This window comes from Rhinolophus hipposideros (genome assembly GCF_964194185.1).
Source record: "Rhinolophus hipposideros genome assembly, chromosome: 13".
NCBI classification, from domain to species: Eukaryota; Metazoa; Chordata; class Mammalia; order Chiroptera; family Rhinolophidae; genus Rhinolophus; species Rhinolophus hipposideros.
Genome location: NC_138059.1, coordinates 71657355 through 71801533, shown reverse-complemented (window position 1 = coordinate 71801533; position 144179 = coordinate 71657355). Strand labels below are relative to the sequence as shown.

Sequence of the window (144179 nt, the reverse complement as noted above, 5' to 3'; positions counted from 1 at the left end):
TATGAAGGTGCCTTTTTCTTTAACAAGTACATTACCTTTCACAATAATTATCACAATGAGGTAAGTTTTCTTTTCTTTTTCACACCTATCATTCATCTTTCTTAGTTATTATAGTTAAATTGATTATTTTCTCTCTAAAGTATTCTATTATCTCCACAAGCTTTTTCTATTCTTCCACATGAATACAAATGAAGTATTTGTATCATGCAACAAAATTAAATTTAGCTCATATGCCTGAAGATCAAGAGCAATTTAATTTCACATTTATTCATTTGTGGTATTTCTAAATTTATGTGAAGTGCTGTTATTGTACAGAAAAATTTTCCACCTTTGTAATGAAAAATAATTCCGTTATTTATTTCATCAAGAGTCTACAAAACCTATTTAAAGTTACATAGACAAAAAATGGTCAAAACCTCCCAATTCCTTCATAATTGTCAGTGTGTGACCAACTAGATATATACGAGAATCATTTTATGTAAAATTAAACTGTAGATGCATTATTATTCTTCATCACCTCCTTCAAATAATAGAAACTAATAGAGTCATAACACTGACTGGAAACTTTGAAATTATTGTATCTAACATATCTTCTTTTTATTGTTTAACATGAGGAAACAAAAGGCCCAGAAACAAACAAATAACTTCTTATTTAGTAGCAAAATTGTGACCAAAACAGTCTTCTGTCTAAAGGTCTTTCCACTGCATCATCAATATAAAGGAATTGCAGCTGCATGTCAAGAGAGCCCTCTGTGAATTCTTACCCTCCCCTAGAAATTGTAAAAATTACTAAAATACACAGGACACATTCTATTCACATGTATTTACCAAACGATTATAGGAATAAATTATTCATTAACATTGAAATTAAAAATAGCAAGCATTAAATCAGTAAGTGGAACATACATACTTAGGCTGCTTATGCCATTTCAAATTCCCCATCTTTGAAATGCCTCTTGGCTCAGGTGAGGAGCAGAGGAGACGGGGCGGGGCTTGCCTTGGACATGGCCCAGGAATCCTCACGCCAGGCTCGCACCTTTCCTAAGCTTTCAGGGGCAGGAATTGTCTCTAAGGGTCAGAGAATGGGCATCTGTCTGCATCACAGCTGCGTTCTCATTTGAGTACCTGACTTCTCTCACTCCATTGCAAGGAAAAATTTCTGTGCATGATGCCCCATTCTAGTCACTCTAGAATGGCCATATATTTTCCCAATTTTAATGAATATGTTTATGTTTCTGCTGCTGTGACTGGGTAGATTTTTTTTTTCAACAAATTGGGGGACGATTAGAAAGTCTAATTTAATAAATAGATAAGATGGCATATACAAAATTGACCCGAGACTGGGGGCAAGGGGACTCGAGAAATAATCACTTGAGAACTAATAAGGAATGATATAATTTTTTAAAGTGAATGAACGTGCCATTTAATCTGAGGGATTTGTTCACAATTTGAAGAGACATGTATTCTCAAAAGCATCGGAGACTGTGATTTAAGGCAAAGGTGAAGAAATTTTGATCACCTCAAGAAATAGGCAATCATTATTTGGAGGTACTCGAAAGACTATTTGACTATAGCTCAAGAGAGAAATATTTGTTCCTAGACCACCGAAATTGAGATTAGTCTCAGGAGATATGGGATAGCAATTTAAGATGTCATTGACAGAGAATACAGTGGTTTAAAAATTAAACCCAAATCAATTAGACTAACATAGTGGGATTACAAAATAAATATCTACTACTACACTACATGAAAAACAAAAACAAACAAACAAACAAAAAAAACGAATCTAATCTTCTCCATGAGCCACACTCCACGAAGTAATAAAAGTTTAAACTTTCCCATTACTATTATCTCAGTCACTTAGGGCTTAACTAGTCTCCTTTTAGTGTACAGCACTCCCTGTCAAGTAAACGCGTTCCATTGATTCTCCCAGTATCTTCCAAACATGGCAGAACAGTACCTCCCATCCCACTCGCTCTTCCATAACATGACCTTACCACCCTCTATTAAGAAGCGGGGTTTCTTTATTTGTTTTTCTTGTTCCTTGTTGCTTTCAGTTTTATATTTATTTATGTCCCACATATCAGTAAAATCATATGGTTCTTGACTTTTCCTGTCTGACTTATTTCACTTAGTATAATAATCTCAAGATCCATCCATGTTGTCACAAATGGCACTATTTCATCTTTTCTTATGGCAGAATAGACATAGGAAATAGTTTAGTGGTTACCAGAGGGTAAGGAGGAAGGAGGGTGGTAGATGAGGGTAAATGAGATCAAATACATGGTGATGGAAGAGAACTGACTCTGAGTGGTGAGCACACAATGTGATATGTAGATGATGTATTACAGAATTGTACACCTTAAATCTATATAACTTTACTAACCATTGTCACCCCAATAAACTTTAATTAAATAAATAAATAAGGTCAGGTCTAATGTTTCTGTTCCATATGGCAACATAAAGGGATCTTGCGTTCACCTCCTCACCTGAATACACTGAATCTATAGCTACATATGGAACAACTTCCTCTAAAACAAACCTAAAAATTGGCTGAGCAGCCCCTATGCATGGACAAAAGAAAGAAGGCCCACATCGAAGTGGGTGGGAGAGGCTGGGACACAAGCTCCCCATGAACCCCACCCCAGTACAGGGACTGACCACAGTTCCAGTCAGGAAAGGAGCTCAAAACCCAGGGCTTCTTCCTGGGGAGTGAATGGTTGGAACCCCACATTGGGTACCTCCAGTTTTTAAGACCAGCACCTGAGACACAAAACGTTAAAATGTCTCACTTTGAAAACCACTGAGGCTCAGAATCCACAAAACCCACAAAACTATAGCAATCTGAGAAATGGATCTTCACAGGCTCACCTCTTGGACTCACCCTCTCCGGGCTCAGCACGGGAGCAGCTGATCAAGGTGCATCTGGACCTTGTGGGAGGATCATTTGCTTGTCTTAGAGCATTGGCCTAAGGGGCAGGCACCTGATTTGACACATGTGAGACTGGCTGGGATGATCTCCAGGCGAGGCTGGAGGGCTCCATCTTTGCACTCTCTCGCCCTCTGCTGTTCCAGAGTGCCAGTATCTCCTCAAGGGGAGCTTCTCCGCATGTCTGGTGCCCCAGGTTTTGAGGCTGCCACCAGGAAACCTCTGTATCACCTGGCACTGGTGGCCAATGGGGTTTATGCTTGCAGTCCCACAGGACTGTATATATTTGCACTTTCAAAGCTCCTGCCTGAGGGCTGGCTTCCAATCAGCCTGACTGGATGCGAACTGAGATCCTCCCTGTTGGGACACGGACAAGTCTTGGCACACCCTCAATTACTGGGAGTTCTTACGAATATAACAGTCTGCTTGGACAACCACATGGTTAGAGAGAGAACCGAGATCTAGGGCTGGGGTGAACAATGACATTCACCTCCTACACGAGGCCACTCCTTCAAGACTGAGAGAGGTGGATGTTTCATCTAATGCGTAGACGCAACACAGCGTCAAGCAAAATGAAGAAACAAAGGAATATGTGCCAAATGAAAGAACAGATAAAACCTAAGAAAAACAATTGAAAGTTAAACAGTAAACTCACAAGTGTTTATATCAGTATTATACACACCAATTATATGAAACCTACTTTATATATTTAAGTTACTTTACATATCTGACATGTATAGTATATAATTTATTTTAAATATGTTAAACATATTATTTTGTATACTTCGAATATTTTATAATTAAATGTAATGAGTACATATAAAATATATATACAAAATTATATATAAATATATAATTATATATAAACATATATTATATATGTTTATATATATAAATATGTGTATATATAATTAAAACATGATTTGAGAAGTTTTTTATAAAATGAGGTCTAGGTCCCTACCCCTCAAATGTAGGCGATTGCTTTAAACAATAGAGTATAACAAAAGGGTTGCTGTGTGACTTCCCAAGCCAGGTCATAAAAAGCGATGTAGCTTCTATCTTGTCCACTGGGACATTTGCTTGTAGGACCACCAAGGTTGAGCCACCATGTAAGGAGTCCAGCTACTCTGAGGCTTTCATGGTCTGAAAACCAGGCCACATGTAGAGGCCATGTAGCGGTTGGCAGCCCAGCTGATGTCTTAATCAATAGCCAAAACATCAGCCACCAGACATGTGAGTGATGACACTTCCCAAGGACTCCAGCCCAGCCATCAAGTCACTGTCAGCCCGTAGTGTCCCTAGATACAGCTTCATACACCATGAGGTCCAGAAAATCCACCCTCCCCAAACCCTGTCCAAATGTCAGATTACAAAATCCATGAGCGTAATAAAATCATTGATTTATACCCGGAAGTGGTTTATTATGTTGTGATAGTAACTGGAACATTCCGTGTCCTGGTTCTACCCCTCATAGTGAATGGTCATACTAGGGGCTCATGGTGTTATGCCACAAGGTGACCTTGCATCTCTGTAATGTCCTCTGTTGTGACGAGACTGGTCTGCTCTCATTCCTGAACTGGTGCCCACTACTGTGTGACGAGTCTGAGAAAGCTTCATGATGGCATCCACCATGAGAGTTTGTACTCTTGTGTCTGTGACTCTGGTCGTGAGGTCCCTCACACAGAGACCTCCGTGTCTCAACTTCCGATCTCTGATGGTCCAATGACACTATCAGCCCTCCGCATCCTCTCCCCAGTAGATAAGGACATTTCTTAACCCCTTCGCACTCTGGGCCTACTGTGGAGCAGAGAATGATGCCCCCGTCACCAACCAGCCACCTCCCTTCCCCATACTTGTCTGCACCCAGACCGCCTTGGACAGGGCCAACCAGGAGACTCTGAGTTTGTCTGCCTCGCCTGGGCTTGCTCCCACTAGACCTGATGATGTGGTCACGTTCTTCCCCACATGTCTGGATGCTTCTACCATATATATGAGTCGTGTTCCCAAGAGAAGGAAAAGGAAGGCATGAAAATATGACCTCTTTTCCACATTTCTCTTCTCCTTTCCCAAATCCACATGTTCAGAAAAAGGGTATCGCACTTCTGCTTTCTCTCTAGCAAAGCCTTCTCCTACATTTTATGTTCCTCCTTCCCAGCCTCAGTGCCCAGCCATAACAATAGAAGAGGTATCTTCTCTACACTAAAGAATAAATAGTATAATCTGAGCTACCAGACATGGCATGTCATATAGAAGCCATAAAATTATTGCAAAAAAACAAAATCCATTTTGGTTTATTACCATGAAAACATCATTCCTGTTATTCTGGGGAGCACTACATTCCAATCTGTAAATGGAAAAGGGAGCGGAAAGATACCTGCTTTATCACTAACTTTATCATACATTTCTTCACTTGGTAGAGGTACAATATGGCTGCAATGTTGGGATCATTTATAATATGGATGCAAAATCATCATCTTCCTCTGAGAGTCTTTATGTCATTCTGGTTAATCCCCAAAACCTCCTTGCAGCCAATTTAGTAAGACAGTGAATATTAGATTATTTTTTTGTCCTCCTTATTCATCATCCATTGTTCATTTGTAAAGTGGGCTCAGTAATTCATATTTTTAATCAGTTGTCCCTTCTGCATAACATTTAAATCAATAGAAAAATGCTCTGTCCCCATTACTGAGTCATCCACGGGCCGCAAACAACCATGCCAATCTAGAATTGAGTAAGAGTCGGTGTGCAAAGCGAAATCTCTATAAGGGACTCTGTGTTAATTAAAGTGCATACGTCTGACTAAACCCCAGTCTAGTTCTGGTCAATACATCGACCAATTTTCTGGTGTTTAAAGTCAAGAGCCAATTGCTACACAAAATAGTGACAATATGTTTATCCCAATGCAACCATTAAAATTGTCTTCTAAGGATAATTTTTAATCATATAAACAACTGAGTAAAAAAGCAAACATGGAGTGATGTTTCATTATCCATCTCAGTTATTTTACATCATCATGTCATGTTGATGAGACCCCAGAGCGCAAAGCACTTCAAATTCACCTGTGTCTCTTCAGTCGCTAAAAGACAGGAGTTCCCTCTATCTTGCCCGTCTTTGTATTTCCAGCACTAGACCCTGACACAGAAGCATTTTGAAAAAAACGAATAAACCTAGTCTAACTCTCTTATTTCACAACTGAGGACTGAAACCCAGAGAGGATATACATCTTCTCTTGTCCTTCTGTAAGAAAAACTGAGAGGCTGCTAAAATGAATCTCTTAGCCTACATGTTTCATTAATGTTGTTTATTGTGTATGTCTATGGTTTATCAGCTACACACACTTTTAGTATTTGCTCTACTAATTTAGATCAAAATTGACAACTACACTCAATTACACTTAGGTTCTTTTTGCTTATATTATTTTTGCTTCTGATTAAGAGAGTTGACAATAAAACAAAAGAGAACAAAAGGAAATAATGCACGGAAAATATTTAATCCGTTTGGGACGTGGGACTTCACTACACCACAAGCTAAAACTTTTCTTTGGAGTTAATGATATAAGAGACACTCCGGCACAATAACACAATTTAAGTAATCCTGCATATTACAGCCCTTTTGATGAAGACTAAAATCTTTAAAATTTCATGATATGGAAAATTAGGTTGTACCAAGCCTGTTACTTTAATTTATGGTATTTATTATATATTATTTAAAATTTGTTTACTATTTATTAAATAGAAACATATATATTATGTATATTAAACCTATATATTAAATAGAAACATATATGTTTCTATTTAATAAACATATACATATGTTTCTATTTAATAAATGGTAAACAAATTTTAAATAATATATACTAAATAATATGAATTAAAGCAACAGGCTTGAGATATATGTGTATATATATATACATATACCTGTATATGTATATATATATACATATATATATTATTAAAAGAGAAATACATTTTCATGTTGATTATTCCTAGACCCCTTTTCTATGATATCTTGAAATTTTCACTTGAATTCAGTAATATTTATTCTGTGCCAACCAGAATTGCCTACCCTCGTTACAGTTTACAATCCAAAGGGACAAAAATACATGGGGGTAACACTTAAAATACAACTGAAAAGTCCTATGGTAGTGCTATACATACAACGTTTTAAGAACAACTATTAGAAATGATTCATTTTCTCTGGGAAGACTGGGAAGTCCTTTTAGAGGAGACGATTTGAGCCAGGCTTTCAAGAATATGGAGGAAGTTATCAGATGAAAGAAAGTGGAAATAAATAAAAGGCAAGGCCTGAAGGAAAACATTCACAATTTTACAGAGGAGTGAAACAACCAGCAACTAGAAGAAATATCCGATGATTTTCTATGACTGGAACAGGAGAATTTTCCTGGTAGAATTATCAAAAGAGAGGTTGGGGTCAGACTATGAAGGACTTTTTGTATCATGATAAGGAGTTTTCACTTCATCTTATAAGTAATAGAGAGTAATTTCTAAGCAGGGGAGTAATGTATTTTGATTTATAGATTAACAAAAGAGTTAACTGGAATAATGAAGAGACTGAAGACAGAAATATTATAACAAGCCTATTTAAATGGGCCAAATTTGACGACAGGAGCAGTATCAGAAAGAGTGGAAAGGAGGAAACAAAGTCTGGATATCTTTGAATAGTACATTGTAAGGATGATCATGGAGGGAAAGAGATGAATCAAAATTTCTAGGCTGGACAACAGAATGCATGCTGACAATTATAAGCAAATGGATAGAAATGCACTCCAGTGAAAGAATTGGGAGGTCATAGCATTTGTAAGATACAACAGAAGTTACTTAAAACTTGCAATTAAAAAACTCAACAACTGACATTTAATGTTTACTCCCCTGGTGAAATCAGTCAGCTGTATTTTCTCAACACAAGGCAAAGCGACACGAGGCCAAACCACGGGCCAGCTCACTCTCTTCTCCTGGCAGCCCCATTGAAGACATATTCTCATGGAGCCGCAGCTGAAGCAGACAAGACTGGGTATTCTCTGACTTCCCTAATTCCTCATCATGTGGCCTTAGGGAGTGCAGCTTATTTCCCACTCCCAATGGCACATTCCAAGTACAAGGGTATTTCTCAGTTTCCCATTCTCACCCTCTCCTTTGCCTCACTCAGTCTCAGTGAAGATGGAAAGAATTGCTTAATGATTCGATAAATTTGGAATGTGTGTGAGTTCAAGTTCAAGAAGTCCGTGTGAGAGGTTACCTGGGGAGGGCTAAAAAGAGCTGGGAAGAAGAGTCTACAACAGCCAACTGCAGTGCCATTCCAAGAGGTGTGGCAAGACCAGCAGGTGACCTCTAGCTAAGGTTACCCACCAGGGGGGTCTGCAGGTAAGGCCGCGCCAGTCCCCAAGCCGTGTTCAGCCACTGGCTGGGAGCAGGTAGCTTCAGAGACTAGCTCCTGGGTTGTGGACTCTGGGAACATTATTTCGCCTTGTACAACTGTTCCAGGGACTGCGGATTGGCTCATTTCGAAATCCATTGCGTGTGCGCCTAGAGCTGTGATAGATAGCCTGACGCGTCCTCTTTCTCACTGGTCTCTCTAACCATCTGGCATTACTCTAACACAACTTCTGGGGGCCTGAAGGACCTATGCCCACGGCAGGAGGAGACTGCCCAGTTTTCAAAAGGAACCCGATTCCACCAGGTTCTGAGAAACGACTCGAGCTGAGACCGACAAGAATATTCAGTTTAAAGGATGGATCTGGGACTTAGACTTCTTTGGCATTTTACAACACAAGGACAACAGAATTTGATTTGGGACTCGATTTCTGTCACACTTCTTGAACTTGAATTTAGGAGCTGGTTTTTCTTGCTCTGTACCCTCTGCGCCCCAGAGGCTCCTGCCCTCTGACTACCCCCCACTGGGTCCAACCTTGGAAAGAACCGACCGGACAAGAAGTGGGGTCGGGGTGTTTACTCCCTTGGTTGCTTCCTGCCGGGTCGGCATGCGCCGGCTGCATCCCGCTGTGTAAGGCAGCCCTCTGCATACAACTCCTTTCCCCACATCCTGGGAATCTCTCCTCCATGTGCCTCTTTGGGCCTCGGTCCTGACAGCTCCCCCTTGATAAGTCCAGAATACCGTCCATCCTCCATGCGTTCCCCACACACTGTCCAGACTGTGTAAACAGTCCCCTCATTAAACTCTCTCAGTTTGTTCATTTTGAGTGTGCCCTCTGCTTCCTGCTAGAACTTAATGGAGACAACTTAAAAGGGGAATTGGGCTTACAACTTGAATCTCTCCCGGGAATTTGAGAAAACGAAAGGGACTGCATCTATGACTTGTCATTCACTGTCTTTGAAGAACCTCTGATAGGCCCTTTTGGATCTGTGGTTGGATACATTTGGGATATGAAGTAACAGGTAAGTGAACTTCACCCTTGAGTGCAGGAAATCTTAGTAGGAACACATGCTTACTGCCCACTCCTGACGTCCCCTCTGATGCAGGAAGAACCTTACTAGTGAAATACTCCTGGTCTCTCTCCACCCCCTCATCCATGATCTCCTAGATGACTTCTGTGACTGGTGAGTCTGGAAGCAGAACTTGGTATGAAATCCCTTGCCTACCCTTCCCATTCTCCCAGGAAGGCCCTGCCGCAGTGAGTGGGCAGTCTGCCACAGGTCCCTGCCCTTTGGTTAGTGGTGCATGTGCAGGGGGCTACCTTCATCCAGGCAGTTAGGGCTCAGTGAAAAAACTAGCCTAATTCCAGAATTCAATACTAAGAAACACATCTGTATGCAAATATAGGCCACATTCTGAAATACTCGCTTTATGTGGAAGAAAGGTAACATGCGGACTTCCATCTGCCTTGCTCCTTGGGGAGGGGAGGTGGTACTGATTTATTCCCTCCACGGTCCCCAACAAACACTAAGTTAAAGGTTTCCCAGAGAAAAATCCATATTTTGCCAATACAATTTCTTTGAGTTTACTACACACTGCATAAAATATACTGTAATTAATATTGACCTACTATCAGAGACCAAAGTGTGATTTCACTGCTTGTTTCACAAACCAGGTAAAAACTGTAACACCAGCAAAAATGCAAAGCATTAAAATTCTATAGCAGTATATGAAGCAGTAAAAATAATAGATCTGCCACTGTTTGGAAGAGTTCAACATATTTAGCTAAAATGAGTATGTCATTTTTAAGTCACCTTAAAACTGAATCATAGTACATAATAGAAATGTTCACATAGGGCTACCTTTCCTGACTCTTCCATCATTTTCTGTTCAAATAAAGGATCAGGTTTCTTTCCTTTCCTTTGCCCTCAGTGTGTAGGAGAAAGGTTAAAATCTGGGAATTCATCTCTGAGGTTAACTATAAGTACTGATGATGGTGTCTGTTGAAATAGCTGCTGACACCAGGTCAGCACGAGTGATAGAAAGAAACATTGCACTGATAAGAGTAAGACCTTCCTTGTTTTGTGTCACATTTGATAGCTAATGGAGCTCACATAAAGAAGTGTTGGTTGACAAAGATATATTATTATGTGAAAACTATTAGAGTTGAAAAGAGGAAAATTCATACTTGAGGGAACCATTTCTGTCTTAAACAAGTGAAGAGTCTCCAGAGCAGGCCACTCAAGTTCTGCTGACAGATGTGTTCAGAAAAAGATAATGCTGGTGGGGAAATGTCCTAACACCGATCTCCATGAGTCCAGCATTTGTCCTGGTGATTCTGTGAAACGTGTCTCCTTTGAATTTCACTTCTCAAAGAAACAAAACAAACAAAAAACAAAAACATACTTTCACCAAGGTTTGAGCTGGCCTGTGCTCACTGCCAAGAATACGAAACTAACTCGTCCCAGGAGGGAAGCTATGCGACGATGTACGCAGCATGGGCCGGAAAGAGAATGCAATGGGTAGACCAGTAGGCAACATGGCTCTGCCAAGAGAACCCAGAGGTTCATGGAAACCTGTTCTACACAAAAGCAGGAGACAATACTTGAGGAAGGATGGGCATTCCATACATTAGGAGTGCTCTGTATTACTTATCACCTCACATTCTTACCAAACACAGACTTTCTCCAAACACTGTCTCTATGTCAGGAATTTTGTTAGGCAAAGGAAATACCTGTCCCAAGGAACACACAATCTCCTTAAGGATAAGGAACGTATTTACGAAAATACAAATTAAAAAGTAGCAGATACTATGTAACAGGTGATGATAAATAAAGCTAAATATTTCAGTTTTAGGGAAATATACCAATGGTAGGCTGTACCAGGAAGACTGTACAGACAGAAGGAGGTAGGGCAAGGATGTTACTCCAGCAAAGAATGGATTGTTTCAGGCCACGTCATCTTCCTTTCAGGGAAGGCAGGGGTCTATAAGGCAGACGACCTCACTAGTGTAGACCAGATTATTCCAGATTGACTGGTTAAATGTTACATTCCTGGGAGAAGCTGAAACTGCAGTTAGGTTAGATACTAAGTCTTGGTGTGCTCATGGGGGGCTTTGCCCAAGTAACTCCATTTGGGGCCTGTTGCTTCTTTGTTTTAACACAGCTCTTCCTAGGCAAGGGCATTCTCCTGAACTGAGAATTCAGGAGTGGTTCACATGGTGAAGTCTGAGCTGCCCCTGGTCAGAGGAAACAGGATGAAAGCAAAGGAGCCTAAAAGTGACCACAGGTGTGAACACAACTTTAGGCAGTGGTTGTTCAGAATTCTCTCACTTCAAACCCTCTTCCTTTTTCCGTGATGCATCGGAAAAGCCTAAGCAAGAATTAGCATGACCTCAGGTGCATTGTGGGTCACTGAGAAAGGCCTGGTGCAAACATTTCGGGAAGGGATAATACAAGTGAGAGCATGTCCTCCTCTCGGAAGCCTAGAGAGGGTGGGGAGTGTGAGGAGGAGGAGGGTGGGTGGAACTGGGAGATCCAGGAGCATCAGGTGCAGGGCTGTCTCCTAAAGACCCATGGGCAGGCAGGCAGAAGCAGCATGAGGATCAAATGAAGACGTTTGAACAGAAGGAACTGAGGGCTTTGTGCCTGAACACAGGAGAAGCCGTACTCTGGGAAGCGCCAGAAACAGCTGAGGTTCATTTGAATGACCCTCATCTCGTGGCAATTAAGTTGATGGGAGATTTGCCATAACAATATGCATATAAAGTTTGCTGTGATGTGATAATAACAGATTTGATAAGTTAGGGCTACACTATTCATAGGATAACCATCTGTCCCTTGGTCCAGGTTAATTCCAATTTAAGCCACTTGTCCCAATGTAATTAGCAATAATGCTCATTTTCACTATCGAAAGAGTCCCAGCTTGAATAATAAATAACGTTGTCACCCTGAGTGAACACTGCATCGATGACACAGAAGAGAAACACCACTTCAGAAAGGGAGGCATCACTGAAGGATAAGGAGATTAGATCGGAAATGTGTCTTGAAGGAAGGGAGAACTGACATAAAGAGAGACAAAAAGTAATGATTTTACAGAAGAAAAGGAATGGTATGAGGAAATAAACTCAGTGAGGCCTATCTGCCATCTTTTGCTGATGTACATTAATTCTTTCCATGTGCCGTGCACGATTTTCTGTGATTTTTACATACATGAACCCTTATACCCCTCATAACCCTAGGAAGTAGATACTATTACTAGTCCTTTCTTAGTGATACACAGAGCGCTTAAGCTACATAGCAGGGAGATGGCAGAGCAACCACTAAACACACACAGCCTGGCCACCCTACAATACACTTCCTCTATTTTGTTAATGGTTCTGATGAGAGCAGAGTTGTAGATGAAGTTGACAAGATAGATGAACGCGTCCGCAGTGCCTCAATAAGCACTAAGAGTTACTGAAGGGTTTTGAGATAGTCACTTGAGCAAAACATACTTTCAGAAGATTCGTATTTGAGAAGAGCATGCAGAGGGAATCAGAGTTAGACTTACGAGGTTGTTTTAATCACACTGGTTTATAATCTCAGATTGATTTTATTTGTTTCCCTGACTCTATACATTGGTGGGGATATAGGTGACGTCTTGAAGAATTGTGTGCAACTAAGATTTGTGGATAACAAGGTTACTAATCAGAATACAGAAAAAAAAAAGGCACCAGGGAGGGGATACATACATATATTTGTGCACACAAGCATTTCTCCTTTGGAGACAGGAATCTAAAACAAAGCCCCAAAGGGGAGTGTGAAAGCCTGTAAGAGGACTGAGTGAGAGATGAAAGGAGGAAGGAAGAGTAGGGCTATGAAATGAGGTCAGTATTTCAGGAAAGATGGGGCCTGCTGCTTCCTAGTAACGGTCGGCCCCATGGGCAGAAGCTTCAGTTCAAAACAAGAAAGACTTTTCAAACAGTTACAACTATCCAAGACTGAACATACGATGTGATTCTATGAGCATTTGATCCCAAACGCCTCTATTCTGAAAGTCTGATCGACTGAATGTTGTATTTTACAAAAATTGGCGAGAAAAGAAATGTAACTGACGGAGTGTATACACTGTAGGTAAATCGATGAGAAATGAACGGATAGATTGGCATACTAGATAGAAAGATATTAACCAGATAAATAGCTAGGTCTACAGACAGGCAGATAAGTAAGATTAGAGTGTTTAACCAAATTTCTCAGCTTCCAAAATGCAGAAACCCAATCAAGACAAAACTAAGAGTCTAAGGGCTCTGCCTAAATAATGATTTTCACGGTCTATGTACCAGTAAATGGGAAAAGGAAAATGATTGAAGGCTTTCGTAATTATTTCTAACATCTGGATTTGGACAATTAGTATCTGTTCTGGAGCTTAAAAGTGGGTAGCATTTCACATTATCAAAGATCTAGTGAGTATTGGAATTTTGGGAGATTATTTTCCTAAAAAGGTAAAAAAATAAATACTTGAAATTATTCCATCTTTCAGCATGTAAGGAAAACATATTCATATTTCCTTTATAAGCATCAACATTTGGGGCATCCTTCATCCAATGTGGTGTTTTTCATGTATTGGGACTGTGTATGTGTTTGTGTGTATAATATAAAAATGCAAAGTATATTCCTGAAAATTTAAATCCTATTCATCTCAAACAATATGTTTAAAAAGTAATTACTGGAAACTTTCTAAACAAGTAAATCAATTAAAATCCTAAACATTTTATTTACACACACACACACACACACACACACATACACACAGAGGGTTCCCCAAAAAATATATACATATTTTAAGGAAGGAAAAAATGGTATTAAAATTGTAATGCTCAATATATATTGATAATAACAGATGAATACAAGTGACATTTGACGTCTGCAATTAGAAGAGGTGCTCAAAATGGTTACCATTAGCATAATTTTAATACAGTTTTTTTCCTTTCTTAAAGTGTGTACATATATTTTGGCAACCTCTGTATATACCGGAGGTGCCAAAAAAATTTATACAAGTGGACACTTTGGTCAACGTTGCTCAAACAATAGTTTGCCGTCATCAGAAATGTCTGGACGCTGATGGGAACCACTTTGAGCACCTCTTGTAATTGCAGAAGTCAAACGTGACTTGTATTCATCTTTGGTTATCTGTACATATTGAGTATTACAATTTTAATATTTTCCTTTCTTAAAATGTGTATATATATTTTTGGCACCATATATATGTGTGAGTGTGTGTGTGTGTGTATGTGTATACATATTTTGAGAAAAGTTTATATATACTTATTTGAGAACAAAATAAAAATAGTTTTGCTTTTAAAACATTTATTTCAGAAGAAAGACAACTAAAGGGTCTTTTTAACTTATGTTTCTTAGGTTATATGATAAAGTCATTATTTCCAGAGAATAATTCTTCTTTCCAGTTGCATAAAACCATTGTCATAATAATTTGATTTAAATTGGAAAGAAACAATCATAGTCTCTTTTCAATTAAGAGACATACTTCATTTTCCAATGCCTCCATTCTCTTCATTTCTCCTAAAACTCATTACAAACCAAATAATTTTATCCAGCCCAAGCAACTTCTGAAAATGCAATCAATGGTTACAGTACAATTGTGAAGTTTTAATGTTGTCCTTTATCTTTTTCTTAGGAACATTTTACATTAAGGGGCAGAAACACTGGCTCTTTAAAAATATTTCCTTAAGGTAGTATATTTGCTATGAAACAAATATATAAGAAAACTATAGCTTTTCTCCAGGATTAGTATAATACAGCGTAGCCTGGTTAAAATACATGTTGTAAGATGTGAATGTATCAAGAAACAATGATTGTTATTATATGGTCAAAGAAAGTAATTAAAAGGAAGTTTTCTTATAAAATTACAGTGCCAAGTATGTGGATTTTTAAAGTCGGCAAACTCAAAATGCATTTTTTTCCAAACACATATATTTTTGAAATTTAAGATGTAATTTCAACAGAAATGCTATTCTTCTGAAAATTTGGTAATCAAGCTGGACTTTGTGATAAGATGTACAAAGGCCAAAATGAGAGATATTTAGAGGTAATATATTGAAATAAAAATTTGATGAAGGCAAGGAAAAAAATAATTCAACAATAATTCTTAGCTCCAAGAATTTCAGCAAGCAATTTACATACTTGTATGTAGTTATCGCATCTACTCTTTTCACCAACCCAGAAAGATTGTTAGCATTGCCTGTATTTTATGAATGAAGAAACAAGCTGAAAATGAACAACTCATTTAACTAAGATCACACAACTGGTTAGTGTCAGAATAAGAATTTCAAACCAAATGTCAATTCAAAATCCTTCCTTTATTAACATGAAGATTCTTTAACCTACGATGCTGCAGTTTCTTTACATCATTCACATCAAAGTCAACCTCATACACTGTTTGTAGGAATGCAGACTGGTGCAGCTGCTATGGAAGGCAGCGTGGAGGTTTCTCAAAAAATTAGGAATAGAATTACCATATGACCCAGCGATCCCTCTCCTGGGTATCTACCCAAAATATCTGAAAACATTTATGCGTAAAAATACATGTGCTCTGATGTTCATTACAACTTTGTTTATGGTGGCCAAGACATGAAAACAACCAAAATGTCCTTCAATAGATGAATGGATAAAGAAGATGTGGTATATATACACAATGGAATACTATTCTGCCATAAGAAAAGATGAAATAGGACCATTTGCGACAACATGGATGGATCTTGAGATTATTATGCTAAGCGAAATAAGTCAGACAGAAAAATCTGAGAACCATATGATTTCACTGATGTGTGGGATATAAAACCGATAGCAACAAAGGAACAAATAAAGCAACAAATAAAAAAACAAAGCCTCAGAGACACAGACAATAGTTTAGTGGTTACCAGAGGGTAAGGAGGGTGGAGGTGGGAGATGAGGGTAAAGGGGGATCAAATATATGGTGATGGAAGGAGAACTGACTCTGTGGTGAGCATACAATGTGATATATAGATGATGTAATACAGAATTGTACGCTTGAAACCTATGTAACTTTACTAACCATTGTCACCCCAATAAACTTTAATTTTAAAAAAGTCAGCATTGAAAAATATATACCAGTAGAAGTTTATCTACATAGCCATTTTAGAGAGTAATTTGCCAGTATCTATCAAAATTGTAAAGACATGAAAGCATATCCTTTTCCCCAATAATTCACTTTCAGGAATCCATCCTATAGAAAGTCTTGCTGTGCACAGGTATGAAACAGCAACATTATCTATAATCTCAACAGCAACAAAAAATAGGATCAACCTAAAGTACACAAATAGGGAATTATTTCAATATATTTATTATTGAATTATTTCAATATAACTCAGCACCACCAAATTGTATAGAGCGATCTAAGACTGGTAAATTTGCATGTACTTACATGAAAAGAACTCTAAGATGTATTTTAAGAGTAAAGGATACTGAGGAAGAGACCTTCCTGCCATCCAATGCTCCATTTATTTTGATCTCGTAACTATGATTTATCTTTATTCCTAGAAGACCAGCCCATGCCACAGATCAAAGACCAAGAATTCAATGCTTCCATCTTCCTCACAGGTCTATCAGACCTTCAGGACTGAATTCACCATATTCACCACAAAACACAAATGGCATTTACCATTTGAAAGCCCTTTGACCTGAACCACCTAACCTTGCTCTCACAATACCCACAGTCCAAGTACCCCAGAGCTGCTCGACAATAACAAAGTTATGCTATTTTGCTATTCTATGCTAGTAGGAACTCCTATTTATTCAGGTGACAAGCATTTACTGAGGGTTTACTGTGAGCCAGCTTCTCATAAGAGGTGTTGTCCGGGTAGAAAGATGAATCAAATTAGACAAAGATCCCGCCCCAAATAAAACAAGCAACTGGAGTCTCTGAGCTGGGACGGTGTGAGTTCTACGTGCATGAATGACATACTTTAAGGGAAGAAGGGAACGGGTGACGTTAGAAAGGTACAGAAAACAGGCACAAACTCCTCTTGGTGGTCTGCAAACCTTGAAGCCCGGGGGCCCTCTGTAAGATTTGAAACTCTGAATGTAAGTTGTGCGCGTAATTTTCTTGGCTTAGTTATTCTCAGTAGTTCTTTTAAGACCTTGCTGATGCTACAGCACTTTACGGTGCAGTGAGATCAAGGTGAAGCCCAGAACACTGGAGATAAGCAAATCTCACCTGTCAGGGCTGCTCCACGTCCCAGCTGCCTGGCTGGGACAGTCAGTTCACCTCTAAGCCTCGGCGTGGAAATGGTACTTGCTGAAAGTAGTGGTCACATCAGGTTTTCTCTTCTAAACCTGGCAGCTCCCTCCTAAAGAGAAGGAGTGTCAGTTTCTCCTCCTCTTGAAATTGAGTATTGCTCATAATTACATAACCACTCAGAAAAGAGAATGTGGCACACGTTAACACGGCCACGACTTCCAAGGATGGTCCGATCTCGATCTCTCTCTCTCTCTCTCTCTCTCTCTCTCTCTCTCTCTCTCTCTCTCTCTCACACACACACACACACACACACACACACTCGCCATTGGAAATGAGCACTCGAGCACTTCTGTGATCAGAAAGCACGCTGGTTGGTACACAGGGCATCAGCTCTAACATCTCATTTTTCTCCTCGCTCATCCATCCTCCATTGGACAGACCTTTCTCCAGCCCAGGTGCTCACAGGCCAGGTGATGTGCAGGTACTAGGGATTCAAGGGTATATTCCACATGGTCCCTACCCATGAACGTGTCTAGTCTAAAGGTCAGAGGAACACATGAAAGCCCTTTTTGTTTTTTGAGGAGTTCCTTCTTCTCTCAAAAAGTCCTTAATATTTTGCTTCCACAAAAATTTGTTTCAGTTAAAGTAGTCAAAACTTAGAAAATGAAGTTGCGTATTAACATATTTTTAATTTATATTGCTATTCTTCTCCAGTAATTTGCATTATCTTTTCTTCTGATCAATTGAATTCTTAACAAATACCTTTGGATAATATTTGCTAATGTTAATATCAAACTACATATCTCAGAGACCATAGTAAGTGACTTGTATATAAATAGTATCAATATATTTTAATTTGCTATCCAATGGATTTCTTGCAGAGCTGCTTTGAATGTTTCTTTTAAAAATATATGCCTGTGAAATGCTAAATTTTGCCACAAGGTGGCACTTCTTGGATTCTGAATGAACTATAGCATGTAAGCAGCTCTGAAAAGAACAATATCCACAGAGAATATATTATGTCTTACATGTTCTTTTAAAGTACATACTATTGAGATACAGCCATTTTGTGGAAAGGAGAAACAATCGAAGCACAATATATACAACTAAGAGCTCTTTCAAAGGTGTCTGTGTATGTGTTTGTGTGTGTGTGTGAGAGAGAGAGAGAGAGAGAGAGAGAGAGAGACCATAAAGTATCTATTTAGAAGGACCTCAGGCTCCGAGTGACTGTAGCAGAACACAGCCCCCAGATGGAAGGAGCCTGAACAGGTCCTTTCCTCATTTACTCAGAAATCCATGATTGCTCCTTTTTCACTTGTTAAGGAGTATACCTCCCATTCGATGTTGGATGCAGGGTGGAATATGAAATCGTTCACTTAGGAATGTCTTCACTAGCCTTTGAGGGAATCTCAAAATACAAAGCATCCATTCATCCAACAAACATACGTGGGCCCAGACTACATTCCAGACGATGCAAAAGCCATCACAGTGGCGTGACTAAGAACGTGGGCCTCGGAGCCAGGCTGCCTAAGCGCCAGTGCAGTTTCCACCCCGTGCTATCTCATGTGCGAAATGGGCGTAAGTATACAGGCTGTCATAAGGATCAGATAACTCAGCATACGTGGAGATTATAGAAGAATGCTTGCCATGGTTAAGTGTCGAGCTTGCTAAGGGTCAGCTATGATTAAGAGGCAGCGCAGAGGGTATAATCACATCCGCAAATACCGTGACACTTCCCCCATGAAAAGGTGGGGTCTCATTGTGTTTCTGTCGGGATCGGCTGGCCTTAGTGACACATTCCCAACAAACGGAATGGGGTGACTTCCAAGGCCACTTTGAAAAAAGTGGGACCACTTCATCTTAGATGCTCCCCCTCAGAATCCACTCACCACGTTGTGAGCAGACAAGGAAAGGCCAACAGCCCCAACTAAAGCTCCAGGCGACAGTGGCATCAGACGGGCACCGTGGTGAGGAAGCCACAGGTGGTCCCACTGCCCCTGGCGGTGCTGAGTGGAGCAGAGCTGAGCTGCGTCCACCAAGCCCTGCTCACACTGCAGGCGTAGGAGCACGATAAATGTTGCTACTGTTTGAAGTCACTGAGTTTTGTCATGGCCAGTCACTCATCAATAGACAACCAGAACAATACCAGAACCATGCACAACAAGACCCAGTTCCTTCCTTGAGACAGGAGTCCAGCCTCGTGCACAGGGACAGTGAGGCCCACTCAGCAAAATCATGGACTTTGGGTCCCGATCCTCCAAAACCCCAAACCTGTTTACTGCCAGCGCTCTGCTCCTGCATCCGGGGACGCTGGTCATGACACTTGCCCTCTAAGGATGGCTCAGTGCCCTGGCACATCATCTCCCTGCCCCGCGGCTTGCCTCGCTCCTCTTTATTCTGGACACAAGAGACAAGTCATCCGTCTGAAATGCACATCCGATCCCGGGCTCGTCCTGCCCGCCCACTGCCCATGCCCCACACGAAATTCCAAAGCTCCTCACCCGCTGCCAAGGCCCTTGGTGATCTGGTCTGCCTGCAGCTTCTCTGCTGTGTCCTGGGCCTCCCCCGACTCAACACCTTGTGGTGTTCGCTCTGTGAACTTTTCTCTTCTTACATTTCCTTTGGAAACCCAAAGAAAGGAGGAAAAATCAAAGTTCTCCTCACAGGGCCTCACAGAGTCCAGTCTCGACGTGGTGTTCCAGCCACAGAACGGTGAGCCTTGTGTCGGAAGCCCGGAAGGCAGAGCAGATCTTACCTGTGGGTTCTTAAAGAGGTGGTACGACAGTTTCACAAAGAACTTCTCAGAAAGGTACCTGAGAATCCCCTTTACACAAATCTTGTTCCCTTGAAGGTTTTCCATTCTGAGCAGCTGGCAAAAATCTTCTTTCTGCATCCGACTCTCTTACAGCCAGGTAGCTCTAGCCTCCATGCTTCCCAACCCTGTCATGCACCATGCCTGGTCTCCAGGCTTCCACGCCAGCTCAATAGTCAAGGGAATCCATTCTAGAAGGGTCTAGGACAGCTAGAGAACTCAGCAGGTCAGGCTCCCAGACTCCTCTCATTTCCTCCGAAGGAAGCATAAATGGAACTTCTGTAGTCTCAGAAGTCTCAGCTCCCTCCCGGTTGCTTTCCTTGTTACAATCATCATCATCATCATCATCATCATCATCATCATCATCATCATCATCCCATTACTAGATTATGCAAAGGCCTAATAAGTAAGACTGACCCCTCCACCTTAACGTCAAGGGTGAATGGAAAGTTGCAGGTATTCATACATTCATGGTTTGCCCCTAATACACTTGAGTGTACCGTGCTGGCCTCACCCCCAGGCCTTAGGAAACACTGTTCTGCCCAGAATGCCCCTCCCTCTACTTCCAATCCCATCCCCTTCACCTGCCTAACTTTCCGCCATCCTTCAGGCCTGAACTGGATGTCCAGGAACTCATCACTGAATGCGCCCGCCCACCCCCACCTCCACCCCACAGCTTGGGTTGGCACGACACCTGCTGTCACCCCATTACAGTGCTCACTGTGCTATATTGTCATTGTCCTCTGTCTCCCTCCAACTCTGTCCTAAATGCAGTGAGAGCAATAACTAATTGTTACCATTGTATCTCTCGGTTTATTGTGTGGCAACCGTAAGTGCTCAATAAATATCTGTTGTTGGTAAAAAGAATAAATGGTATAACGTGTAAAGTGACTCACAGAGCACCTGACACTAGTCCCCAACTCCAAGTACAACTGTCTCTCTCTCCTTTATACTGATCAGGAAGGTACGCTGCTGAGACACCCTTCCTAGCATCTAAAACACATTACTGTTCATTGATTTAAATACTGATCTCTACTTAACTACTTACTGAACTCAGTAATATATTTATTTTTAAATGGTCAGCATTTGAAATCACACAAGGCACTCAAGAAATGTGGACAGGCTGAATGAATGGGGAGACAAACATGGAAACGATTTCAATACAGTGTGACAAAGGCCAAAATCTATACAAAGCACAAATACAAGCATAGAGAAACAAATGCCCACTAAGCTTGGGAAAACCACATGCAGGATTTAAAATGTGAGTTTTATGAATGGAATCTTTCCAAGGAGGGAGAAGAAACAGCACAGCCCAAGGAAAACGAGACATTTCACATTTACGACAAGTGATTCATCCAGGATATGGATGAGAGAGAGAAAAAGTAAATCAGGAATGCTGCGCTGAAATGGTAGGTAGGGGCTAGGGAATAAAGGTGCTTGGGGGCCGGCTGCCAGGCTAAAGGGTTTTGTGTTTTATCTCTTGAGTAATGGGGCAATAACAAAGGATTTGGAGCAGGTGATTATCATGCGTGTAGAGTTGTGTTCCAGAATTCTCACTCTAATAGCAAAAGTGAAGAATGAATGTCCAGTGTCAAGGAGACCGATTCTGGGCTGATTGTATTGGTCCAAGGCAATGCATGCGGAGGCCTGAAGAAAGGTGTTTGTAGTGAAGATGGAAGACAAAACAGTTTTGAAAGCTATTTAGAAAACAGTTGACGGAGACTGCTTCTGAAGTGGAATTCTGGGACCATTCTCAAGTTCTCCGCTTTGAGTGATCTGGTAGGTAGGAATATCACCACCAACCAATGTAGAGAGGGGAAGAAACATCAAGGCAGGGCGGGGAAGTGATGTCTGTAAAGTGCTGACCGGACGTTCAACCAGCGATTGGAAACACGCCTCAGTGGTCTGCCCCTCCTTTTCTGTCCCGCGGGGTGCGGGCCAACTTCACCATTTCTCCAGCTGGACAGTCGTCAACGCGCTGATGCTCCCATCACACACGATCACAACACAGCCCGTCCTTCTCCCCAGAGATGGCTAGACAGGGAGATACACTTCCTCTGCCTGCACTAGACACCACCTACCAGACTTGCCTCAAAGGAAGACAGATCCAGCGGAAGTATCAGCTGATCAGTAGTGAGAAAGAGCTCTTCAGAGCCATCCAGCCTTTCTCCAAAAGCTACATATCTGCCCCTATTAACTGCGACACCATCCAAGTTCTGCCTCTTCTCTAGGATTTGCAGATGCCCCCATCACCGATCACCTCTCGTCCTGCCATTAACTCTCCTTATAGAGAACATTATTGATTGTTTTGCAGCACCCACGTTGCACTCTGCCTTCCTAACAGCACCCAGATTTTCATTCAGATATCCGCCCTATCCCCCCTGCAACCCATGTCCTTTGTGTCAAGCTGATTCAAAGTCTCCCACCTCAGGGTTGACCTTGGTTGACTTACGCCAGCAAACAAGTTCTAGCCTCTTGGCCAGCGTCACTGGTGTATAGTTGGACATGTGCCTTAAACAGTCCAGTCAAGAGGAATCTCAAAGCTTGCTTGGAATATTCAGATGGAGTTCTTTCCTCCACAGGAATAAATAAGGACACATATATTTGTGACTAGTCCTGGCGGCCGTCCTCACTGTGAGAAGAATGACACTCACGCCACAGAAAATAGAACAGAACCAGGAATTCCTCAGATCACCCAAACCTCACATCTGTCCTATTTCTGGATTTTTAGGTCATTGTGCCAACATATTTTCTTAACGATGTTTTAGCAAGTGGGAGCCATAGTTCCTCTTACTGATACCCCCCAAGTTATATGGACTAACTCTGAACGTGATAGTGAAATGTGAAACAAGCTGAACAAAAGAAGCCTGGTTGGTGCAGGGCACATTCCACGCTGAAGGTAAGGAGGCATCCTGATGAGGAGGTTGCAAATTTGATGGTTAACCTGTTAGTTGTTGTGCTGGGAAAGAAACAGCCTTTCTTCACAAATGCTGCATTCTCCCAAAAGGCACACCATGTCCCTCTTCAGGCCTCCATGAATGTCACCCAGGTGACAGGGCTGAAAGGACTGACGCTGAACTGGCCCCTCAATAAGAACGTTGGAGAAGCCTGCTGGCACCAACTCCACGTGCATCGTACCTTTAGAACATGGGGTACTTAGCAACTGGTATCTTTAGGTCTGGGACTCAGCTACTCTAGGTGATAAATCTCATTGACCATCTACTTGCCTGTCTTTATCTCCGTGTAAATCTACACCTCCCCCATACCCATATCGACACCATCCCCATACCTATATCCATATACGTGCTTGTGTCTGTGTACACGTAGATCTATGTCTATATATGTCCGCGTCTGTGTGTACATCCAGCTGCATACATAACACTACATTGTTGTGACACTACGGTTATCATAGCAACTAAATGAGTTTATATTTACAGGTGCTCAATGAATAGCTGTTGAATGAATGAAAAGTGCCTGCACCATTCTAACTTCTCAATAAAGGCTAGGCTTTATTATGTGTATTTCTTGTAGGAAAGGTAGTAACGACCGAAAATCCCAACTGAAGCTTGCTTATCAATAAGGACGTGTGTCACCTCAGACAATTTCGAGTCTGGAGCAGAGCGGACTCGAGGCACAGCAAAACCAAGGGCTCAGGGACATCGTCCGGACGCTTTCGCCGCTTCATTCCGCCATCCTCACACAGCTTCATCCCAAAGCGATGCCCTGGCAGTTCCAAGGTGACTGCCACAGGCAGTCAGGACTCTGGGCTTCCTTGTTCTCACCCAGTTGCTTCGCCGCAAGCGAAGGAATTAAGTCCTTCCCTTTTCTTGGCAAGCAGCCCAAAGTGACCGTCCAATTTAAGAATAACGAACATTTTAAGAGATGTTAACTGGCTCCCAGAATCTGTGGGAAGGAGGGGGACCACGCAGCCAGGAACAAAGCCTGAAACCAAACCGTGAAACCAGTCTCGTGAGGCTGCTGCTACTATCACTGAGCACTGGAGCCATTCCCGCGGTGCACCCACGTGGCCGGCAGGGGAAAGGATTCCTAGGATCAGCCACACCTGGGACATGATGTAGAGCCCGGCTGCCGGGAGGCTGAGGAAGCCAATATATGGCCATTTGGACTGTTACAGTGAGCAGTGGGCTCTGACCCCTCGCCGAGACTCATGGGACAGGAATGCCCGAGACACACCGATCCAGGAGGTCCACCGCAGAGCTGTGCCAGGGGCTTCTGCCACCTCAGCACCCACAGGGCATGGGGCTCCCTGGGGGAAAGAGGGCCGGGCGTGCATAACAACTCAGTAACACTTCAGGATTCAGTCAAAAGTGAAAGAAGGTTCTCCGTTTCCCTTGGCAGCTGACTGTGGCACAGTGGGTCTCTGGTTCGGTGGACGCTGGCAGCATTACGGGAAGATCCCCAGCTTGCATCCGGGATGAAAGAGTGGCTCAGAAGACACTGAATGTGTACTCTCTGTTAGTGGAAGGCTGGCGTTACGCTGTGCAGGCAAGCACGACTCAGCCAGAGGCAAAGCAGTGACGGTGGCTCATCCATCAGCAGTGGAGCAATAACCAGACCAGAATCCCGGAGAGCACAGGAGATGTCCCTTGGGGACTCTAAGGACAGTTAGGAAAGGGGGAATCGACAAGAGACTCGAATTCTTTTTCTTTTTTTTTTTTTAGATTTTATTGGGGAATGGGAACAGGATTTTATTGGGGAACAGTGTGTACTTCCAGGATTTTTTCCAAGTCAAAGTGTTGTCCTTTCAGTCTTAGTTGTGGAAGGCACAGTTCAGCTCCAGATCCAGCTGCTGTTGTCAGTTGCAGGGGGCGCAGCCCACCATCCGTTGTTGGAGTCGAACCAGCAACCTTGTGGTTGAGAGGACACGCTCCTACCAACTGAGCCATCAGGGAGCTCAGCAGCAGCTCAGACTCAAGGTGCTGTGTTCAACCTTAGTTGCAGGGGGCGGAGCCCACCATCCCTTGCGGGAGTCGAGGAGTCGAACCAGCAACCTTGTGGTTGAGAGCCCACTGGCCCATGTGGGAATCGAACCAGCAGCCTTTCGCATTAGGAGCATGGAAGTCCAACAGACTGAGCCACCGGGCCGGCCCTGAGACTAGAACTCTTCAAATGAAGTTTGAAACTAGCAAGATCTGGGTATCAATGTTAAAATCCTAAGTCCCATATGGACCCCATATGTGATCAGAGAAGCATCTGCCATCTGATTTCCTGGAAGGGGAGCTCTTAGAAGAAGGGAAAGAGAGAACTTTGCTAATTGGTTTCCATTTTCCTCCTACGGAACACGTGAGGCCGTTGTCCTGGAATGCTCTGCCACCTGACTTTTGCCAAGTTGTTTTCTTCTCTACATTCAAATCTCAGTAATGAAGACACATTCTCAGAGAGGTCTGACCTGATGTCTTAATGCCACAACAACTCTGATCACATTACTCTATTTTATTGTCTTCAAAGAACATAGATCTAGCTCAATTCTTCAAACTTATTTCCCATTATGTTTATTGTCTGTCCCTACATAAACATTCACCAGAATGTGAATGCCAGGAGTTCACCCTGTTAACTCACTCCTAATCCTTCTGGTTCATCCAGTTTTTCAACAAGAAAGAAGTAAGCCATCAAAACCAATACCAGAGAGCAAATCATAAAAACAATAGAAAAGCTGAAGACAGGGCAGCACCAGATAACATCAGTTTATCACAACAAATTATTTTAGGAGCCAAACTAGGATGCATAAATGATACCAGAGCTAGATAATGGCCTAAGAGAAAGAAAAACAGAAATGTAACCATTTGGGCTAGCTACCATAGTGTTAAATGGGGTGAGGAACCAAGAGCTCCTGGAACTAAGTGCAAAGACATCTTTTTCAACCGATGTCCTGCCAAGTGTGACTCTTCGAAGGGTCCAGGCTCTACCCCGCCCTCCACCTCCAATGCCAGAGAATGTATGCTGGAGTAGGAATCTGAGTGTGGGCTTCCTGGGGGACCGACAGACTGGGCTGGAGTCCCAACCTAACCAATCAAGTTAACCACTCAGAGAATAACTTTCCATAGGAAAAGGACAAACGAAGCAGCCTCTCAGAGACTCAATCTGTAAAGTAAATTATAATAGCAGTACCTATCTAAGGGTATTACTGTGAGGACTAAATACATTAACGCATCTAAAACCAATAGTGCAGGTCTCTGCTCATAGTTAACTACTATTCATTCATTCAACAAATATCCATCTACATGATTATTCATATCGTCTATCTTTTTAACGAACTACTTAGTTGACTCAAGTGATAATAGCTATTGTTCATTTTGCCAGGTCCTGTACTAAACACTTAACAAGCATGACCATTTTTATTTTTTACAACAACCCTGTGAGAAAAGACAATTATTGTTGTATATTACAAATGAAGATGAAAAGATGTCAGAAGTAATCCAAACAAAAGGCCAGAGGGAAACCAGGTGATTTAAACCTCCCTAAGAGATACGAAGCTCGCCTAGAAGATGAGCAGGAATTCTGGTGTTGAGGGAATGGAGACTTACTACTTCTTCCCAAGTTATATTTTTGCCCCCGAGAACTTTTTTTTCTTGAAACGATCTCTTACACACTGGTATGTTGCAAACTGGCACTGGGACCTCAGAAAACAGAATTCCTTCTCCATGTTTATACCAGGTGCTGGAGCATATTGGAAACTTAATTAAGACAAGATTCAAATGTACAATACCTGATTCACTGGTCTATTTAATTTCAGAAGTTTAGCTTTTTTGTGTGTTTGTTTTCATTTTATGTTTGCTCTGCTTGATGCCTTTGATAGATCTTACCATTGCTAACCAGGCTGTGATATTTTCCGATTATCTACTCCAGGTTTTAAATGATATGCATAAATTCACAAAACATTAGATCTGAAGTGGACCTTAGAAATCATCTATTTGGTCCAGTGGTTTACAAATTATTCGGAATAAATGAAAGAATCCTTTCTCTTTAATCAGAGATGTTTCACTTTATTTGTTTCATAGAACTAGCTTCCATTTAATGTTTCTCTGAAACCAAATTCCATGGAGAATGTGTGTGTGTGTGTGTGTGTGTGTGTTTCTTTATATTAAACCACCATGCTGATCCAATGAGAAAACTGTAATCACTCCTTATCATTCATGTATTCATTCAGTTCAGTCCCACCATGTGCCAGCGGTTCTCCGGCCAGTGGAGAAGAAGAAAAAGACTTGCTCTCTGCCTCAGAAACCACGTGATCTAGTCAGGACAGCCGATGTGTAGAAATAACCACATCCAGTGGGAGTAAGACCATAGCAGAAACTTTCAGGGGCCTGTGAGGACATGGAGAAGGGGGATTTAGACGAGCTTTCGGAGAGGAGGTCACCTAGCACTGAGACTCAGAAATGGGATGGAGGAGATAAGGGAATTCAGGGCAAAAGCAACAACAAATGCCATCAAGAGAAAAACTGAAGAGCTCAGAATGGGAATAATTGACATGGCTGGACTTTGAGATTCATTGCATGGGACAGGTACTCAATAAATAGCTGGTTAGTTGATTAGCTAATTAATTAATCTGGAGGAAATAGGCTATAAAAGTGGCTAAAAGTCACTGCATGAAGGGGGTCATAGGCCTACTCAAAGCATTTGGATTTTATTTTATAAACTAGGAGTTGAAAATGCAAATGTCTACACGGGTCTTAGAGGAAATGTAAGTAAAGTGGGCCAGGTGTAAAGCAAATGGTAACTATGGGGATTCTACATGAAGTACCTGCCTCACTCAGGTACCGCGTATGGTGCTGTCAGCACAGGGTATCTAACATGACCCTGGCCTCCAGGCTGCACACACACACATAGGACTCACAATGTAATGTGGTACTTGCCTCCACTCACAAACCAAACACAATGTGATTATAGAGGAAGGGCTTACTGATGCCATTGGAGGGAATCAGGAAGGTAATACCAATGAAATTATACTCGAGATGGACTTGAGGAGAGAGTAGCTCATCTCTCTATCTCCAGCTACACCTGAACACTCTTCTGTCCTATCAGGTCGGTCACCTCACTGTCCCACAACCCCCCACACTCTGTTATGTCCTCCCTCAAGCCTCTGACTTTGCCCGGCATGCCCTGCCTCCCTCCTTCCTTATCCAATTCCCACCAACCCGTAAAGACCTAATGCAACCTTCCTCCTGCATAAAATCCACGAGAACCTTCCAGGTGTAAAATGTGGAGAGGCAGGACCAGAGGCAGGACACTGCTGGAAGGCTGGAAGGCATTTGGGACCAACAGAGTGTACAAGTGTCCGGGAAAGGGGTCTCACTGTGTGTGGTGAGAAGCTTACTAGTTTGGAAGTCAAAGACTCACTGGCTCTGTGATTACGGGCAGACCGTTCGCCTCTGTGTTCCTCAGTAGTCTTAGCTCTGGCTAGAGTCTTAGCCTCCCATCATTAAGGTCCCTTTGAGTTCTAAGATTATACATGTGGTTTTGTGAAGAGATTGGTCTTTTGTATTTCCAGTAGGATTTGCACACATGCTTTCACCATGTTCCTTATGTAATATGATGAGTGGAAAATCACTAATCAATGGTAACTGTGTGGAAGGCAGGCTTCTCTGTACCATCTCTAAATGCCGTGTAATTCCTATCCAGGGTTTAGGAAACTACAAAGGTTACAGGTTCATTGCAATAAAGTTGGCTGTCCTATTGCCCTGCTCCCACTTTAATCAGCTCCTGTTACTCTAAGAATTGACTACTTGTGGGTCCTACTCTAGACCCTTACAGTGTCATGGCAGTTAGAAAATAGAGGGCGGGTGGGGTACAGATCCTAAATATTAAGACACAGAAACACTGCCAATGGAAAACAATATACATGAACTAGAGAATCACTGGAATTATACCAAAATAATAACTGAAAAAGACTTGTTTTTTAATGTGATTTTCGTTATCATAAATCATTGAGAAAGAATTGTTTGCATTTTATCAGCTTTTACTACTCATTCAGTTTGCTTCATTCCAGCTTTCTGTATTAGCTGTCCTTTTGATTATGAGCAAAAGAACCATCTCGGGCTAGATTCAAGCAAAAAGCAAATCTATTGAAAAAACACGAGTCTCTCATGAACTCCAAGGAAAAGTGGAGAATGGGGAAGACCAGGTCAACCCCTAGGACCTCAGCAATGGGGCTTTATGGACCTTCCCACCACAGAGTTTCCCTCAGTCTGACTTTAGCTCCTGTGACTCCCAGTCTGTATCTCTCCCCCTCCTCACCCATTTTAATTCCTAGGAGAGAGCATCCTTTGGACACAATTTGGATCAAATGTCTTCCTCAGGCACAATCAACTATGACAAAAAACATTTGTTACAAGAGTAACATATTACAAACATGGCCATGAGGGGCCTGGCCTTGTAGAAGACAAACCAGTTCTAGATAAGAGGGTAATGTTATACCTAGGAAGCAACCTCAAAAGATGTCTCCCTACTGTACATACTTTTTTTTGCTGTGTTTTGTTATTACTTTTCTCCCTTCCCCTAAATCCCTCCTCTCTCCAGTTATATACATAATAAAACTGTACATTAAGTAGACTTAAATGGTCTTCTGTTCCTCTACACATTAAAATGTATACAATTCAATTTGATTGTGTGCACTGTATAAAGGCATCCAAGCTTAACTAAAATATTCAATACATGGAGAGCAGCCATCAAATGTGGTCTATGATAATGTAACTTTTACTCTGACAACCATGGATGTTCTTTCTTGATCATTAGAGATATTCAGGAGCCCAGACATAAACCCACACATATTTGGTCAATGGATTTATGACAAAAGAGCCAATATACAATAGGGAAAAGGCATGCCCTTCAGTAAATGGTGCCGGGAAAACTGGACCACCACGTGTGACAGAATGAAACTAGACTACTGTCTTACACGTCAAAATGCATTCAAGACTTGAATGTAAGGCCTGAAACCATAAAATTCCTAGAAGAAAACACAGGTGGGAAGCTCTCTGATATCAGTTCTGGCAATTTTTTTTTTGTTTTTGGATCTGACCTCAAAAGCAAAGACAACAAAAGCAAAAATCAACAAGTGGAATTACAACAAACTAAAAAGTCTCTGTACTGCAAAGGAAATCATCAAGAAAATGAAAAAGCAACCTACTGAATGGGAGAACATATTTGCAGTTCATCTATCTGGAAAGGGATTAATACCCAAAATATATAAAGAACTCATACAACTCAATGACAAAAAAAATTCGATTAAAAATTAGACGGAGGATCTGAATAGATATTTTTCCAAAGAAGACACGCAATGGCCAACAGGTACATAAGAACACGCTCAACATCACTAATCATCAGGGAAATGGGAATCAAAAATACAACGAGATACCACCTCACACCTGTCAGCATGGCTATTATCAAAAAGACTAGAAATAACAAGTGTTGGCAAGGATGTGGGAAAAAAGGGAAGCCTTGTGTATTGTTGGTGGGAACGTAAATCGGTACAGCAACTATGGAAAACAGTATGGAGGTTCCTTAAAAAAATCAAAAACAGAACCACCATGTGTATGATGCAGCAACTCCACTTCTGGGTATATAGCCAAAGAAAACAAAGTCACTAATTTAAAAAGCTACATGCACCCCTGTGTTCACTGCAGCATTAACAGCAGCCCAGATATGGAAACAACCTAACTGCCCACTGATAGATGAATGGATAAAGAACAAGAACATGTGGTGTGTGTATATACACATATAGATATATGTGAAATCTTGCCATTTGCAACAACACGGATGGACCGTAAGGGCATTATACTAGATGAAACAAGTCAAACAGAGAAAGGCAAATACCGTATAATCTCACTTACATGTAGAATTTAAAAAACAAAGCACCAAGATTATAGATACAGAGAACAGATTGGGGTGCTGAGGGAAACGAGTAAAAAGGGTCCAAAGGTAAAACTGCCAGTTATAAAATAAATCATGGGGATGTAACATACATGGGGATGTAATATGGCGATTATAGTTAATAATACTGTACTACATATTTGAAAGTTACTAAGATAGTAAATCTTAAAAGTCCTCATCACATGAATAAAAAAATCTTTTGTAAGTATGCATAGTGATGGATGTTAACTGCACTTATTGTGGTGATCATTTCACAATATATACAAGCACCGAATCATTATGTTGTATACCTGAAACTAATATAATGTTATATGCCAATTATACCTCATTTTTAAAAGATTTTTAATTAAAAAAATATGATCAGTTCATTTTCTGAAAGTAAAATCTAAACATTTATCAACAGCAGATATTCTGGAAGACAAAGGACACAGCAGTATGTATATCCCGTATGCTCCTTTTAATATAATCTGTGAAGGAAGTTCTTCTTGGACAATTTCAATGACCTTTTCTAGACCTTTATCTTCCTCCTGTGGGATGTGTATACCTTTACTTCTTGAAAGTTCAGTTTTCGTTGGCTTCCTTGATATTGGGCTATCAGGTTTTCCTCATCACAGGTTATCTTTTTCCACCTACAGCCCTGTCCACCAGGGAGGGAAATATTCCAAGACTCATTTTTCTTTTCTTTTCTCTCTCTCCCCTTATCCACTTAAAGAACTCATAGATATAACTGCCACCTCAGGGCCAGAACTGCCAAGTCTATTCTGAAAACTACCTCGTGTGTTAGTCTACTGTTTCTATTGATTCCCTTTCTCCGTCTCCTTCACACTGGAAGAGCCATGTTATCAGCCCCACCCCATTATTCTGCCACAAACCAGATTATCTTCATATGTTCACTTTGAAATAATAACTATCAATTTTTCCCAGTCTTGGGAACAATTGCAAACCTTTGGACATCGTGGAATGATCTTTATATCAGGTTGCACACATTTACAGGTCTGCAGACTGGAATGAATTTTGGTATTGAACTACCAAAGTAGGACTTTCCCGAAACCCTTACAATTCTTCAGCTGTGTAAGTCTAACAAGCCTAATACTGTATCATTCGGGATAACGTTGCTTCTACTTGTAAAATGAAAAACAAACAAGAACACTACAGAATTTCAGTTCTCTGGCAAGTGAGAACTTTTGAATTAATGTAGTATGAACAGGCTGCGGGGCGGTGTTCTATCTACCCAGTCTTAGGAGAGACTGTCACCCCTTGAAGCGCTGCTAATTCTGGAAAACCACCTAAAACCTATCAGAAGCAGCCCACGCAGATGATGACTACAAGTCCCATGATGCAACACAGGAGCCCTGACCTCTGTTGGCCATCGTTTCTCCTGGGCATTGTCTTCTGCTTTACCTGTCGGGCCAACTAGGCAGCGTAGCCTCCATTGCCCAAAGCGTGACTTATAAAAAAAAAAAAGCTGGAGGGGAGAAAGTAGAAGTCTTACCCCAAAACTAGGTTCAACCAGCTGCCGGAAGGCCCTGGCCCCACTGCGGTCCGCGCCTGCGGGGGCGGGGCCGGGCCGACGTCACTTCCGGGAGCGGCTGGCCCCGCCCCTCGCCCCGCCGCGCGGGGACCCGGGCGCCGCGGCCCAGGCCGAGCCGGGCAGAGGCGGGGAGCAGCCGCCTCGGGGGCGGGGGGTCACGTGAGGCCGCGCGGGGCCGTGGGTGGAGACGGAAAGCGGCGCTGCCGGAGGGTCGGGTTTAACCGTCCCGGGAAGCGCGCCCGATCGGCACTGCGGTGGGGACCGAGGTAGGGACGGGGACCGCGCGGGGACACCTGCGCTCGGAGCCAGGCGGCGGGCGGGCTCCACCGGGGGCACCGCGCCGCACAGCCCGGGCGGGCCGGCCCCGGCCACCTCCGCTCCGCCGCGCCCGCACGGCCGGTGGGCACTCGTGGGGCTCCGGGGCTCCTGGGAGCGGGGTCCCCCACGCGCGGAGCCCGACACCCGTGGCCTGCTGGGCACCGACGGACGCGCCCGGGTCGGGCTGCGCTTCGCGCCCGCCACCCGCTTCTCCCGCCCGCGGGCGGAGGGCTCGGGCTCGGGCCGCCTCACCTGCCGAGGCTTCCCGAGTGGGAGTGACGTGCCGGTCCCCGAGCGTGTCCACGCGGGACCCAGGTGCGCGGGCTCCGAGGGAGCCCACCGTTCCTGAGCGCGGGCAGCGCGCCCTCCTGGCGGTCGGCGGCCGCCCCGGGCCCTGCGGCCGCAGGTCCTCGCGTGGCGGAGCCAGGGCCGTGGCCGGGCCGTGACGAGGCTGGGATTTCAAACTTTCACTCACTCGTTTTCGGGGGAGGCCTTCGGGCGGCACCGAGGAGCCGTGAATCAGCAGCTCCGGTGTCTCGCATCTTGGAGGATGGGGAAGGCTGCCCGGAGTCACAGGCCGAGTTAAACGTCGTCGTGCAGCATCTCCGCAAGTGCGAGCAGCCCCTCCGTCCTTCCAGGCTGGTGTGCGTGTGCCTGCCCCGCGAGACGGCTGTTCTGCGTGGTTTCACCGGGCTGTCGTTGTTAGTTTGTTGAACAACTTAGCCTGAGCCTTTCTTCCTTGGATTGTGATTAAATTCTGAAATAAACTAGTCTTTTGGACAATCGAGGTCATTGAGTATGCGTTACGAAGATTTGTTAAGTACCCCCAGCTGACAGCCTCGCAGAATTAGTGAGTTTCTCTGGAAACGACGAAGAACATTTAAACTTCTAATCATTTAATCTTGCTGGATATAAGTTTAGTGTTCATTGGGTTATGTGTGATTAATTTAATAGGGCCCAAAATTTTTTTTCAATTTTGATCCCGGGTTTAATGAATTGTGACTTTAAGAACAGTTGATATTTACCTTATATGATAGCATCTAAGCTCATGGTTCACTGTTACTACTCTGGATAATTCTTTAGTTTCACTAATTAAATCAAAAGATGTTGTGAATAATTTTCCTCTTCCCTTCCTTCCTTTCCTCCCTGTACTGTATGTAGTACTGTCAGGACCATAAGCAGAAAATAAAGCTTCAGGAAGGTCTTCACCCCTCTTCCTCTTTCCAACTCTTATGTAGATGAAATCAGGTTAAAATGAGCATTACAGAAATCCATTACAAAGAAATAAAGTGGGGGGGGGGCAATGGATAACATATAAGTGTCAAGATAAAGGGTGTGGAGTAGTTCTGCTCTCTTTACCTTGCAAATGGGAGTCCTTAGAGATGATATTTTGCAATTAAGCGAAGAGATTCAGGGTGTTTTTCATTCTAAATAAAATACCAGTGTCACAAAATGAAAAGAGGTGAACATTTTATTTTCTTTTGAATAATGTTCCAGATTAAAGACTAATCTTTCACTATATTCTCCTCATTTTTAGATAGTGAATTCCTGAGAAGACAATAATGGATTGCACATGTGTTATTCTCTAAGTGTTTGGATTCAGCACTGTGCAGCTTTGTTGCAAAGGCCAAAAAAAGATGGCAACTCCTTATGTCCCAGTTCCTATGCCCATAGGGAACTCTGCTTCCAGCTTTCCAACCAACAGAAACCAAAGAAGTTCTTCTTTTGGGAGTGTCTCAACAAGCTCAAACTCTTCCAAAGGCCAGTTGGAAGACTCAAATATGGGTAACTTGAAACAGACCAGTGCACCTGATCAAATGGATAGCACTTCATGTGACTGTAGCAGTCCCGTCGTTAGGACTAAATTTACAGGTACAGATTCTTCCATTGAGTATTCTACTACACCAAGGGAAAGTGAAGAACAAAATCCTGAAGCAGTGAATTTGGAAGATAGACCTTCTACACCTACTATTCTGGGTTATGAGGTGATGGAAGAACGAGCTAAATTTACTGTGAGTATTGACTTCTGCTGTACACCAGGAGAAAGTGAAAGATTGACTTACCTGTGTTAAATTAATTAATGATGGCATGTACTTGTAATTTCTTGAAGACAGAATTCACATGATTTTTACACGTCTAAATTCCGTCATTGTAGCAAACTTTTTGTTTTTCTTAAATGAATTTTCACAAACCAGACACACCTATGAAACTAGCACAAACAACATTACTAGCATACTTCACCTCCCGTGCTCTTCTTCGGTCACACCCACTCTCCTGATAACCTACATTCGTTTTGCCTATTTTCATACTTCATATAAAGGGAATTACAGAGTATGTACTCTGTTGGGAGTGGTCTCTTTTCTTCAGCATTATGTTTACAAGATTCATCCTTGACCTTGCATGTAATTGTAGGTAGCTCATTTTTATTGCTGATAGTATGCCTTTATGTAAATATACTACCATTTATTTATCCATTCTACTGTGGAAGAGCATTTGGATTATTTCCAGTTTGGGGCTCTCACAAATACTACTGTTATGAACCCTTTAGTACTTGTCACTCAGTAAACACATGTATGCATTTCTGTGTGATATCAGCCTGTGAATCATATGCCCAGCTTTAAAAGACACTGACAAACAATGTCAGAGTGGTTGTACTAATTTATACCCCTTTAAGCTGTGTGTGAGAGTTCCGGTTGCTCCACACCTTCCCAACATATGGTACTTTTCCGTCTTTTTCACTTTGGCTATTCTAGTGGATAGAGTGATAGATCGAATTGTGGTTTTAATTTGCATGTCTTAATGACTAATTAAATTGAAGACCTTTTTTTGCCATTTCGATATTCTCTTTTGTGAAGGATCTGTTCAAGACCTTTGTTCATTTTTCTTCAGGGAAGCCTTTTTCAGTTTGATTTGTAGTTTTGTATACATTGGATGTAAGTCTTCTTTCAGAACATATATTATCAGTATCATCTCACTCTCTGGTTTGCCATTTTACTCCCTTAATGATGCATTTGATAAACAAAAGTGCTTAATATAGTCCAACTTACTAACTTTTTATTTGATCAGAACTTTTTAAAATCTGCCTATTCCCACTAAAAACATGTCGTCCTATGTGCTAAAAACAATTGTTGGACCTTTCATTTAGATCTATAAACTGTCTAGAATTAATTTTTGTCCATGGTGTGAGGTAAGGGTCAAGACACATTTTTTCACCGTATGGGATCAAATGATCGGGTTTTTAATTGGAAAGACCTCTCTTTCTCCTCTGCATTTGCACAATTGCCTATGTCATAAATCAGATGACCATAAATGTATGAATCTGTTTCTGTGTCCCATTTTTCCCTCCTTTACCACCAGGTCCACACCATCTTAATTATTCAAGCTTCACGGTAGGCCTTGATTATGTCATGGCCTAAGTACTCTAGCTTTGTTGTTCTTCAGGATGGTCCTGGCTGGTCTTGGTCCTTTGCAATAGGGTTTTATCCAACCTACGGACTAATCTAGGGAGAACTGACATCTTTACAATACTGAGTCTTTGTATGAACCTGGTCCATTTACTTAAGTCTTTTACTTCTTTTAATAGTGTTTTGTAGTTTTCAGGGCAGAGGTCTTACATCTTTTGATTCGATTTATTTCTGGGTGTGGATGTTCTTTGATGTTCTTATCTTTTTCTGTTTGTTCTTTGCGAGTTTATATATATTGGGCTTGTATATTTATGTGTCCAGGGACTTTGCTAAATTTATCAGTTGAAATAGTTTGTTCTTTTTCTTAGGTTCTCTTAAAGTTTTATGTTTACGTCAATATTTCATACTGTAAATTTACAGCAGTATAGAAGGACCTCCAAGAAAAAATATTAGTGAGATAATTTATTAAAAGACCATCTTTAGAGTTACATTATCGTGACTAATGATGTATTGGGAGATTTCCATGAACCTGACGTTTTTTTGAGTGATTTTGGAAATTATAATAAACTAGCGGCTCATTTCCTTACAGTGACCTACCTACAAAGGAATGAGCATTCATCGAGGTGACGTGTGAAAATGCAAGTTCATAGGCAAATTTAAGGCAGTGGTATATAAATATGAAGTCTTTCACAATATTATAGAAGAAGAATTAAGCAACAGATTTGATAATAATCGTATTCATTTATCCACTAATTTAATATTTTCAGTACCTATTAGGTGCCGGGCACCATTACCTTTGTATCTCCTTTGTGACTACCGTGTTTCCCCAAAAATAAGACCTAGCTGGACTAATGTGTCTTTTAGAGCAAACATTAATATAAGACCCAGTATTATATTATATTATATTATATTATATTATATTATATTATATTATATTATATTATATAAAACCTGGTCTTATAGTAAAATAAGACCAGGTCTTATTTTTACTCTAAAAGACGCATTAGAGCCGATTGTCCAGCTAGGTCTTATTTTCAGGGAAACAGGGTATCAGGAATTTCTGGAGACTGAAGGGTATCCAAATAATCTTCTTTGTCACTTTTATATATTACAAAGATAAATTACTTGTGTTTCAGTGTCAACTTCAAAGCTATAGGATTCATCGTTAACTCTTGTTGATTCTCCCCCTTAAAAGCTGAAAGATGTCTGTCAGAAAAATCAAGTGGTAAGGATGGTGTGCGGTACCTAGGTAATGACTTGTCTCTAGAGCATCCAATAGGACCATAACGTGAGCCACAAATGTGAGTCATAGTTGTAATTTGAAATTTCCTAGTAGTCATGTTAAAAAACAATAAAAAGAAACAGATGAAATTATAATTAATAGCATTTTATTTAACATAATATATTTAAAATATGACCATTTCAGCATGACAAGAATAAAACAATCATTTTAATGAAATATTTTTGCATCTTCTTTCATACTAAGTCTTTGAAATCAGTCACAACATACGTCAGCTTGGACTAGTCACAGGGCACGTGTTCAGTCGCCACATGTGGCTGGAGTGCTGCTCTGCAGCTACAACAGAAAGTGACTGCACAGCACACAGCAAGGAAAACAGCTACTCTTTTTAAGGGAGTTTCACTCATTCAACAGATGGTTATTATTCAGTTCTTCATATGTGCCGTGTATTTAGCTTAGCCCAAAAACCTATACCAGAAAGTACCAGATTTTCTCTGAGATTCTGTTATAAATAGTACTTCTCATAATAAATTCTAAAATTGCACTTAAGAAAAGTAGAATCTAGTTTTTTTATTCTATGCATTTTAAAATATTGACTTGCTGCAACCAAGTTTTTCTATTCAATAGCCTAGATGATTGTGTATAATGATAGAAATGTAAGCTTTTATCTAACGTGGGTAATTTTTAGCTTGTATTTTAGCCTTGAAGATTAAAACATCAAATTTATTAGAAAACTTTGCCTTGTAGTTATTGAGTTTAAAAATTAAATTGATTGTGTAGGACAAAAGTGGGTATTTTTCATAGCTTTTTCAAGGGTGATTCTTTTATCAATTTTAAAACATGTTAGCATAAAATATATTTTGGCAGCTGATGAGTTCATTTATTATTAGTGTGCACCATAAAAAGCATTTTGTCTCAAATTTGTCATAATCTTGTGTCTTAAGAAAGAAATCTTACTTTTGGTGCCTGCATTGATGATTTGCACATTTGATGGTCTAGATGATTTCTGGTATTTTTTACATAATAATTGTTATGCTCTAGATTATCAACGAAACATTTTTAAAATATTTGACTTGAATTTTTAAATATATTTGCATATATATTTTTTTTCTTTTAACCCTCTTTCTGCCCCCCCACTCTCAACATAGGTTTATAAAATACTAGTAAAGAAAACCCCTGAAGAAAGCTGGGTAGTTTTCAGAAGATACACTGACTTTTCTAGGCTTAATAATAAAGTAAGTACTTTAATAAATCTACAACTGACTTTTCAATTTTGAATTATTATCTGTTCCTGACAGTTCTGCCATGATACTTGTGTTTTTTCTTCCTTGTTAATTATTGGAGTGAAGTTGTTGCTACTGCCTAAGAAAATTCACTTTTATTTCACTTTACTAACCTGAAGTCCCATCTCTCCATATAACTGTCTTATTTTGGAAACAAAAAATTATTTGAAGTATCAAAACGTGAAACCCTTAAAATTATTAATGCAAATACGATTAAAACTCAGCGGTGTATTATCTAGTGATTTGGGTGGGCTCAGCTGGGTTGGCTGCTTAGGATCAAACACTGTCAAATGAAGACTTTGCGTAGACTGCGCTTATCTGAGGACTCTGGGCAGGAATCAGCTTTCCGGCTCCTTCGGGCTGATGGCACAGTTCACTAGCCTGTGGTTGTAAGGCTGAGTTCCCTGTGACCTTGCTGGTTGTCAGCCAGAGGCCCTTCCCAGTGCGGAGACACCCCTCTCCGATCTTTCATATCTTCTAAAGTTCCTGGGGTGATTCCAATGTGCAGTCAAGGTTTAGAATCACTGGTCTAGTAAGAGGGTCCAAAGTTAAAATAAGCACTGTTACACATCCACTAGAATGGCTAACATTAAAAAGATGGACAATGCCAAGTGTTGACAAGGCTATTTAGCAACTGTAACTTCTGTGTATACATACACAGCTAGGAGAAATCGAGCAATAAAACAAGGTGTAAAAAGCGTAGCTAAATTTATTTACATTGTGATGCACGTCATTTAAAAATGAATTAATGGTTTGAAAACCTGTGGCAAATTGTCTTTTCTAAAGATGTCCATGGCAATATTTTCAGTCCCCTGTGCTCTTCTAAAATTGACCATCAAGAGGTAGAATCGATTTTCCCTCCCCCTTTAACTTGGGTGAGCTTGTGGCAGTCAATAAAGGACAAAGGAAAAGCTGCTTCCTGACTGGGCTCGGTCATACAAAGTACACAGCTTCATCCTGACTCTCCGGACATGCTCGCCTTTGAAGCCCGTGCCCTGTGCTGTGAGCACGTCCACGGCACTCCATGCTAGGCTTGTGGCTGAGACCCCAGCTGAGGTCTCCGACAACAACCAGCACCGTCATCCACTGTATGTATGAGGATGCCCGAGTGAACTTCCGACGATTCCAGCTCCCCCCTCAGGTCTTCCAGCTGAGGTCCCAACTCCCTGCGGAGCAGGATAAGCCATCCTCATCTCACGGTGCCTTGTGTGAATTTCTAGCCCACAGAGTCCATTGCCCAGTAAATGGGTTTTTTGTACCACTGAACTTTGCGGTAACTTGTTACACACTTCAGCCACTTGAACAGAATGCATAAAGGGAAATCTGACCCAGCTTGGCAGATTGGAAAAGCCTTCCCTAAGAAAGTAAAATTGAAGCCAAACATGCAAAATGGATCATAAACCAAAATGTAAAAGCCAAAACTGTAAACGTCCAGGAAAAAAACATAAAAGAGTATCTTTGCAAGCCTGGCGTGAGCAAAGATTTCTTAGATAGGATCTAAAAAAGCAGAACCCATAAAAGACAAAAATGGATGAAGTAGATAACATTAAAATTTGAAACATATGCTCTGTTAATACTGTTAAAATGAAAAGTCAGGCCACAGTCTGGGAGAAAATATGTGTCATACATATGTCTGACAAAGGACTTATATCCAGAATATATAAAGAATTCTTGCAATTTAATAATAAAAAAACAACCTGATTATTTTTTAAAGTGGAGGGATCAAAAGATTTGAATAGATAATTCACCAAAGAAGATAGGCTGACCCAAATAAGCACATGAGAAGATAATATCATGTGTCAGTGGAGAAATGCAATTTAAAGCCACGATGAAACACTACTACACACCCACTAGAATGGCTAACATTAAAAAGACGGACAGTGCCAAGTGTTGACAAGGCTATGGAGCAACTGAAACTCCTATGTATGCACAGCTGGGAGAAATCGAGAAGTAAGACAATCACGGCATAAAAAGTTTAGCTAAATTTACTTCTTTTATTTTAAGTTTATGTCTTGAATCAGAAGCTTATTTCTTGAATAATTTCAGTCGGATAGATTTTGTTGAATTGGTATAATTGAGTTGAACATTACATATTCTTTTTTCTTCTTTTTCAGTTAAGAGAGATGTTTCCAGGCTTTCGATTAGCACTTCCACCAAAACGCTGGTTTAAAGATAATTACAATGCTGACTTTTTAGAAGATAGACAATTAGGATTACAAGCATTTCTTCAAAATTTAGTAGCTCACAAGGACATTGCTCACTGGTATGTAATGAATTAAGAGGTTATAAATATATTTCAACAACTCGTTTAAACCAAAGAATAAATCTAGGACCATAGTTATTCAAGGTGAACAAAAACAGGATGGGAATATAATTACTTGTCCTCTCTAACAAAGCACAGCATGGAATTTTCTTGCTTTTTTTCAGTAAGCACTTTATTTGGCGTTTGGTTTGCATTAACATTTTTTGAAAAGTCAGCAAAGTTAAAAATTCAATGTATCATACTCAAACCACCCAAATCACTGTAAGCTTGATTTTAGTATTTAAAATTGTAGCAGTCATTTAAACAAAGTAGCCCTTGTATTAGATTTTTGGGTAATACGATATTGTATAATTTTGAGAGTAATATTCTTTATAGTTTTTTCAAAGTAATGCAAGAATATGAAAATTGTGAAGTTGGGTTAATTTATGTAGAGGGAACATATACCTCCTTTATCTAGAGGGTAAAAGGAGAGAAGAGATCTCAATAAATTTGTTGCTTCTGAATGTATTAGATTGGTGCAAAGGTAATTGCAGCTTTTGCAATTATTTTTAACCTGTTAAACCGTAATTAATTTTGCACCAACCTAATATTTACAGGAAATTTGCTTATTAATACCAACTGGGTATCTAATTTTAGAATTTACATTATCAGATACATTAGAACTATTTTGAAAAAGTAGAAAGCAAGGCAGCAGGAACATATTGTACAGGTACCTATGTCTCTAACTGTCTTTAGCAGCTTTTTTCACATGAGGATGGAAACCACCCTGTCTCAGTTTTTCTACCCGTTCTGTCATCTGTGTTATGTGTACCGCACATACTGTGCACGGACATCTCACTGCTTATGTGTGCTCCCCAAGCCTGATGGCACCAGGGACCTCTGCTCACCGCCCTCATTCCCCCGGTGTGAGGAACTGCAGACCCGCCAGACCCATTCTCTCAAACCCACTTTCATCCCTGCTGTTGCCTCTTTGACAGCTCCTTGGAATCTCTCCAGTGCCCTCAAACCTGAAACAGACCTGAAAGCTTGCTCTCTAGACTCTCGCTCCCCTCCCCCCCCAGTATTCAGCAATAGCATCTGCCCAGCACCTGAGAGTCGTCCTTGATGCCCCCTTCCCACCCTTATCCCTCCCTTTGCGGTTTAAATTCCACTCCCATCTGTCCACTTCTCTCCAGTCCTGCCGCCCCTGCCCTAGTATAAGCCGTTACCTCTCACCTAACCCCTACAGAGCTTTCCTGGTGGGCGCTGGTCCCTCTGCTCTGACTGCTGAGCCCCGCTGGCTCCTAGGTGACCTTTCGTGATGCAGCTCAGGGCACTGGGTCCGCCTGCTGCCCGTCTTGTGCCTTCATGTTCTGGTTTTCCTCCCAGCCCCATTCTCTGTGCATCGACTGCATTGGTCTCTCACTCTCCCAGGGTCCCCTTTGTCCTTTGTCCCTTAGGTCCTTTGTGCCTGCAGATGCGCTGCTCCTGGAAGAGCAGTGTCTCCCCCCACTACCCCACCCAGCCCTGGCCCAGGCAGCTCCTCCATTCTGTCAGATTTCAAACACACCTTTGCTTCCCTGGGTGACTGTTTTTCCTGACCACCTGCAGGTACTTGTGCCAACGCCAGCGTCGTGGCTCTGTTCCCTCTTGCTAGAGGAGGCACAGATGTCGCTAAGCTGGATTTGACATAAAACATTGGTTTTTGAAGTACTGCTCTGGATCAGAAGGAATAAAACTGAACATAGCGACACAGATGGGCTAAAAGTAACTAGGTGAGAAATAAGGTCTAAACCAAGCATAAAGTTTCAGAGAAAGAGCACATTTAGCTATTAAATGACTGATCTTTTAAAAATAATTGTGAAATGTAAGCATACCTCTAAAAGAAAAGCAGTAGGTAGAGGGTGAAGATTCTGGGGATGAAGTAGTTTTGTAACAAGTTTGAAAATACAGTAAAACTTTTAAAGAAAATATTTTGAAGAGAATGGAAGGAAGTGTTTAAGTTATAGGGCAGATTTACTCTGATAATAAAAACAGTGCTAAAGGATACCATATGCCAGGTATGGTTTATCTTCAGTCAAACCCGATCCTAATCTTATGAGTTTCCCCAAACACACTAAACTGGTATTCTAGATGATACGTAAAGGGAATAAAAGGATGTAGAGCTTTTCCTTACCTTTAATTCCAGATTGTTGGATGTTCTCCTAGTCAGATACTTTTCTCTCCTATCCTGATGTTTTTCTTGCCTTCGTTATCATGGTCAAATGGAAGCAAAGTATTAAAGACTGAATGCAGAAGAGAACTGAACGGGCTATACTGAGCCTATCAATGAACAATTGAAAAAAAGAGTAAGACTTCTGAAAAAAAAAGACTTCCATTTAATCCATAGACCATTTAATAATAATGTAGACTCTTTGGAATTTATATTTGATTTGAATTCAGTTGATGCATTTATAAATCACACATTGATAATATATAGGAAATCACTGAGCCAAAACCATGGCACACATAGGCAGTCACATAGTTATCAAATCTAAAGTTCTCTAGTCGGTGATTCTCAAGCAGGGATAAGGGCTCCCTTTTTTTGGAGGAAGAAAAGTATCAGAATCTCTGAGAAGGAAATTGTTTTCTCAAACACTGCTGTCCCAGAGATTCTTGTGTTTCCCACTCGTGGGATGGAAATAGAGCTTGAGAGTATTGACTGCCTTCCTCTTTCAACTCAGTCCTGTTGAAACAGAAATAAAGTGAACCACTGAAAAAATGTTTTGTAAATCAAAGTTGTAAAGCCAGTTTTAAATTGCATTCTTACCCTACAGATTAAAGAAAGAAGGGCCTCAACTATATTGACAAAAACTGTATTGAAAAAAAACCTCTGAACTATATTGAAAAAAACTTAGGGAATCCATCGGATTTCCTTTGAATAGAACTCTAGTGAGCCATAGATCTTAAGGATTTTTAGGGAAGGAGAATGAAATAGAAAATCCACTCAAAAAAGATCCCTAGCTGGATATGTTTCAACATCACTGTTGATCTTGGGCTAACTTTCTGCTGTAAACCAAAGGTATAAAAAGTGACACATAAATTCCCTCACTCACTCTCTCTTTCCCAGCAGCAGCATTCCACTAGAGTAATTTGTGAACATAAAGATGTTACTAAAGAATGAGGGGATCTGGGTATATACCTATAAGAAAATAATGTCTCCCGTTGGGTTGTCGGACATAAAGTCCTAAAAAATACCCTTCCCTATGCTTCTTAGGAGTTTCCTTTTCTGCCTGAAGAGCCATTATCTCAGGCTTTCATCCAAACTTTTAACTTCTCAATCTTAAGACTAACTTATTTCCTGTGAGTCATTTTTGCCAAATAGTTGGTTCTCCGATACAAATAATGAGTGGTTGGAAAGTATATCTAAGTGAAAAGAATGTGTGGTGTTCCTGTACTTCTCGTGTTATTAGACCAGCTGCAGTATTCTGGAGACTGATTCAAGACAGAAACACACAGGTGAATGTGGTCAGAGAGAAGTGGCCGCTATAGGGAGAGAATCCAAATGAACCAAAATATAAGAGAATCGAAAGGTAGAAAAAGGCACATAATTGCACCCAGAAGAGATTTAAGAGCTAGCTCTGCCACTTCCACTGTGTCACCTTGGGCCACTTATCTTACCTCTCTCAGCTTTGGTATCATTTGTGAAATGGTGAAATAATGCCTATCCTCACCTTACATGATTGTGGTGAAAATTAAAATAGCACGTGTGAAAGTCCTGGGTACTTTGAAAACGTTAGAAATGGTACCCATGTGAGGTGGTGGGTGTGTTAATTCGCTTGATGGTAGTTTATGTTTCACAGTGTACGCTTGCATCAAATCGAATTGTACATTTTAAGCGTACACAATTTTTAATTGTCCATTATACCCCAATAAAGCTGGGGGGAAATGTGGGCCCCATGAATGCAGAGACCATGTAGGATTTGACATGAAAAGAAAAAGAAGGAAAGAAAATGTTGATGTGTTAGTATATTGCGTCTTGGAGGCATAAGGTTAGAGAAAATACAACATTCCTGACATAAATTTAGGATTATCATGTGAAAGAGCACTTTGATTTACCCAGAATAATCCCAGAAAGCAGAACAAAGACTCATCAACAAAAGCTGCAGGGAGAAAAGTCCCAGCTGAGTGAAGGAAATAACTTCCTGATTTTCAGTTGCTCAAACATAGGATGGTTTATTGTAAGAGGTGGAATATCCCCTGGTTTGGAGATGGTTAGGTATTCTGTTGGCTGCACATGCAAAAGGAATCAAAGCATACCTGCTGTGGGTGGTTCCCTGACCACCTTTCAGACCCTTCCGTCTCTATTACTCCATGATTATGAATACTCGAGTTTGGGGTTTCCATCAATGTATCCCTTATTACCTATATTGTCAAGATTATATAGTCCAGAAATTTGCTCCTCTTTGGGGTCTTCTGGATTTCTTTCTTAACACCGCTTCTCTTTATTAATTCATATTGTTTTTCTTTCGGAAAGATTTCACTGAAAATCCCATTTTGCTCTTCATGGCCATCCCTTGTCATCGTCAGCTTATCTGGCCCATTCTGAACCTCAAACCCCATCTCCTTTGCAGCATGGCTCGACATGTCCTTTCTGTGGTGCATTAAGAAATCATATTTCTGTTTTTTTACACCTAAAAAAATTTAAGTCTCCATGTGCATGTTAACATGGAGTTGTCTCTCTGTATTTAGAGAATGGAGTATTTTTGTAACGAGGAAGGTCAGTTTTCTACATTCTTAACCTATTTCTGATCATTGCAACATATAAGCATAACAATACCATGTTGTTTCATTATTTTGAAATTAACAATAATTCAGAAATGGGATACTCCGAATGTTTTCGCCCGAACTCTCTAGAGAAAATACTTAAGAAACATGAATGCAAGAAAAATCTTTAACTGGTTTCTGAGTAAATACTCTTCAGTGACTTTAGATGCACCTCCTAAAAAAGAAATAAGTATAAGTTAGAAATGGTATTTCTTCGTAACAAAATAACGTCTTTTTTAGGCTATTTCAAACGAATATATAAAAAAGAAATAAGTATAAGTTAGAAATGGTATTTCTTCGTAACAAAATAACGTCTTTTTTAGGCTATTTCAAACGAATGTTTCTTTGAAAGTGATCAAATATCTATTCACCATATAGGTCTGTACCATTATCCTGAATTACGTTTTATGTCCTGTGCTTTTTATTTAACATGAATTCACCATCTCTGTTTCTGTTCATAAGATCTTAGAAAATAGTTTAAAATCTTTTTATCTTCTATACATTCTATGTTTATATTTGGTTACTTGTATAAAGCCACATAAACCAACTTGTTTATTTTGGTATATCAGCAACCAACTTGCTTAAAACACTGTGTAGTTTCAAAGTAACTTTTGCTTTTTGCTAACTTTTGTAAGCTTATTTGTACACTAGCTAATTTTTTTTTTCCTTTGCAAAGCCTGGCAGTGAGAGAATTTCTTTGTCTGGACGACCCACCAGGTCCATTTGATAGCCTAGAAGAAAGCAGGGTGAGTGCTGTATTGTATATCACATGAAAAGAGGAACAAATAATTCAGTACAATAACTTCATTGTTCCTTGAATGGAATAGCAAACAGCAAAATATTATCGTGTCAGACCATTGCAAGTTTTGCACAGAAAGCTTTTAATATTTGAGTCAAAAGTTTCTTTCAATGAAATAAAGGAACCTAGTTCAGTGAAAAAATAAAAATTCATACATTCCATATAGTCAGTGAACATCCAGCATTAAATCCTGAATTTTGTTCTCTTTATTTTTACTGTTTACAAAAAGAGAGAGAGAGAGAGTTATTTGGAAATTTATTTTACTACATTTAAAAGTACTATTTGTATGTTGCGTTTTCTTCCACCTAAGAATCAAAGTCAAGAACCTACAATTAAAATCAAATTTAAAACTTAACTTTCAGAGGTAGAAGTTATTATCTTGCTACCAATTCAGCTCAAGCTTGATGCTACTCAAATTACAGTAATTGACGTGTTAAAGTGGCCTATTTCTTGAAGCAATTGGCTAGATTCACAAAACAGATTTGGTAATAATAGATTAGCTAGGATTTTTTTGTAAGTTTTTTCCCCAAATGCTTAATGGTGTTTAAATGGAACAGATTTAATTGGTAGGTTTGTAATGTTTTCAATTAAACTGAGTCGCTTCTTTGTATTAGAGTGAATGCCATAGCTTTTTAAAAACAGTTTTATTGATATAAAATTTTCATCTATAAAATTTGCTGTTTGCTGTTCCATTGTAAATGTACAATTTAATAATTTTTAGTAAATGTGCCACCATCCCCATAACCCAGTTTTAGAAATTCCCATCACCTCAAAAAGAAATTCCTGCAAGCCATTTTGCAGTCATTCTACACTCCCAGCCCCAGACAACTACTGGCCTGTTTTCAGGCTCTACAAATTTGCCTTTTCTGAATTTTCATATGAACGGAATCATACAGTTTATATACATGTATCTGTGTGTCTATAAAATCAGTATTCAATCAGTATACAGTATGTGTAACATATACAGACTTTGCATATATGAAAATCGCAATCTTTGCACGTAGTTTCTTTCACTGAGCATCATGTTTCTGAGGGTCACCCATTTCACAGCTCTGTCCATCGTCTGTACTTCTTATTGCTGAACGGTTTCCATTGTGTGTGTCTGCCACACTTTGTGTGCGCACTCCCTGGTTCAGAGACATTCACGTTGTTCCGGTTTTGTGCTCTTAGAAATAACTCTGTGATGAGCAATCTTGTAGAAGGCTTTGTGTGGACATACATTTTCATCTCTTGGGTTGATCCCCAGGAGTGGAATGTTTGGTTCTATGGCAAATTATCTTTAACTTTTTTAAGGAACTCACAGATATTTTCTAACATGGCTATACCATTTTACATTCCTGCCAATAGTGTATGAAAGTTCCAATTTCTTCCCTGTCCTCACAAACATTTTTTTCTTCCTTTTTTTCTAGGCTTTAAAAATTAGGGAGATTGTACATTTAAAATTTACCTCCCAGCTCCTCTTCAAAGATTGGTAGAGCTGGCATCCCTGAGTGTCCCTTCCCCGAGAGTGTCCCTTGCCCGAGGCTGCAGTTGGCTCAAGATGAGCTCAGTCTGCCCTTTTCAACAGCAAGCGCTCTCCAATCCCCACCCCTCCCTATCGGCCTATGCTTGGCCTACACCAGTTATGTGCAGCGAGGAGTGGAAGTGATGAAGGCTGCCGCGTGAGGAGTGAGGGTGGGTCGTGCTATGGGTGCCCGACAGCAGCAACCACAGCACTGATGCCGTAATGTCAATGTCACACCTACTGTCTGTCTTTGGGATGACAGCGGCTTGCGTGGCTGTGCACTGGTAATATCTCATTATAGTTTTAACTGGCATTTCCCTAGTGGGTGTTTTGTGTTGACCACTTTTTCATGGGCGTTTTAGCCATTCGTTTTCTTTGGTGAATTGTCCACTTAAGCATTTTGCCCATTTTTGCTGTTCATCTTACTGACTTGTAAGAGTTCTTTATTTTTGATATGTGATTCATAAATATTTTCTCCCAGTATATGTGTGCCTTTTCATCTTAGTGGTCTTTTGAAGTGCTAATGTTTTTAATTTTAATGAAGTTCATTTTATCACTTTTTTATGGCTTTTGCTTCTGGGTTGTATCAAAAGACCTCTTTGCCTATTGCAAGGTCACAAAGGTTTTCACCTACATGCTTTGCTACAAGTCTGATAGTTTTAGCTCCTACATTCAGGTCTGTGATCCATCCCGAGCTAATTTTTGTTGTGAGGTAAAACTCTTAAGTTCCTATAGATATCTAATTGTGTCAGTACCCTTTATTGAATTTTGTTGCTCCTTTATCAAAAAAGTCAAATGAACATAAAAGGAAAGGTATGTTTCTGGATTTTTTCTTCCATTTTTCTTCCATTGACCTCGTTCCCTATCCTATGTCAATACCCACAGTGCTGGTTACTACAGCTCTCTCGTGTTTAAGTGATGTGTCTTTCCCATCCTTTGCTTTCAGTCTGTTTGTGTCTTTCAGTTTCAGCTCTGTCTCTGTACACAGCATAGAGTTGGGTCTCGCTCTGTATTGTCTGAGATAGCTGCCCTGTACAGCTGCCATTTTGCAATGTGTTTTCTACCAGTCACATCTGTTTTGGTCTTCTTCCTTCTTAATTGCTGTCATGTAAAATAAATATTTTTAGTATGCCATTTTGATTATTCTGTAGAAATTTTTACTTAGTTCTACTTTTTTAGTGGTTGCTCTCGGTATTAAACTGTATATTATTAATACAGTCTACTTCAAATAATACTTAATTCCAGTGAATTATATATTGGGCTTCAATATTATCTCCTTTTCCTCTTCCCTCCTTTGTGTTCTTATTGATACATATTTTACATCCATATATTTTGTAAACATAACAACAAAATATAGTAACTGTTTCCGTATACAATCTTTTGTCTTTCAAAGAACTTAGGAGAAGAAATGAGAAGAACATTTTATACATTCTTTTATATTTATCCATATAATGACTATTTCCAGCCCTCTCTTATTCCTTCCTTCGGATTGGAATTATTGTCTGGTATCACATCCTTTCTTGTAAGGCAGGTCTGCTGGCAACAAATTCTCAGTCTTTGTTTTTCTGAGAACATTCATCTGTGAAGCACAGTTTTGTTGACAGATTTTTTCTTTGAGCATTTTGTGTCATTCCACTCTCTTCTGGACTCCATTGTTTCTGATGAAAGTCGCATTTGGTTATAGTGTTGTTCCGATGTACGTGATGAGTCATTTCGCCCTTGCTACTTTCAAGATTGCTGTTTTCTTTGACTTTCAGCAGTTTAATTATGATATATTGAGGTATAGATCTCTTTGTATTTATCATAATTTGGCTCATTGAACTTCTTGGATTTGGCACATTAATGCTCTATGTCAGACCTGGGAAGTTGTTGGCCATTATTTATTCAAGTAACTTTTTGGTCTTTTTTTCTCACTCTTCTCTTTCTGGGGTTCCCATACCTGTATGTTTGTACACTTTATATTGCACTACGTGTCTCTAAAGGTGCTTTTTATTTTTCTTCAATCATTTTTCTCTCTTCTTCAGATTGAACATTTTTGGTGTTCTTCTGTCTTCAAGCTCACTGATTCATTTTTCTGTCACCTCAAGTCTGCTGTTGAGCCCCCCTTGTTAATTTTTCATTTAAATTATTGTACTTTATAAAGCCTGAATTTCTATTTTTTTGTTTTTGTTTTTGTTTTGATTTTTTGTTATTCTGTTTCTTTATTGAGATTTTCTATTTGTTGAGTCTATACTGTGTTAATTACTATGGCTTTATAATCTTTGTCTCTGGCAGGGGAAGGGTTTCCTTCCTTGTTCTTCAAACTGGATATTTGCTCTTCCACAGGAATTTTAGAATGAGCTTGTGAGTTTTATGAAAAATTGTATTGGAATTTTGTTTGGAATTATAATACATCTATTGATTAATTTTGAGTGGCACTGTCTTTCCAGTATTGAATCTTCTTATCAATAGATCTTTGCTTACTTAGGTCTATTTTTAAAGTCCTTCAATACAGGTTTAAATTTTCTTCCTTAAACTTCTAAGGAAAGCAGTAGGATCTATCTGTGTGTTTTTACATCATAATTGGTATTTTATTATATTCTAACTTATTACTGTTGTATTACTTATTTTTCTATATTTATTTTACATGTTACATCCTACATGAAATCTCATTAATTTGTAGATGCTTTTGGATTTACTATTTCTAGTTACTATTATTGAGCCAATTCAAATGGAATCAGTAGCCGTGGTTTTTTTAACAAGTATAATCATTTAGGACTGGGCACAAATAGACTAAGCAGAACAGCAATAAAGCTGGTTGTTAGTCATTTTTTTTCCATTCTCACTTCAGACACACTGGTGGTGGGTGGAGATTTGGAGAGCCAAGGTATCAGGGACCTACAAAGGCGGAGAATGAACTGTTTGGGTTGCAGCCATATTGTCTTGATTATCCCTGTTCCCTGAGTCTTCAGTAATGCTCTTGAGAAAGACATTGTTATTAATTCCTGCATGTGTAATTAAATTTATTCTCTTTCCACACGTGGCTTTGTTTGTTCTTAAGGCATTCTGTGAGACTTTAGAAGAGACAAACTACCGTTTTCAGAAAGAATTACTTGAAAAACAAAAAGAGGTGGAGTCACTGAAGAAGCTGCTCAGTGAGAAGCAACTTCACATAGACACGCTGGAGAGCAGGATCAGGTGTGTGTGGCACTTGCTTTTTTAGGCTAATTCAGCTCTTAATACTCTGGGCTAAATGCCCTGTGTATTTTAATATGATTTAGGAACTTTCTAATTCTAAAAGTCAGACTGTCGGTGCACTTCCTTATAGATTGAGAAAATTGTCTTTTGATTATTTATTTAGGAGACTGAGCATTTGAAGGATAGGAAACACGGGGAAAATAAGCCTCTAGCTGTTCAACAAGATAAACATTATTCCTTTTAACCTATCTAAATGGTATCTATGTTTCTAGGCATTTATGCCAAATTGTCACATATGAAAGTTCTAGTTTGACTTCTCATCAGCATATACTGAATTAATGCTAAAATCATTTTAAATTAATCCTAAGTGCTAATGTTTCTGTGGACTCCCAGAGTCACAATTTATCAGCCATATGACTGACTGCGTTAAGATGTAATAGCGGAAGCCCACTGAGGTTACATGTAGGCACAGTAATCAATATATACACATATTAGTCAAGAAGATGTTTAACAAGAAAATAACTCGTTGCTGGGATTCACTTTTAGAGCACTGTGTTTAGAACCTGAGGAATCACTGCACTTGTCAGGGACACAAGATGAACACATCCTAAAGGTGGAGTCCTCTGCACTTGGACTTGACCAGGAAGTCTTGGATGAAGAATATAGGTATGTAACGTTTAGTTTATTACAACCTGTTCATCTGAATAATTGGAGGAAAATTGTTATACTGTGTTTCCCCGAAAATAACACCTAGCCAGACAATCAGCTCTAATGCATCTTTTGGAGCAAAAATTAATGTAAGACCAGTCTTATGTTACTATAATATAAGACCAGGTCTAATATAATATAATACCCGGTCTTATTTTACTATACGACCCAGTCTCATATAATATAATAAGACTGGATCTTATATTAATTTTTGCTCCAAAAGACATCAGACTGATTGTCCAGCTAGGTCTTATTTTCGGGGAAACAGGGTAATATTCTATAGAGTATTTTTATGAACTCATTTTTTATTTTATCATGAATCTGCTGTATCATATTCTAGGCTGTCTATCCTGAAAACGAATCTCTGGCATCCAGGCTGTACGTTTTCTTATTCCTTATTTTGAAACTATGTCTGAATTAAGTGGGCTGTGACTCAGTTAATTGATTTTGTAAATCTTGACAAATTACTTTGATCTCCCACAGTGTCGCTTTTTCCATTCAAAATGTGGGATACTATAATAGCAACCACCCTGCCTACAAATAGGAATGACGAAAAATGGCATTTTTGAAAGCACGTAGAATTTTTTATTGCATATAAATCCAAGTTTTAATTATTAATACTTCAGTGGTAATAGTTAAGCTATAATTATGAGAACAAATTTTATGCTGGTAAAGGTAATTACCAACTAGATTTTTGTTGATAAATGGTAGTTGGGAGAGCTGAAAGAGTTACAAACATATCTCCAAAAGTGCCATCTGGCATGACAAGTTAAAAATACTCAATTTCTAAGTGAATATTTAAATAGTTTTCCCATTACGTATTTAGCTATTCTTTACATGAGGTAAAAGGTTTTTTACAGGTGATAGCACTCATCCGTTCTTGACATTGACATGTTTCTCTTCTTTTGCAGAGCTCCTAACAAGTCATGTTTCAGTTTTGGTGAACCTGAAAATTCGGTAGCAGAGATAGAAGTAGCAGAAGTGGCGTACAGAGCTGACGAAGACTAATGCATCGTAAGCAGTTCCCTCCATTTCTATGTTTGAGCTCATTTAGAGTGCAAATATTTAAAAAGAAAAAAAAAACACCGAAGCATTTACAGAAAACAGCAAGAATGCACATGTATAAAGTTTACATAAAGAAAAGTTTTTTTAAGTTATTGGAATAGAAAATATATTCACTGCTGCTTTAAATTGTCTTTTATTCAAGCTTTGTATTTACTACTGTGCATAAATTATTTTGGTGTTTTGCCAATATACTGCTCCAAACTAATGTGTGTTTAAAGTACCAGTTATATTAGTCAAGTGGAAATTAATTGCATGTTACTATCTGGCTGATATGTACTTCTTCGTATCTCTTGACATGATATATTTTTAGTAATGGTTTGAATCAATGGTAAAGATGAATTGAGTTTTAAATATTAACATGTCTACCATCTCTAAATAAAAATTGCTTATTTGGAATGTTCCAGCTATTTGAAAGAAGAAAACTTTCCAGTACCAAAGGAAAACGATTTGAAAGAACTGTAATAACATAGCTCAACGATAAAATAGCCTTGATTTTAAATGCGAATTCATTAATATCAAAATACTATAAATGTCCCAGTTTATTTTCATTTGTTTTCCACATAATCTTCATCTTAAATTTCTACCTATAGAATCAGTGAGTTTGCCTCTTTCAGAATGCTACCTCTTTTTCCTAATCAAGGCATACTCTTTTGAAAATAGATTATAGATTCTAAGCAAATAGGGAGTTATACAAAAAAATAAATATAAGAAGCCATATATACTGCAAAGTTCCTAACTATGTTGACTCCTGGCATTGCGTTTTTATGTCTGTATATGTAAATATGTTACTATACTGTATTCTGGCTGATTTTCTTTTTAATATATTTAGCCAAGTGATGCACTTTATGGTAATTAAACTTTTTTGTGCCAAGTTTAATTGGTGAATTTCTTCAATAAGTAGAGTTGGGGAAAAGAATTGAGTAATGCCCTCACTATTTCACTTTTTACGAAAGTCTCCTGGGGTCTGTGAGTCAGCTTTATGTAGAAGGGTTTCCTTCAGCATTGTGCAGAGTTGTCGAAAGTGCCTTGTTTCATTTTTATAGTAGGAAGTTTTGCATATTGCTGTTAATAAACATTGTAATCATGTTAGCATTTTGTTATCACAGTTGGTATATTGAACTCTGTGTACTTTCCAAAAACTGAGGGAACCTTGCTGGGGAAATAGAATAACGAGTATGTCAGTATCTTGATAAACATATTAAGAAGTGGTTATTTAAATTTCTGCTGATATAGATGAACAGATCCAGTGCTTATTGTTAACCTGTGACCTAAAAGGGAGACTGCTTTTTACCAAAGTACCAGAAATTTTAACAATCTTCATCAAAATGCACAAGCATGCTCTTAGAATATTTGACACAGAGTGTATTAGAAATGTGTTCACTCTGCTGGGAAACAGAAAGAATATAACAAACTGCTGTTTATTTCAAAATATTATTCTAGGCTTTACAAAGGTTTGAAAAGGACAATCATTTAAATTAATATCATTTTTAGTGGAGTGAAACGAGAGAATCTGTGCTAAATTCCAGGTATTACAGTGCTACGTGTCTGTTTTAAAGTGAACCATTCACTTTCAAAATCTGCCCTTTCAAAAGATTGTGTTTAAAGTTTTGGAAGGGTGAAAAAAACTCTTGTAAATTAGGCAAACCACTATTATTTATATTAGAATTTACTTTTTTACTTTTATAATGCATTTTATTCCCAGTATTGTATTCATGTAATAAATTATTTTTTCAGTACAACAGTCGCTGTGTTGTTCCGATGTTGAATACCGTTTTCCCCCTCCAGTTTCTACGTTCTCCCTGTCCCTTACGGTTGTTGTAAATGTAGTTACAGCAGTTATAACCGCTGCATTTCACAGATGTGGAATGAGTTGTTACGTTTGCACTTTATATTACTGATCATTCTAAGTCTTTGGCAATAGGTGCAATGCACTTCGTATGTAACCAATATTAATAAAAAAAAAACGAACATAACTAAAACAGGAAACTCTTTTGTGGGTAATCTTTTAACCTTTTAAAAATGAAGTTTATGTGTGGGTAGTCCAGCCATAAAACTTAGCCTTTTAAAATGTATTTTATGTGTTTACTATACTGACATTAGCCATTTAAAGCACACTTAGTTAGGAAACTGTGTTCCCGAGATAAACATCTACGCAGTGCTTCAGCCATCCGATAGTCCAAGGGAACAGTGGCCGTAGGTCTAAGGATAATTTGTCTGGTTTTGAAATGGATTTTGTAATTTATAGGGACAGACGAGTTTTGGGATTATGTTACCAATACAAGTTTGTATTCCCAATTAGGAAATAGAAGAATCTAAACTTTATCCTCTGGGAGGTTTTCAAAGAGCTACACATTCGATCCACATTCTGACTCTTCCTAGAATTACCTTTCCTGCATCGCACTTTCCTTCTATGCTCTTGGCTTCGATTAGCCAAAACAGTCACCAACACTTGTAGTTTCAATACATGTGCCCCTAAGCCCGGTGGCCACTACATCACACGGCGTATGTACCCTTTCTGAGGACTTACGGAAGAAAATTCTCTTAGGTCTCCGTTCCGGAAAAACCTGTGCTTTTCCTAAACCGTTATTGATTTTTTTTTTTTTTTAAATCTTAAAGACTCTGTTACTATCTTTCTCTTTGTTTTGTTTTGGGGCAATTCTAAGCCAAATTGTGGTTGACCTGTATAGCTTACTATATGGAACCTTATGAGTCAACTGTTTTGTGTAGTAAACATGACTTCATTTTTCTATCTTATTTTCTCTTGCGTCCAATTTTCTTCCCTATTTACATTCTTGTATTAGCTCAAGTTCCAGATTTGAGTATTCTCAACTACATGAGGTGGGAACCTGTCATAGCCTGTGCCAGCACTGCAGCGTAAGTGCCAGTGATTACCAGAGCTGACTTAGTCTTCCCTTGAAAAGGTGTCTTTACCATCAGTGCCTGTGGAATGAAAACGTAGACATGCTAGCTTGTGGAGAGCTGTGGGTAGGCCCTTGGCTGGAGCACGGTACTAATAAACTGAGATTCTTATTCTTCACCATAGCCTCAAATTCGAGCAGACCCTGCTTGCCACTTTCCGTGTATCATTGACAGAAAGGTAGAGCGGTGTCATGATCTCCACCCAAAACGAACCACAATAAAAAACAATCCAGCCAATGTCTACTCAGTAGATGAAAGGTAGTGTTTTGTTATACTAGATACAGATGAGAATAGGGATGGCCTTGAAGTACCCTCAGGTAACGTTTGCAACCTAGCTAATTGCAATCAGAGGAAGCGGTGTGAGTGAGATGGTGTAAAGCCCAGTTTGGGGTGACTAAGCCCATAACTGGGGGACCCTCTAGAGTTAGCTCATTCACCAGTCCAGCCTCCCAGTTCCCTGCACAGCCAACCTCATTCACTGAGTAACCCAACAGATATTTTGCAACCCTCTTCTTTGCCCCCTAACATAGGAATTGGATAAACTAAATACGGTCGACGCTTGAACAACGTGGGGATTAGGGGCGCTGACCCCCACTCCGTGGAAAAGCCAATTACAACTTTGACTCTACCGCAGCCCTTTGCATCAGCAGATTCACACAACGGATTATCAAAAGCATTTTCACATTCCCAACCGCAGATTTACAACCTTCAGATGTAAAATACCGTTTTCCATCAGTGGTTGGTTGAATCTGCTCATGGGAAACCCAGGATAGGAAGAGCCCACTACTGATAACAGCCCGGCTATGTGTGGATCCTCGCAGTTCAAACCCGCGTTGTTCAAGGGGCGACTGTGTTTGTTTCCTCTACTCCTTGCAGCTAGCCTAGAAGCTTCTGGGAACCAACTGTTTAGACACCCTGCCGTGCCACCTCCCCTCTTGTTTGATCTCTAGTGACGTCCAGCGGGTACTGTGAAAGCCATGTGGCAAACGTGAGATGTGATGAATGGGACAGAATCACGGAGATCCAGCCTCTTGTTAAACCTTATACGTTGTAGTTTTTTATTCGTCGTACCAAGATGAAAATTCTCTTAAATTTGGGTAGTAGATTGCAAGCTTAAGGAGGTAAGGGCTGGCGAGGAAAGACTTTGGGGAAAAAAGGCTTTTCTTCCTGGGATGATAGTGTATATTTTGTGAGCAAAGAAAAGAATGTAAGGGAGAAAATTGTTTTCTTTGAAAGCTAAAGGGGACAGAAGCGTCTGTTAGGCCTAGCAGAGGCCGCTTACTTCTGAGGCCCCTTTTGGCAAACCAAAGAGAAAACAAATACTCTATTCTACGTATGTGTATTAGTCTTCTCTGGCTGTTACAACAAAATACCACAGACCGAGGCTTAAACAGCAAACGTTCATTTTCTGGAGGCTGGAGGTCCAAGATCCAGGGGCCCCTGCCCCAGGGTTGGTGTCTGGGGAGGGCTTTCCCTTTGGGTGCAGACGGCCACTTTCTAGCTGTGTGCTCACGTGACCTTTCCTGTGTATGCGCGGAGAACAAGTTCATAGGGACCCCCGTTCTCTAGGATGAGGGCCCCACCCTGGCGACATCACTTCTCTTAAGTACTCCCTTGGGGGCCCCATTTTCAAAGACCGCCAGATATGTTTCCAAGTCCACTGGAAGTTGCATGAATTTTGAGGGAGCACAAGCGCTCAGTCTAACTCTGGGATGGATGGAACATCATTAAATGTTTGCAAAGATAGTTCTAGGTTGGAAAGATTCAAGTGGGTGGCCTAGTCTTTCATGTGTTCATTCAACAAACACTGAGCCTCTTCTGTGTGTCGTCCTGGTTACAAAAGTTGCTGACAAGCTCACGATCCCTTCAAGGCAGAGTGACGAGGGTTTTCCGCAGGCTGGTGTACACGGCAGCATGATGGTTAACATGACAGAGGTGTTCGTGGTGAATTAGGAACACGAGAGGGCCAGTAGTGAGGGCCAGCTTGGCAAGAGGCGGAAAGCTAGTGCGTTGGGCCAGTCAGCAATGGCTTGTGGGAGGGACATGTATCACTGCCCTGACTCGTTTCCCTGCTTCAGTGCATCAACTGTCGCGCCAGAATGCATGGGAAGCCCACTCCTGATGTGACAGGTCAGAGGGGCGCACACACACCATACTATACACCTCCAACACTTTACGGTAACTTACGGCACGGAAGTGTGTATCTGTTCGCCCGTGTTCTAACAGAAGTTCAAGGCCTTTGCTTCGGCTCCACTGATGGGCATCTCTGTGTATCTGTCTTCCTACGCCATAACCCTCAGGTGTTTTCTGGTGCCTAGGTTTGGTTTCTGTCAAGTAGGAAGGAATTTGACAGAAAGCACAATGTTTTCTGTTTGGTTCTGTTTTTTCCAATCCTGTACTGCTATCTTGCCTATACTTTTACCGAGTCTTTCCAAATCATCTGACCTAGTTTTCCCTAGAAAGGATCATCGGTTCTTCTATTTCATTGTTTAATATGCTATTCATGAATACGTAAGATTTCAGGTCAGAGGGGGGCACACACCCCGATACACCCCTCAAACTCTTTACAGTAATGTACTCCTCGTCAGTGTGTATCCGTTCTCCTGTGTTCTAACACGTTCAAGCAAGTACACAAATGTGGAAATAAAACCAATGCTTGGTAACCAACTGTCCCGATGGCGGGGCAGATGTGTGCAGGTGTTCTGAGGAGCGGACCAGCCAGGACCGGCCAGGGTGACATGGGCGTCACTGAGTGCGTTTTGTAGAGAAGAAGGAAAACTTTGGAAGGTCAGTTAAGTGTGAATTCCGAGTTTGGGGGCAAGAGGACGACTTTCCTTACGACTTGAATCGATCCAGTTCTCTCCACCACCACTGCAAGCACCCTGGCCCAATGGCCAAAATACCTCCCAGGAACTAATTTCAGACTCCTGTCCGTGGCCTCCAAACATGCTTCATTCTGCCAGCGGTCCTCCCTGGTGGCAGCCCACACAGCCACTTCTCTGTTCCTTGAGTCTATGAAGGTCTTCTGCCTCCTCTCCCTGCCACAGCCTCTGTCTAGGTCCTAATTTTCTCCAACGTGTGGAGCCTCAGCCCCTTCCAAGCTCACTTGCCTCTTAATCCAATTCTATTGAAGAATATACTTTAATTGGAACAGTCCTAAATTTGAGTTTTGGCCCTGCACTTACCAGGTGGGCTAAGTCACCTTGCCACTCTGGGCCTCAGTGCACATTTAAAATGGAGACAGGAACAGTGCTCACCGGTTTCACAGGAGTGCGTGTGAAAGGGCATGTGAAGTGCTCGGCAGAGGGTTTGGTGTCTCCTGCGGCCTGGAAATAGCACCCTAGCCCAGGTCCGCGGGGCGTTGTGCGTGTGCTAAGTGAGACTGCATGCGATTTTGTGTGCACAGGTAAATATGGGAACCAGTCAGGCATCTCTGCCTCACCCAGTGCCCACCACACGTGTTCTAAAAAGATTAACAGTTCAATCACAATCAGGGGATTTATTTAAAAAAAAAAAAAAAAGCTGCCTGCAATGCTGAACTGCCCATATTCCCTCCTTTTGTAGTCTCACTCAATGATGGCAGAATCTCTGTTTGAATAGACATTTTCATGGAAATACATGTTTAACGCTCCCAAGCTGACAACAAATTGGAGCTCACCTCTTCCAGCTCTTCCATCGCACTTCTTCACTAACTGTACTAGCCTTTTTCAGTTCATTGAATGTTCTAAATACTTTCCCACTTCAAAGCCTTCAAACAACATTTTCTCTACAGTTTCAACAGAAGAAGAAAACCAAACATAATTAGGGAAATCTCAACTTCCTACTTCGGCAGTCTTTCCAATAAGTCTTGTTTCATTAGTAACGCTTGTAAATTGTTTTATAAACACTGAAAGTCACAATGAATCTTCCAGTGTAAATGCATGAAACAAAAGGCATGTTATTTAGGGACACAAAGAAACAAGGAAATTGTGGAAGTTCATCTCGTTGTGGTCAGAAATCAAAGTCCCTGAAACTTATTCTTGGAAGCATTCTTCATTTAACTCAATCTCGCCTTTCAAGTATGTCAAAGGAGTAATACTGATTTAGGGTGCTGTCAAGACGTAAAAGTGACATGGAAGTCTCTTCCTAACTGTATCTTCAAGGTACAGAATGGTCTCTGGGACTAAACAACACAGTGTGCCTTGTGCCTTGGTTGGTTCCTCTTTCAATTACAAAGTGAGTTTTAAACTTAGCAATGTTTGAAAGTGAACATTATTAGGTAACTTGATTCCCTTATTTTTTTACAAGCTTCTGCTACAGTGGGAGGAGCTCTGCTCTAAGAACGTGGCATTTTGAGATCCGGAAATAAGAATGTCTTCCCAATCAACCAACACACCTGCACATGTTGAGGGATCAGATCATGTCCGTGAAATCTGGAAAACTATTGGCAACGAAGACATACTCTGCACGCTGGCCTTGGACTCTGTCTAAGAAAGAGCCCAGCCACGTCAGGCATTGCTCTCAGTCACCCAACACTGTGTGGCCTGCACACAGGCAGGCCCTCAGTCGGCAAGCACTGGCCACCCACTGAGGAGCAGGCGTGTCCTTGACATGTGTCTGAATGCACACAGCCCTTCGTGAGCCAGCTGCTTCTCATGGGCCCTAAACTCCAGACAGGCTGAGGCTCAGCTCTGCGTGCCCCATTCCCACTGGGACGGCCAGGAGGTTAGACCCATAGCACGCTGTGCATTCGTCTGGTGGACTGCTTACTACGTGGGGTTGTACTCACTTGCTGTAAGTCCACCCACCACGGAGACGAAGGGGCGCGGGCAGGCCAACGGCACAGCACGTTTGTTGTCTGAGTGGCTGCAGAATGCTGGTGGGTCCCGTGAATTCCTTGAGAAGCAGCGGTAGGCTTCCCAGTAGAGCAAGGGCATCTCCCAGTGACCACAGGCGCAGGCCACCTGTACTCAGGGAAGGCAGGGCCACCCCAAGTGCCACTGCAAGCCTGGCATTGCCACTGGCAGCCTCGCCTTACTGGTCCCCAAGATGCACCTGAGAGCGAGATAGAGCAAAAGCGTGGATTCCAGACGACTGCCTTGCAGGCTCCGTTAAACCAGATGGCCCGCCTCGTTGCCTAGTTTATAAAGGACTGTTTTCAGTTCTAAAGTTCCAACTAATGGAATCCAGACTGACCATTTCCCACCCACCGAGCTGCCTGTGGCAGTTTGCAGGGGGAGGCCTGTGCTCACAGTGTGCTTAGAGTGCCGCTTGGTGGCAGCGACGGGTGTAGCGCTTGGTGACGTCTCATTCCGGGGAGGGCAAAGCTGGCGGGGCAGGTGCCAGGAACGCCGCAAATGAAAAGAAATCCAGAGATGTAGGGACACGGGCTGCTGTTTTACAGGCTGGTCGGACGTAAAGGAGATGTATCCCAAGGAGATTTCAACTAACTGACTGTCTCATCGAAGATGAGGTGCGTGTTTCATTACTGTATTTTGGTGAATTTTCCCCTTTACCTCCAATAAGGTAGGAACATGAAATTGCCCCATTTTTATATCTGAAATGCTAAAGGTCACTATGGAGTATTTTTGAATTTCAATAAGTCTTTGAATTTCCTCATTTCCATTCTTGCACCTGTTTTTCACTGGACTGCCAGCTACACAACATTAAAAGGGGCCTGTTTCTATAAGGCTTAAATGATTCAGTACCAGCACTATGCCCTATATTACTCTTTTCCTATTCTCACATCCTCTTTATTCCTTTACAAAAACTTTTCTATTCTTTAACGCCGAGTTAAACTAGCTTCCGCTGGTTTTCTAAAAGGAGTAGGTTCAATAACTTTGCGTCACCTTATTTTGAAAAACTAAAATTCTTCCTCTTTACTCCAGATCTTCCTTTAGAGGGGGGCGTTTTCAATTCTGAGAGAAGTGGCTTTGTCAACTAATTTAGGAAAGCTGCTACTTGACTGGATGGAAATAGGACCTTTTTTTCCATATTATTCCAACATGTCCTAGAAGCTGGAAAACCTCCTGGATTTGCTGCTCTGTACCTCACTCCACGTTCTCAGCTGCAATTCCCACTAAGTAGGCATCAGCCTGTCCCCTGCCACCCTCTTCTCTCTCCAGCTACAATTTACTGACTCCAAATATCGTCCTATTTCAATCCTCCTATTGACCCTATAAAGATATCTGTAAATACTTATTTTACAAATGGAGAAAAGTGGGGTCAACAGCATTCAATTATCTAAGGTGTCTGTGGTGGGAAGTGCACATACCTCCCAAGCCCCCTTCAGGAAAGGGCTTCGTCCGTCACCTGCTTGAAGCTGGGTCGTGGTATGCCTCTCCCAAATGATGCCCTCTCTTCGGGGCAGCCACCTTCAACGACAGATCCCCTTAGACGTGATTTCGGAGGGTCTCCCGCGGCCAGCTAAGACTCCTTTGAGACTGCATTGCAGCCACTGTCTCCCTCTAGTGATCCTTCTCACTTCCCTTCCTCTCCTTGGATGGTGATGCCAACAGCACTCCTTACTACGCTTCCTGCACGCTACTCCGCATCTCAGAGGCAGCTCCCAGGGAGAGCGGCAGGTCAGAGGCACACAACTAGCAGATGACGAGCCAACGCTTGGACCAGCGTCTAAGTCAGCAGCTCCTGACCCACTGGACAGCACACCTCCTACGATAAACAAGCCTTTCTTCTCTGCATCCCTGGTACTAAGCACAGGCACTCAATAAATATTTGTCAATTCACCTTTTTGCCCATTTTTTTGGTTTCGTTGGTTACAGTCATTTGTGTACATTTTATACCCTCAAGAAGCTCACAGTCTATCGAGCCTGTTGCCAGAAAGGGGCTGGCAAATTATATTCTAAAGTTCCTGATTTTAGGATCGAATCAATAAGTGGTCAACTTAACGACTTCAACCAGTACACAAACATTCTCTAATTTCAGACTTTGTTTTATGTATCAGGACTTTTAAAATCTCAAAAGTTTAGCAACGCTCTTTCTACTCCTTAAACACAAGTCTGACCCAAGTCTTATGTGATTTTACTACATACCTTTAAAGACATGAAAAAGCAAAACAATCTTCGAAGGAGAGAGAAGGAACTCACAAGCACGTCATGATCCTGGGTCTACAGGGAGGGTTTGTGTCACAAATTTAGCGTCCCTGTACTTTACAGTCTGCACTGAGAGACCAAGTCCTGCAGCCATCGGGGGCCGTGAGCTGTGGCAGAGTGTTCTAGGTCCTGCCAACAAACATCTACAGGAAAAATGATGTAGAGAGAGTAAGAACAGGTCACAGTCCTTTCAACCTTAGTTTTAAAATACGGTCTTGAACTCTTCAATCTTAACTAAGAACTAACCTTCAAAAGGGCTAACTTTTCAAATGGGGACTGAGGGGGGACTTCTTTACCAGTACGTGAACTGTGATTGGTTTAATCTTTTTGGCCGAGGTGTGCTTTCTTTTTCTGCCAAAATAAGGAATAGTCTTAAAAAAACAACAACAAAAAACTGTCAGGTAAATAAATACATAAATACATACATAATTTTAAAACACTTTCAAACTGGCAACGTTTCCCATGAATTCACTCCATAGTTTTAGGCCTATGAAATTTCGCATTGTCCAAATCAAAATAACCTCCTAGGAGAAAAGACAGTAGAGAAAGCCATGTCTAATTTCACACTAGGAAGTGTTCACCCTTTTTACAATCTGGCTCTCTGCTGCCCTCTACAGCCAAGGAGTAAGGACAGGCTGGTCTGGAACTATTTCCTGAAGGATTTCATGCCTACTTCATCTTGTGAGGGAAGCATTGGTATCAAGAGAGATGCTGGAAGGACATTGAGGATATAGGTATTGCACTAAAGGAGACCCGAATTCAAATTCTTAATCTCAATTTAGGAGTTGTGTGGTTTTAGGAAGTTTCTGAGCCACTTTCAATTTCTCTACGAATTTAATATTTATTACCTACTTCATAGCCATGTTTTATAAACAAAATCAAATATTGAACAAGAGCCTTTGCACTCAGTCAACATATAGGCAGCATATGGCAAGTGGTGATAACTGTTACTTAAAGTGCCTCTGTTGCTTTGAGAATTGACAAGAGCAGGAAGAAATAATTTATTAAGCATTAACTTCGTACCAGGTACTGCATTAGCTTTATGAACATAGTTCCATTTAATTCTCAGGATAATCCAGTGAAATCAATGATAGCATTCCTATTGTATCATTAAATAATTTCAGCCTCACAGAGATTAAGAAACTTTCCCAAGGTCACATGAGAACAATTTCTCAATAAGGAGAAAGGAATAAAAATTCTGAAGTTGAAAAATACAGTAATTGAAATGAAAAATTCACTACAGGAATTCAACAGCAAATTTGAGCATGCAGGGAAATAATCAGTGGACTTAAAGATAGATCAATTAAGATTATTTTATCTGAGGAGGATGAAGAAAACATGATGAAAAAGCTAGCAGACCTATGTGACACCATCGATCATACTAACATATATGTAATGGGACCCCAAAAGGAGAGGAGAAAGAAAGGGGCATAAAGAATATTTGAAGGAATAATGGCCAAATACTTCCCAAATTTGGTGAAAGATATAAACCAACACATCCAAGAAGCTCAATGAATCCCAGGTTGGAAAAACTCAAAGAGATCCACAATTGGTCACATTATAATTAAAGAGACAAAGGCCAAAGCCAAAGAATCTTAAAGCAGTCAGAGAGAAGAGACTCACCACGTATAAAAAGCCTCGATAAGATTAACGGCTGATTTCTCATAAAAAACCATGGAGGCAAGAAAGCAGTGGAATAACATATACAAAGTATTGAAAGCGGGGGGGGGGAAAACAACTATCAACCCAGAATTGTATATCTGCACAACCATTCTTTAAAAAAGTGAAGTAGAAATTAAGACATACCAAATAAAAACTGAGGGAATTTATTGCTAGTAAACCTGTCCTATAAGACACACTAAAAGGAGTCTTTCAAGCTTAAATGAAGGGATATTAGACAGTAATTTGAATCAACACAAAGTAATAAAGAACACCAGTAAATGTAACTACTTATACAAAATACAAAACACAACAGACCAGCTCTCCAGCACTGCCCAAGTGGGGGTCCACCCCTGAAGTACCATATAATATACTGAGGACAATTTTTACCAAATGACCCAGAATGTATAACTTCCAAACGAAAGCTTTCCCATGTGAAAGAGGCCTTGCTGAAAACACCTTCAGATGTCTGATTAATGCCTTCATTTTTTTTAGTGCCTCATCAATCTGAGCATGATTTACACCTTTTCCCTCATCTCTTTTGCTCTGTGCTTACTGTCGACAGAGGCACAATATTAGGATTTTATTTCAAAGCAATTTTTTCTTTTCAGAATAAGAGGTAACCTTTTGAAAATTTTATGTTTAACAATATGTCATTTAAGTACTTCAAATTGTCAGTGCACTCAGTGATAATGAGAAATCGACCCTGCAATGCAACACTAACCACAAGAAATAAAGGGTGGGCCGCACACGTAATTTTAAATTTCCAAGTAGCCACATTCAAAAAGGTAAAAGAAACAGGTTAAATAAACTGTAATAATATATTTCATTGAACCCAGTACACCTAAAATAACATTTCAATATCAAATCAATATAAATGTATTAATGAGATATTCTATATTCTTTTTATACGAAGTCTTCGAAATCCAAAGATTTGGGTGCCAGGGTTTTCTTTTAGTTGTTTTGTTGTTACTTTTTAGCTTTTACATTCTTTTACATATAAGGGGCTTTTGTCCTGGGATGCAGTTAGGCTACTTGGAATCACTTCATTCTTTCGTAACTTGCGTTTAACTGCTTCAGGGTGGGCCCAGAACAGCCTTTAGTCTAGGCATAATTTGACCTCACTACGGAGGCAAAGCCTTTCTGGGGACTCAATCTGATGCCGCCCGTCTTAGGAGGTCTTCCTACCATGGCTATGGGGAACACAAACTTTTCCCAGCCCTGGGGATGGATGTGCCTGCTTCTTTCCAGCAGTTCTTCTTGGCCTTGGTAGATTCCTAATACATGTACACAGACAAGGTCTCAGCCAAAGACTTGAAGGGACCCCGCTACCGACCGCCAGAGCATTCTCTGTGTGTGTGTGTGTGTGTGTGTCTCCACCACCAGGTTCTTCTTGGGCTCCCCTTCCCAGTGAAGTCAGTGAGCTGGACACTGGAAGGGTTCCCTTCATTTGTTTCTCTCTCAGGAATCAGTGTCATTCTGCCTGTTATCCAATGTCTAGAAACTATTGTTTCATATATTTTGTCCAGTTTTCTCGTTGTTTGAGTGTAGATGGTAAATCAACTTCTTGTCATGGCCCAAAAAGATATAAAAACGGAATAGCCATTCATTGAATAACCATTTATTGACTGCCTACTGTGTATGAGGAACTGTGCAGAGAGCTGGGGAAACCCTATTAAACTGAAAGAGACACAGCTCGTGTCCTCATGATTACCACAGACCATCAGGGAAGGACAACAATCATCGTGTAATAATTCGAGTAAATATGTGCTATGAACCGTGATAGGTGATAGGAGAAAAAGCAGAGCATTATGAACGCATATAACAGGGAGACCTGATTTAGTCTGTGCAGTCAGGAAAAGTTTCCCACGATGACGGACATTTTAACTAAGATTTAAGAAATCAGTAAGATTAGGACACTGTGCTGTGGAGGGGGAGAGACTGCTAAGAAGACAGCATATGCAAAGGGCCTGTGGCAGGATGGAGACATTAGAGATCACCAAGTCCAGTTCTTAGATTTCCCAATAAAGACACAAAGGCTCGGACTTTATGATCTGCCTCATTATACTGTGTTTGCAGCAGAGCAGGGACTAGAATGCAGGACCCTTACTGACGTCCAGGTCTAATGTTCTTTCCACTTCTCTGCATTGCTAAGCAAATGTAGGGAATACGAGAACATTTTATACAATGACATTTGTCATTTTATGGTCCATGACATATGATGGACGATACATAATTTTGTAATTGACTTTCATTTAAAAATAATTATGGCCAAAATGTTCGTCAAGACATACTTTTAATTGCCTCTATTTTTTTAATGTGTTTACGAGGAATGTGCCATAAAGTGTAAATTAACGTACAAGAGAGCACGAAACAGGAGACCGAGAACTCACACAGTGGCCTGGGAGTGTCAACACGGCTCCCCAAGTGACTAAATGACACCCAGGGGATTCTCGCTCAGCAGTGTAAGCCATTAGTGCTTTCCGACATTTGGGGAAATGCATCCAGTGCCCCATTCCAAGCTTAATTGGCACAATAAATGTCAATGAAGGCTCCTTTAAGGTTTTAAATGGCAAAACTCAAGTGAAACTGTGTGTGTAGAGACTCGCACAGCCTTCTCTACGGGAAGCCTCTCCTCCAAAAGACATGGTGTGTTTACACAGGCTCCGCGTCTTCTAACCTGCAAGCACACCACGCACTTGGATTTGCAGACAACACAGAGTTCTTTTCCCCTGCTCTCCTGCACATATCCCTCCGAAGTGGCTTACAATCTGTTACATGTTTTATATGTCAACAGGATTCCGCGAGCACCAACGATGGGCCAGGACTGGAAAAGAGCAGTGAACAAGGTGGAAGGTCCCTCCCGTCGTGTGGAGAGACCCCCTAAGATGCCGCCACTAAGTCCCTTCCCATCCCCGGTTCTGTCTGACACGACTCCTCTTTTGAACTTTCACTTATGAGACTTCAAAGACAATTACTCATCCAGTGTAAATACAAAACAGGGTCTTTGTTAACTTCTGAACTTGGCAAAAACATTTTTTTTTATGTCCTCCGTACATCTCATTAATATAGGTGTCCAAAAATTCCATTTTAATTTAAGTAGCCCAAGCTGCCAAGTGTTTGATATCATCATCCTCTTCCTCTGCCCTCCTGGAAGATGCTAGAACATAAAATGGAGGAAAATTAGTAATTGGTGGCATGCACACTTTCAGCATAAAAAACTATGTCTGAAAAGGTTATGTAGTTATAGGATAAAAAATAAGTGATAAAAGGGAGAGAACCGGCTATCATTTTAGGCAATCATGTGACCACAGGTAGGGGACATGGGGACAAACCTGCTCGGGAACGCTGTACAGTGGAGGACAGACCCTGCATTCTGCCTGGTGTTCTGTCAGGCTGAGCTGGGAGGGACGAAGACGGCACATTTGGAAGTCGGATACTTGTCATCTTCTTATTTAATTCTTCCTGCTCCAATTCTTCAAGTTCTGCCATCAATTCATCCTGAACATGGGAGAAAGAAAGAATGATGGAATTAACGTTTCAAGCAGTGGGTTTCCTCAAACCCAATAACAAGAACATCTGCTACCCAACTGATATGTAAGAACCCAGTGAAACGGAATATTTATTTTAAGACGAAGTCTTGTTTGCAACACTGAGCAATGATTAAAAATGAATATTCTGGGTTGTGCAAATTTGTTGTAGTTAATCTAATACTTCAGTAAACAGTTATTCAAGTACTTTGTACTAGCTGAATATAAAACCTCCAGTTTCCAGGAAATCTACTCCTTGCCTGTCAGTTTTCCAATGTCTCTTTTCTACTGTCAAAAATTGAGAATCTGTGAAACTTGAACTGGAGGAAATCAATACTCTCATTTGGGCTAGTGTTATTGAGAGTAAAGCAACAGGTATGGCAAAAGCATAAAACGGACAGAAAGTAAAATGGATCAAAGATACTATAGTTCCTTTATCAAACGACTAAAGCCCATATAAAGATGCTGTGTGTTTGGGTAGGGAAAACTTCAACTCAAGGCAGGGGTACTATCTTTCTTTCAGCAACAGTTCCAGAGTCTGGTTTAATTCTAAACTGCTCTCCATCCCAAGTCTGTTGGAGTCACAAGACTAGTTTGAGGCGTCAAGGGTTTAAGTCACCTTATAGCAGATAGGATATCACTTATAGTTTAGATCTAATGAGCTCCGTGGGCCCTCAGGTAGAGTCCAGCTCCCCTGAGAGAGGCTGGGAGTTTAAACTAAACTTGTCATCGTTAGAATTCTGAGGTTGTCCCCACTACAAGTGACCTAAGACACTTTATAGTCGACCAAGGGGAGTCTTCGTTTCCTCACTGATTCCTCATTGAGCAAAGTTGCTGAGGGCTCACTCCTGGCCTGACACTGAACGCAGATCTGGGGATACAAAGTTGACCCGACAGTCCTACCTGGAAGGGGGGACTGATTATGATCGAATGTGGGAGAAAAGCACATAAGCAAATAATTCCCCTCTATTAAAATCAGAGTAGTAATACCATCGGCCAAAAGAGGAAATCCGTAAGCCAACCACATTTGGTCACCCATGCGTATCAGACGTGCAGCAAGCTGAACAACTATCTGACCACATGCACGGTTACATCTACCCCCCAAAAGGAAAGAAACCACGAGCGTGTGTGTGAGCTAGTGTTCCCCGTGTAGTTGTATGCTGTATGATTCCCCACGGGCTGTGTGGATCAAGTCCCTTCAGAACAAATATTCCGATTTCTACTCAGGAAACAATCCAGAACAAATACAGGAAATACACTAATAGCAGAGCACGCTATCCCACACTGAATGTGTGCCCAGGATTACGAGGAATGCTTGATAGTTATCAACAGCACCGAAAAGATGGTGATATTTTCTTTCCCAAATGATGACAGAATCATCATCTCCTCCATCAGGTACAGTCACTTATTCATTCATTGGTAAAAGAATTTTATAATTTAAGAACCTGTAGCGATTAATGATCCAGTAACTTTCTTTTCATAGATGAGAACACTAAGGGGCAGAGAAGTGAAGGGCGTTATACTCAGTTTCGTGAAACGGCCCAGCCCAGAGGTCCTCAGGAGCCGGGAGCCCTTAGATGCTTGTTAGCCTCGCCAGGGCTGGGCCAGCTTTCCGTAAAGGACCACACAGCACTTCGCAGGCTTTGCAGGCCACCATGGTCTCTGTCACATACTGGTTATTGCTCATGGTTATTGGAGGTGCTGTTTCCTGCAATGCTTTAAACACATAAAGACCATCCTTAGCTCATGGGCGAGGATTTGGCCTGAAAGCCAAAATTTTCCAACCCCTGGGATACACCATTTTTAAAAGTTGTTGACCCCCAATCCTCATTTTCTGGGATTCTGTGGAGCCACATCTCCCTTTAGCAGAGGTGTCATTTTTAATGCCACGTAGATGTAGGAAGTCACGTTCTTCACCATGCTACTCTAAGAACTGGAAACGTTTCCAAATCCTATTTGTGGGTGCTTCGAGTAGGACCACTGAAATTCACAGTGCAGACGCCACTGTTATAATTACAGTCTGTCTCATTGGACTGATTCATCTAAGTGGAATGTGTGTGTTAATAAGCCCGTCCACGTTTACTTTGTTTCATAGCCTGAGTAATGAAAAGAGGCAGCCTAACCTCTAATTTAACATCCACAGAGCACAATGCGTCTGTTCCTTGCAGAGTCACACAGTCTGTTTTGTTTTGCCCAGATGTGCAAGCACTCGATTCCTCCTCGTTATGGGCCATTTAAACTTCCACCATTAAAAGTCACGAGCTTTACATAATGACACACTGCTTTTCCTTAATAGCTGAAAACTTAATGAGGGGGCTGTTTGCCAAACTGTATTCATCTTTCCTTCGGATCAGAGCTACCAACACTTCACTTGCCTTTTAAGGACATTGTTAGCAAATATCATGGATTCTTTGATGATATTTAAGGAAATATTTAAGGAGCCCTGCCTGCTCTCCATGGTGGGAAGCTAGTCTTTTGTAGCAGCCGTCATACTCCATCCCGTAGGTCGTGGCACCCACCTACCTCATCAAAGTCATCGCCAAATCCAACCCGTTGAGAAAATGCTTCTGAGATTTCTTGGGCAACATCCTGTTGTTCCGTGATCTCTTGCATCAAATCATCTATCTTGTTCAGATCCCTGAGAAAGAATCGTTGGTTGAACTATTTTAGGATTTTACTTTAAAATTAGGAATTTAGATATAATCCCATGTAAACAATGAGTCTGTGTAATAGAAACGCTTAGTTGTTGCAGTAGGATCACAAAAATTCCTGGCGGTGACCTTGATAACTTTAAAAGTGATTTTCCTTTCAAAACAAGAATAATCCTGTACCTGCACATACATTTCAGATGTTAAATAAATAGCCATGACATTTGGGAGTCACATTTGAGAGAGCAAATTATTTTATAGCAATTATTTTATAAGAATCCTTGTAGAGCCATTTTGAAATTTTATCTGGTAAGGCATATGTAAAATTTAAATATATGCTACTAGGTATCAAGTCTGCAGGAAACGATGTCATGGACCCCCAAGAACCACCATGACTAAGATAAGCTGGGACAGCTCTCAGCAGCCCCTGTGTGGCAGCAGCCTTTTGTAGGAGCTCAATTCTGGAACCAGAGGACTGTTACACAATGCCCAGTAGCTTGGCGGTCCCGATTCCCTCAGGGCTTCCCCAGGGCTGCTGCCCCCCTGGGCGCTTACGGATAAGGGCAGGATTAGGCATAAATCACCTGAGAAGGATCAGCAACTGCAGCAAAGGTATTGGGCAGCCCAGGCCCAAGGTATACAGCTGCTTTGAGAAACGTCCCCCCCCTCCTGGCCCCAAACCATCGGCCTAAGTGGTCAGGGGCTGACCTACAGGACCTGGACGGCTTCTCCAAGATGAGGCCAAACAGATGGGTACCAGAGACGTGATGCGTTTCCTTGTCATTAAGCAACCTATCCCTGAAATTCTGATTCCCAGAGGAATAAGTCTTTTGCACATTTGCCAGAAAAAGCTGAGTACTTTGATATAGTTTCATGTAGTAATCAGAAAGAACACGTTGACCATTCTCCTGCCACCCCTTATTTCTAATTCTTATCATTCTATTTGTGACAAACATATAAAGTATGTATGTCTAAAAAGGAGTATTGAAATTTGGGGCTGGGGTGAACTTTTCTCAAAGGAACACGATGGGATGAAGTGACTAAACAACGTGATTCTGTACAACACATTAGTCCCCGGCTTCCAGCAAGGAGAGAGGCTCTGGGCTCTGATGGGAACTATAATAATCTTTCTGGAGCCGTCAAAAGGATGGCTGATCATCATGAGTCATTAAGGCAAGAAAACGTTAGCAAAAGTGTCTTCACTGACCCTGGCCTGGCCCTCTTCACCTCTTCCCATCCGTGGGGACTTCTCCACCTCCCTCAGGCTCTCACTGCTCTCTGCATCTTCACTCAGACTTCATTGTCATATTTAATCTCTGGAAAGGGTCAGGTCCCAGGCATTGACTTCCAGTATGAATACAACGCCTATGAATACTAGCCCCACGAGCACTATGAATATTGATTACGGATTGCTTACTTCATACCAGGAACTAAGCAAACGATGTCTTGTATCTCACTGAGCCTCCCAATAACCACATGAGGCAAATACTATTGTTATCTCCAATGTACAGAAATGGAAACTGAATAGAGGGGCGAAGTAATGTGCCCAAGAATAGTCGGCAGTGGACCTGGGATTATCACCCAGGAAATCTCAGCCCCAAATCCATGTTCATAACTATTATTCTGTGGCAGTGGTTCTTATGCATGGGTTAGGATCAGAACCACCTGGGGGACTAGGTTACAAACACAGAGGTCCAGGCCCCACCCTTCTTCAAGGAGCCTGGGCACCTGTATTCTCATTAGCAGCTTTACGGGTGATTTTGATTCCCACTCAAGCTGACAACCACTCTTCCATCATTCTAACACACTCACAGGTGTTGACATTGAAGCTTTTTAAAAAAAATTATAGGATGAGACGTTACAGATGGCTGTCAGGTGACTGGGAAACCTTAAAGGCAAAATGAATGTCCGCCATGTTTTCATCCTTTTTTTGTTTTGTTTTGTTTTTTGCCACCATCACTTCTCCTCATTCTCTGAGGGAGCATTCCATCCCGACATGTCCAAAAAGGCTCAAAAGGGTAAGTCCACTCCTGCCCCAGTCATCCTCCAGCTCTCCCAACACCCAGGAGATTTCTGGCTCAGACGGAGCCCAAAGCCACTCACATGTTGTCGTGGACGGATTTCATGGCTTTGGCCGCAAGACCCATGTTCTTCAGCACTTCGGTGTTGGTGTGAGAATTCTCCAGGGCCTCTCTCTGGAACTCGATGGTGGACAGCGTGCCGTCAATCTGAGTGAGCTGCTTCTCAAACCTCTTCTTTCTCTTTAGTGCCTGTAATGCAGCTAAATATGGGAGAAGCCACGTTTGTAAGGCGAGAGCCCAGTCCCTTCCTCGGGGGTCATTTGCTCAGCGCCCACCAGGGACTCAGCATTGTTGTCGCCCTACAGACAAAGACGAGACCAGGTAAAGCTGAGAAACTCAAGGGGAAGATCTGTCTTCCCATCACTTGCACCAGCTATCACTCCTGCAAACACTGTTATTCTTTTCATCCAAAGACCTGGCATGTGTCAGAGGATGAAAAGTCAATTTTCATAGTCCATAAAATGTACCACAAAACTGTTTCTGTCAGTACTGAATTTTAAAAAAAAGAAGCATAGATATGAAAATAGGAGTAAAAAGTCGTGCAAGAGAAAAATAAAATTTTAGAGGAAGAACTTTAATGACTGTTTACTTAGCCCGGTTTCCTTATTTCAAAGACAAGTTAATTGAGACCCAGACAAGTTATGTGACTTGCTTGAAGGTAGACAGTGAGTGGCAGTCCAAACTCTAGGAGTCCAAACGGCATGTCTTGGTCTGAAATGATTATGAGATGGGCCATAAGGTTTTGTCTAACCATGAGCGCCCATGAAATCAACTGCTAGAGTCACACTCAAAAATCAGACGGCATACTGGTGACAGAAGTATTGCCTTCAGAGAAATGATACCTCAATACCCTTTGTAGATAATCTGTTTGCTTGTTTCCTCTCTGGAAATGTTTAGGACTTTATTTTTTACCATGCAGTTAGGAAATTTCACCAGTAAGTGTAGGTACTTTTTTTTTCTTTTCTCAAGTAAGTATTTATTGAGTGTTTTTATTCTGAAGAGTCAAGTCGTCCTTCGTCTTGTGGAAATGGTATTCTTTAATTTTCTTAATTACTTCTTTCCCCTCTATTATTTCAGCCTACTTTCTTCTGAAATCCCTATTCATGTTTATGTTATCATCCACACTGTGACCCTTTCAAAGCATTCTTTCTCTTTTCTCTCTTTTGAAATCCTCTTGCAATGGATATTGGATTCCTTGGGTCTATCCTTCAGTCTATTAATATATCTCTCTTTTTGATCTATGTTCTTGGAGAATTCCTTAACTTTATATTCCAGATCACTAAGTAGTCTTCAGCTCTAGTTATTCTTTTTTTTTTCACCCTTTCACTTATTTATTTTTAATTATGCTTTCAATTTCTAAGAACTTTTCCTTCTAGCTGCTCATTTATATGGCAGCCCATTCTCGTCTTATAACGCAATCTCCTCCGGAATTTCCCTGCAGATGCTAATCCAAGGTCTGTTTCTCACGTTTTTTTATTTCCTCCATTATTTCTCTTCTCTTGGGTTTAGCTGTTTGCCTCGCTATCTTGATCCTTCTCTGTCATGCAATCACCTGTCCTGAAACTCTTCTGATCTTATGGGTTCATAGGTGTGACTAAGAGGCTAGAATAGTCAGTACAAGTTGATGTGCCTCTTGTGGTTATGTAAGTGTGTTTGTCTCTGGGCCTCTCTCTCGAAAGGGAAGGCTGTGCAAAGCTCTGTGGAAGAAGTGGGTGGGGCATGCCCGCAAGCAGGCTTCCTTCAGTGGGTAGGGAAGACTGGGGTTCCCACACTTGCCAAAGAAAGGCTTCAATTTGGGTGTGGGACGTTTGTCTATATTTTCCTCTAGAGCGGTGACTTTTCTTCCCTGCCCTTCCCTGCCCTGTGGACAGTGGGGGGTCCAGGGTTACCGCAAGCTCTGTTCTGCTTCCCTCTCCAGATGCAACAGCACAATTTCAGAGCTTGCTGAACAGTACTTACACTTATTTATAGAACAGTTCTTATTTGTTTAACCTTTCCTTTAGAAAAGAGCCAAAACATTTTTTTAAGTCATCTGGCATCATGGTCTTTTCACAAAACCACTCTGTGGAGAGCCTCTTCACATCAGAGTTGTCTGAGGGTTTTCTGCCCCCACAGGGAGGACGGCCGGTCAACTCCCTGTGCTGACACCCTGCTTGTGGACCCATAGCTGCTGCTGCATTGATCACACTGTCCCATAATGACTTGTACAATCAGTTCCACCCACCTTCCCTTTGAAGAAAGATTCTGCTCCCCTGTTTCCCCGATACCTACCTAGCACATGGCCAACAAAATACATTAACAAAAACTGACATTGACTATCTACTATAGGCCACGCTTGTACAAAAAGCTTTACGTGCGTTATGTGATGTATGACATTAACTCCATAAAAACTCCAAGAGTAGATGCTATTATTGGCCTACTTTACAGAAGATGAACTGCACGCGTAGTAAATGAATAAAGCTGATCATTTGATGCACCTCGTGCAATGGCAGCATGGTGCAATAGAAAACGTGTGGCCTCCAAGGCCAGAGTGTGCGTCCTTCTTCCGTCCTCGGTAGGTGTGTGCTCTTGGGGAAGTCACTTCCCTTCCTTGAGCTTCAGTTTGCTCTTCTGGATATGGGGACAGAATCCCCAGAAGGCTGGGTGACTTAAAAATCAATGGTAATTTATGGGAAACACTTTCTATGATCCCTGGGCATGGTAGGGACTTCGCAACTTGATGTTATTACTAATAATTGCTAGTTATTTAACACTCGTTAATTATTAAGATGGTCTGTCTTATTTCTGAAACCACTGAGCAACAAGTTACCCATTTTTCACCAGACGTCACCAACACAGGAATGTGACATTACAAAAGAGCTCCACTTTTCCAAAGGTGCAGCAGGAAATACTCTTCAACAGAGTATCACTATTCACCCTGAGAAGCCGAGCTCCCCACCCACCATACCCACAGGGGAATGTTCAAAGTGTGTCTCCTCCCTGTCTCATCAGGCTAGTTCCGCGTCGACACTTATTTGGAACCTACTGACCCAAAAGCATTTTCCTTTTTTTTTTCTTTTCTGAGAAAAATTTTACAGTTCTCCATTAAAAAGTACACCATGTTTCTTAATAAGAATTAACTTTAGATTACTGTCTCAAAATCAGGAAGCAATTTACTGTAAAGGATGAGGCTTTGGAGCCACCAGATGGATGTTTCAATCCCACCTCTTTCAATTAATAACTGCATAATAAGCTCAGCGTGTGACCTTAACTCTTTGTAAGTGATATTTGTTCCTTTGAATCACAACAACAACAACAAAGGTACCTGGAAGATGACAGTAGAACACTGTATTCTGGAGTCAATCTGCCACCTTTCAAATCCAGGCTCCATCTATCCATAGCTATGTGACCTTACGTAAGTGGCTTACTGGGAAACAGAGGCTACAGCGCATTTGGTTGTTGAGGATTAAATGAAGTAACATATGCAAAGTGTTTCGTGCCGTGTCTGGCACATAGTGCATCATCACTGAATATCAGAGACTTCAGAGTCCCCATCATAACCTCCTTCACAGGGTTGTCAGAACCTTATCGTGCGAATAACGTGGTATAACCACGTGGTATAACCAATAACCAATGTCTAACCTGGCAAATGCTTGTTATAATAACAATTAGTTCTGGTTTGGACACAATTTTAAATGCCTCTGTTAACACATGGTATCTGCATTTCAAAATATGTGGGAGAAACTTGAAAATTCACCCAGCATTGCGATCTCAACTTACACTATAATTCCCACACCACAACCTAGAGACTGGCCTGTACCAGAGTCCCCAGCTCTGGGGAGCCAGGCAGGTGATGAAAGTAAGTGAAGCAGACAGAGGTTAGGGGAAAGGCCTTCTTTGTTTTCTCACCTGTGAGAGAGAAAAAGATAGAGGAACGTTGCTCTACTGTAACAATAGAAAATCGTGCAAGCGTGGTGATGAATGGCATTGGGCACTGGCCCCAGTATCAGGGAGCCACAGGGAGGATGGGATGTGGCGACTGGAGAAAAAAGTCCTGATCTCACAGAAGCAATGCCGCTGGGCTCCAGTCCACGGCTGCCATGCAGGCCCAGGCTTCCCCTGGTTCAAAGAAGCAAGGCGTCTGGATTTGCATGCAACATCCCCCCCAATTTAAAAGCTGATTTACAATTTTTAAGAAAACCTGGTGTGAGCAAAACCAATGATTCCCGCATGGCTGGATCTGGCCCCAGGACACCTGACACTTCTCGCAAATTCTGCCAGGCACTGTCAGCTTCTCCCAACACTAAGACAAGAGGCTTCTGTTCCAAAGAGCCAAGAAGCGGACGTGAGGCATCTCCCCATGATCTGCTTCTCACATGCAATGACGATGCCAGCGGCCCACCATGAGTCGGACAGGCTCTGATTTTGTTTTCTAATAAACCATCTGGGAGAGAAACAGCTGTACCGTTTCCAAGACACGCAACAAATCCTGCAAATGAAGGCTCGTTCCTGATTTGGCAAAGAGGAACATTTTTAGGTCCGTGTAACTTAACCTGCATGGAAGGTGCAATTCAATCTCCCAAGCTCCTGTGTGTATTTTGCAGCAGCTGGTGAAACCTGGATGACATTCATCATAAAACAAAGGAATTGACTGTGTTCCTTTGTGGTGGAGAAACAGCGGGCCGGCGGGTATCGTCTCCTCGCATAGCAGTGATGTACCTCCAGCAAAGGAGTCACAGACGTGTCCTCTGTCCCCTGCTGCTGGGGGAGCATGAAGAGCCTGCACTCCAGCCTGCTGAGGGTTGGGACTGAAACTGGAGAATTATCCCCTTGAACCCAAATCCAGCTAGCCCTGTACGACTTCACCATGCTGCCAGAGCAGGAAGGCTTCGGTCACCTAGGAAAAGACCTTAAAACATCAGAAAAGAACTGCAGGTTCATTGCTCATATAATGACGAGAGCAACAAGGCCCATCTGTTGTCCTTCACTCATTCAGGGTGTGCAAGGGGGTACATTGGGGATCCTTTAGTTGGCCAAGGAAGAACCTTCTGGAACCAACATATCCATGACTGCACACTAGGAAACTGCTTTACGACAGCTCGTCTCTGTCCTGCGAAGAGATGGTCTCTAGAAAAGGCTGGAAAAAGTAATCCAGACTTAAGTAAATACAGTAATCCAGACTGTATTTAAGAGAGGGCTTAAAATACATATGGCACTAGTAATTGGTTACGTCCTCTTTTGTTTTTAACGAGGCAGTCTCGTAATCATGTTTAATTGGCGACACTTTAATAAACTTTAATGTAAGCCTCGTTCTTACTCACCTACAAGTCACTTCATTCACTACAGAACACCTTCTGAAGTTCATGGCAGCATGTTTTAGCTCTCAAAACACACAATCTGAATAAGCATCATCCTAAGCATTCCACAAACGGAATAAAACCAAACTGTTTCAGTTCAAAGTCAAGGGTTCGATTAGAAACAGCTCGGGGAATGAATACTAGAAAAGTCTAGAGCTCATTTGGCCAGGGCCACCTCGTCACAAACTTCCCTGGCCTTCTTCACTTCTCGAAAATATTCCTTATCCATCCACTTGTCAGTCCACAGGCACATACGAAGCTCCGCCACCCACCCAGCACCATGGGAGGTGCTGCGGGGACAAAGGTATCAGACTCCAATCTCAGAGGAGGAAAATCAGGAAACGGGCCTCCATGCACTTATTCTTCATTCAACGAGCATTTATGAAGCACCTCCTATGTTACAGGAGATGTGCCCAGGGATACAGGCATGTACACATGACATCCTTCGCCTCAAGTAGCAGAGGAGACAAGAAGAGAATGACGCGAGACGTGTACAAGGTCCAGGGGCTACACAGAGGAGTGCAAGCTCTCTCTGGAGGGCAGGGGAAGGCGTCCCAGAGAGGGCCATGTTGAAGCAGATGATTGTCCACAGGGGATTCAAACCCACTGTTCACTGGGGAACATGAGTGATGAAAGGCATGGCACAGACGGCCCCTTCCAGCACCCCCATCCCTCTCCCCTACTGCAGATCTCCTGCTAACCCATGTTTCTGGCTGAGATATGTAAGAAATCAGAGATTCGGAACCTCAGAACTGAGCAAATCCCACCAGCTTGCCAGACTCACTGAGTTATATAGGTAACCTCCATATTTTAGAGGGCTCGCCAATACTGAAGGCCATGAAAAGGGAAACTGTGAGCTAACAGTAAAGAGAGCATAGCAGTGACCGACAGGATTACACAGCAGCAAAGCAGGTGCCTGAGAGGACAAGCAAGGAGCTGAAGGGCTGTTCCGAGGAAAGGGCATTTGGAAGTGGACTATGGCTGCAAGCAAGCCGGTAATGTGGGGCTGAGTTTTTGCGTAATTAACCTGTTATTGGAACAACATCCCAATGTATTAATTAAAATTTACTTGATATTCTTTGTCAAAGCCCAGTTAATGTTTAACACCAGGCAGAATATATAACTAATGAATGTGTTTTTTACTTGCTAGTACTATTAGTAAGCTCACAAATTGGTAACACTGTGGACCTGCTATTGCCTAGAATATAGGGAAAACAGTATGAATATGAAACCAGCAATAGCAAACAGAAAAATTCAGAAATAGTTGGCTATTCTTAATTCTATAGGGTGGACACGTGTACTTATGGATGTAGTTTTATATTACATGCGTGTATACGCGTATATGTGTATTTGTGTGTGTGTGTTTCTGTATGTATGTATGTGTGTGTGTGTGTTCTAGAATATGGTTCTATATTCTACTTATAAACAAATGTTTTCTATTCACACAATGCAGCAGTATTTTCTACCATTGTGCCCATGGCTTGCAGGTCCTCTGAGAACCCACAAACTATACCCCTCTAGCGCCTTTCCCTCTCACTGTCTATAATTGTATGATTATTCCTTTGAGATCCTAAGATCACCAGATCTCAGGAAATACACAGCTCCTATCCTCAGGGTGACTATTACTATTTGAAGTTATTTAAGAACAGGGTTACCTTGAAATTGGTGATGACCTATACTCTTCTTTCCTTTTTCAAACATTAGTGGGAGAACCATACCCGATAAATCCAGGTAGTTTCCACAAATAAAACTTTTCAAACTGCTCACAAAATAATAAAACATAGGCTCTTGCATATGTGATCTTTAAAATAGGTATATATTTATTTAACATAATTATAATTTTTTTCTTACTGCAGTAGAAATTTTGAGTTAGAATAATATCTTTGTTCAGACTCCAAGGCTGTATTTACTTTCACTTGACAGGTATAAAATACATGCAAAGAATTGGTCATGTAAACAGCAGCACTGCCCACTGAGAAAAACCTGTTGAACAATGTTATTGCTATAGCAAATAGGACACACCCACTCCGACCAGGCAGCATATAAGCAGTGTGAAAGAACCAAACGAGTCATTAGAGATTCATGTTTGAATAGAAAATAAAATGTCCAAAGTGCTTGTCAAATATTATGGTTGCATCATTTCATTCCTCTAAATTTCTATGTTAGACAAATATAAAAGTGTAAACTTCATTTAAGTTAGGTGCTTGACATTGAACTTTAATTTTTAAATCAAGAATTGAACTTCTAATGCAAGGGTTCCTGACTTTTAGCCGAGAATAATCAACTTTTCTTGTTTTGTAATTTTTAAAAATCGCCGTTTTAGTCGGCTTGCTTTTTGGGGGTAAGTTTTGTTTTGAAGGTAGCCATGCCCACGTTGGTACTGATGTCACTACCGTGTTTCCCCGAAAATAAGACCTAGCCAGACAATCAGCTCTAATGCGTCTTTTGGAGCAAAAATCAGTATAAGACCCGGTATTATATTATATTACATTACATTACATTACATTACATTATGACCCAGTCTTATATTATATTAAAATAAGACCAGGTCTTATATTAATTTTTGCTCCAAAAGACGCATTAGAGCTGATGGCCCGGCTAGGTCTTATTTTCGGGGAAACACGGGAGTCCTAAATACTGAGAAACACACCGATAGCACTAAGTACACCCGAGGGCAAGCGTATAGTAATTTCCTGTCATAGATCCTTGAATCTGTACAAATCAGTGACTTTGGCATAATAAAGTTAGTAATAAACTTTCTACCTTATTCTACCTTATTGTAGCTGATTCAATAAACAGCAAAATAGCACAAATCCAGGAAAATTATATTCTTTGCTTAATGTAAATATTTCCCAAAATATGGTAGGCTATTATCCAGCTTTGTAGAATGTACATGATGAGGAGGAGGAAGGAGAGGAGGAGGAGGAGGGAGAAGAGGGAGAAGAAATGAATGTTCCAATATTTATAATACCGCTCTGAATTCCTGAACGAGAAAAGCAAACTAGATGCAAGGTTCCGTAACACAAGACACAGTACCAATTACCCTCCTAGAAGTAGCTATCACACGTCAGCAGACTGTCAAAATCTATGCTGCAGATACTTGAAAGAGTGATTCTAGGAAAGAAATACTCTGCACTCTAGTTTCTGAGGAAGTAGAAAAGAAGACAGCGGTAACTAGCAGCCAATCTGAGTTCACAGAAGAAAAATACCAAGCGAAGTTCATAACCGTGTTTACTCGGGTTCCTGGATGCTGACTCAGGGAGAAACCATCCACCACCACTGTCCTCACCTTACGCCCATCATAGCCATCCCGAAAGCCCTGAGTACCACAATCCTCAACCTTATCCCTCATCTCTTCACACAGAACCTCGTGGTGTGGCATTTTTTAAACTTTCCAGGTGATCCGATGGCGCTCACACAGTATCAGTTCATAACCCAGCATTTGTGGCCCACGGGTGTGTGACTGTAGTTGGGTTTTAGGACTGTAGTTCTTAAGGCATATTGAGGCACTGTTAGGGAAAAGAGAAAACGTTGGAAATTTAAGAGGATACTGGCTAGAAATGTAGGTGAGGTGTATTAGTCATAGCTGGATGAATAACTGAGCTCGTTGAGCGTTGATCTGTCCAACTGGTAATCATTCCTTAGCGGAATCTCCGATGTGGTTACCGTCATGCAGAGGGTGTCCTGGGTGGAGGTCTCTAGCGGCATGCCATGAGGCTCTGCCATGGGTTCTGTCTTACTCAGTGTATTTTACCCAAGACGTAGACAGCCATAGAATAGGCTGCTGACCACCTTTGTGACTGATTCAACTAAAAGAAATAGCTCACATATAAGACAAAATTAGAATTCATAAAATCTTAATTTTAAGACACCTGAAAAGAAGATGATCGTCAATAGCAACACATGTAAAAACGCCAAATGAAAGCTTAACATAACCTAAATAAAGGGGAGAGAGTCAACCTGGCCGGGATGTTTAACCCCTTCCAAATGCAGCGGGGAAAGCAACTGAGATGGCCTCTGAAAAATGCAAACTGAGGCTGTACTAAGAGAACAAAAGAGAGAGCCCTCCGCGCTGGTCAGTGTGTAAGTGAGTGAATGAGGGTGTGAGACTGTGCAGGGTCCTTGCCAGGGCTCAGAGGGCACAGGGAGGGAGTGGGAAAGCGAGAACGTGTAAGTGACAGGGCTCCCAGGGCTGCTTCAGATGTGTTAGTTCTCCCACCCAGGGGTGGGGACCCAGGGGGGGCTCCTGAGGTGGGGGAGGGATTGGGATGGGGTTCAGGGAGGGTCCTATTTCCATTGCTCTGTGTTTTCCAGACAGAGAAGGCCACTTGAGTGAGAACAATGCCTGGCCCAGACATAGGTAGTTAATGCCCCAGGAATAAAGCTTGTTCTTTTCCCAGCCCCAGAGTACAGTGTGGTAGAAACAATCAGATAACTGGAGGTAAATGGAGCACTGTATTACAGTGCTTGGTAGTTGCTGGAAGACTGGAAAACACTGAGAGCCTTCTAAGGGTCTAGGACCAAAAGTCCCGGTGCCATACAAACATCCTTAAAGAAAACTAAGTTCAGATCTCTGGACCCTACACTCGACCGACTAAATAGGAATGTTTAGGGAGGTACTCGTGAGTGTCCATTTTAACAAACATCCTCAAGGAGTTTTGATGCAGGTGACTTGACGATCACATTTTGAGACACTCTCTTAAGAAAGGAGGTCACCAGGCAAGTGATAGTTCCCAAGGGAACTCCCATCGTTGGGTCCTGCCGTCTCTGTCTCTGTTACCTGAGCTAGACTGGTTCCCTCATCCTTTGGCTCTCCACTAACTGACACGGATGTGGTTCTCCGCACACAGAAGCACTCACACAGAATTCTGCTCTGTGCCGACTGTAAGAAAAAGCAAATTCCCGAGTCTGAAGGGGTTCCAGCACGGAGCTAAGCCAGCAGGACTGCACACACCTGGCTCCAAGGATGACCAGGTCTGCGCATAACTCTGAAAGCAAAGGCACCCTGGCCCCAAAATACAGCCCAGGCTGCAAAGAGAGCCTCGTACACAGGAGGCAGGCTGTCCATCACACACACGCCCGAGGAAGGGGCCCAGTGGGCCTCGGACCCAGTTCCCACTGGGGTCATGTGTGACGATCTTGCATAGGGAATTTGGGCCACTTTCATTCCCCCCATCCCAGCCTTTCCATCAGCCCAACAGCCTGGACTGGACCTAGCCCTTTTCACATAGGGACGTGTTTGGAGCTGTTGCTCAGCTTGGGACAAGATATGCAACGGGGCCGGGACTAGGGTGTGAATCCAAGGGGAACGCTCAGAGTCGCACAGTGTGCCCTAGGGGGGCTCTCGGCCTCCCCCGCCCTGGTAAGGACACTTCTGCCCAGTAACCGAGGAAGTGACCAAGGTGGGGCTTTGAACAGGACTCTCAGAGGGGTGACTGCTGTCTTCAAATATGTGAAAAGTCTTCATGTGACAGATGGAGTAGATTGAGTCCAAGTCATTCCAGAAGACAAAATGTGGGCCAGTACGTGGAACCTACTAGGAAGCCAATTTCAGCTTTAAAAAAAGAAAAAAGCTGTGGTTACATTGGCTGGTGTTTACAGAACATTGAATGAAGGCCTTTACACAGTCATGTCTTTAAGCCCGTGGCTCTGAGAATCAGCCTTATCATAGCCGTTCTGCAGATGAGGAAACTGAGAATTTGACAGGTCAGGGAGGTGGTCCAAAGTTACACAGCCCAGGCAGGGCTGGGACCCAACGCCAGGGCTGTCAGCTCTGGCGCCCAGGTGCTTACCTACTACACAAAGTTACTTTCTATCAAGTGCGTAAAACTTGGATCAGGATATTAAATTGAAGCAAAATCCCTATGACCATCTCTCAGTGACACTATTTAAAAAGAAAGACCTCATAAAGAAGGTTAGGACGGCGACCCCTGAGGCGTGGCAGCAAACCAGTGCAGCGGGAAGGGTTTGCAGTGCGTTAAGATACTGGTACTGTCAGCTCCTGAGGCCACCAGCTAAATATCACCAGTGCCCATGGGTGCCATAATGTGACAAAGGCTAGGAAGGGCTGCAAGACTAAGAGACTCGGATTTCTGCCTCATTAACATTACTGTGGATTTGGGTCCCTAATCCTGAGCTCTGGATACAGAGAAGAATCACCTAGGACGCTTGGTGCAAACACCGCTGAGTAAGCCCCACCCAGTCAATTATATCCCAATCTATGGGGATGGGACCCAGACACCAAGGTGACTTTCATCTACTGCCAGGATTGGAAACTGCTCTGTGTGGCAGTGCTCAGCCGAAGTAGAAAAGGGATGTATGAAAAGTTTGCTTTTCCACCAAGCACACTCCTAGCTAGAGAGCAGGAGACCTGTCGTGGAATCGGAACAAAGCGCATTCAAGAATGTCTGACCTCCTAAAGCGTTTAAGCAATTGCTGAATCTCGCTCCCACCATTACTCTTTCGGATCACCAGGGCCTTGGCTGCGGCAAAGCCAGTTTGGTGGGGCACACTCAGGATCGTTCTGGTAGATCACGGTGACTGCCAAAGAAGTCTGGAGTGAGCAGCATTAGCTACCACTGCACAGCCTTGCAACAAGTTACAATGAAAGCAAGTGTCAGGCTAACTCCTGCAAATCACTTATGAACAAATACACACTGGGCAAGAGACAAAGCCATTTTTTACCCTGTTCCACGAACTCAATGAAGTGCCCACTTTATGTCTTTTTAGGTTCAATCCACCTTATGTGAAAGGCTCCCTGCAGACGCGGTGATGTCCCCTGGCAGGCGCTGTGCCCTGTGGGAGGTGGACTCGCTCAGAGACCCACCTGAAGCAAGGACCAGACACTGCACAGACCTGAGACAGAGCCTCAGGTACCATCCCGATGCTAAGTTACTTACACCCCCAGCACATTCTTCCCACCGGTTCTTACGTGGGGAGCAAGGAAGTGCTTCTAAACCACGGTGGCCAATCCACCTATTGAGAATATACACGACTTCACCGATGAGCTCCCATTCCTAACACTTACTATGCTCATTTCAGAGTTCCTCACTTTACCAATAAGACCTATTTTCAACAGTCAGAATGCCGTCCAAACTTCTGTTGTTGCAGAGAAATAGACCGCGGGAGAATGTGTAGAAGCCAGAACCGTGGTTCTTTCTGGCACAATACTACTACTCAACTAGTATTCTCGACAGCGTGTTTGCTGGCCAAACCCTCTGGAAGTAAAAGTTTAACTGCAGGTACATAATGTCACCCTGATTATCATGTAAATAACAGCCATCCTAGCTGTGACATTGTGTAACCCAAGGTCCATTTAGTGTCAAGTATTGTGGGCCTTATGTTGTGTGTGAAAATACTTCTTAGGGGCAAATGGAAGACAGTATGTGTACATGAGTTCCCAGGTTTATTTGGTGATGCTGATATTGACCGTATGTTCCAAAGCATGGTCTCTCATCGAATTCTTTCCATCATTCAGATTGCAGATGACCCCATGCTACCCAGCCTCTTCCAGGCCTGGACTAACACCAGTGTAGTTCCCAAGGAGAAACAACAAAGAGCAAATGGATTTTCTGACACCAGTTGAGTATTTGCACTTGATACTTCCATGTATAGCTTCTCTGACTTAAGGGAGTCAGATTGATGTTCTTAACTAGCGTTGGTTTTCTTTTTTTTTTTAACTGACTTTATAAAATCTACTTGTTTACACTTTAGTGCATTGCCAATTGCAGAACATTTCTATATGTGTTTTACAATTTGGTCTTCCGAAAACAAACGTATATTTTTACCACTTCCTAGAAGCAGATGTTCAATTTTTCAGATTTTTTGAAACCAATATTTACTAAGCCACCACGGTAGATAAAGCTACATACAGATCCAGACGGATGACAAAACAAAAAAGAAAAGACAGACACTAAGCAAACATCAGATTGATAAAAACAAGTCAGTTTTTATCAAACTGAAGAGGAAGGCAGAGGAACAGAACAACCAATGAGTTTTTGGCAAGCCATGATGGCAGTGTCTCTGTAGAAAGTGCCATTTAATAACCTCCCAAAATATTTTCAGACAGAAAGTAAAAATAGAAACCAGCACTTAACTCGAAAACAGGCTATAATGTGGCCAAAAGTTATAAGCAATAGCAGAGAAAAAAATGAAACTTGTCCTTTTTCTATTGTTGGTAATCAGAGGGCATGAATGTATCAGGACCATTTTTATGGGAACCAGTAGGAAGTCAAGGTCAGCTCCAAGAGATATAATTCCTTTCCTGCATTGAACAATGGCGGGAGCTCAATCTCCCAGCCTTCGTTATGACTTAAGAAGGCAAGTTCCAGCTTTGGTGGTGAGCAGAGTCCTGTGTGGCCACTTCTGTTTCAGGGTCTGCCATTGACCTTGAGTTAAAAGAGCAAATCCCTTCAACCTCTGGCTGGGTTTTATATGTTTCACGGGTGCTGTTTACATCTATTGTCTATAGAGAGAGCTGTACACCGAAGAAACCAATTAACTCTGACAAAGAAAGAAGAGTTCAAGGTGCAACGTGGGGCACGAAGAAGCATTACTGACTCAAAGTCCCTGGTATGTGGCAAAAGCCAGTGCTAGAAAATTTAATATTTAATTCCCTGTCTTTTTGTTGTATAATGTCTCGACTGCACGACAGCCAACTAAAGTCTTCAACAGCTGAGGCATCAGGCAAACCAGAACTACTAAAATATACTTCCTTGGAGATTTGCATGCAAGTTAAAAGGTGTGATTCAACTGCCAAACACGGGGTAGAGAGCCTGATATTGAGTGTTGAGCTCAGCCAGCCAGGAGCAAAATTGAAGGAGGTGACAAAAAATGCAGTCATCAAGATACATACTATTTTCATGCCGTATATTTAAAACTCAAAATTAATGCAAAAAGTCCACAATGAACAAAATAGCCCATTTAAACACAGAATTTTAAATAAAGAAGTGCCATGCAAAACACATAAGAGCCAGAGGCTAAAGACCAAAAAAAAAAAAAATCAATAATAACGATCCTGTCTTTATTTTAAATTTTGATATTTTGTTCATCGTGGATTATTTTGGCATTAATTTTGAGTTGGTAAAATATTGCATACAAATAGTGTTGCTGTTGGTCACTGAGATTTTGGGGGCCCCCTTACATTTTGCCCTCCAGGAGCATACAGGGCTCAGCTCAATGCAGTCCCAGCGCTGGGGGTCAGTGCCAGTTCCTAGAAAGGCTGTGAAAGCGCTCCTGGCCGCCCAGGGGACAGGTGCTGTGCCTGGGCTGGCCTGTCCCCAAGAAAAGTGCTGGGGGAGGAAGGTGGGAGCCCACCCCGGGGGCCAGTCCCGGAGCCTACCTCGCTTATTCTGCGTGCCGTGCTTCTTGGCCAGGGTGAGTTCCCTCTGGATTCGATTTTCCAGGTACTCCTGTTTCTTGCCCAGCATCTCTTCAGTCTCTCGGAGTCGGGCCAGGGCCTCCTGGGGGCTGGGAGCGGCTCGGCTCTTAGAAGAGCCTCCCCCTTTAAAGAATTTGCCCAACTTGCTCATGGCTGTGGAGCTGGGGGCCGCCTGGGGGACAGGCAGGGAGACCGTCCTCCAGTCTCCAGGTCCCAACCTAGAAGGCGGCGCTCCTGGGAATCAACAAGTCGTCGGGGCAGGTGACACACTCTCCTGGGTATTTCCTGGCGCCAGAGCCCCGCCCTCGGCTTGGCCGGGAGGGGAGGGCACTGGAGTCGGACTTGGTCGCTGGCGCCACCTGCCCCGGGGAGTTCGGGGACAGCTGGGAAGGAGCGCAAAACTCAGGACCGCAGCCAAGTGCTGCGTTGTCCACGCTGGGGACAGCAAAGCAATGTCCCAGGGGTCTTGTGGGGAGAGAGAAAAAGAGAGAGATCCTGATAAACGAAATGCTTTATTCGATACGTGCTTGTGTGTTGTGTTTGTGGAGTGTGTGTGCGTGCAGTGTTCCTGTACTCCCTCTCTGTCCTGGTGAATAGAAGCATTCAGACTTGTCCGCACGGGGTGTGGGTGTGTGTGTGGAGGCGTGGGCTCACAGGACAGGGGTCTGCACTGTGATGCAGGTGTGCAGGCCAGTGCCTTTCTCTGGGAGCGGCTGGGCTTGTCTCTGCAGGTGAGGAATCTGGGCAGGCCCCTGTACGCTTGGCTGCCAGCTGGCATGGGTCATTTCTAGTTCACCTTTCCGTGGCTTGAAGGGGCTGAGAGATGGTGGTCATCTCTTTCCCTAATGCCAGGAAGCTGAGTGTGTGTGGGTGCTGCATCCGATTCTGTAATTAGGAACCAGCGTGATTGTTAGTGTATCAGAAACCTTTATTGGGGTGCCCTTGTGTTTGGATCTACGTCACATGCCTTTACAGAGGCAGCGAAGTGAAAAAGGAGAGAATGTCCTAGAGAAAAGAAGCATTCTTTTTTCTTCATGCTCAATGTGCATCAGTCCCATCGATGAGAGCTGCAAGCAGAGTTTGGTAAGATGAAAGGACAAGATATGTAATGTCACAGGCAGTGCTGAGCCTGCGACAAGGAATGGAATATGGAATTGGGTTCTAGTTGTCAGGGGCCACCATGGACCCCACGTAATATAGCCTTATCTGAGCAACATTACGCAACATCACCAGAACCACTTTCTGATCGTTAGCTAACTACTGGTTGTTAAAGGGGGGAAAGACACGTCCATTGCTAAGACAAAAACACCTTGATATTCAAGATCAGTAACCCAATTTGTCTGCCATCGTACTGACACAGAAGCAGCAGGTTGATCCATTTTATCCAACACTGGAATCGCCAGCATCAAATGTGGCCAAAGAAATTAGACATTTTCACAGGAGGCTCACTGGTTTATGTCTCACACACAAAACCATATGAACTTCTTTTTTCCCCCAAGCCACAGCCAGCCACATCTTACCATTTCTCAGCTGGCCAGCCAAAACACTGATGGTCTGTAACACATATTTTGCTCTAATGTCCTCTGTATTGGAAACTGCAATCAGTGTTGTATTTTATTATTATCTAACTGTTTCATGAGTCTGTTTTGGAACCTATTTTCTCAGTTAGATTGGAAGTCCCTTAAGAGTTGAGAAGTAGCGTGCATTCTGCTACAGTTTCCATTGCTGGTCAGTTTAACCAGCCTTTACTGAGTGTATCCTATATATAAGGTGTTGGGAATATAGGAATAATCTGCCCAAAGGAGATTTCCCTTCCAGCCATAGCAGTAACATCATTTTTTTGAGCACATACTGTATACTCAACAAAATGCTGGATGCTAAAGATTCAGCAGTGAAACAAGAAAGCCTAAAAGCACGCATTGTGGGAAGCCTACTTTCTAGGTAGGGAGAGGCAGACAACTCATTAATTAAGGAAGCAAAGTACTAGATGTACTGCGGAAAAAATAAAGCAGGGACTGTTAGAGAATTACGATTTTAGATCATATGTGCAAAACTCTTAAGTCTAACGTATTAGGGTTCAAAAGAAGACCAGTAGAGGCGGGGCTTGGAGACAGAAGAGGAGAGTACTGTGAGATTGTCTCCAACTCACATAGGGTCCACACGACACGCTAATAAAAACCTTGCATTTTATCCAAAGAGCAAATGTGGATCAATCAGAAATTAAAACAAAGGGTTTAGTCATTAATTCCTATTTCAACAGAAAAAAGCATCAGTTTCACCCAATTTAATGTGCAGCACTTTCAGAAACAAGATACATGAATTAAAAATCATTCCCTCCCATTAATACAGAACCTCAGTAGGGAAAAGATAACACTTGCAGGCAAGCAAGCCATCCAAATATCTATTAGTACTTAATCCAGCAATGGGATATAGAGAATAAATTTTTAAATCAATGATGTAGAAGCTGGAAAATAACACATTAATCTTCATTCAATACTCATCCAACAAACGCGGTTTCATAAAGAGTTCTCAGCATCTAGTGTATTTTTCACTTTCTAATCTCAATTGATCTCAGCTAATACAGAGGCCGTTGTGTGAGAGAATGATCTTGTTCAGGATGATTTACCATGGTTAAGATGGCAAAGGAAATTGGAAATTTATAGATCTGTTCAAAAGACCTAGGTGTCAGGCTAATTGATCCATTTTGGCCACCCCGTGGAATTACATCCATTTTTAGAATACCAGATAAACTCTCTAAAGCAACAGAAGAAGAATTGCCCTTTAAACATACTGCACAATCATCATCAGAAAGCTATTTATTAAGCAGCTCAACAAGCATGTAGACATTGTTTTCATCGGCAGTTCTGTTTCTTAGAAGCAAATATTCATTGTATATAATACTCAGTCACAACAATGAGTACAAAAGTAGCCATTATGAAACCAATAATTTTGCACAAATAAAAGTTGTGTTGACCTAATTCATAATGAAGGTATATGGTGCCTGTGACTGAGTTTTGCCTGTATAGCTCTTTAGCCATGTTGTCTCATATCTCTGTCTATCCTTGACCAGAAAAAAAGTCACAGAATCTAAGGATTACCACATTTGGCTGTAAAATGTTTTCTACACCAACCCCTTGATGGACATAAAATGGGATATAACCCTCGACCTCACTGTCGCCCTTACTGCATAACCTACCCAAAGTGGATTCTTGCCCTTTCCTTTCCTGCCTGAATTTTGTTATACTACCTGAAAACAATCACATGAGATTTTGGACCTAATCAAGGAATGCACAGATCATCTCTCAGTTAATGCTAACTATAGGTTTCCTTTTGTTCAGCACAGAAACCTTGACTCCTTCTCTTTCTCTCACACCCCACACCCAATCCATCAACAAGCCCCATGGCTCTAACTACCACACAAACCTGACCACTCGCTGCCACAACCACTGCTCACACCTGCTCAGAGCCACTTCCATCCCACATAGATATCACACAGACTTCTAACCTGACCTGGCCAGGATGGCCTTGAGCTTGCGGCTGTCTCCCTGCAGAGTGAGCCAGGGTCAAACCCCCACTGACTTCCCACCTCACTCCAATAAGAAGCCAAGCCCTTTCACAGATGTCTTCACGCCCCTCTATGAAGTGCTATAGATCCCCATCCTCACTTCACCAGAACCTCCCCGTCCAATCCTACCGTCCCCCATGTCCACTCTGCTCCAGCCACCCTGGCCTGCCCACTCTGGCTCTGATTCACCACGCACACTCTCACCACAGAGCCTTTGTAATGGTTGCTCTTCTGTCTGGAAGCCTGTCGACACTGACTCGTTCATTCATTGATTCAGAGGTAGAGTATTTTTTTTTTTTGAGGGCTTACTATGTGCCAAGCACTGAACAAGGATCTGGTGACACAATGAATAAGGCACAGCCTTTGTCCTCAGGTGACAAAGAGGAGACATATTATCAATAGTCATACAAATACAATCGCAGAAATTGTAATAAATGTCACCAAGGAACAATTCTGGGAAATATAAGAATGTATATTGGGATAGGTAAAAATAATATACCCCCTCCAGTCGTCCACATCCTAATCTTGAAACCTGTGACTACGTTACCTTCTCTGGCTAACGGGACTTTGCAGGTGTGATTAAGTTAAGGATCTGGAGAAGGGAAGAGTATCTTGAAATATCCAGCTGGACTCAATGTAATCGCAAGTGTCCTTATAAAAAGGAAGCCAAAAGGTCAGAGTCAGAGAAGGAGATTGCTGGAAGGGGAGGGATGGTGCAGGAAAGGATAAAGGAGTTTTTGAGGATGCCACTTTGCTGGCTTTGAAGATGGAGAGAAAAGGGTCATGAGCCAAGGGACGCAGGCTGCCTGAGGAATGGGGTTCACCCCTGGAGCCTTCAGAAGGAACGCAGCCTCGCCAACACATTGGTTTTAGGACTTCTGACCATCAGCCCTGTAGTATAATAAACGTGTGTTGTTTTCAGCCACTAAATGTGTAGGAACTTGTCACAGCAACCCTAGGAATCCAGGATATATTACAAAGGATCTGATCCAATCCATGGCAGGTCCCAGAAACCACTTTTGAGAGCTGAAAGATGAGTTGGAGATAACAGCAAGTTTAGGGAAACCAAAAAGTATTTTTTTGCTAAGGGTCTAGCCCATAAGGGTGGGCAGGAGGATAGCTATAAGCACAATTAGTGAAGAGGTCATTGGGAAGGTGAAGGGGGACAGTGGTTTTAGGAGTTGGGAATAGGGAGGCAGGAGTTCAGTCACTTTTATAAGCCATTCTATGAAATGTGGATAATAATAGTAACTATCTTAAAGTGTCATGAAGATTACATGAAATGATCCATGTAACTGCCTGGTACATAATAAAGTAATCAAAGAATTTCAGCTGTTATTACACCTAAAGTTTGAATTTAGAAAGTTCAGGATTTGATTTAGAACATGGTATACAAGATAAACTGATATTCGGAGAGGAGAAATTATTTTGTCATGTGAATGATGTAGTATCTTACCTGTTTTATTTATTCCCTGAGTAGAAGTGAGCTATTGCCATGAGGATACTGTGTTACAAAACACCCCAATATTCCAGGACTATTGACCATAGGCATTTCTACTCAATCTCACAGACATAGTGAAATTTGGCTGCGCTAGAAAAGGCTTGCCTGCATAGCTCTTCTTCAGACTCGGTCAACTGAGCTTGGCTCCATGCTGTGGGCTGGGCGCAGGTCTGTTCCATCTGTGTCCAGTCTGGGGCCAGATTGAATGGCATCATCATAGACTGAAAGAATTACAATGATGAATGAAACATCAATCCAGCCATCAAAGTGGTTATAGCCTGTAAGGGAGAAAATATGCATAAGAATAATTGTAAATTTAGAAATAACTAGATTTAATAGAGAAGTACAGATAAACCATCATTAAGAGTCCAAAAGAAGAAGTGACTCCGTTACAGTGGGAAGAATAAGGGAAAGCCTTGAAGAGGAGTCTACATTTGAATTTGGCCCTCAAGGATGGATAGTAATTTGATTTGTATAGATAGGAGAAAGAACATTCCATGACACAGAGAGTAGCACAAGACACAAGGGCACGTATAGGCTACCTGTAATAATTCAACTTGGCTAGTGCATAAAAGAATTAAGAAAAAAAATTTTTTTCATTCATTAATCCACTAAAAATTTATTTAATCTAAAAAAAAAAGGCTCAGGGCAATTATAATACAATGAACAGGAAAAACAGACGTTCCCTGTCCTCACGAAGCTTACATCTTAGCGTGGGAGACAAATTTTAACCAAGCAATCATACAAACAAGCGCAAAAGCAAGTCTGGGATAAATGCTTAGAAGGAGATATGCAATGAATGTAATCACAGCAGGATGTGTCCTAGTAAGGGAGAAAAAAGAAGAATTTCCTAAAGAAAAAATACTTGAGCTGACAACTAAAGGAAAAGCAGAAATGAACCAGATCAAATGGGGGAGAGAAGAGCATTCCAAGTAGAAGGAACAGCATGTGTCAAGGGCCTGTGGCCATAGGGAGTAAAGAGTGTGAAGAGACATTTGAGAGAGAAGGAGTGAGAGAAAAGTAAGTTGGGCCAAGATTTGAAAGACTCTAAATGCCAAGCAGAGACATCCCTCCATAGACTAGCTGAGTGCCTTAAAGTCGGGGGCGATGTCATATTCAATTCTGCATCAAATGTAGAATAGTCTCTGATATGTAATAGATGTGACTTGAGTGCAGATTTTATTTTGTAGCTAATAGAAGCCACTGGAGATTTTGGGGGGCAGGTCAATTATAATACTGCCTGGTTAGTGCTAGTGAGAAAAGAACGTAAGAAGTGCTGCTAGAGCAGATGGCTGGTGTCCTGGAGGACTGAGTTTTGCCTGTGCCTTCAGAAATCCTTCCCAGGTGAGAGAAGGACAAAATCACATTCTGAAGGTGGGGTAAGACAGAAATCCATTTCTTCAATTGATCCGATGATAAGGATGGATTTAAAGTTTGAATTTTTAAACATAGCTTCTCTGGACCCACCCCAGGCCCTCTAAATCAGACCCAGAGTGGGGTATAGGCAGCTGTATTTATAAAAACACAAACATTCCACCTGATTCTTATTCTCAAGAAATTTGGAAAACCCTGGTATAGAGAACATTGAAGGGAAAAGAAAAGACATGTGCAAAAGTATGAACAAATGAAGAGCCAGAAGGTATATTCAGGAAATGTGGGAGAGTGGGGAGTCAGAGGGGAAGGGGTTATCGCTGAGGCTGGAGACTGTGGGAAGGTTTGCTTACAAAGCTTCTCCTTACTAAGCTAAGGAAGTTGGTGAATGACGGAGAACCAGTGAGGAAGACCTTGGGCAAGGAAGTGAGCTTTGGGGGAGGAAATCACCAGAGAATTGAAGAGTACAGGTTTGAGAGACATTTCTGAGGCACGATTGACAGTTGATTTGGTACTTCCCTGAGAGACGTAAGAAAGGAGATGGAGAATAACTCCCAGATTTCTATTGTGGTACGTTGCCTTTGTTAGGGAGGGGTTGATACGTGAGAAAGCACTCCGTTTTGGACTTGAGGTTTACATGACAAATGACACCAAGTAAATACGTCTAACAGACAGATGGAAATAGTGACCTCCAGCTTGGGAGAAAGTTCTCAGGGCTGAGAATGTGGGAGTCACTGGAACTATGGGAAGGTCCCTTGTATAAGGATGTAAATTGATAAATGGACCGAGGACAAAATTGTGGGGAAACAGACGTGTAAGTAGCACTTAGAGAAGGTATCAGCAAAGGAGGTTAGATAAAGATGGAAGAGCTAGCAATCATAGTCATGGCGGCTCTGATCGTCTAATGCTTCCCCCAGGCTAAGTGAACTGAGAAGATAACAGTATTTCCATTCTGATTAGATGGATAAAATACATATTTGCCACCTATGTAGAACATTGTAGTGAAATAGAATTTACTTGGTGCATGCTAGAAAACTTGGTGAAATGCTAGAAAACCTGCCGTTGATTGACCCAATCAACCACAGCCAACATGCAAAATCCAGGTAAGCCACGCAGGTTTAGATTCAAGAATACCAGGAGTCTTTGAGTCATGCATTTGAGTCCTGACTCCTTCATGAATTTGGGTGAACCATTTTAACGTTTTTATGACCCTGCTTCCTCATCTTGAAAAGGAAAAGCTACGGAGGCCGGGGTAGCCAAGTGATAGCTTAGGTTGCTTCCAGCTCTAAGCTCCAAAGGGTCTCCAGGGATCCATGCACGTGGAAGGTGGAAATGTTGAGGGGATCAATTCAAGAGTAAGTGCTGGTCCGATTCCCAGTCGCACCCTTCCCCTTCCTCAGTGCATATTGACTGGGGACCAGCCAAAGCCACGCACGAAGCCCTGGGACACCCACGGGGGGCGCTGGCCCTTTGACGGGTGCCGTCTGAGTTGCTTTCCTCGTCGCTCGTCCACTCGGAGAGGTGTCTGGGGCGGCGTCGCGGGAGGGCGTCCCGCTGCACCCACCCCACGGCCACGGGCCTCCGTCCTCAGCGCCTGCGAAGCGGCTCGTCACGCACGTGGGCTGCTCCATCCCCGCGCAATCGCCAGCAGCTTCTGCTGGGACTCGTGTCACGGGAGTCTGGGTGGGGAACGAGAGATTTTGTTTTTTCTCCTACCAGAATTCAAAAGGCAAAGAAGGAAAAGAAACGTTTGCTGTTTAAAAACCCTAACGACTCCTTGACAAGGGGGCCTTCACTTTATACAGGTCGGTACCACTGGTACAGAGGAATCAGGAACTGCACACCCAGTGTCCTCTCCGTCTCTTGGTTCTTGCACACACTACGTGCACCAGGCACTGTGCTGCTCCCTGGAGTTGTAGCAGTTTAAACATTTCCAACACCCCTTCCTTTGGGTTCACTCAGGACTCGGCGCACTTACGGCAGCCCGACCGCTTCCGGCACTCGCCCCGCCCACACCGGCAGGCTCCGCCCCTGGGTCGCCGCGCTCCCAGCAGGCGCCGCGCGCGCAGTCGCCCCGCCCCCAGGCCCGCCCCGCTCGCCCCTGCAGGCTCCGCCCCTGGGCCCGCCGCGCTCCCAGCAGGCGCCGCGCGCGCAGTGGCCCCGCCCCTCCGGCCCGCCCGCCCCCTCGCGGCGCTGGGCGATGGCGGAGTTGGACATCGGGCAGCACTGCCAGGTGGAGCACTGCGGGCAGCGAGGTGATGGAGGCCGGGTGCCCGCTCTGCCCCCGGGGGAGGGAGGCCGGGGCGGGCGCGCCCCCAGCCTGGGGGAGCGTGTGGTACCCGCGCCGGGAGCCCAGCGGTTCCTGGAGACGCACGTGCGGGGGGCGCCGGGGTTTCGGCGGGCGCCGCGCGGGGAGGGCGCCCCTCGGAGCCTGCCCGCGGCTTGTCGGCCACGCTGGGTTCCACCGGGGCCTTACCCGCCCCCGGGGGCGCGGGGCGAGGTCACGTTGGGGGCGGTGTCCTGGCCCCTCGCACACGGGCTCCTCCGAGGGCTCCCCACGCCGACCCGGCCCGGCGGTCGGCCCTCGCCCCCGACCAGCGCGCGTTCCGCGGCGTTTGCCGAGCGTCCGCGTGGGGCTGGGCCTCCCCCGCCGGGGCCGTGACGTGCGGGCCCGTGGGCGGCACGCGGGAGCCTGGGTCACGGGCGGATGTGCTCTGCCCGCGGCGCTAAGTCCCCCGCCGCGCGTGTCCACTGGGAGAGGGGCGCGGGCCTCAGGACGTCACGCGTGTGCGAGGGCGAGCCCGCCGCAGGCTGCGTGCGTGGTACCGGCTTTCGCGCCACGCGTGTGCTGTCCCCTGGCCCAGGCTGCCGTGGTGGCACGCAGGTTTCCCCGCCATCGCCGCCTCGGCCCCGCGGAGCAGGTGCCCGAGTGACGGCTGGGGGCCCCGAGGCCCGGCGCCGGGGGGTGAGGCCTGCGGCGGGCTGTGCGTGGAAACACGCGTCCCTGCGAGCCCGGTTCCCCACGGCAGCGCTCTGCGAGTGTGTCCTGCGCCACTGGCCCTGGATGACCTGGCTTCCCTGGCGAGCTCCCGTGCGGAAGCCGGCCGGGTGCTGCTGTTAAGTTACCCATCCCAGGTGTTCCTGATCGCCCCTAACAAGCCCCCTCACCTACCACGTCTGGGACCATCAGCTCCCTTTCCGACGTCAGGTGCCTCGGAAAGTGTAAATAGCTGAGGTGAGGCCAAATCTAACGCTAGGGCTAGTGGGGAAGGGTTAACAACTCAGGTGTGCCAGGTGAGCGTCCCAGATTGCATGTGGCTTCTGGGTGGCCAGCGGGATGCCGTCGGGTGTCCGGAAACGACCAGGAGCTTAGTTCTCCCCGTGCGTCCTCTTTGGTTTGTAGCTCATGTTTACGTGGCCACTGAAAGGCTCAAAATAGCACGTTTGTACAGTTTTTCCCACTTGAAAGAGACATACAAGTTTTGCAGAGTATTATGTGCTTCAGTTTCCGTGTCTTGTTGAGAAACGTTTACAAATTGTCTTGGTATGAAACGGATGCTTGCAGTATCAGCTTTCAGAACAGTGACAATTCATTAAGCCCAGTTCTCAGGTGAAGGAATAACTATTTGGGCTCTCTTGTCCCACGAGCAGCATTACCCACGGGTCCCTTTTGGTTACAAGAGGACCCCTTCTTTCTGTTTCATGTTAACATAACCAGTAGGATGAGATCTTTTGGGGGCAATTACAGCTTTCTGTACAGTGCAGTAGTGCCTTTTGTTTTCACTTTATAATTGATGTGATTGAGTATATCCAGCTTGGCTGAATATTGTAATAGGAGGTACAGTTGAAGACAATTTAGAACATAATTGGTTGTATGTAGTAGTTAATACTCAGTTGCCACATCTGGGAATGGATACTGTCATGTACTTTCCAAAAATTCAGTTCCTAGCTTAGTTGTTAGTGACTTAGTCCTAACTTAGTTGTTCCTCCACAGCAAGGAAAAACACAATTCAGGATTCAATTTTACAGTATCAATGACTCTGTCTATTGAATTTCTGGAATTTCTTTGAAAACATCACCACCTAGTCACCACAGGATTTTTTCTCGCAGTTGAGTATATTCAAAACAAGTGAATTGTTGTAATTATCTTATTAATTATAGTTACTTACTATTCATAAATTTCATGTATATCATTTTGTTTTTATAATTACCCTGTGAAGTAGGTATAGCATATAACATAAATATATATATATGTATATATATACCATGTTTCCCTGAATATTAGACCTACCCCGAAAATAAGCCCCAGTTAAGATCGTCAGCCAGACAGATGCATTTAGTACGTTATGACGATGTTCTAGAAGAAGATGACATGACTGTATTTAAATAAATGTAGATTGTACATTAAAAAATAAGACATCCCTGAAAATACAGGGAGCAAAATTGGAGCAAAAATTAATATAAGACCCTGTCTTATTTTCTGGGAAACACATATTCACATATACACATTTCGGTTATATATACACATACACACACAGATACTTATCACCTAATAATAGAGCTTTGGTTTTTTGTACCTATATGTGTGTGTGTTTACCTTTATAAAATAGCACATATACATATATATATATATATGTATCCCCAAGGCTCTACTACTAAGTAACTTGCCTAGCATTGATAGATTAATAAACAGTGGAATCAGAATTGAAATCCAGGTTTTTCACTTCAAATGCAGGATTTTTGCATCAAGCAGTCCTCAAAAACAACACCTCCTAAATCTGGGAAATGAAAATGAACCAAAAAGACACATCTTTTTTTGCTGTAACATGCTCTATTAGTAACACTTATCTCCTTCCTGATCATCTAGTTACTCTCTCAGGACTTGAGATTGCCATAGCTTTTGTTTAACCACTGCCAGCCACACTAGGGTGTTGGTCAAAAAGGAAAGTCGTGCTGTAGAGGCAGTTCAGTAGTGTAAGAAAGAAAACGAAATCAAAATCAGAAACTGACCAGTAACTATAACATTTTTTTCTCAATTTTAGATTTTCTGCCATTTATATGTGATGCTTGTTCAGGAATATTTTGGTAAGTTACATTTTTATGACAAGATTTGCCAGTAGTTTTAATGTTGGTAATGTGGGGTTGATTGCTGAACAACAGAATGATTTAAAATAATAGTTCTTACTTTAGCCATTGATATTCGATATTATGGTCATCACTTGGAAAAAACAGACTAGTCATAGGCTCTGATTACTTCTGCGCATATGTAGCTAATCTTTAAACTTCCAGAGATAGCATTATTTATGTGTGTGGTTTTTATGTAAAAGTTGTATTAGTGTCTTTTAATCACAGGGCGAGAACATATCCAAAATATAAAGAATATGAGAATAAAATCCAGTTACGAATACGATATAAATATAAAGTTACTCTTTATTTCAATTAATAAAATGAAAAGAGCCCAATGTATACATTTCTTAAATTGGCTATCACATGTCCTTTGTACACACATAACATTCAGAGTCAAACCCAGGAACTAACCAAGGATTTTGGAAAATGTATTTTCTCTGTGATTAAACTTTTCATGAATCAGGCATTTAATTTATTAAAGAGAGCACTGGGAGACCAAATTCTTTTCAGAAGATAACTGAGAAAGATTTATTAGAAGTAAAGTAATGCATATTTTCAATCACTCAGAGGTAGACTGCTACTTTGACATTTTATTATTGATGGTCTTTGAAAAATAAAAGGAATCAAAAGGTTCTTTTGTGTGTCTTTTAACACACGTCAAGCACTCAAAGTGAAGGTAATTTAGAGTGGTGAATTATTTTTACTCACTGAAGTTGAACAGTTGTGGTTTTAAAACTTGAGACTGCAGACACTCCATCTTTATCTGGCAATTCAGTTTATTCTTATATAGAGAGTTCTTAATGTGGTGTAAGTGTAATTAATCTTAAGGACACTAACCATTAAAACATCTCAGATTACTGCTGTTATCTCAAATGCATTATTTGATTGCATTTAAATAAACACTCTTTTTTTAAATTATTTAAGCCTTGAACACAGAAGCAGAGAGTCGCATAGCTGTCCTGAGGTATGTTAACGTTCTCCTATCTAATAACATGTATTTTGTTCAGATTTTGAAGACGTTTCAAGCCAGTCAGTGTACCACAGAGTACTGTTTGGTTTACTAAACTGATTATGCAAAGAGGCTGTTACTTCACTTATATGTGTCTGTTTTAAAGAAAAATTGGTCTACTTAGTAGTTATACATTTTTATTTTTAGAATTCTTCTTTACACTTGAGTTCTGTTTAGGTGGCCCACATACAGCTCTGGGCTCTACATTTATAAATCTACAATGAAATTAACGTCCTCGTCACATACTCCTTCCAGGTTCCTTCACTCCTTTGTTCCTTTCCACTGGAGTCTGGTGTTAGATTCTGTGGTAGTAAATTGTTCTCTGTGGTAATAAATTGTCAGCCTTAGACCACCGGGAAGAAACTAACAAAATCCCCAGTATGATTCTGACCTAATAGATGATTAAGAAAAAGGATGGCAGATGGAAACCAAAGTATCATCTTTATTAGGGATAAAAGATAAAGGAAATGATGAAGCTGTTAGTGTAGAGCCGGGTGAGTCCACAAAGGAAGGCCAGATTAGGCAGATTTGCCCACCAGTCACAAGAGTGCTGGGCCAGATTAGGCCTCCTGGAATTCCAAGAAGCATTTGCCTCACACTTTTCAGTGGGTATTTATTCCTGCCCACCACTTACTGAGCATTTTAGCAAGGATTTTTATATCTGCTCAAGAAAATTAAGGTTAAATGAGCTTTGGTCAGAACGTATCATTATGAAAACTGACTTTAACCCTCTGTGGCATGGATAAACATAATTTTTAAGTGTTCATTTAGATATTTAACCACTTAAAATTGCTGTAGAAAGTGGGCATGACTTGCCGTATGAGGGTCGATGAGATGATTACCTGAACGTATTATCACGGGGGCATCTTTGTGTGGGACTGGTACAAAGGAGAAGACTAAAATTATAAAGAGAAACTGAATAGTCATTTTAACTTGACTTAGAAGATAAATACACCACAGTAGGAATATTATGAAACTATAGCACAGTCAACACAGTGATCATTTCTCATACAAATATTTATTATAATCTTTAGTGAGAGTGTGTAAGTTGCTCTTACAAGTTTAAACAAAACTAATGTGAATGCTGCCTTCCAAAATAGATTTGATTTGCTTTATATGTGAAATATAATGTCACTTTTCCTTCTTTGCCTTTCCAGGTGACTGTAATCAATGAGAAACTGAAGTCAGATACACATTCATCTTACCCATGCTCATTCAAGGACTGTGCTGAAAGAGAGCTTGTACCAGTTCTGTGTCCTCACTGTGAGAAGACTTTTTGCCTGAGGTGATCATGCAAACCTCGCAGACTGTATATCTGTTTAATTGGTACGCACATATATGAACCAGTGTCACTCTTCTGTTGCTCGTAGACACCGTCATCAGTCAGATCATGAATGTGAAAAACTGGAAGTTCCTAAGCCTCGTATGGCTGCCACTCAGAAACTTGTTCAAGACATTATTGGCAAGTATCAAGAAAGCTTGTTTTGTGGCTTTCCTTATTGTTATATATTCTATTAGTTCCAAAGCTCCTGCTTCTTATGTCTGCTTGCCAGTATGGAAGGCGCAGTTAACAGCCCCAGTGGTTATAATTTGCTGTAGATTTTGATGACATTCTTGTGACAGTATTTCTTACAAGGCCTACCTGACCAATGAAGATTTGGAGATTCTGTAGAAGTATCCTATCAGATGTTCTCCTTTGCTGGGCCACTTAGATCAGCTGGTTAACCATTATGGCTATAAATGGGATTAATGAGGCTGAAGTAGGGGTTTGTTGTCTGTAAACACTAAACTTTAAGCCTAGTTAGCTGTCCTATGAATGCTGCTGATAATCTGAGGTATCTGTGACTTAGTCTGTCTGCCACATGTAAGTTCTCCAGAATTTTCTAGATTGTTAAGGATGCTACCTTTATGAAAATCTTCTATAACCAATCTTAAAGTTCTCTGTAGAAGTGTTAGTGATTAGATTAAATAGGCTTCAGTTGTAAAGAAGCACATAACAATGAGTTTTTTGATGTGGACATTGCTTCTATTGATCATGTAAGTATAATACCTACAAAATGAACGTGGTCTCTATATTTCTGTTGGGTGTAATTTGTGTACATTTCAGAGCCATAATAAATAAATAATAGTTCATAAAACTCTGGAAAATGCAATGTAGAAGTTCTTACGTGCTTAAATGCATATCCTTATTTCTTAGATTCCAAGACAGGACAGACAGCAAGTAAGCGACGGAAAGGTGTAAAAAATAGTGAAACAGCTGCAAAGGTAGCCTTGATGAAATTAAAGATGCATGCTGATGGAGATAAGTCACTGCCACAGGTTGGTCTTAGAGATTTTGAAAAACAAAACAGTTTAAGTATGGTAGGAGCTCCCTTCCACTCTTCCCTCCCATCGAGTAACAACTAACCCAAACCTGATGTGTATCATTCCTAATATGACGTGGTCTATAGCTACATAAATGATACGTAGTTTTGTGAGATTTTCCACTTTACAGAAATGTCAAGGAACCATATGTATCCTCTTTCAACTTGTTTTTCACTTGGCATCATGTTTTTAACATTTATCCATGCTGACCCACTTAGTCTAGTTCATTCATTGTGATAGCTGCATAGTATTCCATTGTATATATATTCCACATTTATTCATTCCCTTCATGAACAAGATTCAGAATTTTTTCTTTTTTTTTTTTGCTGTTGTAAACTGTTCAACAGTGAACATTATTTTATGTGTGTCAGAATGTTTCTCTAGGGCAGTCCCTTTAAAACTATAATGTCAATTACATTTTATATAACAACCCAGTACATATAAGCATATATACATACATGCATACATACATACATGCATACATACCTTAACAGAGTTTCACATCGTCTTACAACTATGTAGTATATACTCTGATATTTTTTATTCTATTTTATTCTATTTTAAAGATCATTGATTTTATAACCCCTAAAGAATCCTCAGATTGAAAAATGCTACTCTAGGGAATATACTGAGAAACAGAAAAGCTGGATCATGGGATTTGCTCATCTGCAGCTTTACTAAATGTCAGCTTTCTACTGTCAGTGGATACTGATTTATCTCTTTCCTGTCTGAGAGTTTCAGCATTTCCTGGCAACACTGGGTATTATTCATTATTACAATTTGATAGAACGGGAAGTGATACCGCACTGAGGTTTTAAGTTCAATTTCCCTCGTGACTACTGAGATTCTGCTACTTTCCATACGTTTATTGGCTGTTGACTTTCTTCTGTGAATTATTTGTTCATATCCTTTGCCCATAGTTTCCTATTAGGTTGTTTGTCACTATAGATTTACAAGATTCTTTACATGTTCTAAATCTAATTCTTTTTGATTCAGTGTGTTGCACAAATCTTCTCTCAGTCTGTGGTTTTTGATCTCTTTAGTGGTCCAGACTTAAAATTTTAATACACTCAAACTTATTCGTGATTTCCTTAAGATTTATACTTTGAAAAATATATTGTTTAATATTTTTCTTATACTTTCCTTTAAAAGTTTTTATTTTATATGATTTTTTGTTTGTTTGTGTAGCTCTTTATCCCATCTGGAATGTAATTATAAGTAAGTAGAGGTAAAGACCCGAATGCATTACCTGTTGTCATAACAGAAGATAACAAAGAGTTCATCCTTGTAATGACACATGTGTCACACAACACATTGTTCTGTATGTGTGGGACTAGTTTGGGAATCTCAACTCAGTTCCTTTTTGCTATTTGTCTGCGTCAATATCAAATTGTCTTAATCACCATAGGTTTATAATAAGTAGGGCAAGTCTCTCCACCTTATTCTTTGCTTTCAGCCATGTCTATTTTTGACCATTTATTCTTCTGTAAAAAATTTGGGATCACTTTGTCCTGTTCTGTGAAATTGTGATTTTGATAGGAATTGTGATAAATTTTAGATTAGAACATTTGACCTCTCTAGAATTTTGACTCTTCCCATCCATGTTTATGGTCTGTTGTTTCAACTTTTCTTTAGGTCTTCTTTTATGTCTTTAAATAACATCCTGTAATGCTTACCATACATATCTATGTATCTTTTCTTAGGCTCTCCATAATTTTTGCTGCAATTATAAATGATAACTATTTTTTTAAGTAATGTTTTCTTAATTGTTTATTACTGATTGTTGTATGTAGTCCTTCTATCCAGCAAAGAAATTCCTAATTGTTCCCATAGTTCATAGATTTTTATGCAATGATTTCTGTGCAGTCATATGACAGTTCTGTGTTGCTTTTGTTTTTTTTTTACAAATTTTCTTTCCTCTTCCTCCTCCTCTATTATTATTTGTCTTAATGAATTGTCTGAGCTCTGCAAAACAATATTGAATAATGTGGCTCATAACAGGCATCTTCATTATGTTTCTCACTTTAATCCAAATAATTCTGAAGTTTTATCATTAAATATTATCTTTGCTATAGATATTTGATACTAGGTTTTATCAGGTTAACAGTATTTTTCTACTCCTAGTTTGCTAGGAATTTATATCATGAATAGGTATTAAATTTTGCTGTAAGTTTTTTTCCTACATCTAATAAGATGATCATGGTGGGTTTTTTCCCCCTTATCAATGGGATAAATTACATTGATGGATTTTTCTGTTGTTGAATCACCCACATATTCTGGGGTAAACCACTTGACGCTGGTATATAATTCTTTTAAAATGCACAGCTATATTGATTTTATAATATACTATTTAGTGTTATTTTGTGGCATTATACTAGTAAAATTAGTCGAGTAGCTTTCCGTCCTCTATTCTTTGAAACAGTTGTAGAGGGTAGGGATTATTGGTTCTTGAAGGTTTGATAATGGTTGCTATAACCTTTGGATCTATTGCCTTTTTGAGGGGAGAATTTCTAATACTATCTCAAAGTGTTAAATAGTGTTTGGTTAATTTCGCTAATCTTTTTCTTCTGAAATAAATTTTGGTAAATAATATTTTTCTTAAAAATTTCTGATGCAGACTTTCCAGTTTATTGTTATAAAGTTGTTCGAGTTATTGTCTTATGTTCCAAAATCTCTCCTGTGTCTTCCAGTATCGTTCCATTTCATCCTGGTTAATATTTCTACTAAGAGTTGCATCATTAGAGGGTAATCCTCTGACCAGAAGAGAGGAAGAAATGTCACCAGACAAAAAACAGAGGTCTATTTCATGTACATAATCTGTATCTTAACTTTTATTTTTACAGACAGAAAGAACATACTTTCAGGTTTTCTTACCTAAAGGGAGCAAAGAAAAGAGCAAACCAATGTTCTTCTGCCACCGATGGAGCATTGGGAAGGTCATCGACTTTGCAGCTTCTTTAGCTAGTCTTAAAAATGACAATAACAGACAAACAGCTAAGGTAACAACTCGTTAGAATGACTTCTCCCTAAAACTGTTAGGATATGCTGTGCTCGTACAAGTTATGTTTGTTTATTACAGTGTGATTTATTTCTCTCTTAACAGAAACTAAGGTTGTGTCACGTGACTTCAGGAGAGGCCTTACCTTTGGATCACACTTTGGAAACCTGGATTGCTAAGGAGGATTGTCCTTTACATAATGGTGGAAATATTATCTTGGAATATCTTAATGATGAAGAACAGTTTTTAAAAAATGTTGATTCTTACTTAGAATAATTTCACTCAAGACTCAAGCCAGAAATCCAAAGGAAAGTTCTATGTTAAGTTGGTTTCTTTTACTACAAATACTATATATATTTATTATTTTTTAAATTTTAAAAAATAAATTTATTTTATTTTAAATTTACCTCCATGATGTCATTTACAATGATCAGTTTTCTACTAAATGGAATTTGAATTTTTGTGCTTTCAAGTTTAACTATGAGCTGACACTCAGTTATTAGCAGATTCTTGTATTAGCAGTCAGATGCCGTGGTAACAACAACAAAGGTGTATTTCCCATTTGGTTAACGTCTGCTGTTGATTGATGGTGACTTTGCTCCCTGTCATCTTTACGCCAGGATATAAACTGAATGTTTCGATGTCCTTTTTGGGACACTGCCATTCTTATGGCAGAGGGAGGAAGAACTGGCTCTTAGGAGATACAGTATCACTTTTTAGGCAAATAACATGACCAAACTAGCATGATGCAGCCAGGAAGTACAGTCTTACTATCCACCTACGTCGTGATGTATAAATTGATATGTCTGCAGGAATGAGAGAAACCTAGACATCATCTCATTCACTCCTCAAGGTTTTCGGATGCGGTGTCTCAGACCTCGGAAGGGGAAATGATTCTTTGGGTGTCACCTAACTGCTTGCTCTGATACAGGTCCTCCTCCACTGGGATTTCCTTTTTGTTTGCTTGTTTGTTTGTTTATATGAATGTATCACAAGTGAGAAGAAAGATGAGGTACTCAACTTCATTAGTCTCTTTATGCTGAAGCAAAATACATGCCAAAAGTAACTCCATTTTACTGACACATTAAAATTAATGCTTCAGGCCTATTTATTCCATCTATTTTCGACAAAGGACTACTATATAGAAGGAATAGAAGAATTTCTATTTGTTCTTTGTCCCTTTTCCATTTTAATTGTCATGGGCACGTATAGTGGCTTTAGGTTTAATTAAAGGAGTAAACTCAGAATGTTCATTTCATCTCTGATTTTTGCTTCATATTATTTTCATGCAAAGAATGGAGATAACTTCCAACTTACAGCAGCTGCTTATCCCTTTATTTATAATATTATCCTAGTTTTTGGAGTACCTACTAAGTGTAAGGAGTTGATTCTAATTACGGTGGATACAATGAAGGGCTGTATGTGTACTTACAGCTACAATGCAAAGCAGCGAGGCAAGTCCCAAGTGAATAGATAGATAAGAAGTATAGCTATGTTCCAATAGCTCTTTTATCACAAACTGTGCGACCAGGAGTAGAAATAATCCTTAAATACGTTCCCAGTCACCAGAAAGTGTTCATACCAACTACTACCTTAGCATCTGTCACGTCATTTGCACGTATAGGTGATCGACACATGTCTCATGAATTGAGCTAAAGCTAAATTTACCAGAAAAGAATACCAACAGGGGTTGAGAAGAAGGGAGGTAAGGCTGGCAGAGACTGAGTTACACCCGGGGAGGAGAAGGAAGAAGTGGTCCTGCCAGTTATTAGAGAAGAGACAAAGCGGCCTGGAGGGAAGGACTTATGTCAGTAGGCGTACCAGTGGTGCCTGAGAGTGGAGCAAGCTCGGCTGGAGAACACGGGATCAGCATCCTCAGGCCCTAGGGACCAGAGGTGCCCCCTGAGCCATCTCCTACTAAAGAGAGCAAGGGTGTGGGTGAGAGCGCCCCTTAGCGTCTCGTTTCCAAATTACTCTGCCATCAGCTGGCTCTCGGGCTTTCTTTCAAGGCTTTAAATTCAGCATGCTCAATGGAATTTTAGGGTTTGACTGTCCCCACCCCACCCTAGTATCTTTCCACGTGCTTGCAGATAAGAATTGTGAGTAGAAACCCATAAATCGTTTTAAATTCAGATAGTTGTAACATTATGATGCAAATGAGCTTCAGTTTAAACAGCCAGAGAAGACACGTGATGAATGATAGATTATTCAGTTTTCCACGATTTCTCAGGGTTTACTGGCTTCAGTTTCTTTAGAGAGTAAGGAGAAGACTTAGAGAACTTGATGGAGGGGAACGTTTGCAGACAGAGGAATCTGAGGAAAACAAACTGAATGTTCCTCACATCTTTGACCTGGGCGGCAAAAATTGTGAATTAAAATATTTGGTCACGTAACTGGAAACGGAGCTTTAGTTTCATAAAGTTTCTGATTTGAATGTTCCTCACATCTTTGACCTGGGCGGCAAAAATTGTGAATTAAAATATTTGGTCACGTAACTGGAAACGGAGCTTTAGTTTCATAAAGTTTCTGATTTGTGTTTGTTTATTTTTGTTATTTGAACTAGGGACATTCCCTGGGAACCTAACAGGAACATCACAGAAACAGTAGTTCTGTTCCCTGTTTTCAACTTTGGTACAATGTAGCTCATTTTTCTTGATGTGGTACCTGGAAATACAATTTATGAAACATAGGGTCTGCTGCATTTGAAAGATGAACCCACATAAATAGAATTTTTAAAAAACTTTTAAAACTATTCAATAAAAATTGCTTTGGTAGTTTTAGAGGAACAATTATTTTATGACCTAAAGTACTTAATATAAACTGTCATTGTTGCATTTAACAACAGATTATGCCACATTACATGAGGGATCTGCTGAAATGGTTTTATGTTCAGAGACTAATACATCCATAGGCTTCATAGTAGATAGTTGTAGTGGGGTTTTTTTGTTTGTTTTCTTGATTTATTTTTTTATGGGAGTGTGTGGGTTGAAGTCCAAAAAGCCTGATCCTTTTCCTCGTTCCTGGCAGCCAAGGCATGGGCGTCTGGCCTAAGCTGGGTCAGCCAAGTGTCCTCGCCCTTGGCTGAGTAGGGAGCAGTGTCACAAGGAAGGAGTGACAGATTAGAATTAGTGTCCGGGGGCTTCCTGTGCCCCAGGGGTCTGAGTGGCCAGCAGCTCTAGCCCCAAAGGTGGTACCTTTGGCCGTGCATGCAGCCACCTGCTTTCCTTGGTTCCCAAGCTATCTGGTAACCCTCCAGGAAATCGTTTCCTCCTTAAGGGCACCAAAAAGAGCTGCAGGTTTTGCCTGCGACAACCACTCTAGAATTGTACGAAATCGATGAGCAGCCTAAGAATTTGGCAAGGCCAATCTATGGGCTCTGCAGTTTTCTAAGGAGTGATGAGCCCACCAGCCGAAGCTCCAGGAGGGCCGAGACTGCACCTGGCTTGATCACTGGTACACCCAGCGCCAAGCTCAGGGCCCCAGCGAACATGTCCAGTAAATACTTCATTTTTGACTTGAATGAATAGTAAACACCGACGTGTAGGCCTCCTCAGTATCTATTTTAGATTTTTGGATCCTGACTGCTTTTAGTGTAGACTTTCCTTAGGAAGAAAGAACACTCAAAAACAGTGACACTAAGTTTTTAAATTCAGATGAATAGGAGGCTGTTTCTTCATTAGCAGCAATGAGGAAGTTGGAAGGAAAGGGCTTAGGTTCCTGCTGTGGTGAATAGAACCTGTTAATGCTATGGCTTGTGCATTTAATAACTCCAAGTTGAACAGGTTGTGTCACTCACCAGATAGCTGTGTTTGTTTGAAAAGTACAGCAGTCCCTCCTACTGAACTTTGATTCAGCAAAAACAACTGTTACCTCACAACCTCGGGGAGTCCGTGGGACTCCTGCACCGAGAATGTTTTCCAATTCCTTTTTTAATGCCTTTGCATATATGATTCAGCTTTCAAAATGATTAGAAAACTTTTTATTGTCTTGCTTTTGTCGTTGGTGACTCTGGGAGAAGCAAGGAAATCATTTCTCAGTTTTCTGAATATAGAAAACACTGAAATACTATTTTTCACAAAGACCGAAGAAACCGTCGTCATAAGATCGAGTTACAAAGATAAACGGCCAAACTCCAGCTACCTCTTTGTGCGGCTAGAAGAGCCTCACCTGCTGCAGGTGGTAAACGTGACCAAGACCTTATCAGATGTGACAAACTTTATCATACACCTAGTGACACATGAAGAAGGAGAGACAAACCTGACCGTTCAGCTGTGGGCCTCGGAAGGTAGGCAAGAAAGACTCATTGAAGAAATAACGAATGTCAGAGTCAGAGTGCTCAGACAAAGAGCAGACAGTCTTTTCCAGGCCTCAATGCATATTGATAGAAATGTCCTCGTGCTTGTTCTACCCATGGTACTGCTGAATAAGTGTGCATTTGGCTGCAAGATTGAGTTGCAGGTGTTTCAGACAGTGTGGAAGAGACCCTTGCCGGTAATTCTGGGGGCTGTGACACAGTTTTTTCTGATGCCATTTTGTGGCTTTCTTTTGACTCAGATTTTGGCGTTGCCTGAGGCCCAGGCTTTTGGATTTGTGGTGACCTGCACGTGCCCCGGAGGGAGTGGAGGCTATCTGTTTGCTCTGTTTCTGGAGGGAGATGTCACTTTGGCCATTTTGATGACTTGCACGTCGACGTTACTGGCCCTGCTAATGATGCCTGCCAATTCTTACCTGTACAGTAGGGTGTTGGGCCTGTCGGGTACATTTCATATTCCTGTTTCGAAAATTGTATCAACACTGCTTTTCATCCTTGTACCGGTATCAGTTGGAATAGTCATCAAGCGTCGACTTCCCGAAACAGCAAACCGCCTGGAGAGAATCATTAGACCTCTGAGTTTTATTTTAATGTCTGTAGGGATTTATTTGACTTTCAGAATGGGGTTAATGTTGCTAAAAACACTTAACCTAGAGGTGCTTCTGTTGGGTGTCCTCGTTCCTGCTTTGGGTTTGTTGTTTGGGTACTCCTTTGCTAAAATCTCTAGGCTGCCTCTTCCTGTTTGTAAAACTGTTGGTATTGAAAGTGGGATGTTAAATAGCTTCTTAGCCCTGGCCATTATCCAGCTCTCTTTTTCTCAGCCAAAGGCAGACTTAGCTTCTGTGGCTCCTTTCACAGTGGCCATGTGTGCTGGATGTGAAATGTTACTGATCCTTCTGTTCTACAAGGCTAAGAAAAGATGTACCCTGATCACAGAAGATAAAAGGAAACAAAGTCCCCTGATCTAACAAAGCATGACAGAAATCCTATTCGGAATGAGGTACTGTGGGAAATTCAAAGAATATCTAAAATGATGCCTGCTCTTAACCCACTTATGATCTACCTGAAAACTTGACACTCGGAGGGGATACATTCATCATTATATGTGCTAAACAAACACCCAATGAGTAGCACGAAAGTTTAATTGTACAGGAGTTCAGGAGAAGGAAACCGCTTTCCAGCTGTGTTGGTTTGGAAAGGTTTTAAGAGTTGCTTTTGAATATGATACTTCATTATGGCCTCGTAAGTGGAAAAGAACAATTTAAAAACACCTTCTGTAGTGATTATGATAATATCCCAAGCAGAAGGGGTGTCCACAAAACAGGCATTCAGTAAATGCTCATAGTATTAGGCCATTTTTGTTTAGTTTGCCAGCCGATAAGACAACGAAAGTTCTGTTTTCACCAAATTCAGTATACAAATATCAAGATTTATGAAAGACATGCTATGCTTTGGCATGGTGGTGGATGGTTATTCACTTTATAAAATGATAATGGCCTACATGGAATAGCTTATTACTGAGTCCTTTCACAGAAATCTCCACATAGGGGTTTAAAATATAATGAAGCTTGCACAAATTTAGCTTATTTACATTTTCATGAACATCTTTACTGATTGGGAGACAAGTGCCCTGCTGTTCTAGTAGCACTTTCTCATTAACCTTGTGACCCCAAACAAGACACTTCTCTGCCCTTCAGTTTTCAAATCTGTAAAACTAAGAGACTCAACCGAGGTTTAAGACCTTGCTCCACTCCCAAGTCTGTGGCCCTGGCATAAAACTCGAGGACCCAGCACCGTGGGCAGGGTGACGGGCTGCAGAAGGTTCAGGTTGATGCCCAGCGAAGGCAGCAGCCAAAATGCGAGACCACGTGTTACTCGGTGAATTCTCTACAGTGTTTAGCACAATGCCTTGACCAGACTAGATGCTCATTAAACACTTATTGAATTAATTAATCAGTAATATCAATAAAGGTCAAGATCACATACGCTGGAGCCAGACTATGCCCGGGTCTGCAATTGCAGCTGTCACCTACCAGCTGGATGACATTGGTCAAATTACTTAAAATCTCTGCCTCATTTCACATGGGAAGTGGGGACAACGATAGCACCTACCTGAGGACAACTGTTGTGAGGATTAAATGCGTTACCAGGAGCAAGGTCCTCAGAATACCGCCTAACACAGAGGGAAGCAAAGCCAAACACTCATTAGTACTGTTACTCTGTGCATAGTGGAGTGCTCTTCTACATTAAAAGCAGCTGAACATGTATCAATGGAACTTGGAATATACTTTCTCTTACAGATGCGGCAGAAAGCAGATTTTTACATAATAAAAAGTGTCTAATTTGGATTGGGATGAAGTTATTCAAGTTACTTCTTTTTTGCAAAACAGTGAGCTGCACGGAGCATGCTAAGTATTTTACACGCATGACGGGTGGGAAAAGAAAAAGGTAGAGGGGTGTATCACCTGGACACCACGCCCGGGCGGGGCTTTCGTCCCGGCTCCACGTGTCCCCGCCCGTGTCCGTAGCACCGTGACAGGTGACCTTTGGACGGCGAACGAGGCCTGCGAATGCCGCTGTCAGAGTGGCCGGGCAGTGCGGACGGCGCAGCCCCGCGGCGCACTCACGGGACCCGCCGCACACCTCGCGGGCCGCGCGGGGCGGGCGTGCAGCGCCCACTGCGCAGCCCGATGTGCGCAGCGCCGCCGCCCGCGCGCCGGAGGGCCCTCCACTCCACTCCACCGGCGGGCGGGCGGCCTGTCGGGGCTGCACACGCTCCGAGGTACTTGAGAACACGACGGAAGAAGGGGATCTTTTTTAAATGTCAGAAGAACGTGCAAGCGGGAAAAAGGGAATCAGAAGAACCAGAGATGAAAACGATGGCGCGAAGGCGCAGGCCGCCCAGGATCCCGCGGGGCCGGGGCGGGCTTCCCGCCGAGGCGGGACTTCCGGTCGGGGACTTCCGGTCGGGGACTTCCGGTCGGGGCTTTTCCGTTTCTCCAACGGGAGAACCAGGCTGCGGGTGGTGCGGTGGCCCAGTGGCCAGGACGCCCTGCAGACGAAGGTGAGTCCTGTGCTCCCGCGACCCCGCACTGGTCCGGGCCGGGCGTGGCGGGCGGGGCCGCAAGGGGGTGGGTGACGTCCGCCCGGCGGGGGTCGGCGGGCGCGGGCCCAGGCCGCGTTCGGGCGGCGGCCGAGGGACCTGGCGTACCCCTGGGGTGGCAGTGAGTGGCCGTGACGGGCGCCGTCGGGCGGGGGCGGGGCGAGTGCTCTCCGGCCCCTCCCGCACCGGCCCCTGCGCGCCAGCGAACCGGAGGACACCCCGCTTCCCTCTGCCTCCCACCCGAGTCCAGAACTGACCCTCTCGCCCCCCGACTTCACTGCGCCCCGCTCAGTTGCCAAGGTGGGACACGGGGCCTCGTTAAACCGTCCCCGCCGCGCAGCCCCAGCCCAGTCCGGCCCTGGCCCAGCGCTGCCCCCCAGAGCACAGAGCTCCCGTCCCTCGCCTTCCCGGCTGCAGCAGCCCCAGCCCCGCCGCGGTCTGTGCCTCCCGCGCGCGTGTGAAGCTGGCTCCCCGGCCATGGACCCCACGCTCGCTCCACGCTCCCCTCCGCCCTGCAGTCCACTGCCCGGCAGGCTCCGTGAAAGGCTGCCCGTGGCGCTGACACCTAGGTCGTACCTCGGCAGCCCCGCACGGTCATCCCTGTCGCCCCGGCCGCCCCGCCCCGTTGCCCTCGGTCGCTGCTGAGCTGTCACTCGGACACCTTGGCTCACTCCTCAGTACCGGCGGTCCTGCAGCTGTGTTAGCAATGCCTGCTCACCTGGCCTGCGGGTGTTGGCTGAGTCATACCCTCGGGGAAACCTTGTCTGACACCTGGGGACAGCCCAGAGCTCCGGTTCCATGTTCCTCCTTGTACGTGGCCTCCTTGCCTTTGTTACATGAGTGATCTTCGTGTCGCTGGTGACGTTTTGATTAACATCTGACTCCGCACTAGAGAGGCATTGTGAACTGGGCACGCGGCGACGCAGTGCACAGCGCACAGTAGGTATTCAACACGGGCACGTGGCGATGCAGTGCACAGCACACAGTAGGTATTCAACACGGGCACGCGGCGACGCAGTGCACAGCGCACAGTAGGTATTCAACACGGGCACGCGGCGACGCAGTGCACAGCGCACAGTAGGTATTCAACACGGGCACGCGGCGACGCAGTGCACAGCGCACAGTAGGTATTCAACACGGGGCACGCGGCGACGCAGTGCACAGCGCATAGTAGGTATTCAACACGGGGCACGCGGCGACGCAGTGCACACCGCACAGTAGGTATTCAACACGGGGCACGTGGCGACGCAGTGCACAGCGCACAGTAGGTATTCAACACGGGGCACGCGGCGACGCAGTGCACAGCGCACAGTAGGTATTCAACACGGGGCACGCAACGATGCAGTGCACAGCGCACAGGTATTCAACACGGGCACGCGGCGACGCAGTGCACAACGCACAGTAGGTATTCAACACGGGCACGCGACGACGCAGTACACAGCGCACAGTAGGTATTCAACACGGGGCACGCGGCGACGCAGTGCACAGCACACAGTAGGTATTCAACACGGGCACGCGGCGACGCAGTGCACAGCGCACAGTAGGTATTCAACACGGGCACGTGGCGATGCAGTGCACAGCACACAGTAGGTATTCAACACGGGGTTGTGGAACGATTAAACAGGTGGTGATTTCTGGGTGCAGAGGCCCTAGGAAAGAAAGGCAGCTTTTGAAATGGGCCCTGGAGAAGGCAGGCATCCTCTCCGCGCTGTTGGATGGGGAGATGGCAGTGATTTGATCAGTTTCTGGCCAGAAAGCAGGTACATGGTGAGAATGTCTTCTGTGAGCCTGGAAGAGAGGAATGGGAGTAAGCACAAATGAAAGAAAAAGAGTTTGGGAACAATTCTTGAAGCGCGCTAAGCGATTACTTCAGTAAGTCAAAAAGTGGCTTCCTTTTTAATTGTTTAAAATGCTTATCCCAGGAGGAAGAAGCAGCCAGCAGGCGCGGCTTGGTGTCTGCCCTCTGCCCTCCCCTCACCCTTTTCCTGGACTGTGAGACCTTGATGGGGATCCCCGCGTCGTTCAAGGTGAAGCTCTGTGTCAGGTATTCTCAATTATAACGGTGATGCAGTTAGAGTTGTTTCATAAATGATGCCACATTTTTCTGAGTCTGACAGCTTAAAAAGCGTCACTGTACTAGGTACAGATTGTAGCGTGTGGTCCAGCCAGTGATGAGTTATTTCAGTCTTCTCTTCAGCAGTCAGAATATCAAAATATGTTGGTTTTTCTCCTGGTCTCATTTCCCCTGGCCTGGGTCAGTAGTGAGATTAACCTGTCCCACATCTGTTTGGCATGCGTTATTTCTTTGCGTGGCTTGTAAAGAGATTCTAGGCTGCATGCTCGTGGCTTGTGGAATTCCCGCAGCAAACCTGTGGCAAAGACAGAAACCGGCCTCTGAGTATAACTGCTGCCTCCTCAAATGAAACACTGGCAGTTGAGGGCGTGGTATAAAGTTCTTCCTGAGTCTGTTGAGCTTTGATTACCTTGAGCTCAAAATAATCCACACGCTAAACTGGCACGTTTGGGGGAGATTTGTTCCGCACCCCTTCAGAAGTACCTATCTTTGAAAATATAGTTCTTTGTCCTTTCTTTTCCATTCCCCAATGTGATGTGACATGGGCATTTTGGGAGACACTGTCATAGAGTATTTTTTGTTGTGAAAAATGTTTCCACAATAGATGTGGAGTCATTTAGGTGAAAATCTTTTTTGCTGTGTCTACCAGTGAGTCTTTAAAAAAGTTGAACTCTAGAATCAGGAAGCTGGTGAGAATCTCGAATGAAAGTATTTTGCTAATTGAGATGCTTTTGTGAACTAACTGTTCTAGGATTAAGACTTGTAGAGATTTGTCGCTGCTTGGTCCTGATAAGTGTTAAATCTGTTCCACGATGGCCGATCCTTGGCAGGAATGCATGGATTTCGCAGTAACCCTAGCAAGACAAGCTGGAGAGGTAAGAACTGAAATGTCAGCCCTAATGGGACAATGGGGCAGTCTGTCATTGCCTTGTTAAACACATCTGTATTTGTTTTCATTTTACCGAACACTTTAAGTGGAGTGAATACTCCAATTTTATGTCATTAACTTTTTGTGAGGACACTTGTGAAACTAAGATAGGATGTAAGATTATATGATCTTGTACCTAGAAGGTCATATCCACTAAAGGCTTATTTTAGAAACATTGTGGTGAGAAATGTTTAAGAATATCACTTACGACAGACTGAATGTTTTAAACCGTTGCTCTATTTCATTTTTTTACTTTGACTAAAAATTACTTATACTTTTTCTGTTTGCTTACCAAAAACATCTTTTTAGGTAGTTCGTGAAGCTCTAAAAAATGAAATGAATGTTATGATTAAAAGTTCTCCAGCTGATTTGGTAACTGCGACTGACCAAAAAGTTGAAAAAATGCTTCTCTCTTTCATAAAGGAAAAGTACCCATCTCACAGGTATTTCTTATTTCAATTGCAAGTGAGAAAATGAAACCTGGTTAGAGTCAATAAACTAGACAAAATTTTGATTCTGGACACAGAAATTAAAAAGGAATTGATGTGGAGGGTGTGGGCAGCTCAGAAGTCCTCAGAGTGGCGGTCAGGCAGGAACCAGGGAGGAGGGCCGACCTGGACACATCACCGAGCCGTGGCTGCCACCGCTGGTTGGTGGCCTTGCCCTGGACTCTGACTCCTCCTTAGCGCATGATCACAGATCCTGGTCCTGCCTTTGGCCATTCCTGCCTGGTATTTTAGACATTGAGCAGAAAACAATGTTTTAAGGTGCAACTAAATAAATACACTTGCTCTCAATAAAAAGGTATATAGCTAAGAGATAAAAGATCATAATGATTATTGGGACAGTTCGATATTGTATAAAGGAAAAATATAAAGGTGAAAGTAGGAAAGGAACGAGAACAGTGATCTCAGGCACCATTTACGGAATTCGCCTGAGATTTATCGCACAGTGTGTTTTAGGAAGGCATGAAGACACAGTACTTGTGGTGGGTGATTTGCCTTCTCATTGACTTGTTTCATGCTCTCTGTTTAGTTACCTATTGCTGCAGAGCAATTTACCCTAAAACTTAGCATCTCTAGATGACAGGTGTTTATTACCTCAGTTTTCTAGGGTCAGGAATGTGGGAGCAGCCGGACTGCACGGTCTGGCCCGGGCCTCATACAGTTACGATCAGTCTGTCGTCCAGGCCTGCGCCATCTCAGGCCTCGAAGGACCCGCTCACTTAGGTGATTGTTGGTGACTTCTGTTCGTCCTGGTTGTCTGCTTCCCTGGTGCCTCGCCACGTGGGTCTCTCCGCAGAGCAGCTCCTAACTGGATGGCCCTGTCCCCCAGAGCAAGAGAGGGAAGGGGAGGGAGGGAGAAATAGAGTGAATAAGATGAAACCACAGTGCCATATTGTGAACAAGTCTTCAGAGTTGCACGTTGTCACTTCTGCTTTCTTCTGCTGGTTAGAAGCGAGTCATTAAGTTCAAATTCACACTCAGGGTAACAGTCGTTGGGCTCCCAGTCTTAGGAGTGTAAGAGAATCGGTGGACATATTTTTAAAACCACCACGTTTCCTTAATAAATTCTCACCTACAACCAGTGCCCTTTTCAGGGGTGTGTGTGCGTGCACACCCTGGAATTGCATTTGGAATATCTTGGAATTGCATTTCAGGATTTTGAATTCTGTGATTTTTTCACATGACTTTGCTCCGAGGGAAATAAAGTGTTGTCACTCTTCCCAGTGTGAAGGAAAAAGGAGCGACAATAGAAAAGTGTGGTGTATAGACTTTCGTTAGGTTTTATAGACTCTGTGTAGCCAAGGAAATGTTAAGGTTTGGAGACTGTGGAAAGCAGTGTAAAGAGCGGGAGCTTGTCGTTCGTGTTTTCAGTTTCATTGGTGAGGAATCCGTGGCAGCCGGGGAGAAGAGTGTCCTGACCGACAACCCTACGTGGATCATCGACCCCATTGATGGGACGACCAACTTCGTACACAGGTACGTTGCTAACATTTTAATGTTGTAATTACTGTTGGTATATTAAAGGAGTGGACCTTTAGAGTACTCTCTTCATGAACAGACATACTTGAGAGAATTGTGTAATTGGTAGCGTAAACGTGTTATGCAGAATTTTCGTCAGGTACAGAAGAGATGATGAAATGTTAACATGTGGACTTCTGCAGTGAAGAGCCCTGTTCAGCCCCCCTTTTCTCACTGTCAGAGTCACAGAAAAATGGAAGCAAGCAACAGTGCTGCTTTGAGATCAGTTAATGGGATCAGTGTTGGAGGGTTGTCTGTGTAGAGCGGGTTCAGTCCAGGAGAAGAACTGTTAAACAGAACATGGGTTTTAGGGTCCACACACTTGGGCTTGAATCCGGGTGCTTTTTACAGGCTTTGTGACCTTGGGCAGGTTACTCATGCTTCTGAGCCTCAGCTGTCGCTTTCCTTTTATGAAGTGAGCCTGCTAATGGTAGGAGCCCCATCGAGTTGGCCATTTATGAAAGAACTTAGTATAATGCCTGCTACAGAGTAAGTGCAAAGCTCGGTGTGTTAGCTCTAGAAGAGAGCCTGAGGGACTTGCCAGCGCGAGTGAAAACGAGTAGCCCGGTGTGGGGGGTTACACAGGGGTGTTACATTGGACGATGCTGTGTCGCTGTGCCTGTTGTTACTGAGACAGAACTGTTGACGTCTGTAAAGTTGAGCTCTAGTCTCGGCGTGATGCAATGTTAATGTGAAAAGATGGTCATAGCATATTGTAACAGATCGTAATCAAGGTAAATGGTATGATCTCACTTTTGGTAAAATAATTTAGAGTTTTTATTTTGAATTGAATATTGAACCCGTTTTGTCTATTTTCTTCATCTATTCTCTGGGTCACAAATGACAACCTGTGTGTTCAAAGTGTCATAGCGACCACTAACAGTTGACTTTTCAGATGTGAAGCTCCCGGTGTTAGAGTTGAGACATTTAACAGTTTATTCTGTACAATCCATACCTGTGTTTATAGGGCCAGACTGTAGGAGAAATAACCAGGGAGAGAGAGAGAGAGAGAGAGAGAGAGAGAGAGAGAGAGAGATTCTTTTTAACCATGATCAATTAAAATATTTTTAAACATTTGTTTTTATTTTTTGAAAAAATATTTTACATAGTTACTTGCTTGTGGCATTCAGCTCTCAAAGGACATAAAATGGCCTGCAGTGCAAAGAGGCCTTCGCACTGCCGTCCCCTTCCTCAGTCCCCGTCTCGGGAGGCGACCACTGTATCAGTTTCTCGGGGAGCCTTTCGGAGACGTTTCATGCCTGTAGGCGCTTCCTCTGTGTACGTGTCTGTATACGCGGCTCCCCCGCCCCCACCATTGCCGCAGAGGGTTGCAAACTGTACACACTGTGCTGGGGGAGGACGGACAGACTTTATGTGGAAAATTTTGTAAGTAATTAATAAAAAGAAATGTTTATTGAAAATAAGTTCTGTCTTTGTAAATTTGCGTTTTTGTGTGTGTGTTTTTTTAAAGATTTCCTTTCGTTGCTGTTTCAATTGGCTTTGTTGTAAATAAAAAGGTACGTTGTTCATAAATTTATGCTTGGTAAGATGTGTTGTTCTCATTTTCTGAGAAAAAGTAAAGGTGTCTCCATAGTAAATTTAGGTTTGTGTCTATATTCAATTTATACAGCTGCATTATTTTAAAATAAGCTTCAGGAGTGTTAAAATTACCATGACACTTCTTTCCAGTGAAGAAAATTTAATGTGTTTTGAGAAGCATGAGATACACATCAGTATTAAATCACCATCACATGTGTGTAGAGTCAGACGCAGCAGGAATTGACGCAGGACAAGAAATGCCTGATGGAAGGGGTGGGATGTGCGCTAGGAGTGCTTTCCTAGGCGTCGGTGACAGACCAGGAGTGCAGGGCCAGGGCTGGTTGGAAAATGCCGAGTGTGTTAGGACCCCAAGTAGTTGCTGGATCTGAACCCGGTAGAGCTAAGTCTGTAGCCTGGGCGTTTCCTTGTGGTCTGGCTGGCTGATTGATCATGAAGGACACCTGCTCACACGTTGGGGCCCTGTCTTCAAGGAGCTGGTGGTGTATTTGATCAGCATGGACACAGGAGAGTTCAGAAATCTCTGAAAATGAAAACACAAGCCAGTGCAAATGAAATCTCAGCCCCGGGTGTGCTAATCAGTGAGAAAGTCCAAACGGAGCTAAGTGAGCACTTAGCATGTGATCCGCCCCGGGCTGTGTGCCTCCAGGCCACTGAGCCCACTGAGCTCCCAGTTCCGGGGAAGGCTACATGTGTGAACAAATAGGGTAATACGCGGTGGGACTGTGAACAAAGGGACTGAGAGTGCGCAGAGGGTTAGCCAGTTCTGCCCAGAGTGGTTGGGGAAAACCTTGCTAAGAGAACGGGTCTTAGAATTGGGTTATGGATGTGAGTTGGGTCTTAGAGTATTAAGGGTTTGCCAGGTAATGAAGAAAAGGAAAGCATTTTAATCCGAAAGAACAGCTTGGAGAGGAGCAGGAGTGTATGGTGGGGTGGCTGTCACGAGTGATGGCCAGAAGTGGTAGCAGCAGGGTCCATGAGGTAAGTCAGTTGTGGTCTTGCTGTGAGATTGTGGCCTGTGCGTGCCAGACATTCAGGTGTGCTTTTCGGTGCTAGGAAACCAGTGGCAGGTGATTCCTGAACTGAGATGGTACAGTGAGAATAGCTGAGGAAATACCCAAGTCAGGAAGTGTTTTCAAGATAAAATTTGGAGGAGACATGGGGAGGGAACGAAGTGTGATCAGGTAATGAGTGTTTGACCTCTTTGGTTGAGGTTTCTGCAAGACCAGGTTCTTACCTGTGATGGTGGAGTTGAGGGGGCCACACTTGTATGTGGTAGGTGATTTGTGGCCTGGGAAGGACCTGTGAGGATCTAGAGAGAGCTGAAAGGGACGAATGGGAAAAGGCTGAGGAACACAACTCTTAAGGGTTAGGCAGGGAAGAATGTCCTAAACCAATGTGACACTGAGATTGGTCAGTGCGGTAGGACTGAGAGCCCTGCCAGAAACTCGGGGACCTGGGTTAAATCCTGAAGGAGCTGTGCGGTGGTCAATCACCTCCAGTTCTTCGACAGAGGAGGCGGCCAGAGGGAGTGGCATGTGATCTCTCTGCGGGGGTGTCGGGATTGGAGGGTCACAGCAGGAGCCAGTTGTAGTGGACTAAGAGGAGATGCAAAGTGTGGACTAGGGTTTGGCAGTGAAGGGAAAAGGAGGTAACGTTCTGCAGGTTTTCTAAGGGACGGAGAATTTGGTGAGAATGTACCAGAATCAATGTTTAGGAGAGGAGGGATCCTTTGATGGAGCAGCTTTTCAGGGAAGTATGAGAGCGTGGGAATCATAAGTTGGGAGGAAGGGTTCGCCTTAGAAAATAAATAGGAAAGGCCTTTCCTCATCTGCGGCAGGAGACAGAGAGCTCAGGGTGGGTGCCCTCAAGTTTAGAAAGATGGGATGAGGGGCAGGGATTCCAGTCTGATGACCTCTTTCCCCTGATTAATCTAGAAGTTGGCAGTTTAGGTATCCCACAGGTTAGCCATTTGAAAACATGAGTATAGCAGCTTGTCTTGTTACTTTCATAGATAAAGTATTGATTTCAGGAAGAGAAGCCCAGGCTTGGTAAAGGAAACTTGTTTCCCGTCTGCAGATGGAATTCGGAGTTGTGTACAGTTGTGTGGAGGACAAGATGTACACAGGCCGGAGAGGAAAAGGCGCCTTTTGTAATGGGCACAGACTGCAGGTTTCCCGGCAAGAAGGTGAGTACGGCCAACATTTGTGACAGTGAATGCAGGCGCTCACCTTTGGTTGTTTTCCAACGTTAGCCTGTGGAGTTCTCCAAGTGTGAACTGATTCATGCATTCTCTTCATTTTGACCGCAGTTGTGCGTGTGTTTGGAAAGCACGTGTGGTTGAGCCAAGTCCCTGCCCTCAGGGAGTTCCTCGTGTAGTATTATTTCAGCCGCTGCATCTCAAGTTCTTTGTACAATCCCTCCGATCTGATGCCGCTGGCACCAGTCATTAGACAATAAATTGGACAGAAAAGTCTGCTAAAGTTGGGAACCACGTGTGTACATTTTTTTCTGAGTGTGACGATTAGTATTTCAAGTCTTCTTTCTGCATGATGGCTGACAGAGTCCCAAATCACCTTTCCCCATAAACAGTGCCCCGCATTCTGCGTCGTTTCCGATTCTTTTAAATACAGCGGGAACTTAAAGATACTCACAAAACAATTAAGATTCAGAAGCCTCCCACACTGTTATATTTTTCTCCTCAAAATTTAATTCGAGAGCAGATTGTTTTTCATTTCCTTTTTATTGAACTCTAAGAGTCCAAAGATTGGAATATGCTTCCTGATTTTCAAGACGTTCATGTATGAAAACTGTGCATCTCAGAGCTGAAGAAATGTGGGGCCTTTCCTACAAAGAACTCTTTCCCTTTTGATAATTATTTTTTCTCTTTGTGTAATATTTAATTATGTGATTCTTACCAGTCCAGCAGTTACGGACATGTTGGGAACAGCTGGTGACCATACCTGGCACCTGGCAGGCAGACAGGGAGTGTGGGGTCTGCTCCCCAGTGCCTGTGAACCCGGGTGCGCAGTTGTCATGAATCAGTCAGTTCCAAAGGGGAAATGGAGAGCATTGCATAACGTGGCGCATTAGTCAATGGCAGTCAGAAGCAGCTGCCACTTCTAACTTTCGTCTTGTTTTAAATCTATGTATAAATTATTTCCTGAATTTCTAAATTCCACTTTTTAAATATTTATGGTATTTGCTTGTTTCCCACTAAACATATTGTGCATGCTAGCAAATTAATTATATTCTGTATTTTCGAGGGGGATGGTCTAAAAAGCTAGACTGTGTTTGATGGTTGTAAAACAACCACTTAGGGATAATAAATTTATCAGTATTTTAACATTTAAAGGCTTAGATGTAAACAAATTTGATACAACTAGTAAGAGGGGTAAGAATGTCCTGTTTTATTCTGAATTACAAGTGTCAGATTTTGCACCAGAGTTCTTATTATGAAACGCTAGTTATTATTTAAAACATTTTCTTTCAGATATTACCAAATCACTCTTGGTGACCGAGTTGGGCTCTTCCAGAACACCAGAGACTGTAAGAATTATCCTATCTAATATGGAGAAGCTTCTTTGCATTCCCATTCATGGGTAAGCTCTTTTCATTTCCTCCCGAAAGTTCCAGATAATTTAACATTTTAAGGAATGAATTTTCTTTAGAAATGAAATTTTTTATTACTAGACATGGGATAAGTGCCATAATTCTAATTTTGTAATGTCATTTAAAAATTTATTTGAAAATAATTTCAAGCTTAAAATTTGCAGAAATAAAATAACACACACACAAAAACCACAATAGTATACCCTTTAGCCAGATTTCACCCCATTTTTTAATCATTTTATCATTTTCTGTGTGTGTCTGTGTGTGTGTATGTATACACACACCTTTCTTTCCCTGAACTATTTTAGGGTCAATTACATCATGGCTCTTTACCCCCAGATACTTCAGTTCATTTCCTAAAAGTGGGGATATTCTCGTCAATAACCACCGTGCATTATTGACTTCATGAATTTACTTTTTCTCTAATCTACCGTCCATGGTCTCTTGTCAGTTGACCTCATAACATCCTTTGTAGCATTTTCTTTTGTCCAGAGCAAGATCCAGTCTCAGGCCAGGCATTACGTTTAGCCTGTCATGTGTCCTTAGCCACCTTTGATCTGGAGTATTTCCACAATCTAGGAAATTATAATACCACTTGCTCTTGAGTTTTCAAATTATTCTCATAGAGGTATGCAAGGAAGACTGATAATTTATTTCTGGTTTCTCTGTATCACTACTTATTTCTCCTTTGTCACTTCTTCTTTTGTATATTTGTGCTTTCTTCCTTTTTTTAAATCATGATGAAATAACTTAGAGGTTTGTTTAAGAATCAGGATTTTGATTTATTATTCTGATCTATTTTTCTCCTCTCTACCTTATTATTTTCATTCTACTTTCTTTTGATTCATTTTGTTGTTTTATTTTTGAGTAAAGAATATACTTATTTTTATTCTTTGATTTTTATTGCTCTAAGTATTTAGACTTTTTATCTGACCACTGATTTAAATGTATCCTATAGGTTCTGATATGTAGTGATTTCATTATAGTGATTTTTCACAAAATCTGTAACCTCTGTTTGTATTTTTTTTATTTCCCCTTTCACTCAGGTGTTGTGTTCTGAAATTTCCACAAGGAAATGCATTTTTGTTTTTTATATTTGATTTTTAATTTGAAGTTTTATTACATTGTAATAAATCTACTTAATGGGACTGATGTTTTCTTTTGTACCCTAGTACATGATCGGTTTTTTTGAAAGTTCCATATGCACTGGGAAAAAGTATACCCTCTATTTATCAGGGTGTTATGTTTGATATGTTGTCAAAAGATCTACCTGATTATGTTGTTTATTTTTTTGTCGACTTGACCTGTCTCATAGTGAGAGTAGTATGTTAAGTCTTCTGTTATCAGTGTGTTTCTCTATATTTCTCTGTGGCAACTCCTACAGCTTTTAATTTATATAGGTAGAAACTGTATAGTAATTATTAGTGCCATCTGATGTTTTGCAGTTGTTTTGTGTGAAAGCTTTTTTTATGTTTCTGTTCATTGTGTGATTAGGGTCCCTGGTTTCAGGGCTCCTTAGTTCTGTGCATTTTCTTTTATGAATATCTGTTAAGGGTGGAGGACGGCTGGCATGTATTGCTTCTCTTTCATTCAGCAGCATCCTTCATTTTTCTCTTTTAGTTCCTACTTTTTCTTCATTGTCTCCAAGCGATACTATCTTTTTTATTGAGGTGTAATTGACATATATTAATTTCAGATGAACACCATGATTCAATATTTGTATATATTGCAAAATAATCACCACAATAAGTCTTGTTAACATCTGTCCCCATACATAGTTACCGAAGTTTTTTCTTACAGTAGGAACTTTGCAGGTCTACTCTTTTAGCAACTTGCAAATATGCAGTACGAGTATTGTTACGCATGGTCACCATGCTGTACCTTACATCCCGTGACTGACTGATTTTGTAACTGGAAGTTTGTCTTCCCCCATTTCACTAACCCCCTACCGCTGCCTCTAGCAACCACTTACCTGTTTTCTGGATGTATGAGCTCAGAGGTTTTTGGTTTTGGATTCCACACATAAGTGGAATAACCTCTTCTATCTTACCTGATTCTCGCTGCGGCTGCCAGGTTTGGTTCTGTGTGTTTCTGGCCCCTCCCCTGCAGCTGGAGGTTATTCCTTATACTTCAAATAAGGCTGTGAAGTATAACATCACTGAGTTATAAGACAGACCTGATCCAAGAACAGCTAACAATCCAGCCTTAGGTCTAGGTGAGTTGACTGAGGTTCAGAGACGAAAGTGACTGCCTGAAAATACACCGCTAGATGGCCATATGATGGGGCCCGGCTTCCAGACTGTTTCTCTTTCTCTAACATTAACCTTGGTTTTCAGAGTCAGGCCACTCTGTGTGTGGTGTGGCCACTGTATAGACTTTGTTCTAGGCTGTAAATCTATGATCTGTGTAGGCAGGAGGAAAGTGAAAGAGAAGCATTGCTATCAGGTCACTGTGGAACCGCCCAGATGGTGCCCTTGAGGGAAGTGCAGGACGCTTAGAAAGCCCACGGCCTGACTGCCCGTCGGTGGCAGGACTTGAATGGTGGACAATAAAAGGGTTATGTTAGCATGAAAGGGCTGGGAGTGCTCGATACCCTTACTTTCATTTCCCAGTGCTTGAACTCAAAAGTAAGCAGGGACCTCTAGCTCAGGATGTTTTCAAAATTCTTACCAAGGAGAGGTGCAGATATACTGATTTCTTTCTCTGATCTTCTGCATTCATCTGATTCTTCAGTTTTTCAGTGTGAACTTGGAAGCATTACTTATATAAAAAAAGTGAAACTCGAGATCATAATTTGAGTTTGAGTCTAATAGGTTTCTAATTAGGAGATGACATTTATGAGGCAAAGTAAACCATGATAGGTCCATTTCCCTTGTTTAAGTTCTGGGGACTCATTTAGATGAAACTCACTGTGTCTGTTTACTTAGACGTTTTCTGGCATGGGGGTTGAGGGAGTCATTTCATCACAAACAGTTCCTCTTTATTGAGGCTCCTTTATGTGCCTGGCGCTCCGCTGGGTGTTCCGTGTCTCCTGTTGATAGTCATTACGACAGTGGGCCCAGGGAAGTTGGTGTACCCATTTTGATGATAAGAAAGCTACAACTTGAAGAAGAAACTTTTTCAAATTACAGTTTTTAAGCAGCTGAGCAGGGCAGCAAACTGAGATCTTTGTGATCCCAAAGACAGTCCTTTCTACTGGGTTTAGACAAGTGTGAATATACATGCATGCCGTGATAGTAGAATTAGAGTATTTTCTTCAGTTTTTCTCCCAAAAAACATGGTTTTAATGTTTATCTTACTAAATTGCGTTGTGAGGAGTGTTGGTCATTTATGCAGTGTACCATGGTAATTAGATTTTAGGTATTCTTAATTTAACATTAGATAATGACCTCATTTTTACATGCATCCTCTAGATTGGTTCACATTATTTTAGTCAACACTTACACTAACCTGAAGTTCAGGAGGAAAGCCTTATTTGAAAGACTTCTCTTTTCACATCTCACTTTGAATGCTGTCTGTTAGGATCCGAGGCGTTGGAACGGCAGCTGTTAACATGTGCCTTGTGGCCAGTGGGGTCGCAGACGCATATTATGAAATGGGCATCCACTGCTGGGACATGGCGGGAGCTGGCATCATTGTCACTGAAGCTGGAGGCGTACTAACGGACGTGACAGGTAGAGAGATGGGACAGTAAAACACTGTTCTCTCCACATCTGTTGGACTTGCCTCCATACATAACTTTTTTCTTTGAATGTTTGACGTATGTTGTACTTTAGCTCTTAAAGGCAAAACAAGCCCTGCAATTTCCTGCAGAATCAAACACTGGGTGGGCAATAGAGGCAAGGAAAGATTAGATGCTCATGGTGGTCTGGGGTTCATAATGATAAGTGGCTAAACCTCTTCAAGTGTGAGGAGCAGGGGCTCTTGAGAGGCTACAGAAAAAGTCTAGAAGGTTCCTGAACCTGAAGATTGTACCAAGAGCCCCAGGGATGGTGACTGGTCATTGAGGATGGACTTCCTCCTTGGGCCAGGAGAGGTTTAAATACTTTGAACTGATAGTGACATTATTCATAGTGAAGGATGAGCCTGGGTTTATGGAAATTGACCAGTGGCCTGGGAGAAAGGCAATGAAGAAATAAACGGGAAGGACAACGGTATGAAAATGCACTGAAGTCACATTTCTTGTCCATAGATTCCCAAACAGTAAAGAGGTAATAAGAATAATAAAAATGCACAAAAGAAGAAATAGAAAGAGAAAAGGTGACATTTTTTAGACTGGTGTGCTTGAGACACCCCTCCCCCTGAAACTGGGATTTACTGAAAAAAAGGTGCTTGGAAATTCATTTATGTATTGCCAGAGCTTATATATTATGGTTATGTGACAGAATAGCTTTTAAAAAAGATAACTAAAAGTGTTGAAATACTAGGATTGACCATAGTACATATCACTATACTCGCTTTATGGGGATTACTCTGGTACGAGATGTAACCATTTTCCATATTTGATTTGATTTTAGGTGGACCGTTTGATTTGATGTCACGAAGAATAATTGCTGCAGGTAGTAAAACCTTAGCAGAAAGGATAGCCAAAGAAATTCAGATAGTACCTTTCCAAAGAGACGACGAAGATTAAATCCAACCACCGCACATACTCAGTCACAGCTGCGTCCTCTCCCCAGCTAGGCTGATGCACGGAGGGTGTCACAAAATTGAGGTCCTCTGTTTCTGTTGTGTAGTAGCATTGGTTTAAATTGTCTTCGATGTCCAGACTAAAAAAAATTGCTACTTGTTCCATATTTTACTAAGACTAGTATGCAAGAATAGATGAAATGTTTGTTTCATTGTTTTAAAACATTTTGTGTGTAAGAATGGACTTCGAGGAAAAATACGCAGGCAGTTGATGAGATGCGTATCACCTCAATTGAAATACCAATTGCTATTATTTCTGTATGAGCCTCTGAAATTTTGGCTTATTATTTATGTACATAAGCATTCTTAATTAGAAAGTTATCATTTTGGAAAAAAATTTCTCTTTAGATTCTAAAGCCATATTTCATTGGATTTGTAAGAAGCATAAGGAGTACTTCCTAAACCAAGGTTTCTTTCTTTGCAGAGAGCCTTGTTTTATGTGTCAGCGTACATGTCGCACCCAACACAGTACCTGACAAATAGCAATCTAAAAACAAGCATTGAAAGAATGAATATTTTGAAGATAGCGATTCCTAGTTATAACAGATAAAGTAATGAGTTCACCATCCTGTACTTTTACTTCAGGTTTTGAGGTGAAAATGACCTAGTCATCCTTTTTATATTTCACATCAGCATTTTTTTTCACATTTCATTCCTGTACCATTTCAGTGACCACATGGCCAGATAGCATTCATTGCGTGGGCTTCTCTGCAGTGAATGTGTTTGTAGGACATTGTTGCAGTATTTGTTTGGATTCCTTGAAATGTCTGTGTGTTCAGCCTGATCTGATTGAGCCCCAGCAGCCTACCGTGTTTCCTGAAAATAAGACCAGCTCTTTTATTAATTTTTGCTCCAAAAGATGCATTAGGATTTATGTTCAGGGGATGTCATCCTGAAAACTCATGCTAGGGCTTATTTTCCAGTTAGGTCTTATTTTCAGGGAATCACGGTAGAACTTGGCAGACGCACTGCATTGATAATACTGTTCATTTCTTCTCAGATTCCTTATTTAACTTCGTTGCCACTCGTTTCTCTTCAGCCTTTAAATATTCCTTAGTTGTTTGGGGCTTATCAAACTGAAAAGGAAAATTGTTCTGATTCATAGATACTTTTAAAGATTGATTTATTGCCCAGCCTTGTCCGTGGCATGTGAACAGCCTATGAAGTTGTGTTACAGACTTACGTGAGCCTTGTATTTCAGGAAATTTCAGAAAACGCTTCTGTAGTTTTGAAGAGAGGGGGTGTCGTACTATTAAGCACATCTAGCATATTAAATATATATATGATACTAAGGTTTGAGTATTATAATTCTGTATTTGTGCTGTTGGTCACGTGCAGTAAAAACATCTCATTCTGTGTTATTCTAAGACAGGTTGTTTTTGCAATTAATTTAGTTAAGACTATCATGAATAAAATTTTAAATAAAAAGTAGAATTGAAATTTTCATTATTAAGGTTTGTAGTTTGAACTACTTTTTTTGTTTATCCCTTTTAATAACTCATAAAACATTTGCCTTGATATGAAATGTTAATATTTAACATTTGTTGAGCACAGTACCAGGCATTATGCTAAGCCCTGGCCATCTGTGATTATATGTAATCCCCACAGTAACCCAGCAGAGGTACTTATCCTCCTTTTACGAGGCACGTAGATGTTATTTAATTACCCCAGTTTCCCTGCTCAAGATGACACAAACAGGCAGTGAACTCATGTGGAGACACAGCTGGAGTCCACAGTCATAACCCATTACCAGTGGTCCTCCCCTTGGCCGCACAGGAGACTCTCCTGGGATTTTGTCAACGTGCACAGCAGAGTCCCACCCAAGGGAATCCCATTTCCTCTGTCTGCAGCGTGGCCTTCTGCATTTGTATAAGGTAGTCGGAATTGAGAACGATTTGCTACACTATGCTACTTCCCAGAAGCACCTGGTTTCTTAGAAGCAGCCTCCCCACCTCCACGAGCCTCAGAGGGCTTCACCGTACAATTAGATATCTTAAAATGGAAATGTGGTTTTGAGTCATCTCTTTCCCACTCTTGGGAGCCTGATTTGAAAATTACTGTACTGGCCTCTTTTATTTCCGCATATTACCACTAGATGGCGAAGTACACATAGAGAATCATCTTATGTTCAGCATTTTCATCTCTGAAAGTGTTTCATTTTTCCTTCAGGTAACTTTACTAACCAATATTCGAGTTTAATCATGTAGTATTGAAATCAGGGTAGGTTTTTCATAAATTGAATTACTCTGTTGTGGGTCAACTCACATTCCCTTTAGCAGAGCCTTAGATATCCTGTATATACTGTGGCTTAGATTTTAGTGATCTTCCAGCTTTAGCTTTAAAAAGGATTCATTAATCATAAACATAAAATGGAATGTTTGTATTTTGTTACATAGTGAGAACACTTTTCCACCAATAGATTTCAATGTCCCTGTCCAATAGGGGGAGTGTTGCATCTCCACCCGTAGGGGCGCTGACACAATATGCCCGCTTTTCCTCTTCTTAGAACCTGTTTGCTTGGGTAATGGACGTACAGTGGTGAGACGCGTGAGGAACGATGTAAGAAGTATGTTAATGTGGTCATTGACTTAGGATCTCACAACCAGCAAAGTGCCTTCACATTCCTGACCTCAAAGTGGCAGCAGCCAGCCCCTTGTTGGTGAATTCGGGCCGCCAAGAGGTTCGTTTGTGGAGCTGCTTGGCTTCTCCGAGAAGCAATGGGGCTCTCCATTCTGAATTTCACTTAGGTTTTCAGGGGTTAAGTAATGAATTCCTTTCTCCGACCTTACACATGATGAAAGATGTGATCGGAGAGATTTAGAGGTTCAAGTAACATTTCTAAATGCAAATAAATGATCTCCTGTTTAATGGCTCTACAAATCTCAGTCCAAATTCCTTAATGTGGATTCCAAGGCCATTCATGATCTGACCTGTTTCCTGTCAGCATTTTCATCCTCAGCCCCACATACGGCATGTAGAGGTCAGACTGGATTTCTTTCATCTTCAGCAGCATAGGTACCTCTTCTGTCTCAGGAATGTTCACTACAAGTTGGGTGGTGGTTTTTTGTTTTGTTTTGTTTTGTTTTTATAACATTCTCAACTTGCATTCTGAAGCCCATCCCAACCCATGTTTAACCCACTTGCACATACTTAACATTCTGCCTGTATATATTAGGTGTTAGCTCTCAGCTTACATGTAACATCCTCCAAGAAGCCTTGCCTGACCACCCAGGTATGACTTTCTAGCCTCTCTTGAGTGTTCTGCATTTCCTCACTCAGACTACTTACCGTGTTAAGTTAGAATCACCATTTTCCTTGTCTATAAAGATAAGACTGCAAAGACCACAGAGGCTTTTTAGTTTTTTTTGGATTCTCATCATCTGGCTCAGTGCTTGGCAAAAACCAAGTCCTCCTGAGAGAGTTATTGAATGAGTGAGGTCCCTACACCTAATAGCACCCCTTCGGCACTTTTGTACCCAGGTTTGATAACAGTTACTTTATGCACACGTACAAATAACAAATTGTCTAAAACCAGGCAAGTTGTCCATTTCCTAAAAAAAAAGACCATCTCATCTTGTTCTTGATTTATTTAAAAAATAAAACACGTATGAAGCATCACCAGAGTCTATCAGATCCAAGGTGACAAGAGGTGAAGTGTGAAAAATATAATAAAATTTGAGTTTCTTCTGCAAAATTGAAATGAATGGAACTACACAATCACACTAGTTGATGGGTCCACTGAAAACAGGTCTTCACAAAGATTAATTTCCATAAAGAGATACTCACTTCTATTGCCCTCCCTCTGCCTCCTCTGATTCAAACTTGGAGGATAATGCAGTTCCTCAAGAATATAAAAGAAAGGATTACTAGCTTTCTTCAAAACCATACTAGAGTTTGTAGCTAAGCCTCAGTTCTGACATAACCCTGACTCTTAATACTTTGCTGACATGTTTACAAAGGGGTTTTTAATTTTTGCCTTGATTCAAAGATAATGGAATTGAATAGATATAAAATCTTTCTTAGTTCCTATCCTGGGTCAAGCCAAACTGGCAAAAATCAAGTTCCTGGAGAACATGATTTTTGCCCCCTCTTGACCAAATCTCCACACAATTAATTTCATATCACTATGTAAAAGCCACTTGTGGAGGTTATTACAAGCAACAGCCCAAGGACCTCTGAAACGCTTCTTGACTCTGCAGGAATGTTCACTGTATTCCAAAAGGTCCTCTTGTCATTCCCTGGGAGAAAGTCCTGTGTGATCTTAATATCAAAAATAATGGTTCTGAGAACTTGGTTTTCTTTTATCTGAGAGATCAAGGGGAATGTGTAAAGATCATAAATTCCAGGATCTCACCCCAGATCTACAGAATTTGAAATTCTGTTGGTGGGCCTGAGGGATTCTAGTTTTATAAGCTCTTTTAAGTGACTCAGGTGCACACAAACGTTGGGGAATCCCGGTTATAGATGACAATTACATAGAACTGAGTAAGTTTCTCTTCAAATGTGGCCTCTGGAAAGCTTAGGGGCAAATTTATGGTTCACTGGTAGCAGGTGTATACGTCTTTATATTATGCTTTTCATTCTTTTTCCTGTCCCGTGTTTTCATCTTTGGTTTGTATTTATTTCTTCTTTCAGCTCTCTTCTAATTTAAATTCTTGTCATACTGCATATCCACCTAAGCCATCTTAAATCTTTTTGGAACATGACATGAAACAAGATAGCCAGACAAATATGTAAATAATTTTTACACTCCACTTCTGTAGAGAAAAATATATTCTTGGCACTTGGTGCCACGTAAGCACCCTTGGCTGACCTCAAGAAAGCTGTGTGTGTGTGTGTGTGTGTGTGTGTGTGTGTGTGTGTGTGTGTGTACGTGTGCTCACTCATGCTAGGGAAAGTAAAGGTCATGTAAGCACTTCTGTTCATCAGTGAATGATTTTTACATTTTTCTATCAAAAGGCAACTGTACTTCCTTGTTGCTCTAAATTCAGGGGGCATGTGAAACATCTGAAACAATGATGGGGGTGTTTTGAGGGGACTACCCCTTTCCCGGTGTGGTGCCCTTTCTTGCTTGGCCCCAAACCTTTCCACCTGAACCCCTGGATTGTTTTCTATTACTAGCTAGTGAACCCCCACCAAGGCAGTGACTGACAGGGGCTTTAGAGTCATCTCAGAATTACTGAGCCTGAAGGGTTTATACCTGTGAAATGTTTCAGGGAGAGGAAATGCACTCTCTGCCTTTCTGTCCACCACAACCACCGTGCCCCTGAGAATCACTAGGAACAGGTGAAGCCTGAGAATACGACCACGTGGGAAACTCTGTTCTCTACCTGAGACACTGGCTGTGTGTCTGGCGGGGAGAACCAGACTTTGTTCTCTTGCTTCCTCTCCTCAGTCATTTCCAAGAGGAATCTGCAGTGATGACCACAGATTGGGGGGACATCGCAGCTAAGTGACCTGAGACAGCCATTGAGTGGTACAGCCTGACGCTGGCTCCATCTCAGAATCAGGTGTGAGGTTGACAGGCTTCCCCGTCCCTGCTGGGCTCTCACTTTGGGAATATCTACTTGTCACACAGCCCATCTATTCTGAAACGTAAGTGACTGCTAGGCTTCACCATACTGAGATCAGCTTTATAATAATTGGGTAAGAATAAGGTCATTTTGGTCTAACGGGAAACCCTAAAGTTTGATACGTCCAGTTGGGAAATGTTTTTCAGTGCTCTGTACGTCAGCCCAGTGCTTGTCAAACTGCTGCGAAATTGGAGACAAGCTTTAAGCAAAAGACCCACCTGAAGACAAGGTTCTCCAGTTCAGCCAACACACGAGGCCCGGGTGTGTGTGGGGCATGGACCAGACATCACAGGGGTCTCGAGACGGAAGACGATAACCAGAGTTAATGAGATGACCAGCATTTAGTGAGCACTGGCCAGTTCAGATCAGAATTCAACTTCATCTGAAGAAGTTGAGCGTTACTCACTTCTTACAAATCAGAACTAAATCCAGAATGGATAGGGAACTGGCCACAGCCATGTACATAGAATCCGAAGCTGCTGCTTTTTCCGAACTGTGGGGCCACCTCCAGCAGGGGTGTGGGGTGTGAGTGTGTAATAAGACTTGCAAATCAATAACTAGAATACCAAGAAGAAGAAAATACAGAAAATCTGATGGGAGAAAGACACAACACTCTGCTGTAAAGATTTGGAAGAAAATTCTCTCACTTAGGAGGGGTTGGAGAATTGGCTCGTGAATTGAGCTAAAGGCCTTAACGGATGGATGGAATTGGGAAAGATGGAGTTGCGTGGCATTCCAGGAAGAAGAAACAGCATGAGGAAATAGCTGGATAGGACTGGTTAGCTTGGGAAAGGACGCAGACTCCCGTGCAGTGAGCATGTAGATCTATCTAAGGGCCTGTCAGGAGGACCCCACAGTGGGGGGCCCTGGGGGCTCCTCTCTCATTTGCTGGTGGACTCTGCAAGGTCGTTGGGCAGCAGAGAGATCGACAACCGTCACACGGAGAGGGCACATAGCAGATTGCTTACAGGAGTGGAAGTGGACAGCAGGGAGGCCAGTTTCGACCTTTAAAGAAGCCCAAGAAAGGATCAGAGAGGACAGCGTGGCCGGGAGCAGCAGAAGCTCGCAGGACGAGGCAGACCTGCAGCCCGTTGTGGAGACATGGATGTGAGGACCTGGGCTCTGATTAGGGAGATGAGAAGCAGAGGCAGAGATGGGTTCAGTTTGGGACATGTTGAGCTTCAAGCAGGAATAGGAAACCCAGCTAAAGATGCCCAGAGGGCACTTAGCATAGCCACATAGAGTTCAGAAAGGGAGCATTTGTACACGGTGAGAGTCCTGCGCAGAGGAGACAGTGCACATTCCAGGAGAAGAGGTACTTGCAGAAAGGCAGAAGGTGGAGATCAGAGAGAAAGCGTTGCCCTGGCAGGGCCTTTGTAGGGTGTGGGTCCAGCCACCTGGAGATAGGTTTAGGGAAGTTGGTATATACAAAATAAAATAAAAATAGGAACTAAGCAATTGAACCCCATCTGAAACGGGTACCTTGACCTCTCAAGATGGTGGTAACCAACCAAAAAGACACTCTGTGGAGAAAAGAATCCGTCCGGGCACAGTGAAGGGAGAGCGTGTAGAGTCAGCTGGCAAACCTTTCCCGAGGCCCTCAATCACAAAAGACTTCCCGAGGAGCGAAGCCCCACCCCTGTGATCTTAATAAAGGTTGGGTGGCTCTCTGGGCTCCTCACTGGTGATATTTGGGATTCCCTTGGGTTGTCCCATTATTGTTGTTTTAAATAACTGTCGGTGTGAAATAACCTTTCAGCTTCTTCTTTTGGTTGTTTTATTCGGCCTTGTGTAGCAGGGGCAGACACTGGAAATTCCTCTGTAAAACGCCAACCTGAAGAGTTAGGCTGAGTGACGTCACCCCACGAACTGTGTCTGCTCCTGGTCATCTTTCCTGCTTGCCCACCTCTGGCAGGTGACCCTGCTTCCTTACCTCAGAACTACCTGGGCACAGCCGCAACTGAGCAAACATGTGTTCAAGCCAGAAGCACTTCAGATGGTACGATTGCTCTTTCAATATTTACTGTCCTGCCCCGGGCGGCCTAGGCCAGAGGGCAGCTGATGACTTTCAAACACACGAAGAAAGGTTAATAGACTTGAACGAGAGACTTATCGTGCTCTTAAGGCACTGTGGTGAGTGGCAAGTAGTGGTCCAGGGCGTATAATGCCTGAGGAGATGGCTAGTATGAAACAAGTAGCAAAATAACACTGTGGAAACGGACACTTTGCAGGGTCTACTCCCAGCAGGTGAGAGTAAAGGGCCACTCACCTCTGTCCATCCCACACTCTCCACCCCAAACCATGCGTCGCTCTTTAAGGGGAGTCCGTTTAGTTGTAAAAGTCAGGAGAGGTGGCAGGTGAGACTCTGTTTAAAGATTTTAAATCTTCTAAAAATTCAGTTCTTGTCATTTGCGACTGTTTCCTTGTCTTACTCTGTAAGGAAATGGAGAGGATATGGAGCTAAAATCACTCACTCGAGCCACCAGGAAGGGGTGGCTTCCTATTTTAGGGCTGCTCGTGGAGGTGTTGACCACATGGGTGACGAGGGCTGGGAGCCAGTCAGTCCCGAGTTCAAGTGTCACTCATTGATCCGTGATCACCGAGCCATTTAAGCCAGTCACTGGAGAACCCAGGTGGCAGGCTTTCGTTGCTGGGTTACGGTGCTCAACACGTAGTTCCAGCTCCCCAGAAGCATGCATGGAAGGAAGAAGACAGGCCATTCAGCAAAGTGCCATGTGGAAACCAGCGTCGGACTGCAAGGGTGGGAGTTACAGGTGGCCCGGTCCCGGCAGCTCTCCCCCATTCTATGCCATGGAGGGAGGGAGTCTCCATCCTCCCTCCTTCCAGAGTGCAGGGTGGAGTAGCAGGGCATGTCATAGGCACCAATTTTTTATTTGCCAGCAGTAAAAGTCATGCCATCCTTGTGTCTATATGGCCCAGAGGGAGCCTTGGGCAATTGCTCTGCTGTGTTCCAGTGGCTTCTACCCTAACTGGCCTCTCAGACTGTCCTCGCCGACAGCCCCATGCTGACCCAGGGCCTCCACTGGCGTCCTGCCCACGAAGACTCTAGGCCATGGGGACCGGGTGTCGCTTTCCGGCCCGGGACCGAGTGCACGGAACAATGTGTGTTTATCTGATGAGGCCTATATGAGATTTTAAAACCCAATGGAAATGATTTTAGAATACACCCTTTTTCTTACAATAAATGTTTTAGTTTTCTTCTTTGGCTAATAACAAAGAAGAAAATGGAAATAGAAAACAAAATGGGAAATATAATCTTATTTAAAAAAAAAAAAATTAACATGTTTCAGCCAGATGTCAGCGAGGTCCTCCCTGTCATTTAATAAAACACTTAAAGATTTTCATTGATTTCAGACTGAACTGAAATAATTGCTACCTGTGTAGCTTTCTTTCAGACAGCTAATCTACTCTTATGTGGTATGGTGTTCAGACCAACTTCCACCTGGAGATAAGTTTCATTCAGAGTACCACATTATAAGAAAATATGAAAATCTGAGGCACATACAGAGAAGAATAGGAATGATGAAGGGATATGAAACCATGTTATATAAAGAAGATTCCAGAAATTAGTTACCTTCTTCCTGAAAAACATTGTGCATACTTAAAAGGGAAGTGTTAGCTGTCTTAAAATATTTGGAAAACAACTAGATTTATTTTGTCCATATCAGGAAAACATCATTATATCTAATAAATAGGGAGTCATAAAAAACTGAGCTTGACTCAGTATAAGGAAGACCGTTCCAGCAGCTGGTGTCTTCTAGAAATGAGATGCTGTGCCAAAGAAAGTTTCCCTTCCCCAAAATCATTCAATTCACAAATATTTTTTGTGGCTAAGTGCCAGTCATTGTTTTCACACTGAGATATAGCCATGAGTAAAGGCAAGAAAAGGCCTGAGAGTCACATCTGGGCCGGTATAGGAGACCTTAGAATCCGAAGAGGAAAGTGAAATTACACGATTTCCATGGGATTTTCTCCTAAAATTTTATACTTTTATTCATTTGAAGAAAATAATAACCACAGGCTATTTATCATTTCCTATTATAATTAGTACTTTCTGGACAATGGTCATTGTCTTATTGTTTTCCTCCAGTGCTAATGAATTGTATGTTATATAGAAAAAAGGGTTTTCCATTAGTTCTGGACTCAGCAAACCCAGCAGAAAGATAGCAATGGTAGCAAGTTTCCTATTTTGGTAGCCTGACAGGTCTGCCCTTTGCAACTCGTCCAGTTAATCAAGATGTTTTTAATCTAACCTTTCTTTTCAAACACATTCGCTTTCAGCATAAACTTCGGGCCTCAGGACATTTGATAACACGCCTCCCATACTCTCACTGAAGTCACTGCTAGAAATGTTAGAGAGAACAGGAGTAGATAGAAAGTATTCCTGCAAACTTTCCATCAAACCACAAATCAAAGTTATTGTGCAACCGGGAATGAAGCTTGCTAACGACAGTAGTATATATACAATTTTTAAAGTCTTCTTAACACAGATACTGTGAAATATTTTGAGACTTGCAGATACACCAAGGCACTATGGTTGTAGCATGTTTTGTTCTGCTCCTTAAAAAAGTGTGATTTGGTATTAAAATACCATGATTTCTTAGAGATCACCACTTCATTTCCTACCTGCTCACAAACTATATTCAAGAATTTATTCTACCAATTTTCCACAATCCAAATTTACTTTTTTTAAAAAAATTAGAACATCTAGAGTCTGATTACTTGAGGTCAATTTCTCCTCTAGTGTCTCTAAGGGTGAAATTATTTTCCTGAATCCTTTTCATTTTATCCCATGTCCTCTTATTAAACATTCCTACTAAGAATACACTTTAAAATTTATTCCAAGATGGAATTTAACAGAATATCTATATTGTAACCATGGAAGAGGATGTTGCTTTAATTGAGTTGATATTAAGTAATAAAGAATACTTACAGAAATAAAAAATAAAATTATGATAAATTTCCTTAAACATATCAAAGACCTTTTAAAAAATCATTAAAAGATAGAGAACTATCGTACTTTACTATTTTATTTTCATCATTTCCATGGAAGTTTTATCAGCTGCTAAAAAAAAAATTCACTTTAAAACTACGTTTCCATTTTCAAGTATTATATCGTTAATTTAAAAGAGAAAGAAAGAAAAGAAAACTTGACGCTGTTTGTCTGGCATTAGGACTTTGGATTTTAAACACTTCCAAAAATGATTAAAATTAGGTTTTCTAAACTCTAGGATAATCAATCAGATTTTATGTTTATTGTCTCTTGTCCCCACCCATTAGAATGTCATCGAAGGGGATGGGACTTGTCTGTCTTGTCCTGTGCACCCAAGGTCTAGAGCAATATGTGACACAGAGTAGGGGACAAATAAATATATTTTGATGACCTAAATGTCTTATAGTCATAGTCTCTGGCGATTTTAAAAATTAAGACGAGGTGGAGGCAGCTGACGGGGAAGAGGGACTTTCTCTTTAGCCCACAATTGCCCTTCTTAGTCCAGTACCAGTTTGCCTTGTTACTTTCTAAAGTATTTTGAGAGTGAAATTTGTCATCCAAGCAATTCACCGTGTACTGCAAACAAACTCTGCCTCAAGACCTCTCATAAAATAAGGTTTTAGTCTCAAGTCTGTTAAGGCATCATGATCGATAACAGTTGGCTGGCAGACCAGGCTTCCTGAGTTCTGAGAAGGCTGGCACCGATCCTCCTTGAGGAAGGGCTTGGAGCGCACAGAACGTTGAGAATACAAGACCATTCCCAGAATCAGAGCACTGAGGTCATACTGGGAATAGCAGTGACCTGTGGGGAGAGGGCACCGTCTCCTGGTGGTCCCTAATTGTAGTTTCACATTAGAATCCATTGTGGAGCTTTTCTCAAACTCTGGGCTATTTTTCATGGGTGCTACATCACAAGAGCACCGCCTCAACGTCTCAGAAAATGCCGGCAGAACATGGGCTTGGTCCTGACATGGAGGATTTCAAACCCACAGCCTCACGTTTCATTACCCTGTGTCACTTCTTTTTCCACTGTATCCCTGTCATATGTTGGCGATCCCTTGGCATCACAACGAAGAAAGCTCACAATTTCCCAAACTTGAATCCCACTCTAGCAAGCTATGTGTTTCTTAGTAGCTGCATCTGTTGCTCTGGAGTCCATTTCCAAAGAGCCCAAAGAACGGGGTTAACCCACGCTCCACACTGAGTGCCAAAGGTCAACCACCATCCTCTGAGGCTCGCCCTGCCAGCTGACCACTTCTGTAGTCCCACAAGACAAAGACCAAATTCCTTAGGATGCCCATCCAGGCCTTCCTGCAATGTATTCTGCCATCTTTCTAACTTCTTTTCTGTATGAGTCAAGGTTTTGCAGAGAAAGAGAACCAATAGGATGTGTGGATGTGTCTGACTGTGTGCGCATACCCCTCATGTCTCGTGTGCATCCAAATTTTCTCTCCTTGTAAGGCCACCAGTCAGGTTAGGTTAGAGCCCAGCCTAATGACCTCATTTTACCTTGGTTACCTAATTAAACACGCTGTCTCCAAATATAGACATATTCTGAGGTTCTGGGGGTTAGAGTTTCGACACATGAATTTGGGAGGTGGGGGGTACCATTCAGCCCATAACAGTACCCCAATTCCAAAAGTATTTTTCCTTTTGTGCATTCTAGCACTTTAAATGTATATGACATAATTTCCAGTTTCCTTATGCTTTACCTTAAATTGTTTTCCAAGTGTGTTATAGTTGTATGCATTTATCTCTAACTTCCTGAATGGACTTCGAATCACTTGGTGAACTTTAAAAATTTCTTAAGCTTGGGCTCAATAAGCTTGATAAGCAGGGTTGAGATTGGCACAGGTGTGTTTCAGAAGCTCCTCACATGATTCCAGCGTCTCTACCAGGGTTGACAACCGCAGTTACCGTGGAAAGTGATGCGGACAAAGGGCCTTTGTCTGTTTTGTATCATGGTGTGTCCCCAGGCAGTGCCAGGCGCAGGATAAGTGGTCAATAAATATCTGGTGGCATACATCTTGTTTTCACCATTTTTCAGCTGTATAAGTTCTGAAAGGTCTTTCACAGCTTCTTGAAACCTGTTTCCATACTTAAACCATGGGGATAACAATACGTACATGGGTCTGGGTGGTTTGGGAGAATAAATGAGATGACAAAATAAGTTATTTGGCACATGGGAGATGCCTATCAAATGTGAACTCCCTTTTCTTCAAACGTTTGTGTTCTCACCATGTTCCTGACACTGGCAGAAATGCTATTTGGACAATAGCAAAGTGCATGTGAAATGTGTAGTGAGCGAGTAAATGCAAGGTGGGAAATTAAATGATAGATACAGTATTGAGTGACTTCAGCGGGGCCTAAGAAGCGACGTCTTATTTTCATTGTTGGTTGTGTGGATTCCACTGCCGCACTCCTGGGCAGAGATAAGACAGTAAGTGTGAACCACAGGATATGAATTATTTACAATACAATGTTTCTGCCAGTACCTGCTGAGTGAAACAGAAGTTATAATTTATCTGCATTCTCTCTCATTAAAATGAACGGTAGTAATTAAGAAACTGGAATGTGACCCAGTGAATTCATCTGGCCCCAAACCTTACTTGCAATAACATGTTTGGTTTCCACTGAATCCCAGAGACCTTAACGGTCATTATTAGGTGCTAAGAATAAATGTGGGGGAAGAGAAATGAGGGAGGGGAGAGAGAAACACACTTTTGAATTCCCCTCTTTCGATGTCTATGGTGTGTGCGTGTGTGCTTTGTAATCTGCTTTTCCATATTCATGATGTTAAATTAAACCTGGTTAAATTAAACCTAGATATAAAGCATGGGGTTCTGATTTCTTGTTTACATTACTCAGAAAATAAACGTAAAGGAAACAACTGAATTTTTGCAAATCACTCTTGTAAATTGGTTTGAACAAGTGAAGATAGCCTGAGGGAAAATGCTGTATTCCAAGAGCTTCACTTCTAAAGAAAGCTGAGTTCTGTGACTCAAGGAGGGTGTGGGAAGACATGGCCCTGTGCCTGTCGACTGATTTGGTCATTTATAGCTAAGGAGTGGAGACATCAAGCACAGGTAACACAATACGGGAGGTCTGCCTGTTGGCATTTTCTCACCGAAGTCGGCTTAGGTCAAAACTGATACAGGAAAATCTGTATGCAAGGCTACCATGTACTTTAGACCTTACAGTTTTGCCTTTCTGTGGAATTCGTGAGGAGAATTTTTTGTGAGGATTATTTTGACATTTTATTCAAAATCCATCACTGTATAAAAAGTGTTCTAGTTCTCTGGATTTTTTTTTGTTTCCAACCCTTGCTCTCCACAGGATGTTTCACTTAGAAGACCTCAAATGCAACTTCCAAACTGGCCTCATTATAGGTGTAAATATCTTACCCCAAACCCCAGGCCTTGAAATCATAAATGTTCAGTTTGAGATGTTCGTCAGGTCTGAGAAAGGTAACATGAGGCATATGTACCAATATGTCCCATAGTCCATGGGATTTTTTTCAGCAAAATGTACATATTCACTTTGTTGTAAAGATTACAAATGGCCTCGTGTTAATTCAGGCGAGGCTTACCGCCTAGTAAGATGTGCCAGACTTACTTTTCTAATAAGTGGAGATGAAATTGTGGGATTGTGAACTCTGTTTCTCCATTTCCTTCCCCAAACTCACCTTCCTCTTGGTTGTGTCACTCTTCATCCATTCTCCCAAGCTGACACGTCCAGAGGCCATCTTTGCCTCCTGCCCGTACACCAGCCCCTTCCTGGTGACCACAGCTTCACCCCGCCCGTCATGACACCCCTCTGATTTCCTCCAACAGCATCCTGTCACAGCTCTCCTGTTTCTGGTCCCACCTGTGCCAAACTGTCCTGCTCCCAGATACCTGTTGACAGCCCGCACTCACAGTGGGTCTGTCTCAGCTCAGAGCCCCAGCGGGCGCCTTCTGTTCTCTGGGGCCGTCTTAGTGCTTTCCTCACCCCAGGACTCCCTGTACTCGGCCAGATCACGATTAGAAGGGGACGATTAGAAGGGGACACCAGATACAGTCTTCACCCACAGCCCCGCCACTTCCACAGCCTCTCGTTCACCTCCGTCCTCGACCTGGGACACGCTCTGGGGTTCTCCAACCTTCCCCACTTCCCCAGCTGCTCCATAAGCACCTCCTGATCGCTAAGTCAGGAAACCTCCTCCTGGAATTACACCCCACCCTACACCGTTTTTTCGGCCAGAATTTCTACTCTCCATTCACCCTGCAGAAAATTACCTTTACCTCTCGCTGGGCTTCCACACTTGTTTGGACATTTGTCTATTACAGCACTCACTTGAGTCTCCATTTCTTTTCACTGCTGGATGTCACTGTCTGGGATGCGGCCTTATTCCTTTTCATGTCTGCATGAGGAGAAGAGAGAGCCACATGCATTTGTGGAAAGATGTGTTACACAAAATTAAGCAAGTTTTTTGGTTTTCTGTTGTTGTTTTTTACGTGTAGGATTTCTCATTTCCTGACCCATCCCGAGAAACCCATTTCCCCACAGTTCTTAACAATTTTCTGACCTTCTCCCTAAAGGGGGTTGAATGGTGTCTTCTATCAGCAAAATGGTATGTCCACCTTGTAATCCCTGGAACTCGGAATGTGATGTTGTTTGGAAATTGGGCTTTTGCAGATGTAACATAGTTAAGGATTTTGAGGTGACGTCAGCCTAGATCATCAAGATGGGCTCTGGACCCCGTGAAATTTCCTTATAAGAGATAAAAGACCGTGTGAAGATGACGCCAGTTTGGCATGAGGCAACCACGAGCCAAGGAATGCCTACAGCCCCCAGGAGCTGGTAGAAGCAAGGAAGGAGTCTCCCCTGGGGCCTCTGGGAGGACGTGCTGCTGCCGACACCTGAGTTCAGACGTCCAGCCCCCACAGCCGTGAGAGCTTCAGCTTCTGCTGTTATCAGCTGCCCTCTGTGTGTAGCGTGTAACGCTCCCCCTTTCGCTGTCACCCCACTGGCTGTTTCTACGTTACGTTTCGTACAGCCCCGTACCCATTCCTCTGGTTTTATGCTCTAATCCAAACTAACTCGCCCATTCCAGATCACTGTCTTTTTTCCCCTGACTCAGATCTCTATTCCTTAGGCTCCAGGTCTGTGGTTCAGCTTCCTGAGCACCCTTTCAGCTGCCTGTCCTACAGACACTGGTGGTTAAAACTGAACTCATTGCTCCTTTTTTCCTACAAAACTGCTCCTCTCCCTGTGCGCCCTTTTTCTTCTCGGTGCCAGCCTCAGCAGGGCACTTCTGACTAATGTCTGACCTTACCTCTGGTATCTTGTCAGTCTCACACATCCTTATTGAAAGCACTT

General features: G+C 42.2%; 5 protein-coding genes across 7 annotated transcripts; 4 read left to right on the top strand and 1 right to left on the bottom strand.

The window, feature by feature from the left end:
* Positions 1-32892: 32892 nt before the first annotated feature.
* Positions 32893-58330, top strand: SNX16 (sorting nexin 16). Of its 2 annotated transcripts, XM_081069913.1 has the most exons (8): positions 32893-33074; positions 34664-35138; positions 38919-39005; positions 41168-41316; positions 46778-46847; positions 51445-51581; positions 52128-52247; positions 53201-58330. In XM_081069913.1, exons 2-8 carry the CDS (start codon positions 34764-34766, stop codon positions 53295-53297), a joined length of 1035 nt encoding a protein of 344 aa, XP_080926039.1. In that variant the 5' UTR covers positions 32893-33074; positions 34664-34763; the 3' UTR covers positions 53298-58330. The 2 variants fall into 2 exon arrangements, with proteins under 2 accessions (XP_080926039.1, XP_080926040.1); XM_081069914.1 differs by lacking the exon at positions 38919-39005.
* A 5853-nt stretch (positions 58331-64183) lies between these two features.
* Positions 64184-88443, bottom strand: CHMP4C (charged multivesicular body protein 4C). The gene is made up of 5 exons (XM_081070785.1): positions 87959-88443; positions 73305-73482; positions 71077-71191; positions 68359-68524; positions 64184-68183 (listed from the first exon to the last, which is right to left on the bottom strand). The coding sequence occupies exons 1-5, from the start codon at positions 88146-88148 to the stop codon at positions 68119-68121; spliced, it is 714 nt and encodes a 237-aa protein (XP_080926911.1). The 5' UTR covers positions 88149-88443; the 3' UTR covers positions 64184-68118.
* Positions 88444-96601: 8158 nt separating this feature from the next.
* ZFAND1 (zinc finger AN1-type containing 1) lies at positions 96602-108709 on the top strand. The gene is made up of 8 exons (XM_081070917.1): positions 96602-96689; positions 99477-99519; positions 100486-100525; positions 101728-101855; positions 101941-102032; positions 102768-102889; positions 105778-105933; positions 106038-108709. Exons 1-8 carry the CDS (start codon positions 96635-96637, stop codon positions 106206-106208), a joined length of 807 nt encoding a protein of 268 aa, XP_080927043.1. The 5' UTR covers positions 96602-96634; the 3' UTR covers positions 106209-108709.
* Positions 108710-108882: 173 nt separating this feature from the next.
* On the top strand, positions 108883-112392 carry SLC10A5 (solute carrier family 10 member 5). Its single transcript, XM_081070914.1, has one exon. It carries the CDS (start codon positions 109896-109898, stop codon positions 111210-111212), a length of 1317 nt encoding a protein of 438 aa, XP_080927040.1. The 5' UTR covers positions 108883-109895; the 3' UTR covers positions 111213-112392.
* A 680-nt stretch (positions 112393-113072) lies between these two features.
* On the top strand, positions 113073-129677 carry IMPA1 (inositol monophosphatase 1). Of its 2 annotated transcripts, none has more exons than XM_081070915.1 (10): positions 113073-113308; positions 115270-115391; positions 116173-116296; positions 116659-116792; positions 118227-118331; positions 119845-119890; positions 122010-122118; positions 123424-123532; positions 127065-127216; positions 128060-129677. In XM_081070915.1, the coding sequence occupies exons 3-10, from the start codon at positions 116234-116236 to the stop codon at positions 128173-128175; spliced, it is 834 nt and encodes a 277-aa protein (XP_080927041.1). In that variant the 5' UTR covers positions 113073-113308; positions 115270-115391; positions 116173-116233; the 3' UTR covers positions 128176-129677. The 2 variants fall into 2 exon arrangements, with proteins under 2 accessions (XP_080927041.1, XP_080927042.1); XM_081070916.1 differs by having other exon boundaries at positions 113183-113308; positions 115270-115374.
* The last annotated feature ends 14502 nt before the right edge of the window (positions 129678-144179 follow it).

Coding starts and splice junctions, on each gene's coding strand:
- SNX16 (XM_081069913.1), top strand. CDS start 34,764: ATGGCAACTCCTTATGTCCCAGTTCCTATGCCCATAGGGAACTCTGCT. Junction 39,006..41,167: donor TTTCTAGGCTTAATAATAAA/GTAAGTACTTTA, acceptor CTTCTTTTTCAG/TTAAGAGAGATGTTTCCAGG. Junction 46,848..51,444: donor ATAGCCTAGAAGAAAGCAGG/GTGAGTGCTGTA, acceptor TTTGTTCTTAAG/GCATTCTGTGAGACTTTAGA.
- IMPA1 (XM_081070915.1), top strand. CDS start 116,234: ATGGCCGATCCTTGGCAGGAATGCATGGATTTCGCAGTAACCCTAGCA. Junction 119,891..122,009: donor GCTTTGTTGTAAATAAAAAG/GTACGTTGTTCA, acceptor TCCCGTCTGCAG/ATGGAATTCGGAGTTGTGTA. Junction 127,217..128,059: donor CGTACTAACGGACGTGACAG/GTAGAGAGATGG, acceptor ATTTGATTTTAG/GTGGACCGTTTGATTTGATG.
- ZFAND1 (XM_081070917.1), top strand. CDS start 96,635: ATGGCGGAGTTGGACATCGGGCAGCACTGCCAGGTGGAGCACTGCGGG. Junction 101,856..101,940: donor GAGAAGACTTTTTGCCTGAG/GTGATCATGCAA, acceptor TGTTGCTCGTAG/ACACCGTCATCAGTCAGATC. Junction 105,934..106,037: donor ATAACAGACAAACAGCTAAG/GTAACAACTCGT, acceptor CTCTCTTAACAG/AAACTAAGGTTGTGTCACGT.
- CHMP4C (XM_081070785.1), bottom strand. CDS start 88,148: ATGAGCAAGTTGGGCAAATTCTTTAAAGGGGGAGGCTCTTCTAAGAGC. Junction 71,192..73,304: donor AAATCCGTCCACGACAACAT/GTGAGTGGCTTT, acceptor ATTCTTTCTCAG/GGATCTGAACAAGATAGATG. Junction 68,184..68,358: donor TGTACAGCGTTCCCGAGCAG/GTTTGTCCCCAT, acceptor TTTATGTTCTAG/CATCTTCCAGGAGGGCAGAG.
- SLC10A5 (XM_081070914.1), top strand. CDS start 109,896: ATGATTAGAAAACTTTTTATTGTCTTGCTTTTGTCGTTGGTGACTCTG.